Source organism: Bombyx mori, chromosome 21 (assembly GCF_030269925.1).
Source record: "Bombyx mori chromosome 21, ASM3026992v2".
NCBI lineage: Eukaryota > Metazoa > Arthropoda > Insecta > Lepidoptera > Bombycidae > Bombyx > Bombyx mori.
The window spans coordinates 5,276,240-5,412,611 of record NC_085127.1 but is presented as its reverse complement, the minus strand read 5'-3'; the positions used below and the strand labels follow the sequence as shown (position 1 = coordinate 5,412,611).

General features: G+C 38.6%; 1 protein-coding gene across 1 annotated transcript; it reads left to right on the top strand.

Annotated features, from left to right (window-relative positions):
* The first annotated feature begins 20,006 nt into the window (after nucleotides 1-20,006).
* Nucleotides 20,007-109,889, top strand: LOC101738220 (lachesin). Its single transcript, XM_012693316.4, has 11 exons — nucleotides 20,007-20,201; nucleotides 38,012-38,309; nucleotides 61,855-62,027; nucleotides 76,413-76,620; nucleotides 94,738-94,908; nucleotides 97,607-97,735; nucleotides 99,106-99,244; nucleotides 101,666-101,817; nucleotides 102,656-102,760; nucleotides 103,366-103,428; nucleotides 105,945-109,889. The coding sequence occupies exons 2-11, from the start codon at nucleotides 38,204-38,206 to the stop codon at nucleotides 106,169-106,171; spliced, it is 1,473 nt and encodes a 490-aa protein (XP_012548770.1). The 5' UTR covers nucleotides 20,007-20,201; nucleotides 38,012-38,203; the 3' UTR covers nucleotides 106,172-109,889.
* Nucleotides 109,890-136,372: the final 26,483 nt, after the last annotated feature.

Here is a 136,372-nt window from a genome sequence, read left to right as displayed (position 1 = left end):
TGCCGTAGGAATTTTAATTTATGTTTTTTTTTATCTAATAATCTTGAAGCTCTTGAATCTGGTGGTTTGCTGTCCACGTTATGGATATGAGCATTGCGATACAGTCATTGATTCAGTCAGTGTAAAGGTTTTGTGATATACTTAGCACCAAGGACTGAAGCTTGTTATCTAGTTCAAAACATGAATTGAAATTGGAACCAAAAAAATAATAATTAAAGAATACTCGTTTTTTATTTTATTTTTTTATTGCCCTTGTAGGCAGACGAGCATACGGCCCACCTGATGGTGAGTGGTTACCGTCGCCCATGGACTTCAGCAATGCCAGGGTCAGAGCCAAGCCACTGCCGAGATGAATTATGAAATTACATGGGTACGGTTAGAGTGAAAGGGATGAATGAGGAAGAAAGGGACGGATGAGAGATGGTTAAGATTAGTTAAGATGGCGATCGGGCATTAATAGTGTGAACATTTTACGTGTATTATCATATAAAATTTTGTTACTTTTCCAAAAAACTGTAATTTAATTTGAGCTATCCTACATACAATTAACATAGTTTTATTGCTTCAACAACTCTTAAATGAAATACTACATTTCAATTAACATCGATCAACACACGAGCATTCCTTATCCAAATCAAAAATACAAAATCTGTTCAAAAATCATTTCTAAAGCCTAGACACAAGTAGGGGAAAAATCGTTTCGATAGGTTAGTGTAATTACTTGCAGATAGCCGAGAGCAGAAGATATTTAATGCAGCTGAAATTAATATTATTGTTCAATATAATATTGAGTACAGTTGTATCAGACATACAACTGTTATTCCTTAAATGATAAGTCCAACGACCTTAAATGATAAGTAACGTTTTTAATGATTTATGGCAGTTGACCCAAACCGAGACTCATGACTGCTTCGTAGCAATAATATTTAGAACGGTGGTACCTACACGTGCCACTTCACAGTAAGGCTACAATCAGTAATTAATATATTTCGTTAGTGTTTTTTTTCTTCATCGTGAAAGTCTTTGAAGATTTGGAGAAATTGGTACTCTCTTGCATGAATCGAACCAGAACACCGACTAAACCAATATGTGTACCAAACACATCGTGCCTCTCTATCGCTTGTTCCGCGCTCTTGCTCGCACACTCAGGCTCAGACGGAACGTGACACTTTTTCCTGTGTACAGCCGGTGTTTATCGATGTTTTTTTTTAATTTATTTATTGCTTAGATTGGTAGACGAGCTCACAGCCCACCTGGTGTTAAGTGGTTACTGGAGCCCATAGACATCTACAACGTAGATGCGCCACCCACCTTGAGATATAAGTTCTAAAGTCTCAGTATAGTTACTACGGCTGCCCCACTCTTCAAACCGAAACGCATTACTGCTTCACGGCAGAAATAGGCAGGGCGGTGGTACCTACCCGCGCGGACTCACAAGTGGTCCTACCACCAGTAATTACGCAAATTATAATTTTGCGGGTTTGATTTTTACCACACGATGTTATTCCTTCACCGTGGAAGTCACTCGTGAACATTTGTTGAGTACATATTTCATTAGAAAAATTGGTACCCGTCTGCGGGATTCGAACACCGTTGCATCGCTTCAACACGAATGCACCGGACGTCTTATCCTTAAGGCCACGACGACTTCAAACGATGTATATGACACACGATGTATAAGACGTTATCACGTCTATAAATATAATTGGTAGGAAAACAGCAAAACATTCATAAATTTTTAGGCGCAACAAACGTATTTATAAGTTCACATGTTGGCAACGAACTTAGTGACCGCTCAAAGAAAGGCCGAGAACTTTACTATTCAGGATTATTTCGGTGCACGCTGCAACGATCTCACTCAAGGTAGCGTGGAGGCTTATAAGATAATCTTCGGAACAATATCAAAAGCACCAGCGTATTATGCAAATTAACCCGATAAGAGAACCATTCAGCCTTCGAGCTTCGAGCTATGTTTAAATTAAAATAGCTCTGTGATAGTTTAAATTAGAGATGTGTTTACTTTATTTATAGAATAAAATCTTTAGGTAATCCTAGATTAAAACAAAATTACTTTAACAAAGTATACTGAGCCTCCGTTTTTCAACTGTTGGCAATCGGTATACTAAGGATTCTGTATAATCTACTACGTGGAAGAGACACTGGTCGCGGCCCGAGGGGGTTGAGAGTCTGCCATCTTGACACCGCTGGAGTAGCACTTGTCGTCAACAATACTGGCTCCGATTTGGCTCTCAAGACATCCTAAGCCTTGTGGTCAATGCCCACACCGTGATTGGAGGTATTCCCATTAAGTTTGGGATACATTTGAAATTCCCCGGCTTGATTCTAAAGTCTAGAACGAAGCCGGGAAACTACCACGGGGTATACCATAATACTCTAGAATCTAGACTATAATGGTATCTTTATGACCATAATATTATGGTTATTATGACCATAAAAGTCTAGAATCTAGAGCATTATGGTATCTTTGGCGCTCAATCTGTTGATTCAGTCCTCCGTTTGTTGGGTATGAACCGAATTTCTTCTTAGCAACGGGGATCTAATAACAGATACGCCACTTCTATATGAGGGTATGATGCGGTCGAGAGTGGTGAAGCTACTGCAGTGGCCACAACGCACCATCATAGTCACGGCTAGTCGAGTTTACTCCATCATCGTCCTTTTGCAAGTAAAAATCGGTATTTCGCGGTTCGTAGAGACACTGTCCTGACGTTTGACCGATCCTCAAGGAGTCTGGTCACACTCGAGTTGTGATTTCTATAGGTTAACCACTCAACATCAGGCGGGCCAATTATTTTTCCATTTATGCCTGAAATACTGATTATACGACGTTATCATTAAATGAATAAACCGATAAAGAAACAATACCAGATTAAATTGAAAGTAACTCTTCGAAGAGAGTAATAATATATATTTTTCGACCCGTTTTTCTAGAATTGCGTTAAAGAAACTTATCCTCTGCTTGGATATATCTGGTGTTGAGTGTTTATCGATGAGCGAAAAGGCAATAAATTTCAGGCAGACGTTGGTCTGAATAAGCATAATGAAGTGTTCCAAAAGAGAAATTCCTTCATATTAAGAGATTTTATTCCAGTGTTTTGTAGGGATTTTGTCCTTTTCAATTTGTATATCATGAACTATAGTGCTAATTAATATTACAAAAACTAGGACTTTGTCCAGTGTAATGAACTTGGAAATACGACGAAAAAAACACGAGACAAGAAGTTCACTCAAACGCTGAATGCCTAATATCTCTAATAAAAATATTGACTTCAACCTGGATTATATGAAATAGTATATAGCGCGAGTAATTACTGGACTAAATATATCGAAGTGAAGGAGGTAGTGTAGTAGCTTCGAATGATCTTACCAACTCATCGCTTGTTCAAGTCAGGTCCCTCTGGTGTTGGAAAGAACCCGGCAAGATGCGTTTCGGTCTGAAGGGCGGGGCAGCCGTTGTACTGTTAAAAATGAGACCTTAGAACTCATGTCTCAATGTGGGTGGCGGCATTCACGTTGTAGATGTCTGTGGAATTCGGTAACCACTGAACACCAGGTGGGCCATGAGCTCGACCTCCTATCTAAGTAATGAAAAAAAAAATGCGTTTGCCGCCCCTTTAATAGCCGGGTGACCAAACCAATGAAATAAGCGCAAAAAACCCAAATATGAGGCAGCTGCTGTAGGTGTGCTGCACTGCAGTAGTAAGACAGGTAGACTCGTGAGAACCGTTCTCGTGATGACGACCAATGTATCTTTTGCATAGCAGGTACTTAGCACCTAGCCATATACGTTTTTCCAGAACAGAAGGCCAAGAAAAAAACCCTGCGCAGAATCGAAAACCGATGTATAGCCCGATCATATATTGCGCACAGTGCCGATTTGGTCTCTAGATATGAGACACTCAGTCGCTGAAGATAGGGGGAAATCCCTGTCTCTTCCATGTTCCTTCTATCACGGACTAGATAAGGGTATTAAAATAGGGTATTAATTTGAAATATTAACAGCCACAGCCAAGCCCATCCCACCTCAGCTTCCCGTGGGTGTTCAAAAAGACAACGGCGGATTTGCCGATGAATGGGAAGCATCGTTTTTTTATTATTATACCAGCAAGTTCCGTACGCCACCCGACATTTATTGGTGGTTCGACTTATTTTGAGTCCGCGTGGATAGATAATATGGTTCTGCCTATTTTTGCCGCGAAGCAGTCATGTATTCCTGTTTATAGAGGGGAGCACTTGCACCCTGTGGGAGAGATCCTCAAGTCTCAAGTTGGTCGGCAGCTTCAACGTAATTATGTTTATGGGCCCTTGGAACCATCTTACACCAGGTGGGCTATGAGCTCGTTTGTCTATTTACCGAATTAAAATAAAAAAAGACTTAAGAAAAAAAGAGTAATAATCATTTTTCATACTGACTTTTAAATAAAAAGTCCCACACAATCGTATTTTAGTTTGACTGCCTTATCTCGTTAATTTTCAAAAACGTGTTCAACCAAACGATTATTAAACAAAGGTATTACTAATAAATTAATTAGATACAATCTCGTACTCACTTAATTACAATTTTTATGCTCTGATCTAATCAATCATCTTGATCAGTCAGTTGAAGATATTTTAATTACGATTCAATACACAGAAAATGCATTGCTACTGCACGCAAATTGATTTTATCTAGATTTTATTGTCGGAACCCGATTGACGGTCCAACAGAGGCTTACGATAATGGGCTTTGTTGAATTTTTCGAAAACAAAAATTACCTACATAGTCAATTAAGCAAAAATAATAATTAGATTAAATGTAATTCAAAATAATTAAGGATAAGATATTACTTTGATAGGTTCCGTTTTTTTTAATTAATTTTTATTTATTACGTAATTGGGTGAACGAGCTTTTGGACGAGAACGATAAAGCCACTACCGTGCTGAAAAACGTCCACCATTAGACTCAAGATCACAATGCTTGTAACTATGCTAATTCTCCAATACCTGTCTCAGCGCAAAATTCTTAGAAACGGGCTAGAGTAGCTATTTTTTATTTACTGCTTATCGTCGTAGTCGTCGTGGCCTAGAGGATAAGACGTCCGGTACATTCGTGTTGAGCGATGCACCGGTGTTCGAATCTCGGGCGGGTACCAATTTTTCTAATGAAATACATACTCAGCAAATGTTCACGATTTACTTCCACGGTGAAGGAATAACATTGTGTAATAAAAATCAAACCCGCAAAATAATAATTTGCGTAATTACTGGTGGTAGGACCTCTTGTGAGTCCGTGCGGGTAGGTACCACCACCCTGCCTATTTCTGCCGTGAAGCAGTAATGCGTTTCGGTTTGAAGGGTGGGGCAGCCGTTGTAACCATACTTGAGACCTTAGAACTTATATCGCAAGGTGGGTGGCGCATTTACGTTGTGGATGTCTATAGGCTCCAGTAACCACTTAACACCAGGTGGGCTGTGAGCTCGTTCACCCATATAAGCAATAAAAAAAATATTGATTAGGTATATTACGTATACGTAATAATTATTTTGTATTTCGCTTATGTGTTGCTGGTCAATATTAAACACACTACCAAATAGTGAATTCTCTTGCAATCAAAAAACTCGCACCTTTAGAATTATAGAGACCCATTTCAAAATTTTGGATTTCGTCTGTAATTCAAACAATGGACCTAGCACGACCCTTTTCAGCGACTCTTAGTAATCAAATGACCAGAAGTAGCTTATACAGGGACCAAGCTATCCATCGGTCTCTTTCACTCCGTCCCCTTCCTCTACGTTTTTTCGGTTTGAGAACTTTAATCGATGTTTTCCAAAAAAACACATTTTTTGAGTTGGGACTTTATAATTCTAAAGGTGCGAACTGTACACAAAGGCGTAACGTGTTGGTGATTTCGACAAAAGTGTCGCAACGTACACTGAACTATTTGAGGAATATCTCGTTAGGAAAGTTTCACTGTTCCTTGTTTGTCCATTGACACGTGTTAGGCTTCGTACCCGTCGCACATGCAAAAGATAAATAGAAAACGAAAAGGCGTTTAGATGTGAACTGGTATTATAGTTTTTGAAATTTATTTCTACGATATAAACTAAAATAAAATCTATTTATTTTGTAGGGAGCACATTTTTAGGATAATCGTAAGGTAGGTTCATATTTTTAAGGTTGGGTGCTCACCTTCGATCGTGGTCATCGGCACAGAGCGCGGCCACTCCTACCGTACGTTATTTAAATAATTATCTTTCGTTGCTAAGCATTACCAAATAGTTATTTTTATTTTTGAGAACACAGCCTTACTTGCTTGTGGTTGTTGATCCGAATGAGACCTAACAGGTGTTGTCATTCCAGAGTCGGCGCCACTGTGTCTTGGCTTAATTTATTAAGATCGTATCTGGTACACAATAAAAGTGGAGTGTAAGGAAATGGAAAACTTCGCGGCTAAAAAGCCTAGGCTAGTGACGAAAGCATCCGTTCTTTGTTTGAATTAGTTACATCTAAAGCTCGAGCTTTAACAATTAACTACGTTATTAGACCAAACTTGATACCATTGATAAAATTGATACCATTTGTGTTCTACAGCAATTACTAATGAATCGTTGGTAGAAAGTAACGACTATCCTAGATATCTCAAAGTGACAATTGACTACTGTACATCTATCAATGAATTAAAGCTATTCTCCATCCATCATTTATTCGCAATGAGCTCTCGGTGCTTCTATGATTTGACAATGTGACGTTTTTTTAATATATTATTTTTATTGTTGTTATTTTTAATAATATAGTTTATTATTATCTATACTAATATTATAAAGAGGAAAGATTTGTTTGTTTGTTTGTTTGTATTGAATAGGCTCCCAAACTACTGAACCGACTTGAAAAATGATTTCACTGTTTGGAAGCTACACTATTCCCGAGTGACATAGGCTATAATTTTTTTTAAAAAAAATTAGGGTTCCTTACTAAAACTCCAATAATGTAACCCAAGGTGTAAAAAAATTACCTAAAATATTCTTTACATCGCGTGCCCTGCGAAAACTATTGATGTTAGAATATAATAATATACTACGACTTTATAGAATACATTATTATTTACAAAAAATGTCGCGACAGCATATTATGTCTAGCTATTATAGTTATGCCGCAATAAGTTTTTTTTATTTAAAAAAATAAAACAACGTCAAATATCGTTGAAATTTTTGTTAAAGACCCGAGCGGAGCCGGAGCAGGCCGCTAATTTATAATATATTGCCCAATGTTATTCCTTCATCGTCAAAGTTATTCATGAGTATGAGTTCAGGAAATTGGTACCCGCTTACTAATTTGAACACTGGGATATTCGCATCGCTTGATACAGAAGGCGTCTTATCCTTTATGACACTTCAAACACTCGCGATAAAAACGTTTGCAGTCGATTATGAAAAATAAAATAAATAAAAGGTTTGTTTTAATAATCAATAGTGAACACAAAGGTTCCAAACAAACAATGACATGGATAAAATAATAGAATGTATAGAATAGTTTTAAATCGATAATGAGATCAACACTGGATTTAAAGTTAGATTTATTATAAACATTGCAAGTATGGCAATTATTGCTAACAGTGATTAAATTACTAGGAACTTTAACAATATTACTGAAGAAAAGAAAAAAGAAAATTTACTGAATAGGTGAAAGATTCTGTGAACTGATTAGATACTGAATATTGCTTATTATCATATAAAATTATGTTCATACCTATTATAATCTATTCACCCGATTTATGAGAAATGGAAAAAATATTTCGTTGCCTTTTCATCTTTTTATGTAGGTATCTCTTTTTTTTTTTTTTTTTTTTTTTTTTCCACAGGAGAAAATCGCCGGATCCCCACCCGCGCGGCAGGTGGGGTATGTGGGAGTTGAACCTCACTAAAAACTCCTGCCGCTCACAACCGGCGCCCTACCTCGGACCGGGCCAGAGCCCAGTCGGGGCTATTGAAACGGCGGGACAGGGTTGACGCAGAGCACATTACATCCATCCCACCGTCCCACGGACGCCGGACCGGTGGCCGCCAGCGAAACGACCACCGGTTCCCTCGTTCAGCGGGCCGAGAGCCCGCTTTGATGGCGCCGCGTTACACCTTCCCCCAGAGCGGTCGGGGGAACGCGGTCTACCATCACCCGGCTTCCTATTGCGGGTGAGCGTGCAGAGCACGCCACCCCTCGTCTGGGTCCCTCCCCGCACAAAACGGGTGGGACCCCTAGCTCTTAGGGGGCCAGGTCACGGATACGACCCCGGTCCCGACCCCCTGCTCGGCGGCGGCGGGTTTCTGCGTAGTGAGGAGAGCTTTCCCTCACTCGCCCCGCCGCCTCCTTCTGCGAGATGGTGCACTCGCAGAAGTCGAGCATAGCCTTCCATGACTCATTGCTGCCAAGCATCGACGCCACGACGCCAGGCAGCGACAAGTCAGGTCCTATCTTTGCGACCAGGACACGGCGCTGCACCTCCCAAGCGGGGCAGACAGCGAGCGTATGCTCCGCCGTGTCCAGGTCGTGTCCACAATGGTGACACCTCGTCGTCGGCTCAGCCCCTATCCGGCGCAGGTACTTCCCGAAGCATCCGTGCCCGGTCAGCACCTGCACCAGACGAAAGGTGAGACGTCCCTCGCCACGATTCACCCAGTCATCAAAGACCGGGTAAACCGCCTCGACGGTCCGTAGCCCCCACGTGGGGTTGGCCAATCGCCTCGACCACGACTCGAGCACGGACCGCCGAGAATGGGCCTTCCGCGCCCGCAGCTCACTCTCGGGGACACGCGCCACGCCCCGAGCACGGAGCTCGCTGCGCCACCGATAGTCGGCAGCGAGCGACTCCGCCTCCAGCTCCCATGTAGGTATCTCTTAAAGGAATTCCAATTATGACGCACATCAAATTCTGTGAAGTTTATTTTTAATGCGGTTCTTTTTTCGTACCTAATTTTGTTACTAATCACAATGGTCTTTTTTTTTGTTCCCATTTCAAAACGTACCATATTCCAATTCCATATCGGACGTCACTTGTTTTTCCGAGCGTAAACGGTCTCAAGTTGTTACCAATTTCCTGCGTCACTGGAGTTAGTAATATAAGGGAGGGATAAACACACGCGACTGAAATGACAAACCTTCACATTACATTCCACTTTTCCTCGAGACAAATGGAATGTGAAAAGAAAAGTAGTTCTATGCAAAAGAAAATACGAATCTTTGTTGTTTGTTTATTAATAGGTATCTATAATGTGTAGGGTACAGGAGAAATTATTTATTTAATTTAAAAACTGTCTGATTTATCATGTGTCAGTATCATTCCTTTTAGATTTGAAGCAAATGATACCTACAGTTTTGCGTTATTTCGTTCTTCGGTAGAGGTTTACGGAGAGATCTTTGCAGTAAACAGCGGTTTAACAGTGCTTCTCGGATTGCTGATGTCCATATATATATAATAATTCTAGAACTTATGATAATTATGGAAGGAAAAGGAACAACATAAAAAATCGCATAACAACTTTTTTCATAAGCTCTAATCAAATAATTTATAGTTTTTTTTATGGCCTTTATTTATGGTAGAACTGACCGCTCACCTGATGTTAAGTGGTTACTGGAGCCATAGCCACATAAATGCCGCAACCCATTTTGAAACAAGTCTTCTAAATCTCGGTTTTACAGTACAATGGTAGCGCCACCCTTCGATCCGAAACGCATTACTGCTTCACGGCAGAGATAGGCAGGGCGGTATCTACACATGCGGGCTCAAAAATGCTCTACCACATTTAAATAAAAATGTTTAAGCAACCTTTCTTTTACATGAAATGAAAAGTGATTGACACGATCTATTTATGTTATAACTAGTTCTGGGAAAGCGAGACTGACATTATTAAAGTTCACCAGAATTTCGGAATATTATTCAACGTGTTCCCAAGTTGGATACGACAGGAAGAAAGTTTCTACCACTTATAACCTCCCATCAAATGTTGTAATCGAAAATATAACAGGGGAAGGCCGATAAAGGTTTCATGTGACGATAGATTGATTTTTATTGACGTATTCCATTCACTTTTTAATTAATCTATTATTATTTTATATAATATCTCATTGTGTTATCTTATCCAAGATATTTCATCGGGTTCGGTAGAGCCCAGATATTGTGAGATATCTTGAAGGTATCGCCACAGTCGGAAATTTCCAAACGAATTTAAAATTTTTAATATTGTGGCAAATTGAATTTCTACATTTAAGTGGTAGATTCAGCGAAGCACTGCTCTTGCTTAAGGTCAGTGTTCGCAAATCCTCCCAGATTGAGCTCCGTGAGCTCACCTAACAAGTCGTGAGTAGCTGGAATAACCCCTTAGGCTAGTAACGATTGGGGAGAAAAAATAATTAAGACAATTATCCCTTTTTTTTTTTAAGAATTTAGCTGTAACCATTCATTTACTAAAGACTTCGTCTGTGACTACGAAAACAGTAATGTATATTCCAAACGTTTAAATGTAATTCTCATTGATATGACTTATAGAAATAACATGGTACAATACGTTACGAATATTATTAATTTTGTCAAAAGCTGTTTAATTTCGGGTACTGAATGTGTATTCCAAGCTGTTGAATCGTTATACATAACCCCACACATTTCACCACAATTTCCAATTAATTTGCTCTGATGACAATGGATATTTATTTTCCAATCGATAAATGTGGACCCAAGTGAGAACGTCAATCGCAGCGCTCACAATGACGCAAAGACCTAATTCCTTGTTATGAAGAGCTGTTAGCATACAAATGCATCTTTATTTTGAGATACCGAAGGACTAAAGATGATAAAGTTACGTTATTATTCGGTATTTAACAGACTTAATTATTGTATTATTCAGCGTTTTATGTCTATGTATCCTTGAATTGGATAGACGGTCGAACAAACCCACGACCCACTTGGCATTAAATGGTTACCGAAGCCGTGACGTAATGTGTCTAAGTCACAATTTTATAGTATAAAAACTGCCGTACTAAAGGTTCCGGTATAAAGACTAGTATAAAGACCCTTCAAACGGAAACGCTTATCTACTTCGTGACACAAAAAGTCGGAGTAATGCGGTATCGGCGCAAAAGTCGCCCTGCAACTGACCGGTAACAATTTCTAATTTATTTATTCATTTTTGCTATATTTTCACTTACACTGATTCTATTTCTGCTATCTGTTTTTGCCGCGAATCAATGGTGGTTGTCGAGTTGTAGGGTAAGCAACTAGTACGCAGTAATGTTGTGGCCTAATTTTGTAACTGCATACGTTTTATAGTTTTTCTATGTATGTATGTTTGTTCGTATGTAACCGAATTTTTGAACATCATTTGTACCGATTTCAAGACATCCGATTAATATGAAACCTTGCACACGCATCAAGGACCGTTGAAAATACAAAATTTTAAAACTTCGCTCTATCATCCAGACCAGTAAATTTGGTTTCCGAGTTAAGCGTGCTTTTTTTTAAGTTTATTATCTCCATATTACACTTTTTAAATTATTTCTAGTCAATATCATTTCTGAATATTAATAAATATTAAATGAAAATGAAAATGAAACACTAAATATGTTTTAAGATATACATTATCCTTTTGTCAGAATGCAGCAATTCTACTGATGTTATCTGATTTGCTGACCTGTTAAATTTTCCAAATTAAATCAACTATCAAGTTTCCATTGCTTTATTCGTAGCGAAACCAAACCAATAGTCCAATAAAGATGCACTGTTGTTACTGGAACCAACAAGGGAAATCATGGCCAGTGCAAGAATTACAATCAAAGAACAGATTGCATTTCAACTTTATTAGATTACTATATTATCGGTATTCCAACAGGAATAGCCAAGACATATTTTTATTGATTCTCATAATATAACATAATATACTAAATGTATTACATTTCCTGTCGAAAGGGTATACGTTCTAGTCTTTTTTAGCTACTTTCAGTTTCATCATCATCATTCATCAATATCCTCTTCTAATTATTTTTTTATTGCTTAGATGAGTGGACGAGCTCACAGCCCACCTGATGTTAAGTGGTTACTGGAGCCCATAGACATCTACGACGTAAATGCGCCACCTAACTTGAGATAGAAGTTCTAAGGTCTCAAGTATAGTCACAACGGCTGCCCCACCCTTCAAACCGAAACGCATTACTGCTTCACGGCAGAAATAGGCAGGGTGGTGGTACCTACCCGTGCGGACTCACAAGAGGTCCTACCACCAGTAATTACGCAAACTATAATTTTGCGGGTTTGATTTTTATTACACGATGTTATTCCTTCACCTGTTATTGGAAGTCAATCGTGAACAATTGTTGAGTACGTATTTCATTAGGAAAATTGGTACCCGCCTGAAATTCGAACACCGGTGCATCGCTCAACACGAATGCACCAGACGTCTTATCCTTTAGGTCACGACGACTTATTTTACTACCTCACATAATTTTTACTTTCTAGTTTAAATATCATATTACTAGTCCGTTCTACATCTTCCAAATATCCGATTGGGTTTGAAGAGTAGTATAGCCGCATTTCCAATGAATTTGAGTCTTCAATCTCATATAATGTATTATTGGATGACAGCATTCACGTTGTAATTTTTTAAACTGAATTGATGACAAATGTAATCCAATCCTCCAATCCCCTTTGGCTAATTTCGGCCACGGTGACCTTTTAGACTCCGTTTATGATTGCCACGGTGTGCTCTTGTATGGCTAACATAGCTGATCTTAGTCCTAAAGGTTCTCGGATAATGCAGGCTGGTGAACACACCATTAAAACTGGTGTAAGACAAATCTTATATTATTATTATAAACGTGAAAACTTGTAAGAATGGATGCATGTTTGTTACTCTTTCACGAAAAAAAAAAAAAAAACTACTCTATGAGTTTGGATGAAACTTTACAATAATATAGCTTAGACATCAGAATGACACATAGGCGATAATTTATAAAGATATATTGTTAATTACCCAAAACATAACGGTAAGTGTCAAGTAAGTAGGAAAAAATCTGCCGTCTTATCGTCATAATCAATTATAAACTTAAATGTTCCCGAAGCAAAACGAGGACGGGTCGCTAGTATAATTTAAAGGTAGTAAAAATAAGTTTCAGAAGCAGTCTCCCAGTACATTCAATCAAATGAAAACACAGTGACAATTTTTACCTGTTAAAAAAATATTTTGAGTAAATATAAAACACGTGTGGTACTCGGGGACTGCCGCGGTAAAGCTATTGCATAGCATTTTTTATCAACTTATACAATTATAATTAGACAATAATAATTTAATATTAAAACAATAATAAATAAGAGAGATGGGCACATTTTTCATGTTGCGCATGCAGTGGGACGTCACGCCGCGCGCTTATTCACAAACACTACACAAGCACAACGTGTGAATGTGTTGAACGCGAGCTACATGGTAGGCGGAGTGGGGGTTTTAGGTTTTATTTTCCTTACGGAATTTCTTGATTCGGTCGCCGCGCTCAAAACCCGCGATAAAAGCTATGCAATAGTTACAAAATCGCAATTTTAGAACTGCAGGAATGGAAATAATGTTGAAGGTATTTAGTTTATTTCTTTAGTCATGTGAGTAAAAGCATTTTGCCAAATTACCAATTATCGGTTTCTTTTTTCATTAATTTGTAAAACTCATAATTTTCTCTTTCGTAGTTAGTACCTTTCATATTTCCCTCTTTATTGAATCTTTCGCATTTGGATTTTCCGAATTTCATTTGTTCTAGTTCGCTTTGGTAAATTGAAATAAACATCTTACCTTATTTAAGAATGTATTTCAATAAGTGGTCTATAACAGTCACTTATAAATTTATAAATCCCATTAATCTATCTATACCTGCCGGTTTTAAACTGAAACAAAATCCAAATTTATAGTTATTAATAATTATAATGAAGTACTCATTAGAATAACAGTATCTCCGTATTAAGTTTTGATCTGTTAAATTTCACGTGATTTCATAAAAATTGGAGCTCAATTGATCACTAGGTAGAGGCCCGACACGTTGGACTGACCTAATTCGCACTACCCTCTACCCTTGATACCACAGTTGACGATGCTCTACACGCGCCTACAGAATGATCCGCAATAAAGTGTTGTTGCGAGGAGGTGGTCATGATCCTCTTGAGGAAACCGAAGGGAGAAGAAGAAGAAGAAAGGAGCTCAAAAATATTAAGCCGTGATAAACTCTATTGTATTTCTCTATAACGTTGTTTAAAAAGAGTATAAAATAAAGTTAAATGTCATTTATTAAATATTCCATAATGCAGTCATTGGCACAGCTTACGATCGAATTGCAGTAAAACTTATATCCGGGTATTTGAGGGCGGTAGCATGCGAATGCAAGAGTACTCTCTGCCGCATTGGAACTTCAACTTGAACACCGAAAGCAAATACTGAACGCCTACACAAAGTTGGACCAATGTTTGTTGAATACAAAACTATATGGAGTATACATATAGCTTAGAGATTTTATTTTCACATTTACCACCGCCCTGCCTATTTCTGCCGTGAAGCAGTGGTGCGTTTCGGTTTGAAAGGTGGGGCAGCCGTTGGGGCATACTTGAAACCTTAGAACTTGTATCTCAAGGTGGGTGGCGCATTTACGTTGTGGATGTCTATGGGACCAGTAACCACTTAACACCAGGTGGGCTGTGAACTCGTCCACCCATCTAAGCATTAAAAAAAAAAAAAAAAAAAAATCATTAAACGCTTTATGATCAAATCTTATACGAAAATGTTCGCCACCAATTTTTATAAAATAGTTTTGATACTTAAAGTTTTTTTTTTTTTTTTAAATAATGAATTCATAATTTTTTTATTATTGTTTCATTGTTTGTATACATAATCACCTAAAACTTATTTTTTTTTTAAACAGATTTTTGTTTTTAAGAAAAATCTTAATTTTTTTTGCTCATATATGTGGATGTGCTTAGTGCTAAGTAGTTACCGGTATCCATAGAAGCGACAATGTATATGCTGCCACGCATCTTGAGATATGAGTTCTAAGTCTCAACCAGCTTCCCCTAACCCTTCAAACTGAAACATAATAGTGCTTGCTACACGTAATGAATAAGCAGGACGGTGCTACTAACAAAATTACAAAACATATTTATTTGGTGATAAAGAATTAAGTAATGGGCGTTGTTAAGCCGTGTAGCCCATTTAGTCCAATCATTTTATTTTATTGACTTTACATTCCAACGAGCCGTTAACAATAATTGTAATATCAAAGACTTAACTTTATTTGAAACGAAAATTCGCATCAAAACGTGTTATAATTTAAAATAATGTTCCTAAACGAATTCTCAATAGCTTTCTCTGTTCCTAGCAAGGGATTATTTGCCGCCTAAAGGGAAAAAGAGTGCGAAAACTTTAATTAAACAAGTTCGGTGAGAATCGAGCTCGGGACTTTTGTAAATGGATAATCGAAGCGTTTGAATCCACCTGAGGACGAATCATGGTGCAGAACGGCCTGCCACTCCGACAATAGTTCATGGCGTGAAAGGATGATACTGACATCTATAATGGCTTTTCCGACTCGCGGGAATATTCGATTTCATGAAGTTATTAAGAACTAGCGGAAAGTGCGGATTAGATTCGTATTGGGGTTTTTGCTTTTAGGCCACGAGATTATCTTAGCGTATTTTCTTGGTTATTCACTTGTATATAGACAAAATACTAAGCCTATTTATTTAGATTAGAACAGTCACATTCCTTAGAAAGTTGTCGTCTAAGATAGTAAGCTTAGGGAAACTTGTAATACGAATTTGTGGGTTCGAGTAACATTTTCCTTGAAATATACTTTTCTCCTTAAAGCTGCTATCTAATAGGGATGTTGTTATTTTTTTAAATTGAAATATAAACATTGCAGTAATAATAATAAAACCACATGCAATTACAAAATATTAACAATACATTTAATATATGATTTTTCAAACTTTCAAAGAACTTTCAAATTTAAATTAATTTATAATTTAATTCTCATTTTAAATAAAAAGAAATCTCAAACACCTTTTATCGAAGAACTATTCAAACGCAAACATTTCTCTTACTCACCGAATAAAACGTAGGAAATAAATCTTTAAACTGTCGGCGAGAAGAAAACGCTACAATGTAGCTACATTAAAATGTTTACAAAACGTTGAACGCGGCATAAGAAAAGATTCACTTGTCGCTTCAGCTTTTAACATTAATTGAAACAATCGTGGAGCTCAGAGACGAAACAGTATTTTTTTTTTGTACTGAACTGTTAAAACTACATTGTGCTATAATTTAATCCTGATTCAAATAATTTCAATGCTACCGAAAAAAGCAGCGTCGCCAATATGTATAAATTATTATTATACAAACCAGTCTTTAGGTTAAGGCAGTTTTGATATTAATTTTGAGTTTTTGTTTTTTATTATTATTATTGCTTTTGTTTTATTCCAAGATTGTAGATATTATTTTTATTTAATTCTGGTATACTATATGAAATGTTAATGAATGTAATATGGATGCAAAATCTGAAGTAAATGAAATAAATAAATAAACTATTATTATTAATTCTTTATTTCAGTTTAAAAAAAAAGCCACAACATTTAATTTATGTTAATAACATAAAACCTAACACATAACTATCAGACTATTCATTACAATTTTTCCCTTCTTTAAATAAATAAACATATATGAATGAAGTTGTCTTGGCCCTTCATGAAATTTAAATTTATATAATAGTGTTATCTATGGTGGCAGCATTTGACGCTATGGTCATTCTATAATTGAGGCCTATAAAATCAAAGGCAGCTAAATCCAAGTCTGTCAAATATTCAGGTAAACTACAAAAATCGGCTCTAAACACGTCATTACGGATCCTCCCGATCCATCGAAGTACTGCTCTTGCTAGACCAGTGTTAGCAACACTCCCAATTTGAGAAACTGAAATAACTTTGTTCAGGTAGCTACGATATTCTTCATTTTAAAGCAGATTTATAAAGAATGAGAATATTACTAATAATCAGAATTTTAAATGATAAAAATCGTTTATATTTGAGTACAGAGTAAAAATAAAATTTTTGAATTGAATTTGCTAGAGATTTAGCTGCATTTGTTTATAACATGAAAATACTTAAGCGTGTTCAACTAACTAAACAAGATGGCGCCATAGTTAATCCATTTTACTACATTAAGGCGTTTAGCTGCCATTGATTTTATAGGCCTCAATTAGAAAAACTGCTCTCTGGCTTTGTGCATTCAAAAAGACAACGTGCTTTTATAGTGAATAAATATTTCAGATTTTAATAAAGATACTAAATATTGAAGCAATAGTTTTCAGTGTTGTTTCTCTTTGCAGGTTCGTAAATAGCTATATAAATAAGCTCTAAGTAGAAATAAGTTGTGTTTGCAAATCATTCGTTTCATAAAATAAATAACTCTTACAGCGTACAGAGCGACAACTTTTTTACGTTTCAATAAACAACATGTTACATATTTTTACCTTTTTTGGCATGATTTGTATTACATCTTACTGCTGTTTGATCAAAAAGCAAAACTTGTCTAATAATTGGTGGTTGTGCGCATTATAAGCCTGCATGGGCGGGTAGTGTCACCCTACTTATTTCTTCTGCATAGCAGTCATGCGTTACGGTTTCAAGGGTTGGACAGCTTTTCTTCTTCTACTTGCTCTATCCCACTATGTTTAACCCACTGAGTTTTTCGCCGGATCTTCTCGGTGGATCGAGATTCCGATCCGGTGGTAGATTTTGCTAAGTACTGCTCTTGTCAGGGCTAGTGTTAGCGAATACTCTCAGATGGAGCTCGCGAGCTCACCTACCCGTCCGCAAGAAGCTGGAATAGCCTTGTGGCGTTTTATTATGCGTAAGCCGGAACGCACGAGATGTGGGAAAAAGGAGATAGTCTGTGACATTACCTTTTTACCGCCAAAAATATGAAAAACATAAAAATAATTTACAATGTGTTATATAACTAATTTAATGTAATTACTTTATGCCGCTACAACAATAAAATTTATATTGTTCCAACTGTAGTGTTAATTACATAAAACACGACCAGGCGAAATAAAGAAGGGACTCTATATGCACTCCCTCAGCCTCTTAGGCTACAAGCGAATCTCCTCCTCCGTGCGTCGTGTTCCTCAGTGCTGAGGGTCGTGACCTTTACGTAATACATACGTAAAGGTTTTCTTGGGAAAATTGCTAGTGGTGGGTTCCCGCGTCCTTCCACAGCGAAAAGGTAGGGGGAAAAAATCCCTCTGTGGGATGTTGAATGTCCTCTTTCTCCACTTCGGCTTATCATACTTCATCTTTTTTTTTTCATTGCATGATGGCTGTACGAGCTCACAGCCCACCTGGTGTTAAATAGTTACCGGAGCCCATAGACATCTACAACGTAAGTACCGCCACCCACCTACCTTGAGAAATGAGTTCTAAGGTCTCAGTATAGTTACAAGAGGTCCTACCGCCAGTAAAAATCATCTCTCCTCTCACACTCTTCTCTCACATATCCTCATTCACACAGTCCCTCCAAGTGTTTTTCGAACACCCTCTCTTCGGCTGTTTTAAAATACAATTCAATTGAGATTTCAATTTCATGTACCAAGGTGAGCAGTGATTCATGCTATGAAGTCCATGGGCTCTCGTAACCATTTAAAACTGGGTGCCGGCTTACTCTTAACACTCGATACCATTTCACGGGGGCCCAAATTCTGAAGGCAATGATAGTTTTAGTATTTTCTTCGGTTTTCGCGGGACGTAGACAAAAATAAGACTTCTTCTACAGTAATGCGTTTCGGTTTGAAGGGTGGGGTAGCCGTTGTAACTATACTGAGACTTTAGAACTTATATCTCAAGGTGGGTGGCACATTTACGTTGTAGATTTCTATGGGCTCCAGTAACCACTTAACACCAGGTGGGCTGTGAGCACGTCCACCCATTTAAGCAATAAAAAAAATAAAAAAAATCTTTTAGTAAACACGAATCATGCTTGGCGAAACAAGACTACACACTGAAAACTTTATAATGACTGCACTAAATTAACACTAATAGAAGCGGCGCTCATGTCATTAGGCAACAAAATTTACATAATTCAAAACTGGAACCGGACTGGCTCTACCGCTAAATTAATAACTGCATTTTCAAACAATTACGACAAACGTTCGAAACGAAATGCGCAAGCGATGAGTGCTTGAAAACTATTCTGTCATAAATTGCTTCTTCTTTTTTGGAACGAAGTTCCTTATGGGACGATGCGGAGGGGTACCCTAATCGGGAGAAAACGTCCGTAAAGTAAGATTTTTATTAGTAATGTACTTAACTTTGTAATAACGTACAAAAAATAACATATTTTTTTATCATTCATTGACCACGTTCTCAGAGCGATCGTTTGCGCAATACACTAACTCTTATGCAAGCCACCGTGAATGAAGTGTACCACAATAAGTTCGCACGTTACCGAATGACCGTGGGTTGTTGCGAAACCTACAGTTTTATTTTCTTTATAACTCGAATAGAATTTCAAATTAATATTTTTATAATAAGGAACTTCGTTCCTATCCGGTGTCCCACGACACCACATATATATATTTTTTTAAAGAACATTAAAAGGCCAGACTGGTTCGTGTATTAATCACGGCCGATTTTATCTCGCCGGGGTCCGGGTGGCCACAACAATAGTGTCCGGTAGCGGCTCAAACAATGTAATGTTGCCCTTTCATACACAAACACATACAAACGTCGACTTTCACGTGTGTGCGTTCCCTAAATCGCATGCGCGCAGCATCTGTGCCTTTTCCATCTCTCTGTGTGATTCGTGCAGAACAACGTAACTCTAGTTTGTGAATACAACTCTTAAGGCTATTCGAATAAGGTCGGGAGTTCTATGTAACTTTGGGTTTGCTAGTGAAATTCTAACGCGAGACGGTACAGCAATAAGCTTCCAGGATTCAGATTTTTAGACGTCTACGGATCGCAGTGAAGCCGGGTCGTATTTTGTCCGCGCAGACCTGTGCTTTACTTTCGCGTGACGAATAAAAACTGTTAAGTCACCAAAGGATTTTTTTAAAGTGATAGCTTGAAAAAAAAACAATAGTGGGTGTTGTGTCGGTTCAGTTGTGTTCCCGGAATTTTTATTTGAGAAGTGATATTTCAGTAAGTTATCAAATAGTATTACTATTTCGTTTTTTTTGCTGTAATAAATCAGTGTAATCCTAGTTTTGGACACGAATGTTTTATGAACATTTGAACATTCGAACGACATTTATCGCTTTAGTGAATTTGAATTTCCAAATATGTACATATTATGTCTTTTAAAGAAGTATTTATTTATATTATCGTTTTATTTAGTTGTGTTATTCACAATAATTTATTTATAACTCGAGCAGTTGATTTATTTGCAGTTTCGAGTTTCGTATCAATATCGTAACTTATGAAATTGTAGATTATTTTAAATTTAATAAAGACTATAATCCTCTTCAGCATTAAAAATTTTTTTTTTTGGAATTACTATACTTCAAGATACCGATTTCATATTATAAATCACGTTGTTCTTACTTTACTGGATTCTTAAACTGCCAATAATTTTGCTTAACTATGCTCTTGGCAATTCTAAAGTTCATGAGTATCGGTGATTACTCGCTTAAAAATGTCAAAGGCATCAAATAACGACATTATGAGAGCTTATGGTCAAATAATAGACCGACTCGGTGGTACAGGATTTAGCGCCCTTAACTGTTCCGCCGAGGTCATGCGTTCGATTCTCAGATCGGGCCAACATTCGTATGATTAACAGGTTTATTTACTCTTTGTCTAGATGCTTATTATCTATATACGTATATAAGTATGTATGCTGATCTCTGGTACCCGTAACACAGGGAATCTTAATTTGGGGCCAGATAACCGTGCGTGATTAGTTTCCAATTAGTTAGTTAATAGCAAGTTCTGAAAAACTTATATGATTTTGATCAATGCGACGCCTAAAAAATTCTAACCGCCTAATTGTATTTTAATTAAAATTAATTTTAGTAGTTGTGAAACAATAATTTCAAAAAAAATAATTAACAAACCTGTTTCACGTCTATGGAAATAAATAATATTTTGATATTCAATTTGACGTGTGTTATAGTTCAACGGAGTAGAGCGGATGCTATAAAAACAGTTGTAAATAACATTATTCGTTATGCGCCGACATCAAACGATGTTTTTCCTATTAGCGTGATTATTTTCAAAACGTTTATTACACGTGTTGTTACGTGTTGTAAACTACAACTGATTAATGAAGGCAAACATTGGCTTAATGGTTTTTACAAGACGCGTGCCGCGATTCCGTCCGTATTGAATTTGACTTTGTCTCCGTCTGTAATTCTCACTAAGGTTAGTGGTATTGATAGACGTCCACCATTTGACAAAAGCTGGCCTATGGCTCGCCGACTGTCTTTGCTTCCAATGCATTGGCCCAAGCGTTGGTCAACTTTGTGGGAGACCTACAAACATTGTTTTCCTGTGAACTGTCTAACTAGGCGGTTTCAAGATTAGGACAGCTGACAATTGAGACTTTAAACGGATCTTTCAAGGTTCATGACGGTCACGTGTTGGGGCTCAACCATTTAAAACCAGATCGAGACGTGAGCTCGTCTGAGCAAGCCACATCCTATTAAATTACTGCCGCTCTCCTTGAAACGTGAGGTAAAAAACTCACTCATATTAGAACAGTGGCTTTCCCGTAAAAATAAGAAACAGGGTAAACGTCTTGCCTCCATTACTGATTTAAGTGACATTTTTGCAACTTTACACGAGAGCCAATTAAAGTTGAAAATTTGGAAAAAAAATATCATAACGAGAAAACTTCTTCAGCTATTTCAATGGAGTAAACTTAATTGAAGTTCATTTAAATACATCGAACTGTTCATGATAATAGCTAATAAAACGCGTCTTAAATTAGAAAGATAAATGTGGCGTATTAAGCGAAATATCGCTTAATCCAAATTGACTTTCAGCCCTCGATATGTTCACAAATCGTCTTTTCGCATTAAAAGTGTACAACTTCCAAGAAGAACATTCGAAATTGAGTTAATATGCGGAATCATTTGGTATCACCAGTATTTTTCTCATAAATACTGTCAAAAGGGCATGGTTTAGTTATAGTTTTTTTTTTAGTTTACCTATGTTTTGACTACTATTAACAAAATTAATACATAATTTTATATACTTTTTATTTTTTATTACTTAGATGGATGGACGAGCTCACAGCCCACCTGGGTTAAGTGGTTACTGGAGCCCAAAGACATCTACAACGTAAATGCGCCACCCACCTCGAGATATAAGTTCTAAGATCTCAGCATAGTTACAACGGCTACCCCACCCTTCGAACCGAAACGCATTACTGCTTCACGACGGAAATAGGCGGGGTGGAGGTACCTACCCGTGCGGACTCCCAAGAGGTCCTACCACCAGTGATTACGCAAATTATAGTTTTGCGGGTTTGATTTTTATTACACGATGTTATTCAATCGCGTGGAAGTCAATCGTGAACATTTGTTTTATTCGTTATTTCATTCATTATCCTTATTTCATTAGAATTTATCTTACTTAGAATTTATCTTACTTTAAAAGACAGATACATAATGTAACTGTTAAAAAATAAATAAAAACAATGTTGCAAATATGATTAATATTAAAAATATCACATGTCAAACCTATAAAACACTCCTGTAAAATTAGTAAGTTTTGATATTATACAGTTTTAATGCGAGAAGACGAAATTACATAGTCCTAGAATTGTAATTAAAACACACCATTTAAGACAACGACGGTTGTTTTAATACGATGGGTGCTTAGAAACAATATTTGTTTATCCCTCAAAGCATTCTAGTGAATACACACGCAGAAGGAAGAATCCAATATCTCGGTCGCAGCCTTTTCCTTAGTTCGAGAATGGTTCAGTTCTATACGTACTTATTCGTTTGATATTGCGGTTTTCAGCAGCCTGGCTAGGTCCCGATATTGGGTCTGTGTCTCTGTTGAGAAATAGAGAGGTTCGACTTTCAAACTTTATATTATTTAATGATTTATCAATTACTATTTACATACAAAAGAATTGAAGAAACTTTGTAAATTCTTCAGTAATGAACACATGTTTTAAACCGCTGTCACGATATATGTTCCATGGGGAGTGTTCTGAGGAAGTGTTTGAGATGATACCTCCATCTCGTTTTTACCATCGCACCGCCCGCCACCAGAGTAGAGTTCATTCATACTACCTGGAGCCACTGCGTTCAACCACAGGCTTACCAGTATCATCAGGCTTTGGAATGAGCTCCCCTCCACGGTGTTTCCCTGAGCGCTATGACATATCCTTCTTCAAACGAGGCTTATGGAGAGTACTTAACGGTAGGCAGCGGCTTGGCTCTGCTCCTGGCATTGCTGAAGTCCATGGGCGACGGTAACCACTTACCATCAGGTGGGCCGTACGATCGTCTGCCTACAAAGGCAATTTAAAAAAAATATCGCCTTGTTTATATTGCATAATTGGTTGAATAAGCTTTCAGCCCAACTGCTCTTAAGTGGTATTGAGTGCAATGCAATTTTATGTCTTTCAGTAAAATGTATACTTTTATTTTTATTGCTTACAACATTTTTATTGCTTAGAAGATTTTATTGTTTGCGTGAACGAGCTCACAGCCCACCTGGGGTTAAGTGCTTACTGGATCTCATAGACATCTACAACGTACATGTGCCATGTACCTTGAGATATTAATTCTTAGCTTAGTATAGTTACAACGGCTTCCCGCCCTTCAAACCGAAATGCATTACTGCTTCACGGCAGAAATAGGCGGGGCAGTGGTACCTACCCGCGCGGACCCACAAGAGGTCCTACCACCAGTAATTACGCAAATTATAATTTTGCAGTTATATAAATTAGTTCAATTGTAAACTTTACGGCATTTACATATAAATATTTGTCACTATGTATATCTGTTTTGCCACGTACCATCCGGCTTTGGAATGAGCTCCCCTCCACGGTGTTTCCCGAGCGCTATGACATATCCTTCTTCAAACGAGGCTTGTGGAGAGTATTTAACGGTAGGCAGCGGCTCGGCTCTGCCCCTGGCATTTCTGAAGTCCATGGGCGACGGCATACACTCATCAACAGGTGGGCCGTATGCCTGTCTGCGCACGCGAGCAATAAATAAAAATTAAGATTCAGAAATTACTCACATAGTCACAAAACTTTAAATTCTAGCGAAAATTTGGTCGCGAAAACACTACAAGAATGTTTGCTCCACACAAGAGTATCAAGTTGATACCGACACAGAGTACGCTGAGACCAGTTAACCCCTGTCAAAAGTTTTTCAATTACGTTGCCACGATAACGTGTAGCTAAATACTCCAAACATATTTATTATAAGAAACTTCGTAAAGGCGCCTTGAGTACAAAACTTGGCTGCTTGTCGAGCACTCGTAATGGGAGGGGCCAGGATTGATGCTGTAACCTTATAAGGCCGGAATTAAGAGGCAATTCCAGCAATGAAGCAGATACTAATTAAGCAGCGTAATAAGAACGACGGTAATTAGTTATAATTATTCAAGATGTCAGTTACACGCTATACTATTCCCACGTTTATGAACGCGCAAGTACGTATTTTGTTTTTCAACAGATTTCAAACGAAAAAAAAAACATTGCCTAATGGGATTATTTCTCGTGTAACTAATCCTAACATACAACAAATTTTTATCTGATTCGGTCCTTTTTATTTTTCTGTACCGCTAATATGTGTGAACGAGCTCACGGCCCATCTGGTGTTAAGTGGGCATCGGAGCCCACAGACATCAGCCACGTTAATGCAGACACCCATCTTGAGACTTAGGTCTCAGTTTTTACAGTACAACGACTGTCGCACCCTTCAAACCGAAACCCATTATTGCTTCACGACAGAAATGGGCAGTGTGGTGGTACCTACCCGTGCGGACTTATTAGACATCCTACCACCAGTAATTACGCAAATTGTAACTTAGCGGTTTTGATTTTTATTACACGATGCTATTCTCTCACCGTGGAAGTCAATCGTGAACATTTACTAAGTGCGTACGTCATTAGAAAAATTATTACAATCTTGGGCTGTGCTCATTCGATTATTATCTATAACTCTGAACACATCTGTCATATCTCCTTTGTTTCTACGCCCAGTTCGTGGTAAATTAAAAAAAAATAAAAAATACCTAGAACATAGGTTTCTTAGGAAAATCGTTAACGGCTCTCAAAGTTATGATACGGGTAAGTTTAGAAGCTCGTTGAAAAATTATTTATGAATTATATTCTTCAAAGCGCGTTACGTGATAAATAAACGGTTTACAAAGAACCCAACTATTGTTGTCTTAGTATAATTGGTTACAAGCTTGAGCTTAGAAACACAAAAAATATATATTTTAAATCGTAGCTATTGATTTCTGTAACTGTCACATTCAAAGTTTTGGTGTCGGATACACTTAAACTTAAGATCGCCAGCCCGATCTCCAAAGCGATGCCGACAGGGATTATTAGTGGAAACAGAAATTAGCCGACCATTTCCCTGAGACTGGGCGCGTATTGCGTTCGTATAGTGAACCATTGAAACTCTTGAACAGATATCGGCAGGATTTCAACTTCATCTCAGAGAATCACGGGTCGACAGCTTCTCAAATAACAAGAGTCCGCACTTGAAACAGTTGTCGGTCTTACGAATGTTTGATGCTATAATCTCACTCTAATCTCAGCTGAAGTAACTAACAATCGTTCGTGGGCGAATCAATAACTCTGGTAAATACAAAACGGAATTAGCCTTTATCGTCGTAGCGTTCAAAGAGCAAAGGAATTTCGTTAAGGTCCACATAAAACGTCGAATCCAATTTGCCTCACCGACGAGATACAAATCTGTTTATTTTTCTATGAATGTATTAGATTTTGTTTATTTTATTTTTTTAGGGTCCGTTCTTTTATTCTCGGGTCGTATTGAATATGAATAGGCAACCGGGCATTACACGGACTTATCTTTTTGCAGAACATCATTTTCGAAAGATAACTGTGTTTCTTTTTCAATGATAATTTTTTTCGTCAAGTTGTTTTGTAGATTGTTCGAATTGCTTGAATCGCCATTGGAATCCATTGATATTGTAACACGAAGTCGTCAACTTTAAGGTATGATCAGATAATTGGATCATTGGATCATCGGATCATTGGATCATTGAATCATTGGATCATTGGATCATTGGATCATTGGATCATTGGAGCATTGGATCATTGGATCATTGGATCATTGGATCACTGGATTGTTCGACAGACCGTTTACAGTCTCCAAACTCCAATGGTTCACTGGTTCACGGCAGAAATGACCGTCCCCACCCAGTCTCCCCTGATTCCACCACATTACTATCGAAGACATTCAGTACATAGCTTCATAGTTCCGCTTGAATTTTAATCAAATTCACTAGATTTTGATTTACTTAAATATGGACGCGAAACACTCACAAGCGACCACGTAAGCAGATATACGCAATCAGATTTACTTAATTAGTGAAACGATTTCGGAAATTTTAATTACGCACTTACAAAAGTCAAGATCTGTGAGATCTTTGGCGAAGGCTGCGGCTTTTATGATACTTTCTCATGACTTTATTGACTAATCTGTTCTGAGATTAAGAAGTAAACCTAGCTATAAAGATCGGTTATGATATTGATGTCGGCTTTAACGGTGGTATTCTGTGAGGTTTATCGATAATTACATTTAGTGCCAGTAAAAGAGTTGATTGGAATTAATTAGTTTTGATGGTGTTTTCAATGTAAGCGTGTGGGTGAGATCAAGCCACAATGTCAAGTTACTGATGTTCGTAGTCATTGTAAATTTTGTTTTTAATCATATCAAATTTGTCCATAACAATAATAATTATTGTGAAGTATAGCTTTTTGGATCCACAGTGTTTTAATTTACCGTAAAGTAAAGACTTTTCGGGGAAATATATCAATATTAAATAATACCGTATAATAATACCGTACCAAGAGGTCCTACCACCACTTATTACTGGTGGTAGGACCTCTTGGGAGTCCGCACGGGTAGGTACCACCACCCCGCCTATTTGAGCCGTGAAGCAGTAATGCGTTTCGGTTCGAAGGGTGGGGTAGCCGTTGTAACTATACTGAGATCTTAGAACTTATATCTCGAGGTGGGTGGCGTATTTACGTTGTAGATGTCTATGGGCTCCAGTAACCACTTAACACCAGGTGGGCTGTGAGCTCGTCTATCCATCTACGCAATAAAAAAAAAAACAAAAAAAAACCGTATCGATATGAATACCAAGGCCACAAAATTGTCATGCTAGAAAATTCGTGAAGATTGTTTGTTAAACTGACTAATGAACCAGGGTCATTGTGTTACGAGTCGTCGTTGAGAGATTTGTTAAGTAGTAGTATTAGAAGTAGTATAAGGATGCACTGAATTAGAATTGATTAATGTAATCCTGTCGCGTTGTGAGTTGAGTTGGCGATCTTGAGTGTAAGCTTACAAATCTCAACCTTCTTGAATGTTATTGATGAATAAGTATATTTTCATCTCTTTTTTACCATCGCACAGCCCGCCACCGGAGTAGAGTTCATCAATACTACCTGGAGCCACAGTCACTGCGGTCATCCACAGTGCGTTTCCAGAGATCTTTTTTGCCACGTACCATCCGGCTATTGAATGAGCTCCCCTCCACGGTGTTTCCCGAGCGCTATAACATGTCATTCTTCAAACGAGGCTTGTGGAGAGTATTAAGCGGTAGGCAGCGGCTTGGCTCTGCCCCTGGCATTGCTGAAGTCCATGGGCAACGGTAACCACTCACCATCAGGCCGTATGCCCGTCTGCATACTGCATAAAAAAAAAATAAAAAAAAAAAATATCTAATCTAATTTTCTTTTTAATATTTTTTGTTGTTGTACTCTTTTTCCCATTTTCTGCAATCGTTTCTTTTATAATAATTGCGTGGTAGAAGAAAAAGCCGAGTAAACGATGATCGTAAACAAAATATATACATCTCATGGTATTCATAGATTTCTGTCATCAGTGTGTACAGTGTGCTGTTAACTTGACTCCGCAGCCGGTTGCTCGTAACTTCCAGTAAGAATTAATGTTTTGTTGACATTAATTGTTTCTGGAAAGCTTGAGTAAACAAATAGATCGCGTGACGCACTCATCCACTTAAACCAAAATAACAACAAAACAGACGAATCTCACCACGATACATCTACTATATAAATGTTTGTGGTACCTTATTGCATATTTCATGGAATTTTATTTTGACTAATAATAGTACAATGTGAAATTTTAAATTTAATTTCTTGTTTTATCTTTTTTTTAAATATAATGTTTACTTTGAATTATTTTGCCTTTGCACGTCGTATATCCGTTAGATTGAAAATGGTATCACTACATAGTATAAAACCAAGGCGTTTTCCCTGTCCCTACATCTGTCTGTCCCTATGTATGCCTAAATCTATAAAACTACGCAACGGATTTTGATGCGGTTTTTTTTAATAGATAGAATGATTGAAGAAGAAGGTTTATATGTATAATAACATCCATTAAATAGTGGAGAAATCAATAATAAATTACAGCTTCCGAAGCGAGGCGAGGGTGCGTCGCTAATTGTAGATATACCTATGTTAAAAATTCTGTCATAGATAATCCAGAAATCCAGACTATTCGTGTCAACAAAATATGAATGTGTTTCGTATATTTTATGGAATAGCGGATGCGATAGGCGTTTTCTCATAAAAGGTTAACTATAGTTGAAGTCAATCATTTTCCAACTGTAAATCAGTCATCAGTCAGTCAGATAGAGCAGCTGTGATATCAATCAACTAGATCTGTGACTTTAAAGTGAAAAAGTATTTAAACGAAGATTGTTCAATATCGGAGTGTTTGATCTTATCCGATGCTATTATTGCATCTTGTCTTATCTTGTTGATAATATTTTAGAACGCAGATCATATTTTAATAAATGAAAACGTTATCAAAATGATTCGTACATTTGCAAAAATTCCCGGAGCTAGTAATAAAAGAACTGTTATACATTTTTTTATTGCTTAGATGGGTGGGCGAGTTCACAGCCCACCTGGTGTTAAGTGGTTACTGGAGCCCATAGATATTTAAAACGTAAATGCACCACCCACCTTGAGATACAAGCTCTAAGGTCTCAAGTACAGTTACAACGGCTGCCCCACTCTTCAAACCGAAACGCATTACTGCTCCACGACAGAAATAGGCAGGGTGGTGGTACCTACCCGTGCGGATTCACAAGAGGTCCTACCATCAGTAATTACGCAAATTACGACGAAACTTCATGTTCTTAATTGAAAAAAGAAATTCTATTTACGAGGCGTCTTGTTCGTGAACTAATTACAAGGCCTAGAAAGAAAATCAAATCAGTCACAGTGAAGCAAAACTTACAAATTATTTCTTTCAGCTCCAGTGATTCAGTAAAATCACGATTATGTACATAAAATTCGGGTAATATTTTACAGGTTTCGTTCACTTCATGTTGAAATAAAATTAAACGAGGACAAAGAAGAAAAACGAATTAACGCTGTTGTTAAATGATTTATTTCGAATTGAACTAGAATGGACCTTTTCTTCTAACTGCTAAGGTACTTTTTACTCTGAAGCTTCAATTGAATCGAAGAGAGAACAATTTTATTTGCAACAAAGACTGAACGAAACCTCACAGTTGGCCTGATATTGGTGTCTTCACACCGCCAGAGTTGCAACTGCATGAGATATGATGCCCTCAAACCCCATAATATTGGCTTTCCGTTGTAAATAATATATTGTATGGAATATTATTAAGTTCTAGACACTGTCAAACGTAACCGGTATGGACCTTTTATTTGTAATCATGTTCCAAATGTCAATCAGTCAAACATTAAATGAAATTGTAATTAAAACTAATTGTCTAGAAAACAACTTTTTTTTTTTAAATACTTTTTTTTGTTTTAAAATTTTGTTCGTTCTTCGTTGCGTTATATCTGGTGGACCGATTTGAGCCACCATTTTTGTAGTTTTAAGTTTAACTATAGATATAAAGCCTATAAAGAAGAGAAATAGAGACTATATATATCTAATGTTCTAATACAAAATAAAATTTACAAGCCTACACGAAATGTAGATATATAAACAAAATCTCCACTACGGACTCGGATCATTTGAAATATTAATCAGATCAGGGAGGCTTCGCTTCCGATACTAATTACTTTACTAATGGCCCAGTTTTTTTTTTTCGCTCGGATTAAATTCTCTACTGTACAAAGGGATTGTAGTTACATAGGCATTAATTTATTCACAGAAAACCGAGATACAAAGAGCTTAGATATCTACGTTTTCCTTGATTTTGTTTTTACTTCTTCGTGCTTCTAAAAGATTTTTGTTTTAAGGTAAAGCAATTTTACGTTAAGCAAATTAGTCCGTCTATTTGATAAATAAGCGTAATTCTCTTTGAAGCTTGATATTAGGTAATAATGGTCTCCATTGATCATAAGAGGCTTATTTCCGTACTTATCTTAGTAATCTTACACTTAACTGCTGTATTAAGTAATGACGGGAGAGCATTTTAAGCTACTATTAAGAACCGAATTAAAAAAAAGAGATATCCCTGCGAAGATGCTAAAAAACTTTAAAATTATTCATTATTCAATCGTTAATACTATAGGTATATTATATTCGTTAATTTAGTATCAAATTTTTTATATATTTCAATAAAGGAAACCCCAAATTGAATTAGAATCGTGGATTTCTCAAACTAGGTTTAACTTGGGTTAACAGGTTAACTCATTTAGCTGATATGACCCATTTAGACTCATCTAGTGTTAGGTTTGTGGATAGTAATTAGCATAATCGACTGATATGTAATTGAATCTATGGGCGATTAATTCATAATAGTGATTTACTTTGAAAGCAAGAGTTATAATTAGTAGCGGCCACTTTAATAATTAAAAAACCTATTAAAAGTAAAATAAACAACAAAGACGTTATAAATATTAAAATCGTGTTTTATGGAGAGGACTTTGAACTGTGAACTGCGCGATTTGTTCCATGTCAAATTAAGAGATTCACGGCACAACATGAGTCGGCCATCGCCACAGCTTCATCAGGGAAAATAAATTTACAAAAATTAAGTATTCAGCTCGAGCTGTCGCTATAAATAAAACAGTAGCGACGTGGCCGTAAACAGATGTCCCTAGCCATAAAGAGTTAATTATCTAAGAATACCAACCCCAGCAGCCGACGGCACAAGAATAGCTCCCTTGGGAACTTGTGTACTCTCGTTTCTTTTTATATCTGTACAACGAAACATGATGAATTACAAACTGCTAGGTCGGAGACTCGGCACTCCATGGCGTTTTGAAATTTAATCTTGAAGGCATTGTTTGAACGACTAGCGCTCCCTGCTCGCGTGTTAATTTGATATTATTATAATACGAATAAGTGTAGTTTAAGTTATACGAGTAGATCGATAATATTGTTACGCCGGTAAGAGTAACGCCATTTATCGCCGAATAGTCGAATGGATATCGAAGGATCTAGTAGCACCTAGAACGCTCGAGACGTACAACGCCATCTATTGTCAGATAGCGGAAACACAATATCTAGATATATTTGGAATATTCTCGATAATTCTAGGGATGTGGTATCAGCTATAAAAGCGTAGCAGAGATGGCACGCAGGCAGTCAGTAATCGGAACTACTCGAAGCGAAACAGCGAACGGACCACCTGAAGCGAAGCGGAAGAAACGAATTGAGAATTTTAAATTGTTTGTGAACTGTTTTAAGTGTTCTAAGTGTTGAGTACAGTTCTTAGATGGAATTTTATTTATCCCGAACCCCAGCGCGTAACAATATAAACTATTAAATCAACTTCCAGGGTTTAATCTGAGATATCTCAATTACATTTTAAAATTTCCAACGGTTCAAATAATATGTAGTTTTGGTGGACACACTCTTGGAATGATGTTAATTATGACTACTACTTGCGAATACTGAAAATATTGAACTAAACAATATCAAACTGCGAAAATGATTTCGTCAAAAAGACACTGATTAGATTACTTAGTGCATTGGTGGCTTCGATCAATAATAGGTTATTGATCGAAGATTAGTGGTCATTATAAAATATTTATTCTCACAAAAATACACTCAAATACACACGGATTTGTCTTATATATATTGTTTATAGTTTTATATTTTAGTAACAGTTTTTTTCTGTTGTCGAAATTTTGTGTAAAATTACTATCGTAAAAAAGTTCTTGTTTTTTGGAAATTGAAGTGTGGGCTTTCCTGGCATTTTAATTTTACTTAAAAGGAGGCCCAAATATAACAATAATTAAATATACTTACTGATTATGAAATGATGATTATTGAGAATAAATAAACAAATAAAGAATAATCTGCTTGTTACTTTGTTTCCCTATTACTCTAGCGACAACAATTACATCAATCGAGTTATCTAACACTCAAACAGTGTTCAAATTAGTGATTCAAAGTAATCGTTCTAACTATAGCATTACCTACGTATGTTTCCTTATTTTCAATCAACATGGAATAATTGACAACTGAATAAAAACGCAAATAAAATTATACTATTTTGAGAGCAGAATAAATCTCTACTTTTGGTCCGTGGCGCCATGCCGTCAACTAAGACATTAATGTATTCAAATGAGTGACATATGTTACAATATAACCGTGAGACTGTTCAACTTCACACACGTTATTAGATAATCAACTCTATAGCTTTCAAAATTAAACTCATAATAGAATGATTGAGGGAGAATACGGAAACTTGAAATAAAAAAGGAGAAAACAATGAATCTGTTCAACTAATTTAGTCAATTTCAAAGGTAGCGTTGGGTAAATACCGCGCCACAATAAACATGGGGATGGCCGGTGGGGCATAAAATAAAATTGCTCACGTAAGTACCTTCGTTCCTGTAATGGGATTCTTTTCTTAAATGACGGCTGAAAGCCGAGATTCCCGGGACTCCCACCTCGGATTTTTTTTTTTTTTTTTTTTTTTTTTTTTTTTTTCCTACCTATGCTGATAGCCTTGAGAGGCTATTTCAGCTTCACCCTAACGTTTGTAGGTGAGCTCGCGGGGCTCAACCGGAGAGTTGCTAACACTGACCCTAGCAAGAGCAGTGCTTCGCAGAATCTACCACCGGATCGGAAACGCGACCCACTGAGAAGATCCGGCGAGAAACTCAGTGGGCAGTGTCTATGGGTTAGTTCGCTCGTCGAGCCCTTCGTCGCAAGCAACGGGTTCGACGAGGACGGTGACCGGTGCTTGTGGTGCCTAAGAGCACCGTTAATGGATCAGGAGGATCCGTAATGACGTGCTTTGGGCGACGTCGACGGTTTACCATTCGGTCTACTGGGTCGGGTATGTAATTTCCAGCGGCTACGATGAGAGGGTTCTCATGTCGTGCCGCCTTCTCAAAATGGCGCAGCGATGCCGACTGTAGATACTTACTAAATGAGTCGAGCTCCAGGTCATCGTGGAGATCCACATTCCTAAGGAACCATGGCGCTCCGACGGCTATCCTGCAGAATTTTGATTGAATAACCTGAAGGGATTTCAAGTGGGTGTGGGCTGCGTGAGCGAACACTACGCTTGCATACGTCATGACGGGGCGTATACAAGTTTTGTAGAGAGTTACCTTATTGCGGAGGGACAGTTTGCTTCGACTACAAAGCATTGGATAGAGTCGTCCTAGAATAAACGCGGCGCGGTCGCGTACCGTTTTTATATGGGGACGGAATGTCATCCCTCTGTCGAGGGTGACGCCTAGATATTTGACCTTCGAGACCCACGGTATGGGCTGGCCAAAGAGAGTGATGGGACTAACGGCGGATGTGTTTGCGCGCCTACTACGGAGTGGGATGCTCGAAGTGATGTTCGGAGGGCGACCCCTTTTGAAGAGCACCGCTGCGCTTTTCGTGGGGTTGATGTCAATTCGCCACTTCCGGAACCACTGTCCCATGGTGGCTACTGCGATCTGGAGCCGCCGATGAAGCAGCGACATCTTCCTACACGAGTAGTAGATAGCCGTGTCATCGGCGAAGAGCGCTAGATGGGTCTCCGGAGACCGGGGTATATCATTGATATACAAACTAAATAATAACGGGGAGAGCGCGGAGCCTTGCGGGACTCCGGCAGTCAGTTGACGGGGACGAGAACGAGTTCCCTCTACTCGATATCGAAACGAACGGTTCGACAAGAAGTCTCGTATGATGAGCACGAGTCTGTCTGGCACTCCCATGTTGTACAGTTTGTAAATTAAACCGTTGTGCCAGACTTTGTCGAACGCCTTCGCGATGTCGAAGAAGAGGGCGCCGGTCGGGATTTGTTTACGCCTATTTAGTCCTATTAGGATGTGCTCCGTGAGGCGGTGCACTTGTTGTACGCACGAGTGTTTAGAGCGGAATCCGAACTGTTCGTCTATGAGAATTTTGTTCGCGGTAACAAAATCCCAGAGGCGTTTCCTAAGGAGCCGTTCGTAAATTTTTCCTATCGTCGGGAGGAGACTAATCGGACGGTAACTAGATGTTTCGTTTGTCGGTTTGCCCGGCTTATGTATACCGATAACGTCCGCTTCTTTCCACACCGCGGGAAAGATGCAGTGCGTCATAGCGGCATTTAAAATTGTAGCCAACATTGCTATCAGTTGGACTGGCAAGAGTTTTAGCGCGCGGTTGCGGATGCCGTCGGAGCCGGATGCCTTCCTAGGTTGGAGATTGTGGATCGCGTCTCTAACTTCGTCAGTGGTAATGGGGGGTAACGCGTCAGAGGGCGGCAGGGAAGCTCTGCGCTCGACCTCCCTGTCGACTAACTCGGTGTGTTCGGGGTCCGCGTGTTGAGTGCTGGTGGTGCACTGCTCTTGCAGTGCATCGGCCAGCAGCTCAGCCTTGTCATCGTCATCGAATGCCGGTGGTTGGCCTGAAGGGCGTACGAGGGGAGGCATAGTAGCGGTAGTTTCGGATTTGAGAGTCCTAGCTAGTCGCCAGTATGCTTGGTGGGAGGGCGCGAGTTGTTCTAAATAACTATGCCAATTATCGTTACGCGCGTCGCTTAGGCGGGAGTGGACTTCGCGTTGTAGACGACGCATCCGAATCCGGTTTGAATGCGTGGGAAGCCGATCGTAGGCCCGGATTGCCGCGTTCCTAACTCTTAAGAGATTCCTAAGTTCGGAGGATAGTCTGATGCGGTGGAAGCTGTCCTCCACATCGACTTCTTTTGAAGATCTAATGATCGCGGAAGAGATGTGATCGGTAATGATGTTTATGGATTCGACGGTGTCCTCGGGGGATAGATTCGAATCCGGGCCGTAAGGGAGGATTGGCGGAGCGGCTTCGGCTAGGCACGTGCCCAACTTATTCCAATCCACCATGGTCCTCGTAACAGTGACTGGGTTGTGAGGGCGACCGAGCTGCATAACGACAGGTCGGTGGTCTGAGTCGAGCTCTGACAGTGCTTCGATGGAACGTAAGCGCAGAGTTACGTTCCTAAGCAATGCCAGGTCTATAGTGCTCGGACGGAGCGCGATGTTATACGGATAACATGTTGGAGTTGGGGGACCGACTACTTCAAAAGTGAGGTCGTCTATAAACGCGTCGAGACGCCTACCGTTAACGTTCGTACGATGGCAGTTCCACCTAGTGTGGTGGCAATTTAAATCGCCTGCCAGGATGACGGAGTCTCCCATGCCGAACAGTGACTCGATGTCACTGCTCAGGAGGGGCTTGTCCGGGGGGAGATAAACGGATGCGATGACGATCGGCTGGTGTCCCGTCAGCGAGATACGGCACACTGACGCCTCGATATGTAAGAGCGAGGGAGTATCGAGAGGGACAACGTGCAGGGCCCGCCTATAGTAAATGGCAGTCCCGCCTTTGGAGGCGGTGAGTCTGTCATTCCTAACCATGACGTACCACCTCGGATCGTCGGACAAGTAAAAGAAAATGTTTTTATGAGCACAATAAGTTGCCCATAAAAAGTTCTTAACCCCTTACAGACGTGGAGCTTTATTTATTGAATTAGATTGAACATTTAGGTGTTTTTAATTCGTCATTATGTTGAGTGTGTTTTGGCATTTCGATATATTATAATCGTCTTTTGTGGCGTTTGTTTATTAAGCTTTGTTTGATTGTTGTTAGCTTAGTGATAGTCTCGCTGGCTTAGTACCATCGCCCAGCCAATTCTCTCAACAAATCGATTTATTTTTACAACAAACACATTGAAGCTTCCCCGAGATTTACTAGTTTCGTACACAGTGAACTCTTTTAGTTTAAAGAGTTATTACAGCCGTAAATGCTTTTATAAACATTATTATTTAACCGGTTACCACGACTTTTACATTTAATGAACGTTATTTTAACGCTGTTGCAATCGCCATTATTACTAGACTTAAACAATAGTGTTTATAATTTAATCTCTACTTATTCGCTGGTAGCGACTAAGACTAAGAAGATATTTCAGTTACGGCTGTACTGGTAGGTGAGCTCACGGATCCAACCTGAGAGAATTTGCGAACACTAGCCCTAGCAAGAGTAGTGCTTCGCAGAATCTACCACCGAATCGGAAACGCGACCCACTAAGAAGATCCGACGAGAAACTCAGTGGGCTGTGTCTATGGCTTAGTTCGTTCGTCAAACTTTTCGTCGTCATTGACGAGTTCGACGAGGACCGTGACCGGTGCTTGAGAGTCCTAAAAGCACTGAGAGTGAATCCGGGGGTGCGACAAGACATGCTTAGGGCGACGGCGGCTTTGTGTTGCCCCGTCGCGGTCATATAAGGTGTTTATAATGTGGAGAGCCGTGAAAGTTTAAAATAGTTGCTGTTATTTGTTTCGGGTAGTGGACACACAAAATACGTGTTGGGTCGCTGGCTAGTTTCAATGAAACTTGATTTAGGAAGAAGGCCTTTTATTTCTCTTTGTACGCAATACAGCACACGTGCTAAGTACAACTACAATTATTTGGCGTAGCTCCACTAGAAACAATTGTATATAAAATTTTATGTTTATGATTGCCCTAAACATTACTTAATAAATACTGAATTCTTCATAGAACAATTTTGACTAATATCTAATTTTCATAAGAAACAGCTATAACCTAAGTCATCGTAGCCTAAAGGATAAGACGTCTGGTGCATTCGTATCTTGCGATGCACCGGTGTTCGAATCCAGCAGGCAAGTACCAATTTTTCTAATGAAATACGTACTTAACAAATTTCACGATTGACTTCCACGGTGAAGGAATAACATCGTGTAATAAAAATCAAACCCGCAAAATCATAATTTGCGTAATTACTGATGGTAGGTCCTCTTGTGAATCCGCACAGGTAGGTACCATCACCCCGCCTATTTCTGCCGTGAAGCAGTAATGCCTTTCGGTTTGAAGGGTGGGGCAGCCGTTGTAACTATATTGAAACCTTACAACTTATATTTTAAGGTGGGTGGCGCATTTACGTTGTAGATGTCTATGGGCTCCAGTAACCACTTACATTAGGTAGGATGTAAAAAAATTATTAAAAAATTTCAATTCAACTAATAAATGAACAATTTACAATATAAAATTTTTTTCTTACACTATTTTTAATTGAAATTTTTTTAAATTTATTTTCTTTTTTTTAGTGGGATTTTCTATAAAAGCGTATTTTGTTAGGTTTTTTTTAAAATATTATTTATTGTCAACCTCATTGCTGTGTTTGTCTGTGCGTTCCGATAACAATTTAACACCAGATGGACCAGGAATTTTGGTCGACGGGTGAAAAAAACAAGAAACGTTCGTCAACGTTTTTGAGGCAATCACTTGTTTGTTACATTCTTCGTTCGCCTTAAAACTTTACACTTCCCCTTTAACTTAGCGAACGTTATATTAAACAATGTTTCCCTTTTGTTTCAGACACCGACGAACAACGTGGACCCCTCAACGCCGGAATAAAGACTGCGTCATAAAAAAAAACGTGTAAAGCCGTAACTGTCAGGATTTGAGTGTAGGAACTTTTCTGAGGAGCAACAAAGTGGCGGTGCCGCGCTGTGATGTTGCGCGTTCCACTTATGAAAGGCGGCGTTGCCGATTCGTGTACACATAAAGATGGGTCATAAAATTGAGCTGCCCCGCGCTTATGGCAAAATGCTTCTGACTGTGTACACGGCGTTGCTTCTTTGGAGGATTGACTGCGCTGTCGAGAGCACGAAAGGTAATCCTTATATTATGTCTGTATAATTTCTAATGCTGTAGACTTAGACCACGCAACTTGGTGTTATGTATAGAGAACATTATGTGAACGCCATCAACCCCTTTGAGCCATTATTTTGATTCTTAGTTGTAATTCAAAAGTACCCACTTTTGTGGGTACTTGTTTGTAGAGTTTGACGGGTTTCAAACTCTACAAACAGAAACAGATGAATATAAATAGAGAAAGGCGTTATTATAATACACCCTACTATCAGACTTTGCACAGTGTTTAATTGGGAGTTTGATGTTTGATGTTTTTTTTTACAGCTTAGATGGGTGGACGAGCTCACAGCCCACCTGGTGTTAAGTGGTTACTATAGCCCATAGACATATACAACGTAAATGCGCCACCCACCTTGAGATATGAGTTCTAAGGGCTCAGTATAGTTACAACGGCTGCCCCACCCTTCAAACCGAAACGCATTACTGCTTCACGGCTGTAATAGGCAGGGTGGTGGTACCTACCCGTGCGGACTCACAAGGGGTCCTACCATAAGTAAAACGGTATTATTACACGATAGAACTAATTCAACGTGGAAGTCATTCATGAAGACGCGTCAGGTGCGTCTATATATTTACCTATAGGATGTATGACCTCAACAGAGGAATTTTTAATTAACTATAACAATTTCAAAGGTGCTTGCTATATTACGTCATATAATCCATTTTATTGTGTAACGTCACGAATAGCATTATCGTTTGCCTAATTTTGTTGTTAAATTTTGAGTATTGTGTCAAACATTCGGCCATTCAACATTGAGTTCACGGTTCATAGCGTATGTGTCGTTGTCTACATTAGAACGACAATAGTGGTCGTTGTATAGGTTGACTGCACTGATGCCAGCTATATATTGTAATACACTGACCGTGTCCGATGCCTTCGTGTTGCTACAAACGGATCCTGTGAATGTTCATGTATTAAGCCATAATACAGGGCCAGAAGGTTCTTGAGTGGCGACCACGTACTGGAAGACGTAGCGTGGGTAGGCCTCTCACAAGGTGGGCCGACGACCTATTGAGGTTCGCGGGGATCCGCTGGATGCAGGCAGCGCAGGATCGGTCTTTGTGACGAGGCTTGGGGGAGGCCTATGTCCAGCAGTGGACGTCCATGGGCTGATAGAATAGAAAAAAAAAACTTGTAGTCCCGCAACTAAGAGTGGCTAGAAGACAGGACTTTCTAAAACCATTAGAATAGGTGAGATCAATCTAACCTTAAAGCTACATTGGTCCAATCTATACAGGACAGAGTCTATGGGAGGCCTATGCCAGAAAACTTATCGTATTAGGGAATATAAAAAAAACTCATTCGTTTAAATTTTTAATAATAGAGACATTTTAGTAAATTAAGGCATGCATTATAATATTATAATGCATGCAACATTTAAACTTAAGTTTGGAACTTTCTCTTTAGTTTGGAACTTTCTTTCTTAAATTGGATGGATAATGATCGGCCATTCAGTGTTAAGGGGCTACAAGAGTCAATGGACATCAAAAATGTATTGTAATGTATTGTAGTGACTTTCCCGGTCCTTAGGCTTAAACGCAAGAATTATTTACGGCAGAAGTAGGCTTATTACACTTACTTCCCTACTTATTATACTTACTTACATGTTTACTAAGCAACTAAAGTACCACCAACGTACAATCAAGCAAAGTTATCAATAACTATATTTTGTGATATAATAAATTTGAATACCCGATATTATCATTTGAAACTATTCTCCTCTCCTAAATGTAAAATTTTATGTTTATAATTGCCCTAGACATTACTCAATAAATACTGAATTCTTCATAGAACAACTAAATGAAGTGGGGGTAAAATTTAGCGTCATGACAAAGTAACTATTCCACGCGGACGGAGTTGCGGGTAAAAGCTAGTCAATAATAATTGTAGTACTTAGTTAAGTCATTTCTACATGCGGATCAAGACAATTCAAAATACTATATTTTGTTCATAGAATGATTTGAGAGCGGCCTAAAAAAGCTTACAATTGAGCTATCTCTTAAATGGGAACTGAACGTGTCCTTTTATCTATCAATTGTTGATAAGAAGATTCTCGACGCAAAGCTACTTTAGTTTTCTAAGCCAGACACCATAAAACTTTAAATGGGTATTCTTATAAATTCCTTGCCTTTAGGAAAAGCAAGTCCTTTCACGATTCTGCAACAGACAGATTCAATTTATGGGGACGGTTTGAATTCCACACGATCGCGCTGCGGTTTAGTGTCACCAAGCTTTTAAATTGAATAGCTTGTTAAAACTCTGCATGTCTGAAGTAGTAAATTCTAGTTTCGTAAAATCTTTATAAGAATCCTAGTCTTATAAAAATGTCGTTTTTATTTCTGTACCATGTAATTTTGTTTTGTGGTTAGTTATTTTATTATTTTTTCAATGTTGCGAGAGAAGTATCGCAGAAGTAGTACAATAATTGTCGTAATTTCGAATCCTCCCGATCCACTAAAGGTGCTTTTAGGTACCTCAAGCACCCGTCACTGTTATCGTCGAATCTGTCGCTTGCGATGAAGGGTTTGAGACGTAAACTTACCCATAGACACAGCGACTCAGTGGAAGTTTCTCGGCGGATCTTCTCAGTGGGTCGCGTTTCCGATCCGGTGGTAGATTCTGCGAAGCACTGCTCTTACTAGGACCAGTGTTACCAATGCCTCCTGGTTTTAGCCCCGAAGCTCACCTATACGTTAGGATTACGCTGACATAGCCTCTTAAGACTATCAGCTTATGTAGGAAAAAAAAACAATAATTGCTCGAATCGTTTCTTCCCTATCTGCCGCCAGTAGTTCCATCTTCACTCGTTATAACTACATGGCAACACCCCTGGTTGAGGTCAACGAGCAATACTAATCAAGTGGACCTTAGATACATTCTGACACTCGTTGCACAATCTCTCACTCTAAATTACAATGTATAAACTTATTAATTCAGGAGGAAGGATGTCAGGCAAGATTAATCGTAAAAGTGTCAGACAAATCAAAGTACAACATGAATACATTCTATGCCATTTTTAGCTAGTGGAATAAGGACAAAAATAAAGAGAAATAATTCCCAAATTTTTTTCCCCGTCCTATTCGCTGGTACCCTAGTGGGGTATTCCGGCTACTCCCAGATGGGTAGATGAGCTCACGGGCTCAATCTGAGAATCTGCAAATGCTTACAACATATTCTCTAGAGCTCAAGTCTATTAAAAGAAATAAATACTTTTAAGCAACATTTCTGAGCGTATCATTCTAGAATTTTCCTGCTAACGTACGAACAAAGATGTATTCGGGACATTCGTCTCTCAGAAGAATGTATCATAAAAGTAATATCGTGAACGTTTACCTGAAAGTAAAAACTTACTCGTACTCCGATGTTTCAACAAAGGACTTTGTGAACTATTTCAAATGTTTGTCTCGTTAGTTTTGAAAATTATTTCCATTTGTAAAAAACCTTCTTTTGGTTTGGTAAACAATTTTTTTTTCCATTTGTACTTTTCTTCTTTTTCTTCTTCTTCTTCTTCCTAAGCTGATTACCGGTTATTATACTCTGGCTTTGGGGTCCAAGGTGACCTTCGTATTAGAATAGTGAAGTAATCAAATGCTTAAATAATTTGAGACGGGCTTAGTTACACTTTTAGCTATACATATAAATTCTGAGTTTAAAATAAATGTCTTTATACTGTCAAGAAAATACCTGACTTAAATTTGTTCTTCGGTCTAAGAGGTTTGGTAACCCCTTAGAATCATATTGACTGGGAAACCGTAGCTTGCTTATGCTAAAATTATGCTAAAATATTTCACAAATATAGTAAGTACTATAGCCCGCACATTCATCGATATTCCAAAGTTTACAAACCGTTTAATGACCTTAAGTTATATCATTGACAATTTAAGAACAAAATCTCTGGGGTTTTAGTTTTATAGTGCCGTTTCAGGAATCACAATCACATCGCCCGGAAGGCCGGAGTCAAGCGCAACAAACAATAAAGACACTCTTTATTGCCCAACGTGGGACAACAGCCAGCCGTAAACTAACTCGGGTAGTGGATACAAATCGGAATTGTGATTGCGTCACACATTCATATGTCGCATAAAACATTCATGCTTCGCAAGAGCTACTAGCCGCGGCGCCCAAGGTATGCCCCGGGGACCGACAAAACGTAACGAACCGCGCTCCCACCATCCTTTTATGTCCCAGATACATTTTTCTGGCTGCCAAGGAAGCGCCTTCTTAGATAGATTATTTATGCTGTCACCCCGTCTTCCTTGTAGCGTAAAGGTGCGCCGATTGTAATCAGCGTTATCGAGAGAATCTTTCAGCGATTTACGTACGAACAGCCAAATAACCTTTTTGTTACCGTTACAAAATCGTTCGAACTGTATCTGTTTGAATATAAGTTTGGATAGCGTAAAAAAAATCGACATATACCATTATTTATTGTTGGTGTGAACAGCCCAGATGTCTAGTACAGAACGTACGAATTTTTAATGTCGGCGCATTTAAATATAGACTCGTTGTTGTTGACGTGAAGTGCCATTGTGGGGTGCCCTACGAGAGAGGTCACAAAAAGAGCTCTTTCTAATTGTTTGCACATTTGACGACACCCCACGGCCCGCACGCGTCAAGCCTCTAGTGAGGAGGGATTTTAATGTTTTATTTTGACTATTATCGATAGAAAATTGTTTGATTTTTTTAAAATTTTTTTTTTTATTATTAATAAGAGCACTTACTGTATTTTCATTGAACATTTTTATTTTAGTAAATAAAAATTTGAAGTATTCCGTATTGTATGTTACCAAAAGTTTTATAACGGAAAATAATAATAATATAAAATAACAATTAACAGTAAAACGTTGAAAGCCTGTTGTATTTTTAAAATATCGATATCAACTCTTAACCTCATCTAGCTCCAGAGGGAATCCACACATGTGTTGAAACCATCAAAGCCCTTGCGAACTATGCCCCTATTGTGTTTGTATCCCGGTATTGTTGTGCCAAGTGGCTATTTCACCATCATGTTTCGCACCCCTTCAAATGACTCGATCAAAGAAAAATTATCATTTTGTATAATGGACTCCGAAAGAAAATAGATTGCTTCTGTAAGATAAAAATAAGATACGCGAAAAACATTTTACGGTAGGTACTAATAAATAGTAGGAAGTTTATAGTTCCAATAAAGAGTATTGAATATTACTATTATATATGATGGAGAATTATTATTTGGTTATGCATGACAACATGTCATTTTAAAACGATACAGAAAAAAACCTAACTGATTTAATCCAAAACTTGCAGTAATGTGGCGTTAGGTTGGAATATTTTTTCTGAATGATAAACGGATTTTTACAACTAGGTGCTTAATAATACTAGAATGTAATATTTGATAGCATAGGCAACCTTGTGTGCTGTGTCTAATATACCAATATATCAAAAATACCTCCCTGAATTAAAATAAACTGTCGCTTATGACGTCGTTCATCAAACCTAAAAAAAAAAAGATATGTGGTGTCGTGGGACACCGGATGTGAACGAAGTTCCTTGTTATAAAAATATTAATTTTAAGTTCTATTCGAGGTATAAAGAAAATAATTATTCGGGTATACATTTTTATTATGATTTTTTTATTGATAAAAAAAAACTTTACAAAGTTATGAGCTTTATTTTATTCACAATGATTTATAATGTTATTTTTTGTACGTTATTACAAAGTGAAGTCGTACACTGTGTGCATTACTAATAAAAATCTTACGCTACGGACGTTTTTTTCCAGTTAAGGGTACCCCTCCGCATGGTTCTATAAAGAACTTCGTTCCAAAAACACATTAGGGATATTTCTGATCATGTAGTAATGTAATACATATGATATTTCAACCTCATGCGTCAAGGTGAGTGCCAGCAGTCACGTTGTGAATGTGTGTGTACAGACTTCTGTAACCACTTTAAACCAAATTAGTTCTAAGCTCCTTCATGCATCTCCAGAATAAAATATTGAATAATGGAAAGCAATGGTGTTTCACAGTGACTTTAAAATAACAAGTACCAGAAAAACCGCATTTCGGTTTGATGGCTTTGATTTATTAATTTCCTAAAACGTGTTCAACCGTAAGTATATTTTTCAGAGCACCAACATCTTGGTTTCTTTTACCAGAGAGTAACCGTTCCAAAAGTTTTGACCTGTCTGAAATGAGGTCATTTGTGTCTGGAGCGGACGAGGACATTACCAAGTCTGCTGACTTCAATAACTCCTTATTACCAGTGGGTCTTAAAAGTATTACCAAGTGAGCTTGCTGTTAGTCTAGAGAAATATAAAAATGGAAACCTTAACGCCGCAAATTTCACAGTTGTTAAAACAAATGTCAAACGAAATTTTACATTAAAATTATTTACATACTTTCCGTGAAATAAAAATGCTTCCATTGTTTTCATATTACGTTGCTCTATAAATAAAATTTACCTTCCTCCGTAATAAATGTATAAGATAGATCGCACTGAAATGATAAATAGGGATGAGAGTATATCACTGTTTGAACATAGATATATAGGATCCGAAGCTGAACAGCCAATCCGTTTAGCTTGCAATAAATCACGCTGCATCTGCCCTTTATCGACCTATTACAGGGGGAGATTCATGGGTCGAGGGTACGTGAGATTGGCCAGAATAACTTAATTGTTTTCATTTCACGCAGCTATTAGTTTAGTCAGAAGATGTATTGCTGCCGTTTGAGAAAATACATTGAAAAGTTTTAAGCATATTAAGTTTATATTCTCACTTTTGGCCGAATTTATTTAATTTTTTGTTGCATTAGTTCAGTAAATGAATTCGTGGCCGACTAAAGCCCATAGAAAATGTATAGATATTCCATTAGCCATGTTGAGGTTGAGCTCCTAATCTCAATTACATATGTCGTAATCCCAATTATTATAAACAACGCCCTAAGCTCAACATCAAGACGAAAATATCGAAAAAAAATGTGTTTTCTAATGAGACAATACTATACGCTCTGAGTATACTGTAGTAGTAGTAATAGCTCTGACATATTTCAATTAAAGAAAAAAAACTTCAGAGGTGTCAAGGGACACCCGGATAGAACGAAGTTCCTTTCGATTAATTAGTGAAGGAATTGTAATTTTTTTTTAAGTTATAATAATAAATTACGGCATTATGAAGAAGAAAAAAACAATACTATGAACTAAATTACTATTGTTGAAACGCTATCTCGAGAAACTGTACTCATTACGCGGACCAATCGGATACGAGCAATGTCACGCGATAAGCGCCTACACGTTGATTGGTCAGAATGACGGATCTAAAAAGTGTCGTGACAACTTTTCGTAAGAATTTTTTCCGTCTAGCCCCCTTTCACAACGCGCGATAAGGAACTTCGTTCCAAAATACCTTATCACTTTTTGTATTGCAAATATTTCATAGTCGTGTACACGTGACGGACAATATACAACATTAAAATACATTATGCAATGATAAAATTATTCGTGCGTTCCAAAAATGGCCCGAGGAAAATATAACGAACACAACAGATGTGAGAGAGCAATTTGATTATGTCATTACCCAAACACACCCCACGGCTATATCTATTGTATTTTTTTATCGATATAGCGATAATGAAACACGTCACAACATTATTTATGGCTGTCATAATTTTAGGGATGATCTTCTTTATAATACTTGCGAACTAATTTATTTGCATTACAAATTTTGACATTAATCCTAAATTAATATAACTGTTCCCTTGCAGATATTATGAATAGAATAAAGAAGTCCGGGGGTGAAATGTGTTTGTCATTTTTGGGGAATGATTAAACGAAATTTCACTGTTTCGGACAAGTGTGATTAAGTGAAGTGTCAGCCCTAGATTTTCGCCATTTTGCACAGTATACAGCTTTCACATTCAATAATAGCACATTGCGTAAGTTGCCAGGATTATGATTTAGGTAAACCATTTGCGTGGATGGCCATATCTGATTTCTATCACAAATAGAGTACGTTTCATTAAATTTATCATTAGCTCGGCACACAAACATTCTGCGGTAGGCAGCGGCTTGGCTCTGCCCCTGGCATTGCTGAAGTCCATGGGCAACGGTAACCACTCACCATCAGGTGGGCCGTATGCTCGTTCGCCTACAAGGGCAATAAAAAAATAAAAAAAAACCAATAGCCAACGTGTAGAGAGTTACAAAAATTGAATTTGGCTGTATATTTACACATTGTAATGATATCGCAGCAATACGGTTCTCTTTATCACTCCAACTCCAACACAATATTGCAAGAACATTTAACAAAATTCTGGTACGAAAATAAGGTAATACAATCTATAATATTTTCGCATGACATTGTCATTACGAATCCAAATGTAGTATTACAATTAAAACAATTTTTACGGTTTAATATTTTTTGGCGTTTTTATTTTCATTACGTCATTATATATCCGGTGTTTCGAATATAATACTTTACAGATTTCGTAATCACGAACTACTCAGGACATTTAAATTTTTAGCACAATATTATTAAACCGTAAAAGTTCTTTTAATTATATCTAACAATCGCGAAACCGAATTTTATTTATTGCTTTGATGAGTTAACTAGCATACGGCCCGCTTGCTACTCAATACCGCCACCCACCTTGAGACATGAGTTCTATGTTGAGACATAGAACAATAAAACTGAGGTTTTACAACAACTACCTTGTACTTCAAACCGAAACACATTTTTGCATCACGGAAGGGGTATCTGCCATCAGTAAATTAAACTATAATATTTTTTGCATCAGTGTTTGTGGCAAGACTATATTTGAGGTAATTAACAAGACGTTGACGAAAACATATAGGTAGTAGTTCGGGTAGCTAGAACTGATCGTTTGAGTTTATTACCGAATGGCAACAACCCTGATGTATAGCTCTCATTGTCGCGAACTAACAACAGTCCATTCTGGCTAACGGCCCGCTTTACTGACCCCGCACGTCCGACCCAGGCCGCCATTGTAACAAAGAATGATAAAGGCAGAACCGACAAACATCACCCAATGAATTTTCAAAGGAAGTTGACCTTTCTAGGCTTTGTGCTTAGCGAGAAACGGACTAAAGACATGTTACTTATAAGCGAAACTGCTAATGAGCTTTATTCAAGTGCCTAAAGTTTCTCTAATGATTTTAGGCGGTTATTGTCCGCGAATATGAAAGAAAAACATCTAAAATTATTTTGTTCCACATTATGTTTTATGCTATAATATAATAACCCATGATATTATATTATAATAACTTATTATTATGTTATTATATTGCATGAACATAATATGAAAAAATAATAACTGGCAACTCAAAAATAATTTTGATATAATATTCTAATGATTAAACATTTGATCATTGATCATTAAAACCTAAGCAACATATAATAGAACTATAATTAATTTCCTCAAAATATTGGTGTTCAAGTGAGGTAATTAGACTTCAAATAATGTTCGTTACACAAAACACGATAAGGCTGTCGTCTATTAATTACTTTTCTAAGTATTCGTGCGTCTGTCCCTTGAGAAATGGGCCGATTATTCTAAGAATAATCCTTGCTGATAAATTAGTCTGTTACAAGATTTTACTATAATATTATCGTATTCATCACAGTTGGCAAAACTATTATATTGGGCTGCCAAGCGAAATGAATGAGCATTATTATTTAATTATTAGAACACTGAAATAGAATAATAATATTCTTGATCATTATAATGCTCTGTTAAAATAAAATATACCGGTAAAGTAGGCGGCGATACGCACACAACAACTAAAATTATTCACTCCACTGAATAGTGACAATTGACAATTTTACAATACATAATAAGCCCGAACAGCCTCCTGGCCGCGATAAGGAGTCGCTATTGCTGCCCTATACTGAGGCACTGGAATGAAGTCCATGTTGGCTCAAGACCAGCCATGGTCATTGTAAAATAAATAAAATGAACTGCTTTTTGTATTATTTGTATTACTAAGTGGTTACTGGAGCCCATAGACATCTACAACGTAAATGCCGCCACCCACCTTGAGAAATGAGTTCTAAGGTCTCAGTATAGTTACAATGGCTGCTCCACCCTTCAAACCGAAACGCATTACTGCTTCACGGCAGAAATAGGCGAGGTAGTGGTACCTACCCATGCGGACTCACGCGAGGTGTGCGACCACCAGTAATTACGTAAATTATAATTTTGCGGGAATTATTTTTATTACACGATGTTATTCCTTCACCGTGGAAGTCAATCGTGAAGATTTCTTAAGTACGTATTTCATTAGAAAAATTGGTACCCGCCTGCGGGATTCGAGCACCGTTGCATCGCTAGATACCAATGCACCGGACGTCTTATCCTTTAGACCACGATGGCTTCAAACGACGACGTACTATTTTATTTAGTGAATTATGAACTTAAGCACGTATGTTAGGTAATGAATCAGTTTTACTGGTGGTAGGACCTCTTGTGAGTCCGCGCGGGTAGGTACTACCGCTATGCCTTTTTCTGCCGTGAAGCAGTAATGCGTTTCGGTTTGAAGGGTGGGGCAGCCGTTGTAACTATACTGAGATCTTAGAACTTATATCTCAAGGTGGGTGGCGCATTTACGTTGTAGATGTCCACGGGCTCCAGTAACCACTTAACATCAGGTGGGCTGTGAGATCATCCACCCATCTTAGCAATAAAAAAATAAATAAATAAAAAAGTTCACCGTGTGTATGTTTCTATACAAGCCGTACTTAGCGATCCTTTTTATTAAAACGATAACAAATTATACCCTCACTAATACACTACAAAGTTATAAAACAATAAGGCGATCATAAAATAACGCGAGAATAAACCGTAAAATTACTTTTAATAATTATGTTTACCACTCGCGAAAACTAATTTACAATAATTTAAATTTTTTGTTGTCATATTCGTATTCTCATACCATGCCTTTGCATTTACTTTGGACTGCATTCCATTTAAATGATAAAATTCCTGCCCGGCAGACATCCTTATTTCTATGTTCAATGGTAAAATTGCATTTAATTACGTTTAAATTTTTTACAATTAATCGACATATTATCGAGTGTGAGATTACATTATAACCACTAACTTTACTCAAGAAACCACTGAAGTTTTCGAACTTCATCATATTAAATTCCGATGAACAATTTAATTAGATTTTCGACAATAAATCAACGCAAATATACGCTCACGATTTTATTTAATGAGCGGTGAATATTTGCTGTCAATATTGACGAGTACTACGCCGATGTTCTTTCATATTCATTTTATGAATTGAATAATAAACAACTGAATACTTCGTTTGGCTTGTTTTGTGTTAGCGGTAGGCAGCGGCTCGGCTCTGCCCCTGGCATTGCTGAAGTCCATGGGCGACGGTAACCACTCACCATCAGGTAGGGCCGTATGATCACCACTATTACCTAGAAGGACAATTTTTTTGTATGCTCGTCTGCCTACAAGGGCAATAAAAAAAAAAAAGTAATATTAACTTATTCTGGAGGCACACAGACATGTACAGTTCACGGTGTCACTCATTTGCGCCAAGGGTCTTAGATTAAATATAAAATGTCTGATCTAGCATTGTTATCGTTCTCCGAAATCATGTACATGGGGCTATTTTTTTTTTCTTACTTTGGTGGGTGGGTGAGCTCACGACCCACCTGATATTAAGTGGTAACCGGAGCCCATAGACATCTACAACCTAAATGTTGCCACCCACCTTGAGATATGAGCTCTAAGGCCTCCGTTTTTACAGTACAACAGCTGCCCCACCCTTTAAACCCAAACGCATTACTGCTTCATGGCAGAAATAGGCATGGCTTTGCTATTGCTGACCCTTGGACCTAGCTGTCTCAAGGTGGGTGAGGGTATTGACCTTGCAGATAATAATAGATCTTACTCACCTACGTCAATAAAAAAGTCGTAGAATGCTCGGGAATAAGTAGCCACGTGCCTCATTATTCACGGAGTCTAGACGAGATTCGTCTTAATTCTTAAATGAATTCATAATTAGAATATGAAAAGAAATGTAGTGAAAAAGATTGCAGGCTATTATCAAAAACTGTTGTGTCAGTATCATTTGAATAACGGTCGACTCGCTTTTTAGACAAATGCATTGCTTCGCGGCAACAGGGGACCACGGTGATACCAACACGTACGGCTTAAATACTACGCTCTATCTATATAATATTTTTACTGGTGGTAGGACGTCTTGTGAGTCCAAACGGGTAGGTACCATCACCCTGCCCATTTTTGTCGTAAAGCAGTTCAGTGTGTTTGAAGTATGGGTCTGATTATAAAACACTTGTGACCAAATTTCTCAAGACATTCATTAGTAATGTCCACGGGCACCGATAATCACTTGTTCCAGATGAGCTCAACCACATTACGTATAAAATAAAATAAAAAATTTCAGTATGTATTTTATTTATTGGCACCTATACTTCATCTTAAGAATCGCGAAAACATGAATATGATCTAGTTTCGTTAAGGGAGGCGGGTTCATTACGTCTCAACCAAACGTCTAAAGACTTGATTGATAGCCCGCTCGTCTCGTATAATGGCCCATAGAGATAGAGTCCACCTTTGCAGACAAATATGTAGGTAATTACGTGGCGAAAAGATAGTTTCCGGGCCATTTCTTCAGATCAAGTTCATGGAGCTTGTAATTATAGTTTTTGCTGCGGAAAGAAGTAGGTACAATTCGATTATGTGTTAAGTCCAGCGTTGTTTTGCGTAACAATCATCAATCACAAAGGGTAAGAAAATATTGTGTCAAGATAACATTTTTCAGGTTTTATTTAATTCAAACCTACGTTTTGAAATTTGAGCAGGTTAATTTGGAAAAATGCGTTTTTTTTTGTCCTAAAATAAATTATTAACTGTATATAAAGAATACATTGAATTTTCTATGAAAATAAACGGTTCGCATGCTAATCTTGATAAAAAGTTGTTGTTACGTGAACAATTATATAACAGGCAATAATACAATGGACGATATTTAGGTAATTGTTGGTTTACAGTACATAGTTTATGTACTTTTCAATATTATGGATTGATTTCAGGTAATTCGGACTTTGCACGTATACAGATTATGATTGCAATAGTAAGGTTAGCACTATTAAGTATACCTAATAGTTGTATGACTCTAATAAAGAATGAAAAAAAAACTATTAAGTATCTATTTTTATTAATGATTATATTGATTGTAATAAATATGGAGCAAACGTCACTAGTTCCCTAGTGATAATAAATAATAACAAAAGCACCATTTAATAGCCGAATTAAGCATTAAATAATAATAGTTTCAGATTATTCTGTTGTTTCTGACTGGGCTCTTAAGCCCAAATCATAATATTGTACTATTTTTTTTATTTATTGCTTAGTTGGGTGGACGAGCTCACAGCCCACCTGATGTTAAGTGGTTACTGGAGCCCATAGACATCCACAACGTAAATGCGCCACCCACCTTTGAGATACAAGTTCTAAGGTCTCAAGTATAGTAACGACGGCTGCCCCACCACTCACCCACCACTCATTACTGCTTCACGGCAGAAATAGGAAGGGTGGTGGTACCCACCCGCGCGGACTCACAAGAGGTCCTACCACCAGTAAAAAGCTAAGCTATCTATTTAGCTTTGAGTTCTTGATATGAATGCAAATATTCGGTAAAATTACAGCAATGGATTCCATTACCCAATTTATGCCGGTAAAACTAATAAAAAAATGTAAGTAAATTATACATCCATTTGTCTTCTTCTCTACCTTCCAAAAAAATTCATCTAATTATAATGAAAATTTGTACAATTGTTATTGCGCTCCAAAGAATTTCTGTTTTAGTGTCTATAAATAACGTTCGATAAGTGGCTAAGATTTTTAAGGAGGGGGGCAGAAGAAATTCCACCTCTAAGAATACGTTAAACGTGATTTGAAGGAAATATTCTTATACCTTTAAACGAGCAATTCTTGTATATAACTAGTCAGGTCATAAGTATTGTCACACAGTAAAAACTTTTCTTTTAGAATGCTGGCCACAAAAAAGTTTATTGAATTCGAATATCGAATTGTTCATGAAAATAAAAATGTATAACTTTTAGAATTTTACTCATTTTTAAATATGGAGAAGACCGCTTAAAGAAGACCGTGTTGCAGTTATTGCGTTGCATCGTTGCGGTTACGCGCCAATTCAAATTTTTAACATACTGAAAATTTTGAATGTAACCAAAGGATTCGTTTATCGTACCATCAACTGATACAATGAAGACTCTAGTGTAGATGACAGGTCAAGGAGTGGTCGGCCTCGGTCTGTTAGGACTCCAGCAGTGATAAAAACTGTGAAGGCGCGATTTCAAAGAAATCCCAAACGTAAGCAGAAACTGTTGGCCCTTCAGATGGGGTTAAGCAGAACCACGGTGAAAAGGGTGTTAAATGAAGACTTAGGGCTTCGGGCATGTCGAAGAAAAACAGGACATCGTTTGAATGCTCGTCTAATGGACCTGAGACTGAAGAGATGCCGCGCTTTGTTGAAGCGGTACGTGGGAAAAAAATATCGGGAAATTCTTTTTTCGGATGAAAAATTTTTTACCGTAGAAGAGAGCTACAACAAACAAAATGATAAGGTGTACGCACACAGTAGTGAAGAAGCGAGCAACCGTATTCCGCGTGTCCAACGAGGTCATTTTCCATCCTCGCTTATGGTATGGTTGGGAGTTTCTTATTGGGGCTTAACAGAGGTACATTTTTGTGAGAAAGGTGTAAAAACGAATGCAGTTGTGTATCAAAATACAGTCCTGACGAACCTTGTGGAACCTGTTTCTCATACCATGTTCAATAACAGGCACTGGGTATTCCAACAAGATTCGGCGCCAGCTCATAGAGCGAAGAGCACACAAGACTAGCTGGCGGCGCGTGAAATCGACTTCATCCGGCACGAAGACTGGCCCTCCTCCAGTCGAGATTTGAATCCGTTAGATTACAAGATATGTCAACACTTGGAGGAAAAGGCGTGCTCAAAGCCTCATCGCAATTTGGAGTCACTCAAGAAATCCTTGATTAAGGCAGCCGCCGATATTGACATGGACCTCGTTCGTGCTGCGATAGACGACTGGCCGCGCAGATTGAAGTTCTGTATTCAAAATCACGGAGGTCATTTTGAATAAACTTTAGTGTCATAAGAATATATGTTTTGTTAAGTTCATTTTGGTATATGAATGGTTACATAATGAATAAACTTGTTTCAATTATTTTACATTAAACATGTGACAGAACCTATGACCTGACTAGGTATATATATTAAGTATAATCTGAATCTCGGAAACGGCTCCAACGATTTTCATAAAATTTTGTATACAGGGGATTTCGGGGGCGATAAATCGATCTAGCTACCATTTATTTTCAGAAAATGTTGTTTTATTCGTGTTTTCAATAATCAACTCTTCCCGACATCTATTGGCGAATAATAATACTATTTTTCGTAATTGAGGGCAACTAACCGCTTTAAAGACAAAACAAGATGGCGTTATCAAAAAAAAAAAACCGAGCAAAGCGGTCATCATCTAGTTTTATTTCATATAGACAAGTGGGTTACTTGGGTTATAGACAAGTGGGTAGCTTATAAGCTATTATGAAAAGTAAATATACAAAGATCATGAAAGGAAACACTGATTGTTTGAATAATTTATGGACGGCAAGAAAAGGTTGTATTGTAGTCATTCGACCCTAAAATAAACAAGCAGGCTTAGTAAATGAAGATTAAATAAGGTGTTCACTTAAACTTATCCGAATAATTCTGAGGCACGATATCTAATCTCAGCACCTGGTACCCTTATAAATTGGGTAAGCCTTCTAATTCAAGTAGGTAGCCGAATAATACCGTAGGCTTTAGTCGACGTCCACAATTTAACGCGGTGAGAGTAGTCCGGGGTAATGGCCTCGTAAAAATAGTATGAGACGCACACCAATCAGTGGCGAGATTAGAAGTAGGACCAAAAGGCGAGCCTCTTATGTTGGTAGCGCGAAATCGTTACGCTGGATGACGATAAAAAGGGTCAACAATTTATAAAAAGAAAAAGAAGAAATTTTTCGTAAAGGAATCTAGGGAAGGGTTTGTTTTCTTATATCTTGAGCATCCTTTTGGAGTTGTCAAGATTCGGATTTATTTGTTTACGTATTAATGGGCGTATTTCATGAAAGGGGCTTTTTTTAATCGGTAAAAGCAAATACTAAATAAATTGGTTTTTGTTAAATCTGTTCTAGGGTCTATTGTGAAACTTTTTGATTTATACATATTCAAGTAGTTTTTGTTCTTGCTTTTCTATTACTATTAACCTCAGGGGGTAATGATAGTTTCACTGGACGTGTAGACAAGCTCACATGGCTCAACCTAGGACACTTTGCTAACGTCTGCCCTATCAAGAACGTTGCTTTGCTGAATCTACCGCCGAGTCAGAATCGCGACCCACTTAGAAAATTCGGTGAGAAACTCAATGGGCTTTCAAATAACACTAATTAATTCCGGTTTGAGGGGGTCAGTCATTGTATTACTATAATACAATTGAGGCTTCGACCTTCATATATGAAGACGAGAAATGGCAATAATAAAAATAAAAAATATTCAAACATTACAGAGATTATTTTTTGACTATTTCGAATGAGTAATCAAATGTATGCTTATGATGAAAACGTTTCGCTTATCTACGCATTTTAAAGAATTTAAAGATTTTAAAGAAACCCGACTAATAAATATTTTTATGATCAAAATTAGTCGACTCAAAATAAGAATGGGAGTATTGTATGTATTAATTGGTGCATGCGTGAATGCATACTCGTATGTACACAAATAAGACATTAAGGTAGGAAATCTAATAGAAAACCCTAGAGAAACAAAAGTTCCTTGAGATTGGATCAAAGGTGTGTCCGCGATACTAATAAGAAATCTATATATTAATACGTGAAGCAAAAACTTTGTATCCCTTTTTACGAAAATTGCTCGGACGGAGGAGTATAAAATTTTCCACAATTATAGAGAATATAGAGAAGAAGTGCACAATGCTAATATTTTTTTTAAATAATGCATAAAAGATACATTAAATCAATAAAGAAAACATTACACACACTACATACCATGTATTTGACGCACACACGCATGCATACTATTTATTGTCAAACTTTTGTTCTTGGCGTCTGTTGTCAAATTGAGAATAGACTAAATATTGTTTGCCTTTGTTAATATTTTTTATAGTGTAGTCTTGGCGAAATTTGTGATTAATTATAGAAGTATAAAATACAATCATAATAGTGTACAAACTAACAATTCCAATTAATTATAGTCGAATTTCGACTACTGCGGGACCTCTAGTTCTAATAAAACGGCTTTCTATCTGCTCGTCATATTGTGCATTATGTAATTTAGTTAAGGCCTGTTTGTAGGTATATTGTTATATCAGTTATATATATGTATTGAAATTAAATGGTAAATATAATGTAATGTTAATACCGGTGGTAGGACCTCTTGTGAGTACGCACGGGTAGGTACCAGCGCCCTGCCCATTTCTGCCGTGAAGCAGTAATGCGTTTCGGTTTGAAGGGCGGGGCAGCCGTCGTAACTATATTGAGACCTTAGAACTCATATCTCACGGTGGGTGGCGGCATTTACGTTGTATATGTCTATGGGCTCCGGTGACCACTTAAACCAGGTGGGCTTTGAGCTCTCCCACCCATCTATGCAATAAAAAAAAAGTAATATCTGTTGGTAAGGCGTGTTGTGAGTCTGTGAGTCCGCACGGCTAGATACCACCATACTGCCTATTTCTGCCTTGAAGCAGTAATGCGCACAAGTTTGAAAGGATTGATGTAGTCCGTGGGTTCCGATAGCCACTTCGCCACGGAGGAATAAGTTCAGGTAGGTAATTAAAATAAAACCCGCAAAAGTAAATTGGTACATTATTAGTGTTGGAGGTATTGTAGATGCACGGGTTGGTGTGATACATATCCGTCTATCCTAATCAATTATTTAAAAGCAGTCATGTGTTCCATTTTTAAGGTTGCCAGATTCATGTTGTGATTGTTAAAGACTTATATAACCACTTAAAATAGACAATGAAATCGGACGTGATAATTTGAAATGATCATGTTATAAAAAAGTTTTAGATATAAATCAAAGTAATAAGCACTTACCGTGCATTTCTACATTAAATGCATCACATTTAAATTTTCAATTTTTAAACGTATTAAAAGTAACTAAGCGTAATGTTCGGTTCGAAAAGTTAATTACTTCCGCTATGAAAGTTACATTGAATAAGTTATAATAGAATGGAGATTAATTTGTTGAGTCGGTGAAGCGTGCTGTCGCGACAACTTGTTTATTTGTTCGATGTATTTTACTAAATATTTTTAATTGTTGTTTTTTTTTTATATATTTCATCTTCAATTAATATTTCTGAATTTAAATGTAAATGTTTTATCTTGCATATAGCTCTAACCACTGTCATTAACATTGTTGACACTAACGATGAACACTCGTGAGGAAATAACATTCAACAAAACGATTTGAACAAAAAAAATTAAATTCTCTTGTAATGTGCCCTATGACCTTACTATAGCTACTGGTACCTTACTATACTTACAGAACAGATGAAAGCAAAATAAAAGAGTACATATACTACGCCACCTATTCTGTAATACTTTTGGAATTTCATATTTTTTATTAGTCAGGTCTACAAAAACATACTAATCTACCCTACTCTAAAATTTTCCTATATGATGCTCAGTTTTTATATTATGTTCATTCAAATTTAGCTGTCATCATCACGATAAAGAAATGAACCCATAGAGGTTTTCGTTAAGTTAATTAACACACACGCATTTTAACAACGATTTGTGTGTGCCGTTGAATATCGGATATTGGGTATTACGGACGCACACCCTTTATGGCAAGCTTCCAGTCGACTGACGCGTTTTAGGGTTAAATCCATCGTAAAAGAAAAGCATCTTGGCTTAAAGAGAATTTAATGTGAAAGGCTACACATTATTGTGCTACATGACTCGGGAATATGAAGTCGAATTATATTGCTATTCAGGTTTATATTTTAATAAAAATCTAAGGAAAAAGAAACTTTTTTTTTATTGCCCTCAGGCAATAAAAAAAGCACGAGCTCACGGCCCACCTGATGGTGAGTGGTTACTGTCGCCCATGGACTTCAGCAATGCCAGGGGCAGAGCCAAGCCACTGCCTACCGCTAAAATCACTTCTATCCTACGATTATTTGGAAGATACTAGTTTAGAAACTTTATTCAGAAGAATTAAAAAAAAAAACTATATTAACAAATGTAAAATTCTATATAACACGAGCACGAATTGGTTTTGTCTCCGTTGACGAAGAAAATTCATATTAAGCACCTATCCGAAATATAAAAAGGTAGCATAAATATAGGCTCAGGTTCGAGGATTATCGAGTACACCTCAACCATCAGTTCCGTTTTGAGAGGGAAAAATGCTGTAAAGTAAAACAATTACTGTTGTTTTAACTCGATAAAAACTTTGACCTCATATTTTAAGGTGACAAACAATTTAACATTTCTATAAAAGCATAAATTTGTATAACTTAGTGAGATATTTTTCATGAATGACCAATGAAAGGTGAACACAGCTGATGCTCGGTGTTCGTTGCCTGTATCATGTGATACAATTGATCACGCTCGTCATTTATGTTTAGTCACAGCCTATAACGATAAGTTCTTTGCTTTCCAAATAATAAAGCGAATAATAAATAGGTAACTCCTAAAGTTTCTTGAGGATCACACGGTTGCACAGCTGGTGGTTTGCTTGTATACCTTACTCATAGGTGGGCTGAAGCCTTGGAGAACAAAGGCGCGGCTCTCGCTGTGAGCCTTGATGTCGCATATGCCTTCGACAGGGTTTGGCATAGGGCATTTCTGTCGAAGTTGCCAGCTTATGGAATCCCCGAGAGGCTCTGCCAGTGGATCGCTAGCTTTTTGGATGGGCGGAGCAACAAAGTCGTTGTAAATGGCTGCTGCCCTGATAACAATACTATTAACACTATCGTTACACAAACATCGGTGATTTCCCCCAGGCTTTTCATCCTGTATATCAATGATAATTGATGGCACGCATTGCTCTGCGGAGGTTGGGTGATATATCAATCATCAAAGTTTCTCTCGGAATACAGGGCAGGAGAAAAGATTAAAATGGTGTCTGAACTGGAGAATTCCCTGGATCGAGTCTCCGAGTGGGGTGAATTGAATTTAGTTTAATTTGATATGTCAACGATATGCCATTCTTCAGACGAGACTTGCAGAGAGTACTTAGTGGCAGACAGTGGCTAGGCTCTGCCCCTGACATTGCTGACTCAATCAGCAACGGTAACAGATTAATCTCCCGTTGGTTACTTTTACTACATTATTCCCAACGTTTGGAATACTTTGCAGTTTTCGTGCACACGGACGTGACCACGTTATTCATGACCACAGTTTGTTGTAACTTATTAACCCTAATAACCGCGAGATGAAGCCGCTAAAGATCCTGGAAATAATAAGATTTAGCGAAACCAAATAAAATACTATTAAACAGTCGGTTCGTTGATTTCTAACTATTATTCCAGACTTTTCTAAGTTTACGCTTCATTGAAGATGGATTGGTCGTTGGTTAAATCCGAGGAACCTTAAAACCCATCAATGTATGAGCATACACCGGCGGAGTAATCCTGCTGAGTAATTCTTCTCTTTATTATTGAACACGATAACCACCAGTTATGTTTGCATAAAATCTGCAAACATAACTGAAACTATTAAAACGAAAGTAACAAAACATAACAAAACTAATAAAAACGAAATCACCAACATCCAACTACAACTTCCAATCCAACACAAACGAGTGCTCAAACAGAAACCTAAAAAGACAAGGTTCAACACATTTCAAAAAAAAAATATCTTCATGGACCAAAAAGTCGACCGTCTTTTCACATCAAAAAGACAAATTCCTTTCCATTTCTGTACATTTTTAGCTTAATCGTCCGTCCGGAATCACATTTGTAGTTATGAAATAGCTCAGCAAAGCAACTCGGCTGGAAACATATTATTATATCGTTGGTATAATTTGAAAAGGACTGGTACCCTTACTTGACTGGGGGTCGACATTGTCACATAAATCGCAACTTTATATGCCTGTTTACTGTGTTTACACAAATTTTCTTGTCACTCTGAGGTTTTAAACGATGGAATTTATAGTTACCGTGAGAGGTTTTTGGTATTAAAAGCAATTTATAATGTAATGCAAAGGACGGATTTCTAATTTTACATATATTTCATGACTTTGCGGCTAGTAGTTAGTGCCGAGGATCGTGAGTTGGATTCCCATATCGGGGAAACATTCGTGTGATAAATTTGTTTGCTCTTTTTCTGGATATTTATGATCTATATAATAATAAGGACGCAGGACGGATAAAATGACGGCAGGTCACGGGCACCACATGTGACTCACACATTTCTCTTCCCCTAAAAGGGAAGATATATAAGACCTTAATATGGCCTGCCGTCTTGTATGGATCAGTTTGTTAGATGACTAAAGTGGCGGATGAAAGACGATTGCATACAGTTGAGATGCGAATGTTGCGATGGATGTGTGGATTAACGAGAATGGATAGAATACGGAATGAATATGTTAGAGGAAGTCTGAAAGTGGCACCTGTGACAGAGAAGCTGAGAAGTATGCGTTTGGGATGGTATGGACATGTGATGAGACGACATGAAAATTAGGTTGATAAGAGAGTGCTAACTATGAATGTGGAAGGATATAGAGGAAGAGGTAGACCTAAGAAGAAATGGATGGATTACGCGAAATACGATATGGGTAAGAGGGGAGTGAGCGAAAAAATGGTATATGATAGAAGAGTATGGAAGGAGAAAACATGTTGCGCCGACCCTAGATGACTGGGAGAAGGGCAGGAGAATGATGAAGTATGTATAATATCAGTCTTTGCTACCCATAACAAAGGGGAATCCTAATTATTTTGCGACCGGTTCACCACCTGTGATTGTTCTCAGTTTTTTCTTATTATTATTCAAACAGACGCGAAGATAATTTGTATTTTCTCAGATACATATATGGTACAACAAAAAAATTACTACTAGCGATCAGACCGACAAACCATTTTTAGATGGTCTCATCCGTCTCAATAAATTTAATTAAGTTACTACTAAAAATAATATTGACTTCCTTAAATTTATGTCACCTCTTAACGTGTATTTGTGTCACCCTTAATACTGATTCCTAATTTCGAGCTATTTTCCTGTCGTGACCTCACCACGCCGTATTCTTTCTTACTTTAATTGTAAATGCACCTTCCTTATTTATATTTCCATTTCACAGATAATAATTAGTTCATATTTGTATTGTTTGTTTAAATATCTCACCCTTTTCTTGTGCAAAAGTGCTTATCGGAGATTTTCCTTCAGATTTTAACTGTCATTCACGTGATTCAAATCTATTTTCATATCGTAATTCTATTTTGAAACATTCAATGACGGAGTAAATAAATTGATTTTTTTAAAGACTATGATCGCTCACCGCATAACACCGTCCATTTGACAACTCCAACAAAATGAAATAATATATAATGCACAGATGATAATTTATATTTTGGTTTCTTGGTCGTGTTCTATACATTTGCATATAGTTTTTGCGATTGAGTTCATATTTTTTTTAAGTGGCACTTCACTAATGGTTCTTAACATAATTCCTTCAGTGTGGATGGATTTTAACCACATTTAAACAAAAATGGATCACCATCTTCGTATAATTTTTTTTTCATCAAATCCATTCAATCACAAATTCAAACAATGTGAGTGGTGTAAATACACCACTGAAAATTCATAATATGGACAATGAATTCTTGTTAAAAACAAGTGCGTAATGAAAATTCGTAAAAAGAGTTTTAATAAAACTATTAATTACAAATATGGATTTGTTTATTTAGCATCATCTTTTTGGCATAAATTAGATAGTGATCAAGTTATTAGTGATCAGGTTCAGGTGAAAGCCTGGAATTGAAATCCATGACTCCATCGCGACAGAAATATGGTACATTCTTTGTTGATGTGGGATTTTAACTACTACACAACACTTCGGAGCCCAGACGTATTGGTTCAAATGCCCTGCTATTTCAACCGTCATATTATTAAAGCATTGAGTCGCAGAACTCACACCTCAAGGTGGGTGGTGGCATTCACGTTGTGAAGGGCAGGGTCACGATTGATACTTCTAAAAAAATTACAATCATTTTATATTATGTATTCACCGGTTGATCACTTGCTGAATTTCTCTCCATCGCATTTTTGTTCCTACACACTTTGCCCCTTTTATAGTCTTTGGAAACATAGTATGTATAAACAATGAATTAGAAATCAATCTTGTTTAAAGTGATAAAAAAACCACAACATTTTAGTAATCCATACTAAATTCAATGAACTTGTTCCAGTGGTAAAAAGCGGTATGCGGCACCAGACTACATCTCCACTAGGCCGGGTGGGACCCACTGCGTCCCTGCGAGACTCCGAGCCCGACTTTGCTGGACCAATAGAAAACGTCACAGTAGCTCTCGGCAGGGAAGCCATACTCACCTGCTCAGTCACCGACCTTGGAGACTACAAGGTACGTAGAATAAAGCCGAAGGGACCATAAATAACTGAAATCACCCGCCTAACGTCGGTTTGGGTTTACCCAAAATCCCTTCTAAGAGTATTATGCGTTTGCAGATGAAAATTTTGCTAGAATAATGCCACACGGGCCTTTGACGTGAGACGCTTAGACGTTTTCTTACTTTAGTCAAGACGCAAAAACAATATTTGTCCCGTCCCAGTCCATTCTCCGGTAAATTACTTTTGTTCGAACAAAACTTGTGTTATTACGACTGAGTGTCCGAAAAGCAGAATAAAATTTCATCGGATAGTGAGATAGAAGAAAAAAAATATATTCATTTTTGTACACGTAAAAAACACAGGAGAAAGGCCGATGTTCGGAAAGCCCCTTTTCATATCTGTGAACAACATGTCGTGTTACAATAATCTTGAAAGTTGAATATCCCTAGGGATTTATTTTTGTCGAGTTTACCTAAACTATCTGCCCGGAGCAGGACGGAGTAAAACCTGACTTTGTTTAAATTAAGCATTAACAAAATTTCGTGTGATCCCCGGGACCGTATTTTATATTCGTTCCTCGAGATAATAAGATACTTTTGAGGAGCTTAGCGAAGTTTGTCTTCCTTAAGAGCGTGATTCCGAGACGTTATCGGGCTTCGCTTGGCAACCGGAGATTCCGTGCACTAACTTTAAGGTCTTTTAAGGTTTAAACATGACAGTTGAAGTTCAGTGAAATATGATCAAATGCAACACTAACTGATATAATATTTAAATGATTCGAATTTCGTGAGTCGGTGTAAAATTCCGGTTGATTATTCGAAAGAAAAGGGTGCGTGTACTTATGTACGCGCGTAAGAAGTTATACTTTATTTTTATTAAATTTATTTCTTTTTTTTAATTTAAATTTTAATCAATTTGAAAAAAAATCGATTAAACAACATCCTCAAACACGCATATTGAACATCCCTTTTCTTGAAATCGTATAAATTCGGTAATTCTCGGTACGGTTCGGAAAGTTCACCTGCGGCTATATTCAGATTCGCCAAGTTACGTCGGTCGTATTATAATGAGCAATTTAGTGGGCAACTTTGTTTCTGTTAATTTTGTGTCACGATGCGTGCGCATCGTAAAATTTCACTCTCATCATTTTTTCATAACGCGCCTAAAGAAGTATAACTTCAATAAAAATGTTTGTCGTTAAGGAAATCCTAAATGTCTATAACGGAACAGCCCGTTCTTGGGATGAGAAAATTAATGATTTTTCCATACGAAACACTCGAGCAACGTCTATCTGTTTGAATTCTCTATTCATGTGTTTTTTGCTCCGTAGTAGAGTGGTCCGTAAATAACCCTCATTTATCGGGGATCCATTTAGTGTCCTCCTTCATGACAAACGAGCTTCTTTCCTTTTCGAAGAGATCGATCACCCGTAATGACATTTATTTAAACTCTGTTTTACCGTATGAGGCGCATGACTTGACTAGAATAACAACAGTAGTCCAGTCGTAGCCCGTGATGTGAGCGCCAAATTTTTTTTATTTCCCAAAGGACTTTTCGTGCAGTGCGTCTTTAAAGTTTCCGGTAGATAACTTTATTTTTGACGTTTGATTTTTATAGTAAACAAACATGTTTTAAAAGCGTTGGAAGTGTTAACATGGACATTCGTTATGGAAAATTTATAGTAATAAGACTAAAGTACAAATAAAACTATGAATTATTTAATTTTTATTGAGCAATCTTATATGAGGTTTTTTTTTATTGCTTAGGTGGATGGACGAGCTCACAGCCCACCTGATGTTAAGTGGTTACTGGAACCCATAGACATCCACGACGTAAATGCGCCACCCACCTTGAGATATAAGTTCTAAGGTCTCAAGTATAGTTACAACGGCTACCCCACCCTTCAAACCGAAACGCATTACTGCTTCACGGCAGAAATAGGCAGGGCGGTGGTACCTACCCGCGCGGACTCACAAGAGGTCCTACCACCAGTAGAAAACCAGACTTGAACATTTTGTTCTATTAAGCTAAAATCTATAGGTACATATATGCATGTATATGTGGGAATTCATCTTGAAAGCAAATCAATTAGAAATACACATCCACTTAAGATTACCGACAAATTTCTAGGAGCACAAAAACAAAATGGTTTTAAAAATAGTTAAAAAGTGAAACCATAGAACTCATGTCTCTCAAGGTGGGTGGTGGCATTTACGTTGTAGATAGCAATGGGCTCCGATAACGCTCAACATCAGGTGAGCCACGAGCTCGTCCAACATATAAGCAATAAAAAAAAGAAAAAGTTTTTGTCTATGTGGACTTACGAATGAAAAAAAAAAAAGAAAATATATGCTGCACAAATTCGAACAGAACTGTCGGCAGATAGTGCGAGCCAGTACAAAATATTGGTTTCATTAGCATTTACCGTATTTGGTATCGTCTTAGTATTCATTACGATAATGGATGCCGAAATGTAAATGTATACGGCTCGAGAATCATCGAAGAAACATCGCACAAAAGATTTTTCTTTGGCCTCTCCCCGTTTTTAATCTTACTCACTGATCTCGCGTTATCCAACTTTCGTCATTTTTTTTTTCGTTCCGGATGTCACAACGTCGAGATATTTCGTAGCCATTCATCCAGATCATCAGTTTGGTGTGAACCTTGAGGATGAACAAATAACGTTCCGGTCTGTCGCATATTAAAGAGATGCATGACGTTTTAATGATAAAAAAATGTTTGTCCCAACACTTGAAATGTTTCCCCTGTATGTTCCTCGTCTAATGAAATCAAATAATTATATTTTACCAATAAAATAGCACCTGAAAAAATTTGGCACACATCAAACTATTTAAAATAATGGCTCCTTGAATATACCTGGATAATTCGAACTTCAATAAGTTTTCGATTGTATCTGGAATAAGAAGGTTGGACATCGGATTAATACAAATCGGAATACAATACGGATAAAAATAATGAAAAAGAAAAGCATTGGAGATCAATACGAAATGTAAAATTGAGGTGTCTGTTTATAATATTGAAATAACCGCTTTTTACTACATGCATATGAATATACCTATATATATATGGTACATATACCAAAATAACATTTTTTACAATTTTTGTCCGTCTGTCTATTTGTTCCGGCAAATCTCTGGAACGGCTAGACCGATTTGGACGAGACTTTCACTGATAGGTAGCTGATGATATAAGGAGTAACTTAAGCTTATCTTACTTTTTTTAAACTAGCTTCGCCCCGTGGCGTCACTTGCGGTACGACAATGACCGCGGGTAATATCGCGAGACTCAGCTATTACTAATAAAATTTAATGTTTCCGAAGCGAAGCGAGGGCGGGTCCCTAGTCTTAAATGTTAATGATAATGATACACAACAACATAATGATGGATGTGTCAATACTTTTAATTCGTCACACGCATATAATGTGGTCGCATATTAAAGCACAAAATAAAGTCGTATATTATATCTAACTCAGTTACGAATTTTCGTCCCCGATATAAATCTGAAACTTTGTTCTCACCTTTTTGTTCGGGTTACTGTTGATCAGCACGTAAAGTCCAACTCCCAAGGGTGTTTTGGAGTACCGGGGAACTCCATTACACAATTGTCATTATGAAATGTTTCAATATTCGTAACTTCTAAAATTAATGATGAGTATTGCATGTCCAAAGTGTTTTTGTTTTTGTAATTTCGAAGAAATTAGTGAAACTAGAGGTCCCGCAGTAGTCGAAATTCGACTATAATTAATTGGAATTGTAAGTTTGTACACTATTATGATTGTATTTTATACTTCTATAATCACAAATTTCGGGCTACACTATAAAAAAATATTAATAAAGACAAACAACTTTTAATCTATCCTCAATTTGACCACAGACGTCAAGAACAAAAGTTTGACAATAAATAGTATGCATGCGTGTGTGCGTCAAATACATGGAATGTAGTGTGTGTAATGTTTTCTTTATTGATTTAATGTATTATTAATGCACTATTTTAAAAAAATATTAGCATTGTGCACTTCTTCTCTATATTCTCTATAAGTGTGGAAAATTTAATACTCCTCCGTCCGCGCAATTTTCGTAAAAAGGGATACAAAGTTTTTGCTTCACGTATTAATATATAGATAAGGTGAAAAACATTTTACATAAAACATATTACGTTTCCTTTACGACCGTAAACATTATGTGATTCACCATAAAGTATTACCTGCTATAACAAATTGCGTATAAGGGAATCACTCTCATTGCGAAAATTTATCATTCTTCAGTTAACCCGCGTTATACTACAACAGACTTTATGGTGTATAAAAAAATAGGGAACGTATTGTATTATATATATAGTTTCTCGCCGGTTCTTCTTAGTGCATCGCGTTTCCGATCCGATGGTAGATTCTGCCAAGCACTGCTCTTGCTAGGGTTCATGTTAGCAACGACGTCAAGTTTAAGCCCCGTGAGCTCACCTACCAGTTAAGGTTACGCTGAAATGGTCTCTCAAGACCATCAGCTTAGGTAGAAAAAAAATATAGAACGTTCTCATTTAGCTGTAAATTTAAATATATTACAATGACTTATTTTTTTTTTAATGCATATAGCTGACGGCTTAACGAATCAAACTATGCGATTATCTATATATTAATACGTGAAGCAAAAACTTTGTATCCCTTTTTACGAAAATGCGCGGCCGGAGGAGTATGAAATTTTCCGCACTTATAGAGAATATAGAGAAGAAGTGCACAATGCTAATATTTTTTTTAAATAATGCATAAAATTTACATTAAATCAATAAAGAAAACATTACACACACTACATACCATGTATTTGACGTCTGCGGTCAAATTGAGAATAGATTAAGTTTATATTGTTTGTCTTTATTAATATTTTTTTATAGTGTAGCCTTGGCGAAATTTGTGATTATAGAAGTATAAAATACAATCATAATAGTGAACAAACTTACAATTCCAATAAATTATAGTCGAATTTCGACTACTGCGGGACCTCTAGTATACTTAAATATACTTAGATAGGGCTTAGAAATGGTTTCACGAGATTTTTTTAGCATTGTGTTGTAAATTGAGACAACAATAATACGACATCTACTTGCGACTTGTGTAATTACAACGCGAGAAGGTACCGTTTTAATTGTTTCTGAAGCGATTCACTCATAGATCACGCTTTGAAGGGGTAGGAAGGAGGACAGCGGAGTACTATTAATATTAATCAAGATTTCACATTTAACAACCCGAACCCATATTTTCGAAAAACAATGAATTATGAACCAGTCAAGTACATATAAGCCCTAAATACCATTATCTATTAATATTAAAAAAAATTGAAGGTTTTTTTTGGTCACCTAATCACAAAAATGGGTGAATGGATTTGGACTAATAGCGCAAAAAAATTAGGATAGAAGACAATTTTTATTAAGGTGCATAACCTGGAGAATGTCAAGTATGTATATCTGCTATGATTAATACGATAGGGCATTCGTTGGAATGCATTACATACCAATGAGCTTAGGAATCAAGTGATAGTTTACCAAAGAGAGAAAGAGAGAGAGAGTAAGCAAAATAAATACACATCTCGAGAAAATATAACATGTTTAATTCTTTCTGAATTACAAATTAAAAATCGCGAGACAATAACGGCCTTTTACGAAGATTTAATCCCAGCCGGGAATCGAACCCGAGAGCTCTATAACTTTTTTTATTGCTTAGATGGGTGGACGAGCTCACAGCCCACCAGGGGTTAAGTGGTTAGTGGAGCCCATAGACATCTATAACGTAAATGCGCCACCCACTCAGAAACTCATTACTGCTTCACTGCAGAAATAAGCAGGTGGTGGTACCTACCCGTGCGGACTCACAAGAGGTCCTACCACCAGTAAAGGTCCTACCTCCAGTAACTTTAAATAAAACCAGAGACTTGAAATAAAACGCTGTATGCACTTAAAACTAAGTACCCAATTTCGTACATTGTATGTAACGTAAAATAAAACGTATATATACATAACACAGCATGACAAAATCATGAAACTTATTACGGAAAAAAAATGTGTTTAAGTATTGGCAAGTTAATGGTACAATGTAGACGCCATCACGAGAAATACCGAGTCATCTCAGTTAAGCTCCGAGATCCCCGGTCGCGAAGCTCCTCAATATACTTGCAAAGCTTTTCCTTGAGTGCTCGCCACATTGCCTTCCCATTTTAATGCTTTTAATGTAGCGATGTTTCCTTTTCTGTAAAGTAATGCGTTAAATAAATTACATAAATATTTATTTGATTTCATTTTTACAAAACCTTTGTTGCTCCCAAAAAGGTTCAAAAGTGTCTTTTAACATCCTTTTCATTGAACCGTGAAATCCTGACAATGAAGATTTTGGCTTAGTACGTTAAGTCATGGAAAGTTTTTCACTAAGTTAAGTACTACTATATGATATTGACATTAGCATACAGAAGCCCAGTCAAACTATACAAAATTTTCAAAAATAAACAGTTTTACTATGAGCGTCGAACTAAAGTAATTACTACCCTTAAAACTAGACAAATTGATCGAATAGAAATTAGTTACCTTTGAAATATTCGCAGTCTAGACGCTCCATTATAGAGAGCTCAGACATTAATCAAATAAGCTTTCCCTAACAGCTTCCGATCAGCAAATACTCAGGTAGTAAATCCTGCATTTTCGCACACAAACCGTTCGACTGTACTGGCAATGTTCAAGTAATGGCCACACTCATCATAATAAAGTAAAGCACACAGTGAAATTATTTTGCTTTTTCCACTGTAACTATTTCTTGGTGCAGTGTAATCATGGCATGTTATACTAAATACCAAGTTTTGTATTCCGAATACCATCTGCTACAGATAAGTGCTTTTAGTCTGTAGACTGACTATTTGAAAGTTTTCGTAATTTTTTTAAGTTTCTTAAATCCTCTGCCAGCGTAATTCAAGTAAAAACATTCACCCAATTTAATCAAGTACCAAAAGCAGATTTTTATTGTTTTATTTAAATTGACTGTTGTGTAGTTTGTTCCTTTATGTAAAATTTCGCTAACTATAAAATAAGAGCTACGTATGTTTGTATTATTTTATTTCTTGGATGGATGGACGAACTTACAAATCACAACCTATCTGTAGTTAACTGAATCACTTAACAACGAAGCCCTTATGTATCAACAAAATAAATTCCGCCTTGAGATCTGAGTTCTAAGTCCCAGTTCTATAAATAATGGTTGAAGAGATCCGAAGACCTTGCTCAATGATGTAAATTGAGAGAGGTCTATGTCCAACAGTCGAAGACTGTGGGCTGATGATGATAAAGATGATAATAGAATGTTTATCCAGTTAGCAATAATAAAATTTTACGATTCAGCTGATTTAATGAAAAACCTAGAAAATGTAATAGTATCACTCTAGAGTGCTGTTAGTAAACCGATAGATTTTTGTCTTATTAAAAACATGCTTAGATAATCAAAATATAATTAGCGATCATTGTATTTGAAGAGCCCAAAACACGCAGAACTGTTTTCAACGTAAATCGTCATTTTGTGTGATCAGCATTTTCCCTCTACAATGAGTTTGGCTGCGCTTGCAATATCTAGCTGATGGCAGCACTCATCATTATTCAAAGCTTGAACGCAGACGACGATAAAATTACGTTACTCTTTCTCCTTTCAAAGTGCTTACAACTTTACGGCTTTAAATGTTAAAAAGAATCTTTAAAACACTTTATTTCTAAACCAAATGCGGTTATTTGGTCCGTGTACTTTTGTTTATTTGAATCTCTGATTACCACTCTATCAGTCAGTGATTGTTTGTTAAAGTGCTTAAGAATTGTCTAATTTTAAAAATTATTCTTTAATTTAAGTAGTTACTGATGGTAAGATCAGGGTAATATAGATAGATATCATGGTAAGATAGAGAAAAATATGTAATAACAGCACACTGCTATTATTACATATTTTTGCCCTATCTAATCGTTGGTTCGTATTGTTTCTGTCACTGAGACTTTTTTATTTCTTAGATTACTGGAGCACATACACATCTACAACGTAAAGCTACCCATCTTGACATATAAGTTCTAAGGTCTCAGTATTACAACGGCTGCCTCACCCTTCAAACCGAAACGCATTACTGCTTCACGGCAGAAATAGGCAGGGTGGTGGTACCTACCCGTGCGGACTCACAAGAGGTCCTACCACCAGTAATTACGCAAATTATAATTTCGCGGATTTATAATACCTCAATGTGTATCTACTATGTAGTGACAGACTTCCGATTGTCAAATCTGGGAATTACTGAAATGGCTATTTTTAAATAAGAAGTGTGGATTCTACCAGTTCAATCGAATTGTGGGGGAGATATGTATAATATTACCATATTTTGCTCTTTTTAACTGTTTTTAAATATTTCCATCTAATTATTCCTTTCATATAAAATTTTTTGACAGCTTCACGCTCCAACGCTTATAAGTACATTGTGTTAATCAAGAGAAGCTGAAAGTGAAATAAGTTGACCCTTTAAACCCGATTGAGTGACAAATGGGGTATCTTAGATCCAAATTACAACCATTTCACATTTAGGTACCGCATTAAGCTAGGATTAAGTTCTGAAGGGTCTGACAAAGAAACCTGCTGTGAATTGAAGTACCTTATTATATTAAGGGAGTAGAATGTGGCGAATTAATATAGTGACTAATTGCAAATAATTCTCAGTATAGGTATTGGTATATGATTGGCACGGTGGTCTATTGGCTGGTTCGAATCAGAATCGTTTTTTAGCATTGGGGGTCGCGCGTTTGTTTTGTAATTTTCCGATGCCTATTAAAAAGAATAGAGAAGATAATTGCGTGTTTATGTTTTTTTTTTTTTTGGAATGAAAACTTCTTTGGCACCATTTGATTTGAGACTCAAAAAGCGACACTAAAGCAAGAAAAAGATTTGTAGGATTTAGCCTGCGATAGAATAAAATAGAATACTTCTGAAGGTTTTACTACCTACCGCACGCGGAATTTTTGTGTAAACTGCTAGAACAGAATATGTTTTGTTTTTTATTTTGTTGTAACAAATAAAATTGGTTTAGTATTATTTGAGATTGTGCTCGATAATATTTGTTTGCTTGCAATATATACTTGTGATTTATGATTATTTAACAGACAAGGACTAGGTAACGAAAATTATAAATAAAATTTTAAATGTATTTATTTTAATGCATTAAAATCTTCCAAATATTAAGACAGTTCAATATGTGAAGTTTAATTTCCTTACATATGCAAACATAACCGATTTACATAAGCGCTCATAGAATATATACAGTCTTAGAAATTGTAATTAAGCTGATTAAATCATGTTTAATTTTCGGTGAAAGAGTAAATACTAATAATCTTAGACGTTTGTGTGGATCCTCGACTGCTAGACTCCCTTCGATACGCTATTAATTATATTTCTGTTTACTTTGCACAGCGATTTGTGTTATCGGCCTTGTTATCCTTCGGCGGTAAATCGCTTATGAGGATTAATAAAAACTAGTGGCCCCACAGTACTTGAAATTCGACTATAATTAATTGAAATTATAAGTTTAAGCACTATTATGGTTCTATTGTCAAACACTATTATATTTCGATAATATAATCACAGTATTCGCCAAAACTACACTATAGATCAATAATATTAAAGACAAACAATATTAATCTATTTTTAATTCGACCACAGACTTTAAACAATAACAAAAGTTTCCCACAATTGACAGTAAACAAAGAGTATATTTTTGTGTATGTGTTGTGTCAAATACATGGTAGTGTGTGTAATGTTTTCTTTATTGATTTAAAGTACCTTTTATTCATTTTTTTTTTTTAAATATTAGCATTGTGCACTCCTTCTCTATATTCTCTATAAGTGTGAGAAATTTCATACTGCTCCGTCTGCGAAATTTTCGTAAAAAGGGGTACAAAGTTTTTGCTTCACGTATTAATATATAGATATGATGGTTACTTGACTAAATATTTTACTACTAGACAGATGATGTTGTTGTTACTACTGTTTTAGTGTTGAGTGGAGGACATTAAGAGTAATTTGAACACCCATCTTGAAATGTGAGGTTGAAGCTTATTAGATTATAGTAACGGCTCTCCTCTTCTTTAAGCCGAAATGAATAATTATTTCGCGGTAATAATAGGAGTGTTGTTTTTACTCAATCTTTATCAATATAGGCAACGTGTCCTGCTTTCACTGTTTAAAATAGAAAGCCTCCAATAATTTATTTGTAATAATAGTAATTACTTTCAATTGAAAAAAAAAATAACAGTCACTTTCACTATGCAATAATACTTAATAATAATAATTGTACTTAATTTTGTATTTAATGTAGCGCATTTTTTTTTGGTGTACCATAAAGAATACTCTCTCTCTCTTTCTCTCCTTGTCCCTCTCTCTCTCTATCTCTCTCTCTCTCTCTCTCTCTCTCTCTTTCTCTCCCTCTCCCTCTCTCTCTCTCTCTCTCTCTCTCTATCTCTCTATATCTCTCTCCCTCTCTCTCTCTCTCTCTTAATAATATCAACGTTTTTATTGCTTAGACTATTACTATATATGCATAGGAAAGCGAGCTTGCGGCTCATGAGGTGTTAAGTGATAACCAGAGTCTTTAGACATTATTCACGTAAATGCCGCTACCCACATTGAGACATAAGTAAGTCTTAGTTCTACAGTATGATGAATGCTCCACCCTTCAAACCGCAAAAAATTGCTGCTTGGTGCCAGAAATAGGTAAGGTGGTGGTATCCACCCGTGCGGACTCACAGGACTCCCTATCACCAGGGACTACTAAGTACTATTAAGAACAAAAACTATTTTATAAAACAAAGACAACGATAATCTTAAAATCGATTAAGCTATTGAATATTCAAACAATTTGTTGTTTATAATAATTGAAAACTTAACTAAACACTTAGCTAGCTCTAAAGGGATGAGAGATCCGTTAATTATAATAACAATCGGAATCCAACTTAAATTTTATCACTTTAAATAGTCTGTCGATCATTTTCGAATTACTATTATGTAGTTCAATGGCCTTCCCAAACTGAGATGTTTAGAATTCCATTTAATATCAAGGAGTTAATAAATTCACCGGCAAAACCTTCAGAGAGAAGTAATTCTCATTCGAGCGTCGATTACATTGGGAAATCTTAGGCTAGCTAAATTTGATTATTAAATTGGATTACTAGTAGCCATTTTATTATTAAGAAGAAGAAGAAGACGACCACTGGCAGGGCGTCTTGTGAGCCTATATCTTAGGCCCATCTCTGCCTGATGCAGAATGAAGCAATAATGCTTTCCTTTTGAAAAGATGGGTCAACTGTTTTACTACTAGAACTACGACTTAGAAATAATGTCTCAAGATCTGTGGTGAAAATGACATGTTTGATGTCTATGGGCTCTTTTTTTTTTTTTTTTTTTTTTGGTCAGGAGGAAATCGCCGGACTTCCGCCCTCCACTGGGGACGGCGGGCGGAGCATGTCGGAGTCGAACCGACTAAAACCTCCTGTCGCTCAACAACCAACGTCCAAACCTCACATGAGACAGAACTCATGAAAAGGCAAAGGGGGGAAAGTGAAGTGTTTAGTGCGGAGCACATCTCTCCCATCACCCTCCCCCTCGGGACGCCGGACTGGCGGTCGTCGGCGCCACGACCACCAGCCCTCTCGGTCGACAGGCTATCCGGAGCCTGCCTAGATGGCGCCGGTTAGAGTGAGCTATCCTACGGAATACCCCGCTGGGTCAGAACCAGCGTGGGTCGAGGATAGCCGGCCTTCCATCACCCGGATGCTCTTGCGTAAAACGCGTGCAGAGCAGCTTGCACGACGTCTTCTTAGGTCCCTCTCGCCGGTCCCCAGACCGACATGTGAGGGGGACCCGAAACACTTAGAGGGCCAGGGCTTGGGCGAGATCCGCCTCCCTGGCCCCCGCTCGACGGCGGCGGGCTAGCGCGTCTCTAACGCGCCCCGCCGCCTCCTTCTGCGAGATGGTGCACTCGCAGAAGTCGAGCATCGCCTTCCACGACGATGGGCTCAGCCCAAAAAAGCCTAAACATATATTTATTTATTGCATAGACGAATGAACAGACTCACGGAACACCTGAGATTAAGTGTTTGGCGAAACCCACAGAGATTTTTTATACAGATTTTTTTTAAATAGAGATTACTTACGATTACATTATGTATGAATTCCGCTACCCACAAGCACCGGTCACCGTTCTCGTCGAACCCGTCACTTGCGACGAAGGGCTCGACACGCGAATTAACCCATAGACACAGCCCACTGAGTTTCTCGCCGGATCTCGTCAGTGGGTCGCGTTTCCGATAATGTGGTAGATTCTGCGAGGCACTGCTCTTGCTAAGGTCAGTGTTAGCGTCACTCCGGTTTGAGCCCCGTGAGCTCACCTACTAGTTGAGGCTACGCTGAAATAGCCTCTCAAGGCTATCAGCTTAGGTAGGAAGAAAAAAAAGCTCTGAACAGGTGCGCATGACTGCTCCGCACCAGTAATAATGTGTGATATCTACCCGAACGAACTTAAAATACCTTCTACAACAACCTTCCGCAAGCAAAACTTTACAATTCTAATCTCATACAAAGTCGTTTGAGATCTGTCCGTTCGTGTTTTAGATAGAAATGATCTGAATAAAGAACAAAAAGGAGGTAATAAAATTACAATATTCTCTGAACATTTCCCCATTCATAACATCCTTAAATTCGAGGGAATCGTAATAGATATTCACATCTGACGCTCAAATTAGAATTTTATTAATATGATAGAACGTATTGTAGCCTTGCGAGGGTAGGTACCAATATCCGCTTATTTCCAGCTCAAAGCAGTTATGCGTTTCTGTTTGAAGGATGGGGCGGCTGTTAAACAATAAAATCAAGATTCGACCTCATGTCTCAAGGTGAATGACAGCATTTCCGTTTGATGTCCATTGGCTTTGGTAATTACTTAATACCAACGGCATGAGCTTCTATTCCAGTCCGTAAAAATAATAATCGAATCAGCATTTTCTTCCCAGGGTTCTGTTAGAAGTTTTATAAGAGTTAATAATAAACTTATTAATATTGGCTTAGTTTATTTATGAATTCCTAACGTAGGGTTGTCTACGACAAGATAACTGGATAAATTTAAATGGATTGTTTGAAACTAAAGATTGAAATCTAATGAAACTAAATAAAATTAAGAAGCTGAAAAAATGGGAATGAATTTAGATGATGACATTAGAAGAACATAATTGCAAATCTTAGCTTTAAGGGTTGTCAAATCTGAGAAATTAAAGTTCTTGATTGCTATTATCAGTTTCTATCACACATACCATCATGAATGACTTCACGATGAAAGAATGACATTAAGCCCATTTCATCGCTTCGATTTGAAGGGATGGGCAGCTGTTGTTTTAATTCAACTGAGACCTTGATCTCACAGCTCAAGATGAGTAGATTATGGATTGGCTCGGGTAGCTTAACACTAGTTGAATATTGAACATGTCTGCCAACGTATAGCAAAATTGATCTACCAATTGTGATTTAAAAAACTAGCTTCTAGCAACCCTATTTTGGTCGATTTCATTATGTCACGTCATTTGTTTCGTTCCTATCTATATATTAATACGTGAAGCAAAAACATTGCACCCCTTTTTACGAAAATTGCGCGGACGGAGGAGTATGAAACCCTTACACTTATACATAATATAGAGAAGGAGTGCACAATGCTAATATATATTTTTAAGTTATGCATAAAAATACATTAAATCAACAAAAAAAAAACATTACACTCACTATCATGTATTTGACACACACTAATACACATAAATATACTCTTTGGTTATTGTCAATTGTCAAACTTTTGTTAGTGTCTGTGGTCAAATTCAGAATAGATTAATATTGTTTGTCTGTAATGTTATTTATCTATAGTGTAAGTTTTGGCGAAATCTGTGATTATGTTATAGAAATATAAGTGTTTAATAATAGAATTACTGGTGGTAGGACCTCTTGAGGGTACGCGCGGGTAGGTACTACCAGCCTGCCTATTTCTGCCGTGAAGCAGTAATGCGTTTCGGTTTGAAGGGTGGGGCAGCCGTTGTAACTATACCTGAGACCTTAGAACTTATGTCTCAAGGTGGGTGGCGCATTTACGTTATAGATGTCTAGGGGCTTCAGTAACCACTTAACACCAGGTTGGCTGTGAGCTCGTCCACCCATCCAAGCAATAAAAAAAAGGAACCATAATAATGTTTAAACATACAATTTTAATTAACATGATAGTCGAATTTCGACTACTGCGGGACCACTAGCTCAATTTTAAATGACTAAAAAGATTAAAACTTTATTTTTTTTGTTTCTAGGTAGCCTGGATTCGAGCAGATGATCAAACTATCCTCACACTCCACACGAGGCTGGTGACGCACAGCTCTCGGTATGCGGTTACCAACGATTCTCCGCATTCCTGGCAACTCCACATAAGACCTCTGAAGGTAGAAGATCGGGGCTGCTACATGTGCCAGATAAATACCAGCACGATGAAGAAGCAGATCGGCTGTGTGAATGTGCTAGGTGAGAATTATCTTTTAACATTAAGTCGTCGTGGCCTAAAGGATAAGACGTCCGGTGCATTCGTATCTAGCGATGCACCGGTGTTCGAATCCCGCAGGCGGGTACCAATTTTCCTCACGAAATACGTACTTAACAAATGCTCACGGCGGACTTCCACGGTGAAGGAATAATGTCGTGCAATAAAAATCAAAACCGCAAAAATTATAATTTGCGTAATTACTGGTGGTAGAACCTCTTGTGAGTCCGCACGGGTAGGTACCACCGCCCTACCTATTTCTGCCGTGAAGCAGTAATGCGTTCCGGTTTGAAGGGTGGGGTAGCCGTTGTAACTATAGAGACCTTAGAACTTATATCTCAAGGTGGATGACACATTTACGTTGTAGATGTCTATGGGCTCCGGTAACCACTTAATACCAGGTGGGCTGTGAGCTCGTCCACCCATCTAAGCAATAAATAAAAAAAACCTTGATAGTCTTGCATCGAAATGTGCGTAATAGAAAAATTACGAAAGCCATAATACGATATGGGTCGATGTAACGTTTACTAACTGTTTCATGTGTGAAATAAAGTCCGTAAAATAAATACCTATCGCTATTTCCGCGCGAACGAGGGTTAAAATAAATATATATTTTTTCACCCAAAGAGTTGAAGAGTTTTCTCGGTACATTTACTTCGTTTGTCCATCATTACAAGGGCCCGGGTTTTGGCTCAGAAAAACAACGCTGAAGCGAAAGTAGAGGAAACTGCCTTTGCGAGGCCATTAAGTACCCATCTTCACAACATCTATATGTCGGGTGGAGTTTTCGTAAAACACGGCAACACGATATTAAGAACTTTTCTTCGTCCGGGAATCTCATTCTCTTTATTCGTTTGCGAACAATTATTTAGGACTAGTGGTCCCGCAGTAGTCGAAATTCGACTATAATATAATTAAGTGAAATAATAAATTTGAACATTATTATGGTTCTATTGTCAAAGACTATTTATTATATTTCTATAGTCACAGATTTCGCCAATTAAGATAAATAATATTAAGTTATTCTCAATTTAACTGCAGACTTTAAACAATAACAAAAGTTTGACAATAAACAAAGAGTATGTGTGTGTGTGAAATACATGGTAGTGTGTGTAATGTTTTCTTTATTGATTTAATGTATTTTTATGCGTAATTAAAAAAAAGTATTAACAATCTGCACTCCTTCTCTATATTCTCTATAAGTGTGGGAAATTTCATACTCCTCCGTCCGCACAATTTTCGTAAAAAGGGGTACAAAGTTTTTGCTTCACGTATTAATATATAGATAACTTCATAAGATAGATAAACCTTAATACTTTAGTTTGAATGAAACAAACGCGTACTGATTTTATATTGTTAATTTAAATAAAATCATAATAGTAGCTAAGTTTCCTGTCATATTGTTGATTATTTGAACGATTTATTAAAAACTGCTTTTCGATCCTATTAGGGCGTTGCGTTAAGAAATTTTGTTTCATTTTCGTAACAAAGATTTTAATAATTCAATTCGCTCCTGTTGTTATAAATACTAGAGGTCCCGCAGTAGTCGAAATTCGACTATAATTAATTGGAATTTTAAGTTTGTTCACTATTATGATTGTATTTTATACTTCTATAATCACAAATTTGGCCAAGACTACAATATAAAAAATAATAACAAAGACAAACAATATTTAATCTATTCTCAATTTGACAACAGGCGTCAAGAACAAAAGTTTGACAATAAATAGTATGCATGCGTGTGTGCGTCTAATACATGGTATATAGTGTGTGTAATGTTTTCTTTATTGATTTAATGTATCTTTTATGCATTATTTTAAAAAAAATATTAGCATTGTGCACTTCTTCTCTACATTCTCTATAAGTGTGGAAAATTTCATACTCCTCTGTCCGCGCAATTTTCGTAAAAAGGAATACAAAGTTTTTGCTTCACGTATTAATTATAAATATATCTAATATCTAACATATACTATATACTATCTAATATTACTGGTGGTAGGACCTCTTGTGAGTCCGCGCGGGTAGGTACCACCACCCTGACTTTTTGTGCCGTGAAGCAGTAATGCGTTTCGGTTTGAAGGGTGGGGCAGCCGTTGTAACTATACTGAGACCTTAGAACTGATATCCCAAGGCGGGTGGCGCATTTGCGTTGTAGATGTCTATGGGCTCCAGTAACCACTTAACAATAGGTGGTATGTGAGCTTGCCCGCCCATCTAAGCAATAAAAAAAAAAATATAATATGTCAAGATTAATAAGGCCTGGTTCTTTACATATTACCACATTACAAAATATATCGCGCTGATCCATGATATCTTCTGGAGTACATAAAGGTAGCGATTGTTAAATGAGTTTGCACTTATTAAATTTCTAATAAGTACATTTTTCGTAATTATAATCCTAAATAATAAAGTAGAAACTCCTCGAAAACCTTTTATGAATTCAGCTGCTGTTGTGATAAGTTGAAAGCTATATTCAGAATCGTTAAGTAGCATCTAACTTAATTTCGGTGGAACTACTCAGAGGCTTGACTTCGTAACTTTTGAACGTGTTACTTTCCAAAGTTTTAATAAGAGCGGATACAATTAGGATAAATATTTATGGAAATACTTAAGGTATTAAACTAGAAAAGAAACAATACGATGAACTATAACAAGGCTACGTAATTATCATCATAACTTTCGCAACCATGCTTCTGGCCCTCAATACCGATAAGACGCCCGGTCTTCTCATATTGTGGGACTATGGTATATAGCGGTGTGATAATAATAGGGGTTAAAGTATGAAATTGCTGTTTTATTGTAATAGATACTTCGAATTGACATAGAACCTTCATGGTTTGAGATTTTTGAGTTAAACTTTTTTCAAATGGTACCTACCTATGAGGTTCTTCTTTTAAAAATGTGCAACATTCGATTATTGACTTTCAGTTTTTTTTTTATTCAGCTTAGACAAGAAAGATGAATACTTCGAAAATTCAAGTGATTTTGAATACGAGTTCCGACGCGGATCTAACGCTGCAGAAACAGCTTGCAATATCGGTGTAGCGCTTGGAGAGGGGACTGCTAATGATGAACGCACCGTGCGATTGTGGTGTTTTCGTGGTGGAGATTTTGATTTGGAGAACGATCCACGTGGAAGACGTATTGTGTGAAATCTAAATTAAATTTTGTAGAGAAATAAATGAAACATTCAAAGAACATTCAAATCTCGACAAATAACACGTAAATCATCCCTGACCAAGAAAACCGTAAAGTAATCAAAACGTCAGAAATAATAGGATAATGACAATAAAAACGCTAAATCAAGCCCGCAAAAGTAGTTTTAATTGTGTGATAGCTGGCCATGTTAATTTAAAAAGAAAAAAATCGCGTTGTTTAAATTCTAAAAAAAAGTCATCCGAATAGTCGGTATCGCCATGCCGAGACAATGACCTCAAAGACGTCAGTGGGTAGATAATGGGTTGTAAAAAATTAAGGTACCACTTAACACTCGATGGACACCTTACGACCGGCTTGTCAACAAATCTACATCATTAAAAAAGGTGATGTTATTATTTTAGAAGTCAACGGCTTGTACATTATAATACGTGTAGATATGTATATCTTTTAAATGAAGAATAAATAAATAGTCTTTCAATGCCATTTACAAAACTTTTACCCGTACACATAACAAAAGTAAAGCAGACGTGAAAATTCAAAGGTGACTCTGTTAATGTTGCTTGAAATAAATACATACTTCGAATTTCAAATTCGATATATCGAAAAGCAGATGGTATCGGTAACTTCTATGTCAAATGTTGTATACTTAACGTGACCATAAATATTTTTTGGCAAAGCGGGACATCAGCGGAATTATATAATAAATAAAAAACGTGTGGCACTCGGGAACTGCCACGGTAAAGCTATTGCATAGCATTTTTTATCAACTTATGCAATTATAATTAGACAATGATAATTTAATATTAAAACAATAATAAAACAAGACCACGCTATATTAAACATTAATAAAAGCAAAACCTTAACTGTCCCCTTCACACTCATAAGCTAGACCGCGCGAGAGAGAGATGGGCAGACTTTTCATGATACGCATGCAGTGTGACGTCACGCCACGCGCTTATTCACAAACACTACACAAGCGCAACGTGTTGGTGGAGGCCTCTATGGTGGCGGCGTGGGCGCCCAAGCGCCCACAACCTGTCGATGTGGAAACCGAGGCCGAATGGTTCCGGGGCGCGATGCACCGCATATGTGATGCCTCGATGCCCCGGGTCGGCTCTCGGCACTCTGGACGGCGACAGTCGCCCTGGTGGTCGCCCGAAATTGCAAGACTGCGTGCGGTCTCCATTCGGGCGAGCCGCCGGTGCACTAGACACCGCCGTCGCCGCCGCCTGCGGCGCGACGAGCCCGTCGCGTTCGCGGAGGAGGAAGCTCGGCTGCACCGCGAATATCGCGCTGCGAAGGACGCCCTGCGGCTGGCCATCAGGCGGGCCAAGGAGCAGAACATGGAGAGACTCTTGGAGGCGCTCGAAGCGGATCCGTGGGGGAGCCCATACAAATTGGTACGCGGCAAGTTGCGCCCGTGGGCCCCCTCTATGACTGAGCGTCTCCAGCCCCAGCAGCTGCGGGACATCGTTTCGGCGTTGTTCCCGCAGGAGCGGGAGGGTTTTGTCCCTCCCGCTATGGGCGGGCCGTCTGACACCGTCGACGGCCAAGCTCCTGCTGAGGTGCCCCGTATTACCGAGGCAGAGCTCCGGGTGGCCGTTGTCAAGATGACTGCGAGAGACACGGCCCGGTATTGGCCTTGGCCCTCGGTGCCCTGGGGGACCGGCTCCTTGAGCTATATAATGGCTGCTTGGAGTCGGGACGGTTTCCGTCGCTCTGGCGGACGGGTAGACTTGTGTTGTTGAGGAAGGAGGGGCGCCCGGTGGATACAGCCGCCGGGTATCGTCCTATCGTGCTGCTGGACGAGGCGGGAAAATTGCTGGAACGTATTCTGGCTGCCCGCATCGTTCGGCACCTGGTCGGGGTGGGGCCTGACCTGTCGGCGGAGCAGTACGGCTTCCGGGAGGGCCGTTCGACCGTGGATGCAATTCTTCGCGTGCGGTCCCTCTCGGATGAGGCCGTTTCTCGGGGTGGGGTGGCGCTGGCGGTGTCTCTTGACATCGCCAACGCATTTAACACTCTGCCCTGGACCGTGATAGGGGGGGCACTGGAGAGGCATGGAGTGCCCCTCTACCTCCGCCGGCTGGTTGGGTCCTATTTGGGGGCCAGGTCGGTCGTATGTACCGGGTACGGTGGGACCCTTCATCGTTTTCCGGTCGTGCGTGGTGTTCCACAGGGGTCGGTTCTCGGCCCCCTCTTGTGGAATATCGGGTACGACTGGGTGCTGAGGGGCGCCCTCCTCCCGGGCCTCCGCGTTATTTGTTACGCGGACGACACGTTGGTCGTGGCCCGGGGGGATGATTTTAGGGAGTCTGCCCGTCTCGCCACAGCGGGAGTGGCCCTCGTCGTCGGAAGGATAAGGAGGCTGGGTCTCGACGTGGCGCTCAATAAATCCGAGGCTCTGTGGTTTCACGGGCCGCGGAGGGCGCCACCCGTTGACACCCACATCGTGGTTGGAGGCGTCCGGATAGGGGTCGGGGTGCAGTTGAAGTACCTCGGCCTCGTGTTGGACAGCCGGTGGGCCTTTCGTGCTCACTTTGCGGAGCTGGTCCCCCGATTGATGGGGACGGCCGGTTCTTTGAGCCGGCTGCTCCCGAATATTGGGGGACCGGATCAGGTTGTGCGCCGTCTCTACGCGGGGGTGGTGCGATCGATGGCCCTGTACGGTGCACCTGTGTGGGCTGAGCCGCGCAACCGGGCCACTATGGCTCGGTTCCTGCGCCGGCCGCAGCGCACCGTTGCCATCAGGGTCATCCGCGGATATCGCACCGTCTCCTTCGAGGCGGCGTGTGTTTTGGCGGGGACGCCGCCATGGGAGCTGGAGGCGGAGTCGCTCGCTGCCGACTATCGGTGGCGCAGCGAGCTTCGTGCTCGGGGCGTGGCGCGTGTCCCCGAGAGTGAGCTGCGGGCGCGGAAGGCCCATTCTCGGCGGTCCGTGCTCGAGTCGTGGTCGAGGCGATTGGCCAACCCGACGTGGGGGCTACGGACCGTCGAGGCGGTTTACCCGGTCTTTGATGACTGGGTGAATCGTGGCGAGGGACGTCTCACCTTTCGTCTGGTGCAGGTTCTGACCGGGCACGGATGCTTCGGGAAGTACCTGCACCGGATAGGGGCTGAGCCGACGACGAGGTGTCACCATTGTGGACACGACCTGGACACGGCGGAGCATACGCTCGCTGTCTGCCCCGCTTGGGAGGTGCAGCGCCGTGTCCTGGTCGCAAAGATAGGACCTGACTTGTCGCTGCCTGGCGTCGTGGCGTCGATGCTTGGCAGCGATGAGTCATGGAAGGCTATGCTCGACTTCTGCGAGTGCACCATCTCGCAGAAGGAGGCGGCGGGGCGAGTGAGGGAAAGCTCTCCTCACTACGCAGAAACCCGCCGCCGCCGAGCAGGGGGTCGGGACCGGGGTCGTATCCGTGACCTGGCCCCCTAAGAGCTAGGGGTCCCACCCGTTTTGTGCGGGGAGGGACCCAGACGAAGGGTGGCGTGCTCTGCACGCTCACCCGCAATAGGAAGCCGGGTGATGGTAGACCGCGTTCCCCCGACCGCTCTGGGGGAAGGTGTAACGCGGCGCCATCAAAGCGGGCTCTCGGCCCGCTGAACGAGGGAACCGGTGGTCGTTTCGCTGGCGGCCAACGGTCCGGCGTCCGTGGGACGGTGGGATGGATGTAATGTGCTCTGCGTCAACCCTGTCCCGCCGTTTCAATAGCCCCGACTGGGCTCCGGCCCGGTCCGAGGTAGGGCGCCGGTTGTGAGCGGCAGGAGTTTTTAGTGAGGTTCAACTCCCACATACCCCACCTGCCGCGCGGGTGGGGATCCGGCGATTTTCTCCTGTGGAAAAAAAAAAAAAAAAAAAGCGCAACGTGTGAATGTGTTGAACGTGAGCTACATGGTAGGCGGAGTGAAGGGTGTAAGGTTTTTTTCGTTACGGAATTTCATGAATTCGGTCGCCGCGCTCAAGGCTCGCGATAAAATCTATGCAATAGCTTAAAAAGTATTTAGTGCTTTACAAGTATTTTCTTATAGAAGATAGAATAACACAGATTAATCATAGCACTGAACACAAAATTGTTAGTACTCTGTAATAGTATGTACCTCTTTTGTTAATTTAGCCCATTTAAGCCCTTCTAGCTCTATGCTGAATTGAAAAATAAATTTATCGTTTGGTCTATTTGGAAAAGCGGAATTATGTCGGCCTCACTGCCCTCACTGGGGACAGCGGGACAGAATGCCCGAAAGCGGGACTGTCCCACCCAAATTTGGACGTATGGTCACATTATGTATAAGTATACTTTATTTATTTTTATTGCTTAGATGTGTGGACGAGCTCACAGCCCACCTGGTTTTAAGTGATTACTGGAGCCCATAGACATCTACAATGTAAATGCGCCACCCACCTTGAGATATAAGTTATATAGAGATATAGTATAGAGATAGATATAGTATATAGATATAGTATATAGAGATATAGTATAGAGATAGATATAGTATATAGAGATATAAGAGATATAGTTACAAGGCCTACCCCACCCTCCAAACCGAAACGCATTACTGTTTCACGGCAAAAATAGGCGGGGTGGTGGTACCTACCCGTGCGGACTCACAAGAATGTCTTACCACCAGTGATTACGCAAATAATAATTTTGCGGGTTTGATTTTTATTACACGATGTTATTATTCCTTCACCGTGGAAGTCAATCGTGAACAACTATACTAGAGTTTCACTTTTTCATTAAATAAATTTGAACTATATGTCTATACGTTAATACTGCAATTCGTTTGTCGTATAGAACAGCAATCCTCTGACACTGTTCGGTATCAATGCGAAGAACTTTAATAGCAACGCGGTATCACGTACAAATCTTTTAAACAGGATTCGATCCCGGTGATTTACCGCCCGTACATTTTGTTCGTGAACTTCGAACTAATAGTTTCGAAGTTATAAGATTTATTTTGTTTGGTAACTTTCGTCTTCATGTCTATTAAGCTTGCCAATAACGTTTATTGTTCTATTTATAAGAATAAACTTAATTTCAAAATTATTCTTTCGAATAAATAATTGTAGATCTATTTAAAAATCTTTATTAATATTTTTTATTGTGATGGACATTATTTACAATGGTGTATTTGTAAATTCACTGGTGGTAGACCTCTTGTGAGTCCGCACGGGTAAGTACCACCACCCCGCCTATTTCAGCCGTGATGCAGTAATGCGTTTCGGTTTGAAGGGTGGAGCAGCCGTTGTAACTATACTGAAATCTTAGAACATATCTCAAGGTGGGTGGCGCATTTACGTTGTAGATTTATATGGGCTCAAGTAACCACTTAGCACCAGGTGGGATGCGAGCTCGTCCACCAATCTAAGAAAAAAAAAGAAAAAAAACTTGAAGACATTATATTTGTTAAAAAAGAAAACTATCAAAATGTGGCTTCTGACTGACTCTATGGTGCAGTAATTAATGCCCTTTACTGTTGTGCCGAGGGTCACGGGTTCAATTCCCACATCAGACAAACATTCGTGTGATGAACAGATTTGTTTGCTCTCTGTCTGGGTGTTTATTATCTATATGTATATTTATTTAAACCTATACAACTATGTATGTCAGGCTTTGGTACCCATAACACAGGGAATCCTAATTTGGAGCCGGATAACCGTGTGTGATTTATTCCCAACTATTATCATATTAGTTATTATTAATATTTTCTTAACCTTCTTAATGTTCGTATAAAGTTATATAAACGAGATAACCTGGTATTAAGTGGTTACCGACACCCTTAGGAATCACAACATGAATACCACCCCCACCCATCATCATCATAGTTGGTTGCTCTTGGCAGAGCAGTCGCGGTCATGTGGAATCTTTGTTTATTAAAGCCTTGACAGATGTTCTCCATAGTTCTCGAACTGAGACTTTTTTTTTTTTTTTTTTTTTCTCGGGGGGAAATCCTCATGGACTACCTTCGCCTAGGGAAAAGCGAAGGGGCGTGCCGGACTCCTACCGGCTAAAACCACCCCGGTGTCCACCCACACGTGCGCGCAGGGCCGCGGGAATCCAAAATTCTTCCGCAGCCCCACACCAGTGCTGGCCAGGTCTATCCAGGCCTCGTCTCCTGCACGGAGTAGTGAGGCGTTCAGCTACTCCGTGCATCGCCTCAGAGGCACGCGCCGACACCCGCATGCGCCTCCGTCTCAGGTCCATCGAATAGGGGGCGAGGGCTTTCCCAAGTCCCTCGCCCCTGGACCCATTCATGGGGGGCGGAAAAGGGCACTGTCCGCCCTTGTCCTGCGCCCGGTGCGCCTTCTGCGGCCGGGAAAGGGAGTCGAGATCTCCCTCTCCCGTTCCGCAGTTTCCTTCTGCGACATCACGTCCTCGCAGAAGGACACCACCGCGTCCCACGACTCTGCGCTGCCGACCATCCTCCGCACTACGGCCGGCAGCGACAGATCGCTTCCTACTTCATTTGTGAGGACACGGCGCTGCTCCTCCCAAGCTACACACTCGGCGAGCGTGTGTTGCGCCGTGTCCTCCCCGCAGTGGACGCAGTGGTGGCACCGAGCGTCCGGCTCCCTGTCTATGCGGCACAGGTACTTGCCGAAGCAACCGTGCCCCGACAGCACCTGTGTCACCCTAAACGACAGGGATCCGTGCCTTCTCCCGAGCCAGTCGTCGAGTACTGGCCGGATCGCCTCGACGGTTGCGAGGCCGGCGGTAGGGCGCAGAAGCCTTTGCCGCCATTCCGCCACCAAGGCCAGACGGAGCTCCTCTCGGCGCAGCGCGATCTGCCGCTGCACCAGCCTCGAGCCCCGTGCCCGCTCTTCCTCGCGCCATCGATATAATGACGCGAGTACTTTCGCCTCTAGGTCCCAGGGCGGGGATCCGGCCAGGACGCAAGCCGCCTCGTAGGAAATCGTGCGGTACCCGCGGATGACTCTGACGGCCATCACCCTCTGCGGCTTACGCAGAATGGCGAGTGTGCTGGCCGTCATGTCCATCGCCCACACAGGGGCCCCATACAGGGCCATGGACCGCACGATTCCCACGTACAACCGCCTACAGGCGGCGCTCGGGCCCCCCAAATTGGGAAGCAACGTTGAAAGCGCGCCCGCTGCACCCATCAGCTTGGGCACCAGCCGCCGGAAGTGGGGCCCGAATTCCCATCGGCTGTCGAGCACCAATCCCAGATACTTCATGGTGGACTCGACAGCTATCCGGGTCCCACTTACCACGATGTGTGATCCCGGCGCCGGCGCACGTCGGGGGCCATGAAACACCATAGCCTCCGACTTGTTTAGGGCCACCTCCAGGCCCAGGCGCCGGATGCGGTTCACCACCAGTGACACCGCAGCCGCGGCTATCAACGTCGCTTCCCTGTGCGAGCTCCCCCGGGCAGTGACAAGCGTGTCGTCCGCATAACACGTCAAGTTGGCGCCCGACGGGAGCTCGCCTCTCAGCACCCAGTCGTAGCCGATGTTCCACAGGAGCGGTCCCAAGACCGATCCCTGTGGAACACCGCACGACATGAGGTGCCGACCGGCACCGTCACGTCCCCGATAAGTGACGCATCTACCCTCCAGATAAGCCCCTACCGTACGGCGGAGGTAGGGAGGCACGCGATGGTATTTCAGAGCCTCCCGAATACAACTCCAGGGTAGGGTGTTGAAAGCGTTGGAGATGTCTAAAGACACCGCCAGTACCACCCCACCCCGGGACACCGTCTCCTCCGCCAGGGCCCTCACGCGCATGATGGCGTCTATGGTGGAGCGCCCCCGACGAAAACCAAATTGGTTGTCATCCAGGTCCGGCCCCTCCCTGCACAAGTGGCTGACGAGGCGATCTGCGATAATGCGCTCAAAAAGTTTGCCCGCCTCATCGAGCAGCACTATGGGCCGATACGCGGACGGCGAGTCCGCGGGGCGCCCCTCCTTCCTGAGCAGGACCAGCTTCCCCTCCTTCCATACACTAGGAAACTGACCCTGCTCTGAGACTGACCCTGAACTGAGACTTGGCGCAAGCACTCGTTAATTAGGGTAAGGTCTTTCACTTGATCAGTCCAGCGCATGGGGTTTCATACACCCCCACCCAACCTGAGATAATATGGCAGTCTCCATTTAACTGTCTAACGGCTATCTACCCTTCCAGTCGGAATATATGACAGCCTCGCGACAGAAATGGTACTACAAGAATGTACTACCCGTACTTACTTGTGCGAGTATGCAATATACCTACCATCAATAAATTCTTCATTTACTTCTCCGATGAATACATACTCGCTTTTTTTGAGTAGTAAATATTTCGTATAAAGAGTGGACCTACTCTATTCGGCACTATTTAACTACCCTCTAGAATCGCATATGGACTAAAAGGAACTTATACTTAAATAGCCGCGTACAAATAACAATTAAATGCGCCTATTAAAGTAACGTACTTATAGAGTGCTCTGAGGAGTTGTTCGAGATGATACCGGCATCTCGTTTTTACCATCGCACCGCCCGCCACCGGAGTAGAGTTCATCCATACTACCTGGAGCCACTGCGGTCATCCACAGTGCGTTTCCAGAGGTATTTTTTGCCACGCACCATCCGGCTATGGAATGAGCTCCCCTCCACGGTGTTTCCCGAGCGCTATAACATGTTCTTCTTCAAACGAGGCTTGTGGAGAGTATTAAGCGGTAGGCAGCGGCTTGGCTCTGCCCCTGGCATTGCTGAAGTCCATGGGCGACGGTAACCACTCACCATCAGGTGGGCCGTATGCTCGTCTGCATACAAGGGCAATAAAAAAAAATTGAATATATAACGTTTATTTTAATAGTGTTTTAAAACATCATCAAGCCTAAAAACGTTCACGAAAATGTCAAACACCAACCGCGTGGACTCAATTAGTTTCACTTTTAAAAAGCTGTAAACGTCATTAACTCCTAATTAGAGAAATGGATATCTTTGATGACGAGAAAACATTTCCTAATTTCATTCACGGAATCTATCGTTACCATCCAATTTCAAATTCTGTTTGTTTAATTAAAAATAAAATACATTCGAACTCAGATATTTTATATTCAAACTAGCTTTTGCCCGCGACTCTGTCCGCGTGAATAGTTACTTTGGCATAACGCAAAATTTTACCCCCACTTCATTTACGTAGAAAGTGAAAATATTTTTGAATTATGGAATGTTAAGGAGCTATTTAAAACCCTATTTTGAAACATTCTTTATTGGTGCTCCACTTGTATTGCCCTTACCGTGATGTTATATAGCCTATATATAGCCTTCTTCAATAAATGGGCTATCTAACACTGAAAGAATTTTTCAAATCGGACTAGCAGTTCCTGAGATTAGCGCGTTCAAAACAAACAAACTCTTCAGCTTTATAATATTGGTATAGATTGGGTTTATTCGTTCACACAAACTTGTTTGTTTACCTTTAGAAATGATACAGGAGATCGAGGGCAATGACCTCAACATCAGAATATTGCAGAGTCGTATATTGCAAAGAAGGGCCGAATGGTATCGCTTATAGCTGGCGTGAGCAGTCGGGCGAGTATGATGACATGTAGTTGTTTTACAGAATAAGTTGAACGTGAAAAGGTTGAACAAAATAAATAACAATACAGCAACTTTTTCGAACATCAAATGCTTATTTACTGCGATATGTTTATATATCTTGTCCCATGACTCTTGCCATCCGTATCATGCATAAAACAGCAGCGGCAGCAGGCAGCGGCTTGGGCGGTAGGCAGCGGCTTGGGCGGTAGGCAGCGGCTTTTGCGGTAGGCAGCGGCTTGGCTCTGCCCCTGGCATTGCTGAAGTCCATGGGCAACGGTAACCACTCACCATCAGGTGGGCCGTATGCTCGTCTGCCTACAAGGGCAATAAAAAAAAAAAAAAATATTGTAAAGAAACAATTTTTATTCGCGATTATATTTGTGTTATGTTGTCAGCAACACTAACATCTGTATTCGATTTCAAAAACGATTACAATACATTTTATCTATCTATATATATATAATTAATTGCTGTTCGTTAGTCTCGCTAAAACTCGAGAACGGCTCGACTGATTTGGCTAATTTTGGTCTTGAATTATTTGTGAAAGTCCAGAGAAGGTTTAAAATGTAGATAAATATGAAAATGCTCGGAAATAAATAAAAATAACAATTTTGTTTTTCCTTTGATGCGTCCCCCGTCGGGCAGATTCCTTTTGTTTGTTTTAAGTTTATTTTATACAAAAGTTTAGGTCTTGTATTTATCAAATGAAGGACTACGAAGTCAGCCGGGTCAGCTATTATAATAATAAATGTAATCACTTTTTTTTCATCGTGAACTATGGGAGCCCGTTATCAGAAGATTGTTAAAAAGTGTTACTCGTAATAGAACTGAGAATGAAACCAAATAAATAAAATTATTATAATTTAAAATTATGTTAATTATTCTTCTTATAACTGGACCATAGAGCACCGGTAATTCATTATGAATAAGACCTTTGTGATTATTATTTTTAAAGCCGTATTGTATAATTCGAAAAATAACGAATTTTAATACATCACTGAGCACATGGGGTATCATTAAATAGGTCTTAAAAGTCATTAGGTTGGCTAGATGATAACAATACGCTCTTCTGAAGTCGTAAAATGTGTGGGTTAATGTTACCTTTTCAACAAGTTGGAAATTTCTGAAAATTCAACATTATTGAACATAAAATAAGCTTTCCAGGAAAATCGGTTTAGAATACACATTGAGTATTTTTGAAATTTCGGAATTATTCCCATATAATATGTTATATTATCAAATAAACTTGATTTCACACTGTATGTGTTTATTGTATTGAATTGCTGGACAAGTTTACGACTCACCTACGTGTATGCGACATTGGGCTGAAACCACAACTGGTTACTGGTGGTAGGACCTCTTGTGAGTCCGCGCGGATAGGTACCACCACCCTGCCTATTTCTGCCGTGAAGCAGTAATGCGTTTCGGTTTGAAGGGCAGGGCAGCCGTTGTAACTATACTTGAGACCTTAGAACTTATTCTCAAGTTGGGTGGCGCATTTACGTTGTAGATGTCTATGGGCTCCAGTAACCACTTAACACCCGTCCACCCATTTATGCAACACAAAAAAAGGAATATGGTTACATTTTTTACCCTTTTCCTTGTTTGAAATGAGTTGAACGAATTGAAACAATTAATGTATTTTTGTTTACATAAAAGTACTAATTACGAGTAAGAGTTTTTTTTTTACATTTTTAATGTTATTTTCATAATTGATAGTGTTGATACATTTACCCTTTTCGGCTTGAAATTCCTCTTGAGGGACCCCGTGTATAAGAGTGAATGTATAAATAATATATGTAGGGCATTTTTAGTGAGTTATTGCGTTACATTTGGAGAGATTTAAAATTATCATCATACAGTGCAGGAATGAACTTAAACATAACTACTATTAATTTGCTTAGTACCGTATAGTACCCGGAGAGAGCCATTATCTCGAAAAGAATTCCTAAGGGAGACTCTTCACAAACAAGAGTTCAACTAAAGAAACGGTGAATTGTTAACAATACGGATAAATACTAAAAGAGAAAATATGACGGCTGTACGAAGTGAAAAATAAAGTATTGTTACCACATTAACAATAAATATTTCTTACAATATTATTTCATTAAGAGCAATCTCTAATATTCCACTTCTGTATCTACCAAGTAACGCTTGACTGAAATCATTAATTGTAGGTAACTTTGCTGTCACACAATAGGAGGAAGACAAGAGTATTGTAACTTAATTTTATCGTTGATATCACAAATAACATTGAAAGAGACATTAGCCAAAGACTTAAACCTAAAATGTCATTTAGATAGATGATATTCGGAAAGAAAGCGTCATTGTGTCCAATTCAGCTTCTTATTAAGGTTCTAGATTAGCAATGTTTGTACACTTAACATTTTAAAATATATTTATGCATACCAACCGAAACTTAGCCAAATATTATGTATCTGAAATATATATTAAATTAATTTTTCCCCTACTTAATCGTTGGTAGTCTAACTATTCCAACTGCGCGCTGATAGATGGCTGGATTAGCTCACGGGGATCAATCTGAGAGATTTTGATAGCACTAGCCCTAACAAGAGCAGTGCTTCGCTTGAATGTACCACCGAATCGGAATAGTGACCAACTGAGAAAATCCGGCATGAAACTAAACGGGTTGTGTTTATGGACTAGGTTGCAACGCGAAACTCTTAATTTATATTCGACGAGATCGACCAAAATAGTGACGGTGCTAAAAGCACTGAGAGTGGATCGGTGGGATCCGATTAGATGTCTTTAGGTGGACGAACGCTTTGCATTAGCCCGTCGCGTCGCCGCGTCGCGTCGTCCGGGTCGGTTATGTAATTAAAGACGGCTCCGGTAAGAGGGCTGTCGTGTCGCGTCCGCTTTTACGAAGCATTCTGACGCTTCAAACACTGATCACCTCAAAACCTTATCAGCACTTTTGAATATTTATGCTGATTAAAATATTAATGTATCGGAAGGAAACATCAATAAGCAAAATATGACTTTAAGTTGTTTATTTTATTATATTTGTATTACGCGAACGATATTAGTCCTCAAATAAAAATAACTTTTGAATAGAGCTTTTAGTGTGCTAACCTAACAGTAGGTAAATAGTCTCCAATTTACCTTTGAGAATTTCTCATTTCAAAACTACCGAGCACAATATTAAAAACCTGAATGTTTTGCTTGCTAGGAATGATTAAAATATTTGAACTGCTTGATGTCGAGTTTTTTTTTTATCTGTTTCATGTTTTTAATACTTTTGAATTTTCGGCATAATAAGGCACACCACGTTGATTTCAATTTAAATTATACATCCAAGTTATTTCATAGCTTCTGTGAAATGCCGTCACGTTTTTTGGTGGCTATTGCATGATTTTGATATACACCTGATAGCACTATAACAAAAAGGTTTTTAGAAGCATCAGCAACTGCACAAGGATTTAGGCTCAAGCAGCTAAACAATGCGTGCATGTACTAAAACAAATTTAAAAAAAATGTGTGGTGTCGTGGGACAGGAAGTTCCTTATTATAAAAATATTAATTTTAAATTCTATTCTATATGGCAAACTTCATTCACGGTAGTATGCATAAGAGTTAGTGTATTGCACTTGACAAACGAACGTTCTGAGATCGTGGTCAATGAATGATAAAAAAATATGTTATTTTGTTGTACGTTATTACAAAGTTAAGACGTACACTGTGTGTGTGCATTACTAATTTGTACGTTATTACAAAGCTAAGTCGTACACTTTATGCATTAAAATCTTACGTTACGGACCTTTTTTCCCGGTTAGGGTACCCCTCCGCTTCGTCCCGTAAGTAACTTCGTTCCAAAAAAAAAACGCACTGATAAGATGTGTGTTAAGATAACTTGAATAATGTAACACAATGACAAAAAGTATGTGGACTTCAAATTGAAAATTCATATCCGGCTCATGGCAAAAAATATGGGTTCAACCGCGGGAGATTTATAATAAAGCGACCGATGAACGCCAGGAAAAACGAATAAGCAGATATTATTTCGCTCTGGGAGATTTATTTCCTCAGCTCCGAATATTCGCTGGCAAGTACATAAATTACCTTTTTAGACCAGTTTCTATTAATTTTTTTTTGTTCGGCGCGTTATTAAATTTAGTTTGTTTTGTGGAGCAATATATCCTTGTGGAGGATGATGAAAAGAATATATTCGAGAATTTCATTTTCTCCGAGTATTTACACAAAGACACTGCACATTAAGTGGAAGAAAGCTACTGATTGTGAAATATTGTGAACTGACCCAGGTCCGTTCTCCCTATATTTTGCGAAAGGCAGTGGTGATTAGCTAATATTCAGTAATATACATAGTTCTGTCTACATGTATACCACTAACCTAGTCATTTTTAACATATGTACTACTTTCTAACTTTAAAGATTTTGTAAATTTTCTGTGTACACACCTATTTTAAGATACGCTTTTATTGGCTTGTTTGTATGTAACGAAATCTTTGAATGTCATTTTTCATTCATAATTGAATTGACATTGACTAGTTGAATTGGTTGACATTTGAATGTCAATAATTTAATAACTTCGTTCTAATATTCTGACCGGTATAGACGGAAAAAAAAAATTGTTGCTATTTCCGTGTTTTCTTAATTTTTAACACCTTGAACGCCATGCTGTTTGTTCATCGGTGGGCCTAGCATACTATACCAGTCGGACCAAGATAAAAAAAGAAAAAAAATTGCGACTTTTACCGTCTAGTTTTTAATATATTTTAAAAGGCTATTAAAAAACTACATACCAGTTTCTATTGGATTTGAAGACCAAGGCGTAGGATTCGGCTAAAGGACCACGCGGCTCACTTCCATACGCGTTTTATTTTGAAGTCGTCGTAGTCTACGGGATAAGACGTCCAGTGCATTCGTATCTAGCAATGCAATAACGACCGTCTGGTGTAGTGGTAAGTGACATGGTCACTACACAAGGGGGTCGCGGGTTCGAATCCCGCCAAGGAAAGATATTTGTATGATAAATATAAATGTCTTTTTCAGGGTTATGGATGTATATTAAATATATGTATGTGTATAATAAAAATCTTACATTTATTTCCGTTATCTGGTACCTGTAACACAAGTTCTTTACGAACTTATCACGGGACCAGTTAACGTGGCGTGATTGTTAGTAAATATTTATTTATTTATTTATTATTTATATTTACTGGTACTCGGATGCCGCCGGCAGATACCTACCCGTGGGGACTCACAAGACGTCCTACCACCAGTAAAGGTGTTATGTAAAACAAAGGAAGCTTCGATCTTATATCTCAAATCGGGTGGCGGCATGCACGCTGTGATAACCGTGGACTAATAGTAGTTAGTGACTTAATATTCAATATTTTTTGTCTCTTTTACACAGTTCCACCGAACATCGTAGATAAAGGCACGAGTGGAGATCTCGTTGCACGCGAAGGTCAAGACACAAGTCTATCCTGCAAAGCCGAAGGAACACCACTCCCGCGAATTTTGTGGAGAAGAGAAGACGGTACCAACATTCAACTCAGGAATGAAGCCGGCGATCTTCGAAAAGGTGAAGTTTATTTTTATTTATATTAGTTTACACGACCGTCTTTACGCTTCCCAGATTCCAATAAGTATTACGGTCTTCTTTTTTAATTGTTTTTATTTGGACAGCTTCCAAGTTGTCTTTTCCAAAAAAATTATTATAATTGAATCTATTTCGGATTTTCAAAACAAATATCTAAATCGGTCCCACCACTTTTCTATCGAAGCGCATTGATATGAATAAAATTTTATTTCATTATATTGATTAAAATCACCGTCCCGGATTAGTTTAATATACACACAATCATTTATTTTAAAAATAAAAATTATGAGTTTATTAATTAAAAAAATGTGAACAGAAAAAAAGTTTAAAGTAAAATTCTGTTCCAAAACAGTAGTATTTGTACTAAATATTCACAAAATCAAACACATGACCAAAACAAAAATAGACAAAAATGAACACAACAAATTTTTATATTCAAACAAATAAATTTGTATTGGTGTATAACCATATCAAATGTCTTATTATTTTCAATTTTCCTACCAAAATATCTCCAAAACTTTACTCGTTAATTTTGGAATAAATGCTACTTTTTAATTATTATAAATACATAGTTTTAATGGGCAGAACAATTAGATATCAAATTTTTTTATTACTCTTGTAGGCAGACGAGCATATGACCCATCTGAGCAGCTGCCTACCGCATTATTATTATCATATTATATATATACCCTCGAGATCTTTAACTCGTAAGACAAAATCACCTCCAGTCACAACGCTTGTCAGCTTTCTAGGGACTTTACGACCCTTATCTTAGAACAATGTCCAATTCGAACTTAGCCCGCTAAAGATACGCGTACAAACAGAAATTATGGAAATCACCTTCAAATATTTAATTTATTCCACAACACCTGCCGACAAGGTCTTCTGTGAGACCTCCTTAGGTATTTAAATTTCACAAATTTACTACTCTTCATTCAGATATTAAGGTATTCAGGTCTCGTGAAACGAGAAGTCCTCTGTAGTAATAATGAAGAAAACTAAGTGGACTTTAAATTTCTAGATATAAATGTACTATATTCAAAGGAGAAAAGCACGTGCTTATACGTGTACATTAAACTTTTTTTGTATAACTGAAAACATTTTTGTGATCATTACCCCTAAATACTAATGCATTTTGTATTAAAAGTCAAACGATGTTTAATTTAATTTTTTTTTTAAGTAAGTTTGTAAATGTATTATTAAAGACTTCGAAAAATAAAAAAAATGTTATAATAGTTTAAGTATGTCCGCGCCAGTACTTCACGTACAAGCGGGGACTACGAGGTCTGCGGGGGGGTCCAACCACCACCACGGCATCGACGACTCGAGCGGCGAGGACCGAACACACACAGCGACACAGAACACTACTGGAACGATATAGAATCGCACGCGCGACTTGCGGCTAATATTGCATTAAAACTTTATATACAGTCCACTTAACAATAAAACCTCAAGAACAAAACCTTTATTTTACTGAGCTATCGAACAAAGTACGTTATTTTACGTAACACAATCGCGACTCTCTTTCTCTATATATAAGAAATTCATTTAAACTTCAAAGGCACGTCTAATTTACAGCTAACGTCCAAACAGAGGCTACATAGAATATCATTAATTGTAACTGTCGCTAAGTTTATAAGAAAACCAGAGGAGCTCGTTCGGTCTCTGCTACGAACGATTATATTCTGCTATAAATATTCATTTCGGGTGTTCAAGAACAGCTGACATCTCGTAACTATCGACGACGAATTAAGGTCAAGATATTTTATTAATACAGTTTTTTTTATTAGAGAACAAAGATTCTCTGTCTAATACAACATTATACATGTAATGTATCAATTGGATTGTAGTGGAATTATGACAAATTGTCTAGATAAAAAAAAGCAATATGTAGACAGTTACAATCAATGATATTCTCTGTAGCCTCTATTTAGACATTAGCTGTAAATTAGACATGCCTTTGAAGTTTAAATAAATTGCTTATATTTATATATATTATATATAATATTTAGAAAGAGAGAGAGAGAGAGAGAGAGAGAGAGAGAGAGAGAGAGAGAGAGAGAGAGAGAGAGAGAGAGAGAGAGAGAGAGAGAGAGAGAGAGAGAGAGAGAGAGAGAGAGAGAGAGAGAGAGAGAGAGACGTAACGTGTTACGTAAAATAACGTATTTAAACCACAATAATTTTATTTTATTTTTCTAAGGATTAATAATAGATTTACAAACTTAATTCAAAAATAAATTAAATTAAAAATCCTTTGTCTTTTAATACAAAATGCATTAGAAATAGGGGTAATGATCAGAAAAATGTTTTTGTTATAAGAAGGAAAATCGTATTAACAAGGTAAAAGGTACCCTTTGACAATATTTTAATTAACTTTGGATAATAAAGGAATATTTTCAGTACCGACTTTAAATTCAATTAAGCCATTAATAGGTCAAAGAACTAATTCACAGGGATTTCACAGAATTATTCCGTATACAAAAGCCGGTCAAAATGAATCTATTTCAAGGAATTTTGGTATCATATTGAATGAGAAGGTTTTCATCATTCATTCATTTCAAATTGAACGAGAAATGTATAGAATTTTAAATCTGGGTGAAGGATAGGTATTAAATTTTTAAGATAATGCTATTACTACCATATATTTTTTTTGTATAACAAACTGTTCTTTTCTGTGCAGTTGACATGTTCATGGGACCAAATTTAAACCTAACAAAAGTAGAACGACGACAGATGGGAGCATACCTTTGTATCGCGTCAAACGAAGTTCCACCTTCAGTCAGCAAAAGGATAATGCTGAATGTTAATTGTAAGTAAGCAGTTCGATATCTCACGAATGTTTAAATATTTTGTTTTAAAGGAACATTTATTTTTGACGTGACAACGTCTTATGATTCGATGGAGCCGGCTGCACGCACGAAAAAACATGACTCATGCGGCGTTACATCGCTTTGAGGCGTTCCATTTAAGGCTTGAAGTGCAAGTGAGAGCGCGCAACGAGCGACAAAGAGGCACAATCGGCCTCCGCGTTCGGCAGCGTTCGACATCTGTCTCTCTCCTACTTGAGTGAGCGATGCATCCGCGTGGACAGCTGCTATACAATTAATACATTTACATGTTTTCGTCAAGTATGAAGTCCAAGAAGTGAAGTGAAGATCCATCAGTATTTTCTTATGACGTTGTCACGTTCAACTAACGTCAGTAAACCGACTTTACAGACAACCGATTTTTTTATTTTTTGTACAGTCGCAAATAGTTTCTCCATTTCGAATTTACAATTGTATACGGCAAGTTCAAGGAATGTTTCACAGTAGAAATTCCAGTAGGGCCGCCGATAAAAAGTCTATTGCGTTCTCGTCTTTCAAACCTCCTGGAATCTCTAGAGCACTGAAAAGTGTCTCTCGGTCTGAAAATGCCTATGCAGAATCGAAATCAAAGAAGTTAGTTTTGGCAAATATAAATCTTATTCACAAAATTGTGTTTGCTCGATGTTTGAAAACGGTAAAAAAATGGGCATATACACTAGGTATATAGGGACGAAAGGTAAATAATAATAAGTTGATTGAACAATGTAAGTAAAAATTTTTTCTATCCCCTGGATTGAAACTTAGTTAAACTTAATTACTTTTGGAACTTTAGGAAAGAAAATCTGTCCTATGATTAATCGCATCTTTAACTTACTAAAATCTTTCCGCATTTATTTGCCGTGACTGAATTATTATTTAAGTCAGAGCCTAAATCTCTATGGATTTAAATAGTCGCAGTTGATATAGTATTTATGTTGTGAGCGTTTACTAAAGTTTCATTTTTGATAATTTCACCACTTTTTAATTAAGGCAAAAGATGGTCAATTGTATGGAGATCTATTTTTTTATTTATTTAAATGCACAAAAATCCAATGCCTGCTTTGCTATTAATTTATTAGAAATGGGTATAATGAATAATAGTAATGAATATAGATATCAATATCAGCATTTTTCAAATTAATATCGAAAATTCGTCTCTTTTAAAGACGTTGCATAAAATTATACCTTAAAACTTCGTATATAAGGTGTATGATTTGTGGGTAGTATTACAAATATAATAGCTATAATGCCCTTAGAGCTAATTATTTGATTCATCGTATCGACTGGATTGCTAATAATATTATAAAACCAAATGTGTTATTCTAAAACGTAGTTCCACCATCAATCCTGGTGGCGACCAAGGTCATCGGCGTGCCGACAGGATCACAAGCCAAACTGGAATGTTTCGTCGAGGCGTTTCCACAAGCTATTAATTATTGGCTCAAGAGCGGCGAAGAGATGATTCTTTCCAAGTAAGTTATGAACGCGAATGAAAAATGATTTTTTAAACCTGTTTTTTGCACACAGCTTCTGCATTTTGTTGTGTTTTGTCTAATGTCTTTTTTTTTGTTAATATTTATTCTTGTTTATTTCCAATTCTAATGATTAAATAAATTAAAACAAATATTTTTGGTTTCTTTGTTATAAGTATATAAGTTTTATTCACACGTCATAAATGTCGACAAAGTCAATTAAAAGTGTATTATTAAGAATAACAAAAAAATTGTGGACAGATCTAGACATACTTAAAAACCACAAACAAAGAAGCACTAGCTTTCAACAAAAAAGATTTTCTAAATATCTGTTCACATCGATAAAAGTATTGACACAAATAAAAATTACAGTCAAACTAAGAACCTCCTCCTTTTATGAAGACGATTAAAAAGGAAAAACTAATTATTATCTTAAAGAGGATTTCAGGGCATCATTAAGCTAGAGGACATATAATGATATAAGTAATATATTATCTGGTTAAAATTGAATAAAAATTCGGGGAATGCAACCATATCTCGTCTTGTCATTGCCACTATGTACTTTTCACTCATTCATAGTCGCAATATCATTAACTCATTTACCAACTCCCTCTCAGAGACTTTTTGACTCCATACCAAATTTCCTAAACAAAATATTTAAAAAAATGAAAAATTAAAATATATACATACACATAAAATCAATCTGAAACGTGGAGACACAGGTATTCTAAAACTTTGAGAATTTGATTTCATGTTTTAAGTTATTTATTTTGATAACAAAGTTATAGGTATACAAACCTACGGGCTCTAATAAAACACCTAACACCGTGGGGATAGTTGGCTAAGAAACAAGAAACTGCTAATGGAACACGATACTGTGGAAGACGACGGAGGAAGACAAACAAACTTCTCCACATATACTCAAAACATAAAGAAGCTCTTTAACATATATTCTTAGATCGTCCTCGATTTTGGACTATAACAAAGATATTTAATAAGATAGATTTGTGAAAATGGATTAAATAGGTCGTAGTTATTGGTAGATTTCCATTCCGATTACTCTCTGATTTCAATGATAATAATCATGATATCATCAATGCTCCTTTCATATTGTAACTGTTGGAATATGATATAAGCGCATTCAAGGCTGTTATTCTTGGTAGCAGTAATAGTTAGTTTTTGTTGTTTAGATAATACGGTCTTAAGTTACACCTATTGTTAGAATATTATACACAATCTGATTAAAAAACCTACCAGCTCATTCTAAAGAGATGAATGAGAATAGAGGTCGGTGGCAGTCTTTGTGATCAATGAGTTTTACTCGGCTTATTTTTATTACGCAACATCTTACTAGGTAACTGGTCTCATAAATATTAGCAAGTTCTTGCTCGTGTTTGACTCATGACTGAGATTCATAACTACACTAAATGCTTTGCTTATTAGGTTTACAATGCCATAAATTTACAATAATTTCAAAATGTCTTTAACATAATTAATTATTTATTTATTTATTACACTTCATGTAAAATTTACACTGTCGGAATTAAAGCCTAAGGCAATCTCTACCAGTCAACCAAAGGTAGTGCAGAGTAAATGGTGGTAGGTGCAATGAAATTTATATTAAATTACAAATACATAAACAAAAATATATATATGCATACATCAATGTAATGGTTTATACAGTATTCAAAGGAATTTATTAATAAATTAATTTACCAAATAACTTTAACTTAATAAATTATCGGTGTTGAGACGCATTATAGGTACCATCATCATAGTTACTATTATTGTAGAACACTCATGCATTCCAGATTTCTATTATTTAATGAAATTTCCCCTTTTAGATAACAAGCATTTCTACTAATCTAGTACAAGAAACCGGATGCGAACAACATTTTTCATGATTTAGCATTAAACAGTGTTTTAAAATTTGAGCCCAGTCGATAAAGGTACAAGCCGTAAATTCCAGTGAATTGTTTAAAATAAATTTGTACGGATTTACATAAGCTTAGTGAAACAATGTTAAACTCTCACTTAAAATTTAAACCGAACTCAAAATTCATCGTCTAAAACTATTTTATAACGGCTTCGTATCGGCAACAGCATTTAACCTTATTTTTTATGGAATTCACCTAAATTATAAATAGTTTATTGTAGCTTAAAATCTATCGGTATTAGGGAATTCGCTCTAAAAAATTGGGTCTTATTAGATAAACTGGGCTCACTAGTTGATGAAATACTGGAGTATGCATCTTTTTGTAAGGAACTTTGAAACCGAAAACATCTCCTTCCTCAAACTATATTTGAATAGTTCTCAATGGTAATTAGCCACAGCCAGGACTTTGTTCATGCAACGCTAATGACCATTGCACATGGAAACCCGTCCACAGATGTGATTTAAAGCTGAACCTTATGTTCCAGTTCCAAATATAATTTAACGGAAGATCGAATATCCCAGTACCAACTCCGAACCATTCTACAGATTTCGAAGTTTGAGCCTGAAGATATAGGCACCTACACGTGCGTCTCCACAAATACGATGGGAAAGTCGGAAGGGACATTAAGACTTTATGGTGAGTTTTTATGAAGTTGCTAATTAAATTAATTTTACGAAGGAATTGTATGTATAATTTAAAACAGAAAATTTCATTAATGATACTATAGCTAAAATAAGATGAGTTTTTAACGCACTTTTTATCAGTTTAAAAGATATCTTTGTAACGGAATATTTAAAATTAATTTTCATCAACATCCAGTTGTTTGAAATCATTACCTTAGAAAAAAAATAGTTATTAAGAACCGATGTTAGTACAATCATTTTATTATATTTTATATAATATCCAGACTAGGATAATTAGGATAAATAAAAATAGTTAATTTAATTTTTAGATAAACTTCCTATTAAAGAGATTTTTTTAGATTTATACTAAATCTAGGTAAAAAACTATATAAAAATCTTGGAAACAAAATTTGTACTGAATTTTTCTTAACAATTTTTCTCCAATAATAAGTAAACAAATTTGGCGTTCATGTTTAATCTATGTTCCTTAAAGTCTTCGAAGCGGCTGGAATGATGTCGATGAGATTTTTAGAAAATTGAAGATTGACAAATCGAGTGATCTTGAAGCTTGGTAACGATCGGATCAAAGTGAAATCAAAGATCGGCCACCGAAGCTGCCAAAGGCTGGATTTGACTAGTAATCAAATAAAAGTTGTTCAACATCAAATGCAACACAAACAAATGAAGCGATACTAATTTAATTCATATTTGTATCATTATAATGTATTTAAAAATATTCGTTTTCGCCTTTTCTTAGTCTACTATGTAATTTGATGAACTAACTACTACTACTGATTAAAAATCAATCCTTAACACCTAAAGTTTTAACTCGTATTATTTTTCGTTAACAGAAATCAAAATTACTACTACGACAACAACAACGACGACTACCACAACATCTACAACTACAACCACTACTACAACCACACCAGCCCCGACAACAACGGAACTACCACGTAAGACTTTACCCAATAAACCTGAAACACATAAGGCTTGGGTACCATGCGCGGTGTAACAGTACCAATTATTATATCTAAATTGGGATCAATCTGACTATCTGGTTACCTGGTACCTACAATAGCACCACCTCATCTCTTCCCATAGCTTTAATATTTAAATTTAATATTTAGAATTACATTTACAATTACATTAATGATACAAATTTTGATATACATTCAATTAACCAACGAACCTACCACAGTACTGTCTACACCTTGGTTGACTGGTACAGAATGCTTTAGGCATTAAGTCCGCCACTGTACTCTTGTGCGTAAATTTAAATAAGCAGAAAGCGATCTTCACTTCACTTAATTATAAAATTAGATAAATTAACCTCTGCATTTCTATTCTCAACAAAGACAATCAAGATTTCGGTAATCCTGATGATAAGCGGTGACCCTTTAGCCCCAAGAGATCAATAACCAAAAATGGGTGGGCGCAATCCGCTACCCAGGGCGTGGTTCTATCTATTGCGCTCTGTCGAACATAGTTGGTATATTTTACTTGTTTATGACTAATATCGGTTTTACAGATTTAACTCTTGATTATTCTCATTTCGCAGGATTTGTAGTTCCATTACAACCTGCCGAACAAAAATTCTACACACCGGACGTGACTACTTACGGTAATTATTTCTATCGATCATAACAATCTCGTTTTAAGTTCTTGTTGTGTGACTTGCAAGACAATGTGTATATCGACGCTTGAAAGGCAAACGTGACTAAGCGACAATAGCTGCTTTGTACATAAATGATAGGCTTCAGCTAGATTCGTCAAAATATAATTTTTTCAGGTTTTTTATTTTATTATTATTATGTGTATTAAGCACTGCCACGCCTGGGAAGACGGCAGGACACACTCCGGCGAGGTGGGCAACAATAGGCCGGAGCGTTAGGGACTATTGGGAGAGAAACCGGCGAACTATACGGGCATTGTCGAGCAAGACTGCTTTTTGCATTTGTGCCACCACCGACTTTTTGTTGAGACCAAGCCTCTCGAGATGTTTTGAGAGGCTTTTAGGGACCAAACCATTCACCGACACAACTACCGGGATTATTTCTGTAGATACCACCCTCCACATGTCGGTCACCTCGTGCGCCAGGTCCAAATATTTGGTCTTTTTATCTGCCTCGGCCCGCACGAGGTTCTCGTCGTAGGGGATGGTGATATCCACCAGAAATACCCGAGACTCCATCCGGTCCATCAGCACGATATCAGGCTTATTAGCAAGAATAGTCCTGTCCGTAATGATGGGCCGGTCCCAGTAGAGCTTGGCACGGTCGTTTTCGAGTACAGCGTCCGGCTGGTACTTATAATACGGTAGCCTCTGTTCGATGAGGCCATACTTAAGGGCGAGCTCTTGGTGGAGGATTCTTGCTGCTTGGTTATGCCTGTGCAAGTACTCAGTGTTAGCAAGCATAGGACAACCAGAGGTGACATGTCTGAGGGATTCACCCGGTCGGCGGCATAATCGACAGATGTCAGCTGTCCCATCCCTCAGAATGTGCTTCCTATAGTTGTTCGTCCTGATAACCTGATCCTGTATTGCACAGACAAAACCCTCAGTTTCCCCAAAGAGGTCACCGAATCGCAGCCAGTGCACGGAGGCTTCTTTGTCCACGTGGGGCTCATGCAGTGCCTGAAAGAAGCGTCCGTGCAGCTCTTTCCCTTTCCATATGGCCTCACGGTCAGAGGTACTGAGTACCGCCGGTGATTGCCACCCGTCTCTGGCCAGGGCTAGTGGGGTCAGTCCTTTGTCGCATTCCATGACCTCTCTGTGCATCACACTGTCAGCCCTCGATAGGAAATATTCCCTGAGACTGCACACCCCACTGTTGTGCATGACCTTGGCGCTAAGTAGGCCCCGGCCACCACACTTCCGCGGAATGTACAATCTCATTACCGAGGACTTCGGGTGAAGCATCCTATGGAGGGTCATAATTGAGCGGACTTTTCTATCCAGGGCATCCAGTTCGGTCTGAGTCCACCTGAGCACGCCGAAGGTATACAACAGGACGGGCATCACCCAGCCGTTAAACGCCCTTGTCTTATTCACGCCCGACAAAAGGCTCTTACACACTTTTGTCAAACGTTCATAAAACACGTCGCATGCAGCCTGTTTGACGACCGCCACGTCAATACCTAAATTTTGCGACATGCCCAGGTACCGGTATGTTTCTCCCTCGGAGAGTGCCCGAAGGTTTATCCCATCGGATACAGGTAAACGATCCGATGAGACTATGCTCCCTCTCTCTACATGGAGAACCGCACACTTGTCGACTCCCAGCCTCATCCTAATGCGACTACTGAAATCACAAGTGATGTCAAGCAGTCGCCTGAGGCCTGCAGCATGAGGAGCGTACAACTTGAGGTCATCCATGTAGAACAAGTGGGACACCTTCAAGCCCCCCCTTCGGAACTGAAAGCCTGTCCTCGAAGCCTCCAGTAATGAACTGAGAGGATTCAGGGCCAGGCAAAACCACAATGGACTCAGACAATCACCCTGAAATATACCCCGATTCACCTTTATTCGGTCTTCTACAGCCGACAGCCGCACACCGGATAGACTAAGCATTGTACTCCATTGCCCCATACAGGCACCGAGGAAGTCTCGAACTGTATCGTCTATCTTATACAGCTCGAGGACCCTCTTCAGCCATTATTATTATTATTATTATTTTTTATTGCTTAGATGGGTGAACGAGCTCACAGCCCCCCTGGTGTTAAGTGGTTACTGGAGCCCATAGACACAATGTAAATGCGCCACCCACCTTGAGATACAAGTTCTAAGGTCTCAAGTATAGTTATAACGGCTGCCCCACCCTTCAAACCGAAACGCATTACTGCTTAACGGCAGAAATAGGCAGGGTGGTGGTACCCACCCGCGCGGACTCACAAGTGGTCCTACCACCAGTAAAAAAGGTCTTTCAACTTTAAATTAGTCTACTGTAAGGTTCACGTATTGTCGCTTAGTCACGTTTGCCTTTCAAGCGTCGATATGTTTTCAAAATTAAATAAATCAAAGCCAAAAATAATTATCATGTGAAACATTTTGCACAAAATTGCAACAAATTTATAACGGTCTGATAATTATATTAGTTGATCAACAACTTAATCGACGTAATGAATATTTATTTATAGATACAATGCAAAACGTGATAGAGCAGTCCGTTCTCGACAACAACTGGTTGCCAACTACCGAATCTGTTGCAGCAAGCATCGGTCCAGATTTTTCCCTAGCCACACTGATTCTGATTTCAATGTTGCCATACCTTTATTTTGTAACAAATAGTAGTTTTTATATTCTACCAACAATAATAAGCACAAATGCAATAATTATCAAAATGTTTTTGCAATCCGTAAGATGATAAGTTTTCATTAAATTCGATTTTAAAAATATCTATCGGTCAATTTGTTAATAGTTATTGTTTTATTTTACGTACATTCAAAACAACATTTGGATGACGCTTAAATGTTACGTATTTGCTGTAAATCAAAAGCGTATTGTTTGCTCCAATTACAATGGCTTTAACATTTAATTAAATACCAAAATTATCAAGTTAAATAATGTCATTATTTTAAGTGTAAAAACTCTATAATATCGTGCTATATTGGTTAATCATTTAACTTGTAATTAGCCTACACAAAATAGAACCAAAAAGAAAAGAGTAGAATATAAATAAAATTCCATGAAAAATGACTTCATCAACTACTTAGAACTTGGTTTGAGCGCTTGTGCTCCTTTGAGACCATTCTGGCGCACGTCAAGAGGCACTTTGACCACTTATACTTTGTACTACATGCATTAGTTGTGTAGCTTTCGGGTTGGCGATTGAATGAATCGCAACTAGGTTGCTAAGAATACGGGAACAAAACGGATGGCTGACCAAATGCTTAGTTTCGTCGTTCGTGCAAATTTGGACAAGCGCCTTTTCAAAACAATTAAATAGGGCCGGTCAACCGTGCTTATTTGATCTAAAAATAAGCATAAACGACCTGCTAATTGATTGATTGCTTGGTTTTCGAGTCACGATGAACAAAATAGCTTCCATCCGCACGTCAAACTACCAACCAATTGAACGGGTCATACAAATCAGACAATTTCTCTACAGGCTCTCTACCCTATAGGTCTGGATCTTAAAACATTTTACGATTTGTTAAATTTTTTCTACAACTCATCTGAGACTGATATTGGAAAATGAGATGAAGGTCACAGGAGGCTTCAAAATATGCGAATCAAATAAATTGCTGTTCAAAATACCCAAAATTTTACATAGACTATAAGTGTGGTATTTTACAATACGAATTAAATAAATTACTGGGGCATCTAAGTCGTTCTGGTATTCTATTTATGATAATATAACAAACGGCATGTAACTATCACTTAATAGAATAGATAAAAAAGCAGACTCTGTTTTTATTAGCATTGGACTTACGGCCCATGTGTGGTTCAGCGTGAAAGCTAGGTGCAACTCACATTTGTATTGTAATAACAGTTATTCGACTTTATAAAACTAACTAATCTGTTTCAGTCAATAGACCAAATAGGTAGAAGGGTAGACAGTTTGGAGCATACATTAACACCAAAACTCATATTAGAAAATTGTAGCAGTACCTCTGGGACGCCGATGTTGAAAACCCTTATTTTGCGAATCATATTGAGTCAGTCGTGGATGAACTCGGATCAGAGACTTCTCACAGTATAAACTTAGAGAGTGCTCCGGTGATTTAAATACTCATCTCAGCCTATGGCTGTCCAAGGCCGAACATAGGCCTCTTTAATCTCATTAATCTCTTAAGGTCCGTTGCCACCTGCATCCAACACAGATCCTGTTTTGGACACATCAAAAGAAAACTCGATGACAATTCAATATCAAGGATAAAGATTTAAAAGAAAAGATTCGTGAAGCGGAGCCTTAAATGTCTGATCGATCAAGTCACAAGGACAACAACTTGACACAAGATATTGATGGTGCTATGCCGCTGACCGTGGTAACTGACAACAGATTATCACGAAAAGTCTTAGTGGGATTTACCAAGTTGCTTAGGAACGAGCGAACGACTTGAGGACGGACTTGTTTTATAAAATCTACTAGTCTACTACTACTATCTAGTCAACTATTAACATTTGAAAAATATTGACATTTTTCATTGCTTAATTCAGTAATTAGCGATACCCGTGAGTTCTTAGGCCGCAAAAACTCTAACTTGAAATGCTAATTTCAATTAATAATCGTATCTGTTATGTACTCATAACGACTTATTGGCCAGAAAGCATTTCTTCCTTATTTATATTTTTTGATTCCATTTCCATTGAATTCCATACTTTGCCTTTACTATTTATTAGAGCGTTCTATTTTGAGTAGGCTTTCATTACGTACAAATATAATTAAGAACCGAATATTAATACACCGTGTTGTAAACACAAAAACTAATTATTTCAACGAAACGAACCTTTAATTACTTTACTTTTGTTCTCTGACACGTATTACTTTCTGACACGTTTTTTGACTTATTAAATAAACGTCTAATAATTTTATAAAACTCGAAACAAAATTTGTGAAAATAATTATTAATACTCGAAAACGTTTCACGCAGAAGAGACTTTTAATTTGTTGATTGATTGGGATTGGATTCTTTGAGTACCATGAGTCTGGCCGTTATCATAAATAAAGCAATATCAAGCTGGTGTTGCCATAACGCGAGCGCATTGTGCCGAACTCAATCACTTAACATAAGTTATAATACTTAAATTGGCAATACTATAATGAGGATATGATAAGTGGTCGTTTCAATTTGTACGTGAGTAAACTTTATTGAGTTATTAATTCGTATCTACTTTAAGAGAGTTTTTCATTCACCGACACGATAACGATTTGTCGTAACCCATTCACACTCACCGAAACGCTATCTGCGACGATATATCGGAATGTTATGCCCGTTATCATAAAAGTGCCGGTTGGTCCACACATATTTGACATATTTGAAATGCTACAACATCGCTGCTCGCCGATCTTGCGGGTGAACGAAAAAAAAAAACTTTAACTATTATAATTTGCTAGTTACCTGTAAATATTCCAGAATATACTAGATTCGTAATTTTGCTTCTGTCCATTCTTCACTCACATGAAGACGGTGGATGTCAATCTTTTTAAAATTTAAAAGCGTTAAGTTTTACTATCTTCGTGTAAATGATAATAATATTAAAAAAACCGCTGAAAATAGCTTACAGAAATTTAGTGAACCAAAGCAGTATCTTTTACCTAGATAATTTCACGATATCTTAATCTAAAGCATATCAAGTATAAATAAAATTGTAAATAATAAAGTAAGGACGCTGAAGTTCTGAGGAATTAGTCTATAAGTTTTCACGACAGCTGTCTGAAAAAAAAACGTTTTTAAGTTGAAACCATAATAAGAATTTTGCATTACACTGCATTACTTTGTTTTTCGACACTAGCGTAAGAGACAAACGCCGTGTGAGTTACATCGCTTTTAAATCATACGAATATTCACCGAATGTTCCAATTTCGATCGTAATAACTGACTCTTTAAGATTTAAATTCATTTTCATGTTTGACATTTTTTCTTACGTTTTAGTATTGACATGAAAAATATATCTGTTGTTTTTTTTTTTATATAAAGCTCATTAGTACATACCAAACTAAAACAACATGTTCACATACAGATGAAAAAACATATTTATATAGGCGATAGTAGATAAGCGATTTTGACTTTGTGTTTGTCTTACCACTTAAAATTAAATTATCATAATTTATAACTCTTTTAATTTTGTACATTTTGTATATGAATACAATTGTATATTTAACAAACGATTGATAATAATACTTTAAAATGTTTTTTAAGACTACCAAATCGTCTGGAGCTCATTAGAAATATTTTTTTTTCATTTCACAATAACCTAAGGTTTCTTTTAAATAAGCGTTATTTAGTTTTAGGCGAAATGTTGTGTATATATGGGAAGATAATTGTAATAATTACATTGTAATTGTAATTGATGAAGAAAACTAAGAAAGCGGCTGCGTGACGATGTGAATATTATTGATAATAAACGATTTCTAAATATCTCAGTGTATTATTTGAATCTTCGTTCTTTTAATATTATGAAATGTAGTCGTGTGATAATAGTCTGGTTATATCACTTACTATTAAAGCAAACTAGATCTTAACAGTGATGAAAGAACCATGTCTTTACGCCTGTTTTGCATACGGTTGGTAAAGATTTTTTAGCAACCCAGCTCCTCAATGAAATCCGTTAGCCGGTTCGGGTTACTGACACCCTGTAGGAGCTACCTCGATGAGCGATTCCTTTGTATTTTACTGATGGAAGCGTTCTATGGGCCCACATGGATGTCACCATCCCTGTCTATTTCTGCCATGAAGCAGTTATGCATTCCACTTTGAAGAGTGGAACTATGCGACTGAAACCGTTCTCGCCGAACCCGTTGCTTGCGACGAAGGGCTCGACGAGTAAATTAACCCATATGAAATAGCCTCTCAAGGCTATCAGCATAAGAAAAAAATTCATGACTCAAGATTGGTCGCAGCATTCATATTGTTATTACTGTGACCTCTGATGGTTATTAGCACTAGCTAGACAGTGACCTCATTTATCCAATTATGCCTTGAAGAAATAAAAAAGCCCAAGTTCACGACAAAAAAACGAATCGCTTAGACTGCCTGCAAAACAGCCGTGGATCGATGAAGACTTTGGCGCATTTGTTTAGGGCCTTAACGCGCCTCGCCCTAGTCGTGTAGGAGTCGTTGTCACCCAAATCCAACACGCAGGCCGCCTTGAAGACGGTGGGCGTCGCACCGTTTTCAAAACACGGATACGTTTCACGATTAATTTTTTTAAACGCTACAACATATATCTCTTAAAATGCGATTCGTGAATCACTCGGGTGAGCCGCAAGCACATTTCATTCCGATCTCAAAATGCACAATGCTTTATTTAATAACACCTCTTTAACTTTGAACTAACCAAAGTCGAAGCGACTAGAGTAAAATCTTTTTTTTTTTTACATCATTAATTCGTTTTGGATTGTCAATTACAATTTTAGGACGTGCACGTGTAGTCCTCATTTTAAAGCCGGATAAACAATACACGTCACTAACATAATTTTGACTGTAAAATATAACTTGGACGTGATAACCCTTGTCACATTATTTATTGTGTTGTCAAGACGAACATAACCACAGTGCAGTAAGCAACAGTCTGTCAGTTATATCGAAATCAAACCTTAAGTTATAGGAAATACTATAATTTCTCATTTCGTATTACTGACTACATTTGAATTTACTGGTTGTTTTTTTTGGGTGGTACTTAAAACTTTACAACTTTTTTTTTTGGTTCCACAGAACGATAGAATTTAGTCACTTTAAAATTCAACTGAAATAGAAAAAAAGAGTACTGTATTGAAATCACCTTTCTGCTTTCGAACATAACTTGTATAAGGTCGCTTGTGTTAAAAGTCGTCACAGATAAACAGATTTTCTTTTTAAATAACATATTTTAAACACAAATAAAAACAATGTATTTAAAATTTAAAAAACAAACTAATAATATAAATACAAAAAAGTCCTATCTTTATTCCTCTACTTTTTATTTCTGAGAAGAGAAACTCAGTCTTGATCAATGTTGGTAAATTATCTATATATTAATACGTGAATAAAAGTTTGTACTCCTTTTACAAAAAAAAATACGCAGACGGAGGAGAATGAAATTTTCCAGTTGTAGAGACGGAGTGTAGAAAGCTAATAATAATATGTTTTTTAAATTATGCATAACAAATACATTTAATTAATAAAAAAACATTACACACACTACCGTGTATTTGACACACACACACACACACGCCTATATACTCTTTTTTTATTGGTAAAGTCTGTGGTCAAATTGAGAATAGATTAATTAATGTTTGTCTTGAAAAATATTTGTCTATAGTGGCGAAATCTGTGAATAAAGAACAATGATGATTATAGAAATGTGACAATAGAGTCAAAGTAATGTTCAGACTTAAAATTTAAATGAATTATGGTCGAGTTTCGACCGTTGGGCGACCATTAGTGTCGGTAAATGTATGTAAATGAAACACCGTTCTGTTAAAACCACTATACATGCCTCTTGTTGTACTTAAAAAGTCTTCGATTTGCCTTGAATTATACATAATTTCATCCTTTTGTTGCTTAAGTGCCTTTACGAGCCCTGACCCAGCTTGTCTTAATTGATTAGTGGAGTACATAGGCATCACTACGTGAATTTCACCACCCATCTTATCATATATAGCCTAAGACTCGACTGATTAGTATTACGACTATCGGATAGCCGCTATCCCAGGTTATAAGCTGGACTGCATCGCTACTTCACGCCACAAATAGGCAGAGTGGTGATACACACTCGTACCAGCTCACAAGATCCCCTACCATAACGTGATTAGATAAGATTTACAAGTTCATATATTTCAAAACAAGCACAAAACATTTATAAATGTAAACAAAATGACAAATAAAGTTGGCTCGATATACAAACTTCGCGCTAAGTTCCTTTTTTAAATAATGGTATTTTTTAAAAGGTGAGAAAGGCATAACATACATCATACGCTAGGACTAGGTACACCTTATTCCTAATTGTTAAGGTTAGTTTTTCTTAAAAAAAAAATGACACTGAAATTCCATTGCATTTCATTCACGTGCATTGTTAGTTGAACATTATTTTAACTCACTTTCTTGGATGTCTGTTCGGGTCGAGTTTTGTAATTGATTTAAACTAACTTCGCTAGAGACTTTTGAACATCCATACATTATTATGTAGCTCATAATTGGATGAGAGTGCAAGGAAAAAAGAAATTGTTTATTTCATTTTAAAACAATGGTCTTGCTATTTGCCGTTTTAATAACAATATGACTGTCACCGTACTGCAAAAATTTAGACTGTGGTATATTTAAACCCAAACTAGACGCACCATTACGTGACTCTTTGTAATGCAAATATTAGGCCGAAAAACAATTTAAATGTTAATTTATTTGTTGTACGATAAACTAAGAACTTTTTCATTCTGGACAAGCTGGTGGAAAATTAAAAAGGAACCATTGAGGACTACTTTGATTCGTTAAGACATGAAATTTTAGACGAAAATATCGTTAGATTCCCGAAAACGTAACATAATTTAATTTTGGAAGAAATACTAATATTTAGTGTTCTATTTATGGCTAGAGTATATTATGATAAAGCGCATTCCTGCCACGGAGAAATCTGTTAACCCGGTTCGAAGGGCAACAGCCATAAAAGAAGTATTTAGGTTTTGACTAGATGTTACTGGTTATAGAACGTCTGGTGAGTTCCCACGGATAGATACCACCACCCTGCCTATTTCTGCCGTTAAACAGTGAATGTGGTTTCGGTTTGAAGCGTGGGGCAGCCGTTGTATTGTAAAAACAGAGACGTTAGAACTCATATCTCAAGGTAACTACTTAACATCAGGTGGGCCGTGAGCTCGTCCACCCACCTAGGCTATAAAAAAAAGATGTCTCGGAGTGACAGGCGGAATATACAATAAACTAGGCGAACTAATTTTCACGAATCTGTGCAATAAGTGTGTAGCTTTTTGTTGGTCAATTAACGGGTTCTCGGAAGCATTGATAAACACAAATACATTTTTGAACTTTGATTACCAAAGAGAGCTTATCTTGCATAATAATAAATTATCTGGATACAATCAGAACATTAAGATGCAGCTTTAGATTACGAACTGTTATCTACATGTGTCTTCAAGAGTTCGGTAATCGTTAATAATCTATATATTAATACGTGAAGCAAAAACTTTGTATCCCTTTTTACGGAAATTGCGCGGACGGAGGAGTATGAAATTCCCCACACTTATAGAGAATATAGAGAAGAAGTGCACAGTGCTAATATTTTTTTAAATAAAAGATACATTAAATCAATAAAGAAAAACTTGCACACACTACATACCATGTATTTGACCCACACACGCATGCATACTATTTATTGTCAAACTTTTGTTCTTGGCGACTGTTGTCAAATTGAGAATAGATTAAATATTGTTTGCCTTTGTTAATATTTTTTATAGTGTAGTTTTGGCGAAATTTGTGATTATAGAAGTACAAAATACAATCATAATAGTGTACAAACTTACAATTCCAATTAATTATAGTCGAATTTCGACTACGGCAGGACCTCTAGTAATAATAATAATAATTGTGGTACTGTACTCCAAACTATAGTTACTTGAATAAAAATAAAAATCTTACCCACAACAACCATATATATGTTCGACAATAATTTTAACATAATATTACTTTAGTTAAACTATTCAATTGTTCTGTGTGAAATGAAAAGTCTGGCAAAATTTCTTTTAAAAAAAAACAGTAATATTCAAATGCCGACGAAAAAGGTCTTAATTAATTGAATATCTTCGATCTTAATCGACTGTGACAGCGAAAAGTTTAAAATATTTAAAACATCGTAAACAATACAGACATACCTACTTCAAAACCGTAAAAGTATTTTTAATTAAGAATAACTTTATTCAACAGCCAACTCTCGAAATCACAAAGCGACAACAATACATTTACATAACACAACACATGACGCCTTTAAATTCTCTGCTTTGTTTCCCAAAGGAGGCTTATTGTAACACCCATCAAATTAATCGTTCTCTTTTCTCGTGCGATACCCATTGTGGCTAACAGTCGCGCAATTTGTTTTGTATTCCAAATCCCTGTAGGCATATTTACCGTAGACAATTACTAAATTAGATTCATCTAATTTATTATTTGTAAGGCTTCCAAGGTTAACGTAAATGGCCAGTACTGCACTTTCTGCATTCAGCTCGTAGCTTATAGGTAGTCCTTGTCTTGGGATTTACTAACGTTACGCGCCATCTGGATTGTTGCCACTTGATAAACTTGTGGGTCAAAGAGCCATCTCTTCTATGACCAATGCACCTCTTTGTAATCAGCTTTGCAATTCTTCCGGTTTTATCTTCTAGCTACCATCAACTCCGAATTTATTGTTCGATCCTCGACCATAAAACTTTTCATTCTTATTTCAATGTTTTTCCCATCTGATGATGTCTGTTGTGAAAGACCACGTCTCAATTCGTCTGCAATCAATTACCGTTGGCAACACATACACTGATCAAAGTCTTGAACGCGATATTAGTGACGAAAAAAATTATATGTTGCTTCCCAAATACTACCCATACAGTTCTATTCAAAGATAGACCTTATTCTCCAGGTTAGACTTCCATCTAACTCTAACGCCTAACTCGCGTATTATGGAGTGTCCACTTCCAACCAGTTCGTTAATAGCATCGAGATAGAACTGATAAATATCGCGAATGAAATTGTATTTTACGATTGTATTTTAAATTCTAAGTCAAAATATTCTTAGATCGATAGATTCTCGACTTTCTACCAACTAGTCATCACGACGTTAGGTAATAAATTCTCCAAAATGCGCGACCGTTATCGCTGAAACATAAAATACAAAATAAATTGTATTTGAAAAATTGAATTCTATTACGATAACTGCCCAATAAAGTTGTCTCAGAGTTATGGAATAGAATTTAGTTGTGAAATCCTTGCACAAGCTGTCTGGTCACGCTCTCTCTATACTTCTTGTTATTGCTATATTTTAAATCTATTTATTTTACTGTCTATATTCTTTACCTTAAAATCAGCAAAATTACACTTAATATCGTATTTAATGGTGAATGGTAATATCGTATTTCATTGATGAATGAAAGGCGATTGCATGCAGCAGGGATGCGAATGTTGCGGTGGATGTGTGGAGTAACGAGAATGGATATAATACGGAATGAATATGTTAGAGGAAGTCTGAAAGTGGCACCTGTGACAGAGAAGCTGAGAAGTGCGCGTTTCGGATGGTATGGACATGTGATGAGACGAAATGAAAATGAGGTTGGTAAGAAAATGTTAACTATGAATGTGGAAGGATATAGAGGAAGAGGAAGACCTAAGAAGAAATGGATGGATTACGTGAAATACGATATGGATAAGAGGGGAGTGAGCGAAGAAATGGTATATAATAGAAGAGTATGGAAGGAGAAAATATGTTGCGCCGACCCCAGGTAACTGGGAGAAGGGCAGGAGAATGATGATGATGATCGTATTTAATGGTGACTTCAACAACGAAAATCTTCGTGTTTCATATTTTCGAGTCTGCAGGGCTAGGTACCATCGATTTACCAATTGACAAGTCGAAGAAAAAGAACATAAAAATAGGTAATAGTTTGAAAATTGCCTTTGAATAAAATAAAATAAACATAAATTAATTATTGAATAAAATTAACTGATTCAAAACAAATGTGCCGTGACTTTGTCTGCGAACTATTACAAAAAACTCTTTGAACTTAATAATTTTCCTTCGAAGTTTTGATAACAGTAAAACTATAATATTAATTAGCGTATTCACATTACACGTGGAACGTAATTTCTATTGAATCCCCTCGACGTTTTAAGACTTTGACAGGTCGAACTCTTCATTGATTATAAAGAATCCTTAAAAGTATTTTAACACATTTATGTAGGGGACATAAATGTGTTCATAATATATAATAAATGTTCGTAAGTGCTTATTTCTAGCAACATTAACCACAATTAACTTATTTAATACTGTAAATAATGATGAGAGCGATTATTGATTTCGAAGAAAACAATTAACAACTTAATTTTAGCTGCAGAAAAAAACAGATTTCTCTTAAACCTGGGTGTGAATATAAAAATCGTTTTCTGAATATGAAACGATATTTCTTTTTCTATCAAATTAAGTTAAAACTATCATGATCCGACAACTTTTTTTAGAGGCCCAAACGCCCTAAGAAAATGGGCATTGTCCTTTACAGAAAACCGACATCCAAAAATCATTTGTTTTTTCATTTCCCGAAATCTATGCGTACCAAATACATTTTTCCAGGAATGTATGTATGATTTAATAATAAAATAACCATTTAAGTATTAATACCATCGTATAATTAGTGAACATATTGTACATCGAATTTGGCTACCGAATATCTCAAACAATGCATTGTTAACGTTCCTAAATACGATATCATAATGTTTACTATAGATGGAGAATAATGGCTCAAATTCTCTTATCCCAATTAAAATACCACATATATTCTCAAGATATCAAATAATACTGCTGGAGCATTTCTAGTTGATCTAAGTTCTATGGACATAGACAGCGACACAACTTCAAAACTCACCTAGGATAAATACAAATTTCAAATAATTTCAGCTAACTTAAAATAAGACGGAAGTAGAAGAGATTAAGTAGGAAAATCAGATGCAGTAACCACTACTACAAATTAATGATACGGTAATGTAGCAGTTTGGAGAATTGAATTAGCAGCCGAACTGACTATCGTCATGTTTTCAATCGTTTTTCGTGTTAATCGTGTCGTAAGGCTTAAATTGCCTTAATCGTTGTCAGACTTACCCATGACAAAGGTAGAACTAGCTACAAAATCTGCAACGTATTCTAATCTGACCCAAAAGACTAATTATAACGATTCTTTTTACAAACATTATGAAATGATGTTTTCATTCATTCCTTTCCACGTTCATGTACATGTTATGTTTCACTCAAATCAAACATCGACTTAAATAAATGAAGCCGTGTTAAGCATTATGTTATTCAAATCACGAACGATTCGCATTTATTCAAGTCTGGTATAGCATGAGACAAGTACAAAGTTGTTGTGGTATCGACGCAAACGCGGAGCTCACATCCACTTATCACAGACGTGTGGGTTAGCTGCAAATACTTTTTTTAGTATAAATTTATTTTCAAAGGAGCTATGATATAGATATTATAAAGACGGTCTTTATAGCCGTGAGGAAGCATTGTGCATCGAGTGGTCAACATTTCAAATTAGACACGACCTTCAGCAATGAAAAGACCGACTTAGAAGAAGAACATTAAATGCGGGTTTTATTTTTATTAAATGATGTTCTTCCTATATTATGGCTATCCTTCGTTATCCTTCATTCGTCTACATACATTAATTAGTTAGGTAATTCATTACAAAAAATGGTGTCTGAATACGGAATTGAATACCGGCGTTGTCGCTTTACTCGATACATGAGTATGTCCTATCCTTGAGGCCACGAAGATTCCACTAGTTTAGTATTATATTATAAAGAATATATTTAAATTTGTAGTATTTATCTTCACCCTTTTGATCTTCGCAAGCTTCTGCGAAAATGAGACTGCCGACTACTTTTCTCTTCCTGTTTACTTTCTGCGAAGCAAAGGAAATTGTTTTACTGTGAAAAAGTTAAATGAAAGAAACGAAATATTCAGGTAGCTAGTAGCCGCCACGTTATTTCGAGCAATGAAAAAAAAAAGTCAAATTTTTCGAGGTAATCGAGGAACAACAACAACAAAAAAACTCTACCGCAAAAACAAACAAAACTTTTCAGAAGTCACGCAAAGAATTAATCCTGAGGCTTTGTAACGAATATAATTATAACACCGATGTTCTCCGTAAACATTTTGTTTGAATCTTTTGTTTCAACGTTATTAATTTATTTCAGTAGTAAAATTAAACGTTATGCTGTAATAAGATTAATTCGAAATACACTTCGCTTTCGAGTTGATTCACGAACGAAGAATATTTAATTTTATCCGACCACGGTAGCTATAATTCGCTGTAACGGGGATATTAAAGGCGCAATAAGGATGCTCCAGATAGAGTATAAATATAGACCCCAGATTAGCTTTGGAACATTTTCTCGTTTTTTGACGTATGTACATTGAAGTACCTCAGGGGATTTGGATCGTACGGGTATAATGATTGGCAGCATTTGACAGAGAGGCTTAAAATTTTCCATCTGAGAGCGGCATTACAATAATTTAAACAGAGGTGAATTTGGATTTGCGAAAAACCATTTTTATTTATTGTAAACTCTGAGTTTTATTAAACAACGTGTAATTTCAAAAGATCGTGACGAAATTCGATGTGTCCTTCCAAGTTCCAGTGTCTATATCAATCGATTCTAGACCATTATGAACATTTAAATTTGCATGGGCTTATCAGAAACACAACTGAAAGTCAAATGAGAAATGAAGAGACTTCTGCCGTAAGCATTACATAGGCAGCAGTAAGGTTTTTTAAATTTTTTTATTACTTAGATGGGTGGAGGAGCTTACAGCCCACCTGGTGTTAAGTGGTTACTGGAGCCCATAGAAATCTACAACGTAAACGCGCCACCCACCTTACGATATAAGTTCTAAGGTCTCAGTATACTTACAACGGCTGTCCCACCCTTCAAACCGAAACGCATTACTGCTTCACGGCAGAAATAGGCAGGGTGGTGGTACCTACCCGTGCGGATTCACAAGAGGTCCTACCACCAGTAAGGTATCTATTTGCCGCAAAAAAAAACTAATTTTTTTTACTTACTTAATCAAAGATATCTCGTATTGAAAAAGTGTTATAAAACCACTTTTAAAATAAATACAGAGTGCTTATCTGCGTGTCGCCGTACAAATTCACGTACTCGCGTCAATAATAAATACGCGTCCACCGCAAAGGGACGAATAATTGTTCTATTTGTTCGGACGCAGATTGAAGAGGGTCTGTGGTTCTCGTTATTTATTTATTCTGTGTCAGCCGTCCTGAGTGCGGACCTGGCGTTCATCGTGTGCGACCCTTGATTAGTTCCACGATCATTGGACTTTATTCTAGTGCAGTGCGCGCCTATCGATTCCAATAATATTTGGTTTGGACGTGGACTAATATTGGGTTCGGGTTTTTCGGCTAGTTTTTCGTATAACATTTTTTTTTTTTTGTATTAAACAAAACTTCAGATGTGTTATGAAAAAATTTACTTTTAAATTCCCTGTAAAAGACGGCCTAGTATGTTACGTCACTAACTTTTGCTGGAAATAAAATAATGAAATATTACTGGCTAAAATTAAAAATGACATATTTTGGTTAAACCGTTTTAAAGCGAAATCACAATAGCTGTCTTCAATTAGGAGTAAAACGTACAAATCTGTTCAAAATGTTAAAATAAAATAATTCTAAGAATCACACAATGCTCTATTTAAAAAAAAATCACAAATACCGCGATACAAATGGTACTCGACCAAACAAATACAATTTATTGTAATTGACAATAATAAATTTGTCGAGATATAATTTAATCTGTGTTCGCGAAAGTTAATTTACCCTAAAATCCTGCTTCGGCACTAATCAGATTACACTGCAGCAGCAGATGGTGAATATAACTGAAGACTTTAAAAATACGACTTACGAAGTGCCAGCAAAAGCGTCGTAAACTCGGAAACTTTAAACTCGGAGGGTGTCATCTAGATTGTCAATTTTCATAAAGTTTTCACGAGAAATCTTCGCCGTTTTGTATTAAATTATGTCGCGGAAGAGTGTTTAAGATAGCTTAGGATAGGATTTAATGGATTTGAATTTTATACCACTAGCAGGTTTTCTCTTAACAATAAACTTAGAAAGATCCTGGAGTGGCGACCACGTACTGGCAAGCGCAGTGTGGGACGGCCACCTACTAGATGGACCGACGACCTAGTAAAAAGCGCTGGGTCTCGTTGGATGCAGGTGGCAATGGACCGGTCGCACTGGAAATCTATTGGAGAGGCCTATGTTCAGCAGTGGACGGCGATAGGCTGAAATGATGATGATGATGATGATCAGGTTTTCTGAAATGAAACTTGAATCTTATCCCCGTATTTGATTTTTGTAAGGAAGTAATTTAATTTCTGCGTCAAAAAGTAAAACGCCCGATTTCTGATATATAAATCAAGATTTTGGGAATGACAGCTACAAAGGTTTTTTTTGCTAGGTGATGTTAATACTGTCTGAATCCAATGTTGTTGTTTGGAAATTTTCTAATGTTGTTAGCGCGATACAAGTTTTGTCAAACACTAAAAGATATTTAGGTATTCTATAATATCTATTGCCACATCACACTTTTTTAATATAAAAAAATCGAATTACTTTCTTGTGCACTTAACTTGCCAATGACATTAAAATTTAATATGAATAGAATAATGAGGGGTAACAGAGATTTTTTGGTACACATTTCATTTGATAAAAACGGGTTTCTCATTTATAAAAATTTGAATATAAATTCACCGAAATTAAAAAATTTAACCGAAAAATTTTCTCTCTCTTATCTCCTTTACCAGTGCAAGTTTTAAGAGGTTTTAAATTAAATGAGCATACTTAACTCGGAATGTTTAACAACATTTTACTCCCACCGGGCAGTAAAACGTCTTGACGTAAATTAAGCTAACTTCAAACCATTTAGAACTAACCAGGGTATGGAATTAACCAAAAACATGTAACAACTATGAAAAAATCATATTAATTTATAATTTGCGTAATTACTGATGGTATTACTGGTAGTAGGACCTCTTGTGAGTCTGCACGGGTGGTGGTACCTACCTGGAAAGGAATGTACCACCACCACCCGTGCAGACCTGGAAAGGAATTGAAAAACGACATTCTAACTAAGACAAAACATTTTCCAACATTTCCTTGATTGGGTGCTGTCAAGTGATTTCCTTATTTTTGTGTATAGCTATCTATTTTTTTTGGAGTAATAGTTCCAATAATAGTTATATTTATCAAAAGTCGATGACTATAAAAGAGAATATGTAACAGATAAAACGTAACTAAGCTTTGAGGTTTTGATGATTATTCTATGATAATCACTCACCGATTCCAAGAAATCTATATTTCGTGGAATTTCGGTCATTGTCCGAACAGAAGTATTCAGAATAATAAATTATCATTTAACATATTTTACTTGTACTCGAATTTCTGTACGTAATTACGTAATAGATACGTTCAAAAATCTGATTTGTGAGGGTATCACAGACCTAACACAGATGGCGTGTGAATATTTTTTAACAAATTGGTGTTTTCCTAGTATACTTTAAGTAGGTTTTTTAAGGAATTAGTAATTTGGATCTCTCCTACATGAAAATACATGTAAAATTTACCGAAAAGTAAAATAAAATATAAGTTAAAAAAAATCAAAGCCAATTCAGTAATTAAAAAAAAACGCGAAAGTAATTAAAATGTAGCACAAGAAACAGTTAAGTACCACGCACTTTCTTGAAGATTGGAACAATAAAACGAAAATTGTTTGCCAAAACCTAATTAAGTTTTATTTAATTAAACCAAAGGGAATTTCAATTAAGGTATTTTTGTGGAAGCAGCTACCGTAATTTAAGTACATTTAGTGTAAGAGGTATGTTTGAGGAGAATCCCTACTTTTTATGAATTCTTTCAGAGCTCGCTTGGTTTTTTGCCGTAGGTATTTTGACTCAATTTGTTGTATATTTTTGTACCTAACGGGCTTAATTGTATATCTGATCAATTTATACATAAAAAAAAATTAAAATTGGTCCAGCCATTTATATGACTTCAGCGACAAACACACGTTAATAGCGGTAGGCAGCGGATTGGCTCTGCCCCTGGCATTGCTGAAGTCCATGGGCGACGGTAACCACTCACCATCAGGTGGGCCGTATGCTCGTCTGCCTACAAGGGCAATAAAATAAAAATAAAAAAACATTATTTTAACTGACTTAAAAAAAAATCTCAATTCGACTATTTTTAATGTATGTTATTCCCATCCCATTTAATGTCATCAAGATCTGAACAGTATTTTTCGACCTTAATAACGCATATTTAGTTAACTTCGACTACATCAATGACGCATGATTTTAATTACAGATGTCAATTTTCTTTATTTTTCAAATTTAGCTATACATATAGTTATTTATAATTATGCATGTCGGCGCAACACTACTGTTTGCTTGACTGGAATAACTGTCACTATCAAAGGCAATGACTATAAGGATAACAATTAACTTATGTTATCGATTTAAATCAGACGAGCTTTTTTGTTTTATTGATTAGACTGATGAGCGAGTTCAGCTCCAACTGGTGTTCAGTGGGCACAAAAGCCCATAGTCACTACAATATGAACTCCTCCTTGAAACTTGTGGTCTGTATCTCGATTGTACAGTAATTACCCAAATTACATTTTTATGCATGTTCAATTCTTATTACTCCTTCGTCATGGGCATGGCTTACGTACATACGTCCATGTCTCGTGCTTGCTAATCAAATGTATTCACTGGACATTTCGACATGTTATCGCATCCAAGCCAATGTGACATTTTGAGTGATATTCGTATTAGCGGGCTTTAGTGATCTGGTGTCAAACGCATCCAACTGAGAATGACAGCGTACACAGCGGGAAGTGGATATGATTATTGTATCTATCCTAAAGTATTTTTGTTTTTATTTCTATCGCCTTCCATTACGATATTGGAATAAACAGGAGACACACGCTCAAGAATTTAGAAATGCATTATTATTACTATTATTATTATTGGATTTAAATAATTCCCTTCATCCAATAAGACCATAATCTAATCATCTGTTATTTAGTTCTAGGTCTTCGGTATTATGCTTAAGAATATCTGACTTCGCGTCAACAAATTTATTTCTACCTAAATTTCGGCATAATATAATTGTCCAATTCCAAAACTTATCTTAACTTTATAAGCGTCTCCAAGTGAAATCCTGAAATGAACCGGCGTAACGAACTCAGCGGGTTTGTCTTTTATTGATAATTATGGTTATACTCGTAGTACCAGGAGGAAGAGGTTGACCTAAGAAAAAATGGATGAATTACGTGAAAGACGTTATGTGTAAGAGGGGAGTAAGCGAAGAAATGGTATATGACAGAAGAGTATGGAAAGAGAAAACATGTTGCGCCGACCCCACGTGACTGGGAAAAGGCAGGAGAATGATGATATGATTATAGTACCATGTTTAAATGGGTGAAATTTTTTACGTTATAAAAAGAGGACTCCGAAGAAAAGCGGGACTCCGGTTCTCGCTGCGTTTTGTACTGTGTTCCACGGGCTGCGGCCCACGAGGGCTCTGAGGAATTGCTTGAAAAGATCCCATCATCTCATTTTCACCGCCACCGAAGCAGACATCATCTATACTACCTAGAAGCACTGCGTTGATCGTATGTTTCCAGAGATATTTTCTGCCACGTACCATATGGCTCTGGAATTAGCTTCCTTTTTTGCTGTTTCCTAAGCGCTATTACCTATCTTGTCAATAAGGCGGCAATAAAAAATAGAAAAAAATAAATATATGTCAGTTAATACGTTAATGTTTTTAAATTGAATGCAATCTAATAATTTTATAACTCGAATGACCCATTGGTCCGCCTGGCATCATGGAATTTGAAGTCTTCGTGGCCTACAGGATAAGACTTCCGGTGCATTCGTATCTAGCGATGCAACGGTGTTCGAATCTCAGGCGGATACCAATTTTTCTAACGAAATACGTACTTAACAAATGTTCACGATTGACTTCCACGGTGAAGGAATAACAACGTGTAATAAAAATCAAACCCGCAAAATTGTAATTTGCGTAATTACTGGTGGTAGGACCTCTTGTGAGTCCGCACGGGTAGGTACCACCACCCTACCTATTTCTGCCGTGAAACAGTAATGCGGTTCGAAGGGTGGTGTAGCCGTTGTAGCTATGCTGAGACCTTAGAACTTATACCTCAAGGCGGGTGGCGCATTTACGTTGTAGATGTCTATGAGCTCCAGTGATCAGGTGGGCTGTGAGCTCGTCCACCATCTAAGCAACACTACAAGTATACAATCTCCTTATTTCTTCCGCAAAGCACTAATGTAATTCGGTTTAAAGGGTGGGGCAGTCATTGTACTGTAGAAAAAAAACTTAAAACTTATGTCTCAATGTGCCCACTTTTGACGTGGCAGCATCTATGCTGTTAATGACTATGGGCTCCAGTAAGCACTTAATACAAGATGGTCGGTGAGCTCGTCTTAGTAACAAATTAAATAAAATACAAAAATATTTTAAAACTAATTTAGACAAAAATAAAACATAATTCATAACACTCAAAGCTCATCAATAGGTATTAAGCCGAAAAACGAAGGGAGACTCGGCTGATAACACAGAAGAAAACGTTAATAAGATATTCGTTTTTGCTTATTTTTAAATAAATATTTGTAAATGATTCTTGTCTAAATGATTCTAAATGATTCTTTGGGGGTTGATGCTTCCCGCTTCCGTAGGTTTAACCCGCGATTCCCTACAAGTAACCCCTGGGTGGTGCTAAACGGGAGCCGAAAACACAATCGGTGGTAGGACCTTGTCCGACTGGCTGGCGACCACCCTCCAACTAGAGTCTGCCGCCAAATAGCCTAGCTGTGTTCCGGCATGTGGGTTGGAGAGCCAGTTCTATTCCTTTCCTTTCCTCGTCCTTGTTGGGGGTGAGTCTTGGTGATACTTGGAACATGCAGAGCAAACGTGCGCGCAAGTCCGCGGGGCGTGGGTTGCTGACGGGGGTATAGGGAGACCCAGTGAAACGGTGCCTGCCGCCGCCCGCCGGTCAGTAGGGGACCTGAACCTGGGTGTCACAACTAAACTCCGCCCCAGGAAGCTGTCCCGCCAACCGGTGTAAAATCCTGCCATGCGGTCGTCGTGCCGGAGTCGGAGACCGGAGTGGATCCCGGCGATCGTATGCAGGGTGGACTGGGGGCCCTTCCATGCCCTGCGTCAGCTTCTCGCGCAACCCCGGATCGAGTGTTCATTGTGCCCTGCGCTTTATTCAGGTATTGCCTTGATCTCACCTCTAGCATCCTACCTCTCCAAATCCTTACTCTCCAACTAAAATTATGAAAGTCGACAAAAGAAAAAGAGTTTTTTCGGCGGATCCCCATTCCACGTTTAATGTGGATTTCAGCAATGTCAGGGGCCTACACAGTAACCTTGACGCCGTACATCACCACCTTGAGACGGCGCAGCCTGCCCTCTTTTTCCTGACTGAGACGCAGATATCTGCCCCAGACGATACGTCGTACCTCGGATACCCCGGCTACGTATTGGAGCACACCTTCCTGCGTAAAGCCGGGGTGTGCGTTTTTATCCGGGAGGATGTCTGCTGTCGTCGGCTTCGGGGCCTCGAGCAACGGGACCTGTCCCTCTTGTGGCTACGCGTGGACTATGGGGGCTGCACCCGAGTCTACGCTTGCCTGTACAGGTCTCACAGCAGTGATGCGGGGTCAGCTCTGTTTGAGCATGTACAAGAGGGGACTGACCGCGTGCTTGAGCAGTACCCATCTGCGGAGGTGGTGGTCCTTGGTGACTTTAACGCTCATCACCAGGAGTGGTTGGGGTCCAGAACCACTGACCTCCCGGGTCGGGCTGCCTACGATTTCGCCTTGTCCTACGGCCTCTCACAACTGGTGACACAGCCCACCCGTGTCCCAGACATTGAGGGGCACGAGCCTTCTTTGTTGGACCTTCTGCTGACTACTCACCCAGCTGGATACAGTGTGGTGGTCGACGCTCCACTTGGATCGTCTGATCACTGCCTTATCCGTGCTGCCATACCACTCTCTCGTCCTAGTCGTCGAACGACGACCGGGTTTCGAAGAGTTTGGCGGTACAGGTCAGCAGACTGGGATGGAATGCGTGAATTTTACGCATCCTACCCATGGGGGCGGCTCTGCTTTTCCTCCGATGATCCTGACGTCTGTGCGGACCGACTTAAAGACGTGGTGCTTCAGGGAATGGAATTATTCATTCCTTCTTCTGAGGTGCCCGTTGGGGGTCGCAGCAAACCCTGGTATAATAAAGCCAGTAGGGATGCTGCACGCCTCAAGCGGTCTGCATACGTGGCATTTAATGTTGCTAGGAGATGCCGGGATCCTGATATCTCGGAGAAAAGGCGGAAATTTAACGCCGCCTCTAGGTCCTATAAGAGGGCTATTGCCAAGGCGAAGTCGGAGCACGTTGCCAGAATTGGCGAGCGACTGAATAGCTATCCCTCTGGGAGCCGTGCTTTCTGGTCGCTGGCTAAGGCTGCAGAAGGTAACTTCTGCAGGTCAAGCCTTCCACCACTGCGTAAGTCCAATGACAGTCTGGCTCATAGTGCGAAGGAGAAGGCTGACCTTCTGGTCAAGCTCTTTGCCTCATACTCGACTTTGGATGACGGGGGAGCCACGCCGCCCAACATCTCCCGGTGTGACAGCTCCATGCCTGAGATTCGCATCACACAGCGTGCGGTCAGGCAGGAGCTTCGGCTTCTTGATGTCCATAAGTCGAGTGGGCCAGATTGCATCCCCGCAGTGGTTCTAAAAACATGCGCCCCTGAATTGACACCCGCGCTAACGCGTCTATATCGCCTCTCGTACAATACCAACAGGGTTCCGTCTTCATGGAAGACTGCTCATGTCCACCCTATCCCCAAGAAGGGTGACCGGTCGGACCCCTCGAATTACAGACCTATCGCGATAACTTCCTTGCTTTCCAAGGTGATGGAGCGAATCATAAACATCCAACTTCTTAAGTATCTTGAGGATCGCCAGCTGATCAGTGACCGGCAGTACGGTTTCCGTCATGGTCGCTCAGCTGGCGATCTTCTTGTATACCTTACACACAGGTGGGCTGAAGCCTTGGAAAGCAAGGGCGAGGCTCTCGCTGTGAGCCTTGACATCGCGAAGGCCTTTGACAGGGTCTGGCATAGGGCACTTCTATCGAAGCTTCCAGCATACGGGATCCCTGAGGGACTCTGCAAGTGGATCACTAGCTTTTTGGATGGACGGAGCATCGCAGTTGTCGTCGACGGCTGCTGCTCCGATACCATGACCATCAACGCTGGTGTTCCACAAGGTTCGGTGCTCTCCCCCACGCTTTTCATACTGCATATCAATGACATGCTATCTATTGATGGCATGCATTGCTATGCGGATGACAGCACGGGGGATGCGCGATATATCGGCCATCAGAGTCTCTCTCGAAGCGTTATACACGAGAGGCGATTAAAACTTGTGTCTGAAGTGGAGAACTCTCTGGGGCGGGTCTCCAAGTGGGGTGAACTGAATTCAGTTCAGTTCAACCCATTGAAGACACAGGTTTGCGCGTTCACTGCGAAGAAGGACCCTTTTGTCATGGCGCCGGAATTTCAAGGAGTATCCCTGCAGCTTTCCGCGAGTATCGGGATTCTGGGGGTCGATATTTCGAGCGATGTCCAGTTTCGGAGTCATTTGGAAGGTAAAGCCAAATTGGCCTCTAAAATGTTGGGAGTTCTCAACAGAGCGAAGCGGTATTTCACGCCTGGACAGAGACTTGCGCTTTATAAAGCGCAGGTCCGACCTCGCGTGGAGTACTGCTCTCACCTCTGGGCCGGGGCTCCCAAATACCAGCTACTTCCATTTGACTCCATACAGAAACGGGCTGTTCGGATGGTCGATAGTCCTGCGCTCGCGGATCGCTTGGAACCTCTGGGTCTACGGAGGGACTTCGGTTCTCTCTGTGTTTTATACCGCATGGTCCATGGGGAATGCTCTGAGGAATTATTCGAGATGATTCCCTCATCTCCTTTCTATCATCGCACCTCCCGCCATCGGAGCAGAGTTCATCCATATTATCTGGAACCGCTGCGTTCATCGACAGTGCGTTTCCAAAGATCTTTTTTGCCACGTACCATCCGGCTTTGGAATGAACTCCCCTCCACGGTGTTTTCCGAGCGCTATGACATGTCCTTCTTCAAACGAGGCTTGCGGAGAGTTCTTTATGGTAGGCAGCGGCTTGGCTCTGCCCCTGGCATTGCTGACGTCCATGAGCGACGGTGACCACTTACCATCAGGTGGGCCGTATGCTCGTCTGCCTACAAAGGCAATAAAAAAAAAAAAAAAAAAAAAAATTCTTGTCCTCTTATCTTCTGCCTAGTTGTTTATTCCCATTTTTCTCTTAGCACACTGTATTTTGTTATTACCTTGAAAGTGTTTTGAAATCAATATCCAATCAAATCAGACGAGGCAGTTTTGGCCCAAGGGAAATAAACGATTTTATGAAAAACATGAAACACTTGGAAAGCTTTTAACGGAAGCACTGTTTTACGACTCGCAATTAATTCAGTTTACTTTCAATATTTGTATTGAATAAATTACTTTGTTTGATTTAAAAAACGAATATTAATTATTCTTTTTTTTCCGTCTGGCAAATGGTTTCTTGCAATGCCGTTGTTGCTATGGGCGAGATTTAAAAAAACTTCAATATTAAAAATACATCATGAAAAATTAAATGAAGCTTATTCATCTCAAAATGTAATAAATTGGCATAGAGTGGAATGAAATGAGACGAAATGAAATAACGTCCCAGTAAAATAACTAAAATTTACTGAGACTTCTGTGGACTCTTTGGAAGAGCCTAAGAAGTATAGTGCAGTGCTTTTATTTCATTTTCGTACGTTTGTGCATTTTCAGATATACTAAACGATTAATAATTCACCATTATTCATTATACTAAATTGAGGACATTCATACAGCTTGACACCTCACATTCCCGCCAAAAGTCGAAACATAGGTTATATAGATTATATACATGGGGACAGAGTATACTCAGGAATTCGAACGAGTGGCAATAGTTTCCACTCAGGGTGCCCAACTTCAATGTCGATTCGATGTTGAAACTTGATACGTAATCAAACCATCAAAGTCTACTGAATCCAAAGGAACATCCGGACGTATGATATGCCGCGGTGAAATTTATAATTTAATTCGAAACACTTTCTCTCGATTACCCGCATATCCCACGCTACGACAGATCCGAATTTAACTTTCAAATGACGTCGCTAATGATTACGTACGACCCTAAAGGCTTTTAACCGTCGTGACCTCATTTATATATGCAAGCTCGAAACTTTGCCAAAACTGTGCTGAATTGGCGAATTCAAATTATACACTTGTTTTACGGTCACGATATTGGTACAGTGCGCTACCTCAAGGGCTCGATCGTATAGATGTTAGAACGATTTTTAAGTTTACCTACTGCTAAGCGGATGCCCGATATTTTGAGTACATTATTTTGCGCCACAAATAAGCAGAACAGTAGTCTACTTAAGATAAACATTAGGTTTTTTTTTTTTTTTTTTGTCAGGAGGAAATCACCGGACTTCCGCCCTCCACTGGGGATGGAGGGCGGGGCATGTCGGAGTTGAACCGACTAAAACCTCCTGTCGCTCAACAACCAGCATCCAAACCTCGCATGAGACAGAACTCATGAAAAGGCAAAGGGGGGAATGTGAAGCGTTTAGTGCGAAGCACATCTCTCCCATCACCCTCCCCCTCGGGACGCCGGACTGGCGGTCGTCGGCGCCACGACCACCAGTCCTCTCGGTCGGCAGGCTATCCGAAGCCCGCCTAGATGGCGCCGGTTAGAATGGTCTACCCTCGGAATACCCCGCTGGGTCAGAACCAGCGTGGGTTGAGGATAGCCGGCCTTCCATCACCCGGACGCTCTTGCATAAAACGCGTGCAGAGCAGCTTGCACGTCGTCTTCTTAGGTCCCCTTCGCCGGATACTGCCGCCGGGTACCGTCCCATCGTGTTGCTGGATGAGGTGGGCAAGCTGCTGGAACGCATTCTGGCGGCCCGTATCATCCAGCATCTGGTCAGGGTGGGACCCGATCTGTCGGCGGAGCAGTATGGCTTCCGAGAGGGCCGCTCAACGGTAGACGCGATCCTTCGCGTGCGGGCCCTCTCGGAGGAGGCCGTCTCCGGGGGTGGAGTGGCTTTGGCGGTGTCACTCGATATCGCCAATGCTTTTAACACCCTGCCCTGGTCCGTGATAAGGGGAGCGCTGGAACGACACGGAGTGCCCCCCTACCTTCGCCGGCTGGTGGGTTCCTACTTGGAGGACAGATCGGTCACGTGTACCGGACACGGTGGGATCGTGCACCGGTTCCCGGTCGTGCGCGGTGTTCCACAGGGGTCGGTGCTCGGCCCTCTTTTGTGGAATATCGGGTATGACTGGGTACTGAGGGGTGCCCTCCTCCCGGGCCTAAGCGTAATCTGTTACGCAGACGACACGTTGGTCGTGGCCCGGGGGGGGGAGTTTTGCTGAGTCTGCCCGTCTTGCTACCGCTGGGGTGGCGCATGTCGTCGGCAAAATCAGGAGATTGGGCCTCGACGTGGCGCTCAGTAAATCCGAGGCCATGTGGTTCCACAGGCCCCGGAGAGTGCCACCTGTCGATGCCCATATCGTGGTTGGAGGCGTCCGTATCGGGGTCGGGGTGCAGTTGAAGTACCTCGGCCTCATTCTGGACAGTCGTTGGACCTTCCGTGCTCACTTTCAAAATCTGGTCCCTCGTCTGTTGGGGGTGGCCGGCGCGTTAAGCCGGCTTCTTCCCAACGTTGGGGGGCCTGACCAGGTGACGCGCCGTCTCTATACAGGGGTGGTGCGATCAATGGCCCTATACGGGGCGCCCGTGTGGGGCCAGTCCCTGGCCGTGGGGGTAGCGAAGCTGCTGCAACGGCCGCAACGCACCATCGCGGTCAGGGTCATCCGCGGCTATCGCACCATCTCCTTCGAGGCGGCGTGTGTACTGGCTGGGACGCCGCCTTGGGTTCTGGAAGCGGAGGCGCTCGCCGCTGACTATCAGTGGCGGGCTGACCTTCGTGCACGGGGCGTGGCACGTCCCAGCCCCAGTGTGGTTAGAGCACGGAGGGCCCAATCTCGGCGGTCCGTGCTGGAGTCATGGTCCAGACGGCTGGCCGATCCTTCGGCTGGTCGTAGGACCGTCGAGGCGATTCGCCCGGTTCTTGTGAATTGGGTGAATCGTGACAGAGGACGCCTCACTTTCCGGCTCACGCAGGTGCTCACTGGGCATGGTTGCTTCGGTGAGTTCCTGCACCGGATCGGAGCCGAGCTGACGGCAGAGTGCCACCATTGTGGTTGCGACTTGGACACGGCGGAGCACACGCTCGTCGCCTGCCCCGCATGGGAGGGGTGGCGCCGTGTCCTTGTCGCAAAAATAGGAAACGACTTGTCGTTGCCGAGTGTTGTGGAATTGATTCTCGGCGGCGACGATTCGTAGAAGACGATGCTCGACTTCTGCGAGTGCACCATCTCGCAGAAGGAGGCGGCGGGGCACGTGAGAGACGCACAAGCCCGCTACCGTCGAACAGGGGCCATGGAGGCGGATCTCGCCCAAGCGCTGGCCCTCTAAGTGATTCGGGTCCCACTCACATGTCGGTCTAGGGACCGGTGAAGGGGACCTAAGAAGACGACGTTCAAGCTGCTCTGCACAAGTTTTACGTAAGCGCATCTGGGTGATGAAAGGCCGGCTATCCTCGACCCACACTCGTTCTGACCCAGCGGGGTGTTCCGTAGGATAACCCGTTCTAACCGGCGCCATCTAGGTGGGCTCCAGATAGCCTGGCAACCGAGAGGACTGGTGGTCATGGCGCCAGGGTGACAGGAGAGAAGCGATCCGCACTAAACGCTTCACTTTCCCTCCTTTACCTTTTCACGAGAGTTCTGACTCATGTGAGGTTTGGACGTGGGTTGTTGAGCGACAGGAGGTTTTAGTCAGTTCGACTCTGATATGCCCCGCCCTCCATCCCCAGGGGAGGGCGGAAGTCCGGCGATTTCCCCCTGACCAAAAAAAACACAAATAGAGAGAGATGGAGAAGCTTCGCAAGAGCCGTAACCAAGCAATAAGATATGCATAGCCACGACCATTAACTCTGCCATTGCCGGTCCCAAGCCCGGATGAGAAATGAAGAGGATTAGTGTTGGTATGCCACCTACCCAGCCGTAAATACATGCCGAGCAACGGGCGGTGGTCAAGTAACCCGAACTAGGGCTTCAGTAGCCCAGAGGAACTAAATCGCCTCTGAAATTCTGCTGTGGAAAACCCACGTGGGAACCCACCACTAGCATTTTTCCCAAGAAAACCTTTTCGTATGTATTCCGCACTGAGGAACACGACGCACGGAGGAGGAGCGACGACCACTCCGCCAAGAGTATACGACTGACAAGAAAAAACTCTATATTTAGCGCACAATACAAACGAAGGTACTAAAATTTTCAAACTGAATTCTTTGTTGCTTTTCCTTAATTAAACGTTGTTCATTTAAAATATGTTTCCGAGGACGGGATCCTTTTTATCTTCAACAATCCTCTCAGCTCCTTTAAAGGCTTCGCTGAATGTTTGTAAATAAAATTAAGAATACCGTATCGATTTCGGTTTGAAGCCCCGTACTTGGCGCGGTTAATTTATTTGTGTGATACGCGAAACGAACGTTTCAGTGAGCCCGGCTCATTTATCTTATTCACCGTACACAAAGGCGTGACTGCCCGAAATTTTACATTTTAATTTGCCCACATTTTTGCGTTGCCATTTAATATGTATGTCGCCAAAAACTCGTAATTCCCGCGACGATTGCGCGTATCCGTGAAAGAAAATTTTCATATTAATGTAAGTGATGTATTTCGTGAATTTAATTCGGTGTATATTAAAATTCTTCAAAAGTCAAGGGTCACGTTTCATTTTAATGCTTTTTCGATTTTTTTTAAAAACACGTATTGTCAGTGAAATTTATTTAGTATTTAATATAATCGGAAATGTAGCGTTTATAAACAACGTATTAATCATTACCGTCACTAATAATTTTAATTAGATTTACATATGTATTATTAAAGTTAAATTGAAAATCGTACACAATATTCATGCGACGTTCATCCATAATACTTTTATTATAGTACGTACTAATTCACAAATGCACGCAAACAAATTTAATAATAGCGTACCTACGTAACGTTGCGTTAGCCGAGACTATATCAACATTATACTATAAATACATATTTATTTTTGCCAGTACATATAATAATCAGTACTCAACAAAGAATCACAACACTATTTTGTATATCCATTTTTTATCTACATCTTATTTTACATCTACAGCCTGCGTTTTCGGTCTAACATACAAATCATTTATTAGAACAAATTTGTAGTATTTTTCGTAATTTTAATTGTCTTAAACAAGAAGATGAGCACGTGATTTACATAAATACAAATTCGCTCATGCTATCAACGATGTCAATTCATTCCTAATCGGCAACGAGTCGTGAGCTTACGCAACAACCACACGTGGTAAAAAATAAAATTTCTTAATAAACGACCCACCCAGGGTTTTCGTTGTATTATTAATAAACCTATAAATGACCAAATTTATTTAATCAACAAGTGGTTTCGATCGAAAATCGAACCCGAATCTCATTGGACAATAGTCACTTTATCAACCAGTAAAATAAGGGTTATAAAAAGCAGAAAGCAATGTACAGAGTCTTGATCTTACGACTTCTCATCGGGCAAACACTCACAATACCGCTAAATTAACAATTCGTTATTATTTTACGGCAGGTAAAGTAAATGTTTCGCCAAACACCAAACGCCAAAAAAATTCAAACCAATGCTGGAGACAAAATATCAACTTTTTTGCTTATTCATGAATTACTGCCCTCGGCTATTATAAACTGAACTGCATTAATTGACACAATAGAGATACTGACATTTACGGATGGCTGAAAATCGTTTGCCTCATCGTTACCACCAATATTGGTATGTCTATACTTCCCTTTCTTTGTATTGTGAGGAGATAGTGTTCTAAAAAGGTCTCGATGAAGTATGTGGAGCATAGAAGGGTGTTCATACAGAAACGACGCATATTAGGTCTGAATGTGAAAAGAGAACATGCTGCGCTGACTCCTTATTCTGGGATAAGGGCTAGAAGAATAAGCAGAAGAAAACTTCCGATTCTCTTTGAAGGCCAAATTCGGAAGGAACAGCCGCTATAAGATACTGTTGAGGGTATTTTGATATTTATTATTAAACAGTTGTCAACGGTACTTGGTTAAAATACATTACATGGTGGCAGTGATACAACTCAAACCTCAACCTTCTGCCACCAAGTGAATGTTATAGAAGTTCTGATGTCAGAGTTCCAGTAATCGCAATAAAATCGTTTTGGTATCCATTGCAATTCAATTATGTCTGACTAGTATGGGATAGCTATCTAGAACTATCAGTGGAAGAACTAGCCCAATAAATACGCTAGTTTTTATTTTTATTGGTTTTTTATTTATTGATTAGATAGGCGGACGAGCTCACAACCCACCTGGTGTTAAGTGGTTACTGGAGCCCATAGACATCTACAACGTAAATGCGCCACCCACCTTGAGATATACCTTCTAAGGTCTCAAGTATAGTTACAACGGCTGCCCCACCCTTCAAACCGAAACGCATTACTGCTTCACGGCAGAAATAGGCAGGGTGGTGGTACCTACCCGCGCGGATTCACAAGAGGTCCTACCACTGGTAAAAATATAAGATAGCTATCTAGAACTATCAGTGGAAGAACTAGCTCAATAAATACGCTACTTTATAACGTAAAGAAGTTCATGGAAATAAACATTAAAAATACCTTAGTTTTATGAGAAAACAAATTAAATAAGTTAATTTCAAAGCAGTTTAATTTCAAAGTACTTATATTGCAGCAGCCGTTATGGGATCATCTCACATTAGCCCAAAGAAGTTCCCGAGGCTTCAATGCGCAACCTGCCATTTATAGCCAAACTCGGCTAATGATTTTTGTATTACCTACAGTTGTTGGCTACTTTGTATAATTTTTTCTTTTTAATTGTAATTACGGGTGGAAAAATAGCTTTTGTAACTAGTGGTATAGAGCGTGCTGAATTGAGAAGTTGTAGCCAAGGTAATATTTTTATTGTTCTTTTTTTTTGCATTGCCCACCTAGTGTTAAGTGGTTACCGAAGCCCATAGACATCCACATCGTAAATGCCGCCACCCACCTTAAGATTGAGTTCTAAGGGTTCAGTATAGTTGCAACGGCTGCCCCACCCTTCAAACCGAAGCGCATTACTGCTTCACGGCAGAATTAGGCAGGGTGGTGGTACCTACCTGTGCGGACTCACAAGAGGTCCTACCATCAGTAATGCTCTGCTCTGCTCTTGTAGGCAGACAAATATACGGCACATCTGATGGTACGTAGTTATTGTCGCTCATAGACGTCAGAAATGCCGATGGTACGCTTACAAATGCCCCCCAACACCGACACAATATAAGTAAAAATGCAGACTAAAGCAGTCCTAGATGCATTGCCTTTAGTTAAAGGAATTTGTTACCTTAAAATCACGGCAGAACAGTTTTGGCTTTAGTAATGGAAACACGTATATTTTGTAGCAGTTTTTTTAAACTCCTTTTTATTTCAATAAGCTCAGTTTCAATAACAATTTTCTTTTTTTAAAAGAGTTCCTCGTTCGAGACCCGCCTCGTAACAGCACAGTCAAGCCATGACCTACGATTGAGTACTCTACACAAATATCGTTTGAAGAAAGACATGTCATAGCGCTCAGGAAGCACCGAGGAGGGAAGTCCATTTCTAAGCCAGATGGTATGTGGCGGAATATCTCTGGAGGCAGGCTGTATATGAACGCAGTGGTTCTAGGTAGTATGGGTGAATTCTGCTCCGGTAGCGGTCGATGCGATTGTGAAAATGAAATGGTGGAATCATCTCGAACAATTCCTCTGAGCAATGCCCAGGGAAGATACATTACAAAATACGAAGAGAAATAA

Coding starts and splice junctions, on each gene's coding strand:
- LOC101738220 (XM_012693316.4), top strand. CDS start 38,204: ATGGGTCATAAAATTGAGCTGCCCCGCGCTTATGGCAAAATGCTTCTG. Junction 94,909..97,606: donor AGCCGGCGATCTTCGAAAAG/GTGAAGTTTATT, acceptor TTTTCTGTGCAG/TTGACATGTTCATGGGACCA. Junction 102,761..103,365: donor GACAACAACGGAACTACCAC/GTAAGACTTTAC, acceptor CTCATTTCGCAG/GATTTGTAGTTCCATTACAA.